The sequence below is a fragment of the Marmota marmota genome, unplaced genomic scaffold (assembly GCF_001458135.2).
Source record: "Marmota marmota marmota unplaced genomic scaffold, marMar, whole genome shotgun sequence".
NCBI classification, from domain to species: Eukaryota; Metazoa; Chordata; class Mammalia; order Rodentia; family Sciuridae; genus Marmota; species Marmota marmota.
This window is the reverse complement of record NW_026000075.1, coordinates 20,193,674-20,337,852: the sequence shown is the minus strand read 5'-3', so window position 1 is coordinate 20,337,852 and position 144,179 is coordinate 20,193,674. Positions and strand designations below refer to the sequence as shown.

Genomic DNA, 144,179 nt, shown 5'->3' with positions numbered 1-144,179 from the left:
AATGAAAATTCCTCACTGAAGAGATGATGATGGTTTATGTAAGTGGCTAAGAATCACATGCCACAACCAGAATAAAAACATTTCAAATTTTCTGCTGTAAATTAATCACAAGAACAAATCTAATTTTTAGTATAAGTAATATTGACTATGTGCTTTGTCTTCCTAAAGTTAATTATAAGTCATACTACAAAAAGGACGCCTAATGGACAGACACAAGGAGCCACAGGATGGGCTACTACAATATGGGCGATGATAGTGACAAAAAACTGGGTCATAAAACATAAAACCATCTTGAAAGAATATCTGTCACATGGGAGTGATCCTCACTATTCTTAATAATGCTGTTTAATTCTAGGAGCAGATTTCTGCTAAAAAGCAATTTAATTTTTTTGATACCCCCAGTTCATGTCCAATAAATATCATCCATAGGTATTTTTAGATATAATCTGATTCAGTAAAGTGATAATAAATCTTGAATTTTAATTTTGACCTGAGCTAGGTCAAATTTTCTCAACAGAAGATGCTGGGAAAAATTTAATGAATAAAAGGCAGTAAATAAAAATATCACATAGGTGAATTGCACCTGGAGAAGCAGGTAGAAATATATAAAATGGTTGTAGCCCATAGATAGCCAGAAAGGGGAAATAAATGTAGAAACTTTGCAATCTCATCTGTTTTAATTTATAATGAAAAAAAAAAAACACTGTATATATTTTGGCAGGTATATTTTATGTCAGTAAAACATTAGGATAAAAACATTTTTGAGGCTTGGAGATATGTAAAAGATAGTTATAAGTCAATGTGAAGAAAAAAATGAAAATATAAAGTATAAATACTATTTTTCCCTGCACAATTGGAGTATCTTTCCCTAGGCCTATTTACAGGAGATGCTCTAAAATTCCATATCTATAAGCATGTAAAGTTTTAACATACTATATTCCTGCTTAGATTCATTTAAAAAGGCTGATTGACTCATAGGACTTGTAAAGAAGTAGTAAGTTTGTCTTGGATGTCAGGTTTCATTTCTTATAAATCCTGTGTATCTCATTAGGGTTACCTGAGACTAAACTTGATGAAATATATGTGATGTATATACAGCTTCAACAATGAAAAATATTTGTGGGCTTCTTTTAAATTAAGTGAAGTAATACAAACCATGAATGGGATGTTAATGAGGTTATTAAATTTGGGGAGTAATGCATTATCAGTTGATACAGAGATAGGGTATAGCTGGATTTATCCATGGGGTAAAAGAAGCCATGGTAATTATTTCTATAGAGGTTATACAGATAGTCTTAATTAAAAAGTTTAAAGGAAAAGAAATTATTTAAATGATCTATATTAAAAGTAAATGTATAGTAGAAATGAAATTATCTGAAGTAATGCCATGGTTTGTAGGGGTATATTTTAGCCTTTACTTTCCTATTTTTCTCTCGTGTTAATTAGGTATGAAAAGGCAGAGTGCTAGTACTTGTATTTTAGACATTAAATGATATATTGGACTTAAAAATAGACTGTTTTTTTAGTATTTATTTCTTCTGTGGCAAAATCAAATTCTAAAGTAATAGTGTAAGAGCTTATAAGCTCCTTTTAACTCTTTGTTTTAGAGTTCAACTTCTAGAGTTTTAGAATTATAACCTTGATCTAAGAAGCTATTGAATTTAACAAATTTATGGTAAAACTTATAAAGCAAATGAAATCTATGAACACATAACATGTATCATGTCTCAATTTATAGTTAATTCTGTAAACAATATTGGTTTCTTTTTCTTAAAAGAAGAATATAAAAATTTACCTAAGATTTTTGATAAATTTCAGTCTCCTATAGATGAGGAGAGAAAGAGATAATTCCAATTACCTAAAGGATACCTGAATAAGCTTCATAGAAGTAATTTGAACAGGATTAGCCATGGCTGATGAAGTTGGTGTCTAGCCACCCCACAAAAAAGTCTGCTTGAATTACAAACATTCTTTATTTTATTGTGTCCAGAAGATACCATAAGAAGGAGTAAGAAATTAAGTCTTGAAGTATGCAGTAGGGGAAGATAAGAAAGGAAAGTTGGGGCAAACAGACAGTTGGGCCCAAAGGAAATGGACACTGTGATTTATCATATATCAGCCAATGATCATCTAATTTCACTTTTGCATACAAGAAGCCCAGGATTATAAAATTTCTGGTAAAAAGAGAGAAGTAAAAAAGTATAGTATTTTCCCCTTATCTGCAGGGAACATGTTCCAAGACATTTTGGAAATGTCTTGGAAACTGTGGCTAAGACTGAACCCTACATATATATGTATATATAAGAAAAAACATAGTATATGATTAATGTTAGCTTACAAATTAGACATAGTAAAAGATTAACAACAATGAATAATAATAAAGGAGAACTATTATAGAAATAAACTATAATGAAAGTTATTTGAAACTTTTAAATTATTTCTGGAATTTTCCATTTAATACTTTGGATTGAGGTTGATCCAGAATAACTAAAGTTATAGAAAGAAAAATCATAGATAGAGACCACGGTAGTTAGCAGCTGTCTGTGGACTTGATTAGATGGGGGACTTATTGGGGACAGTGATTGTGCTCTTTACCACTATATCCCAGGAGAGTCTGGTTTAGAGCTGTGTTTAGTAAACTATAGAAGGAAGGGATTACTATATAAATGAAGCACCAAGCACATTTAGAAAATGTATAATCAAGGAAAAAAAATAGAACTAAAGTTAGTGATTTGAGATTTGTATCCTATCATTAGTGAAATAAAATATTTAAGAAAAATAGAGAGACTCTCCCCCAAATAACCCCCACAAAACCCCACAAAAATACACCCTACTACAGTTATTCAGGACCAGAGACAATTAAATTCTTTAGAGTTGCCCTCCTCAAATTGTGAGCTGCAGATCAGCACTAGCCTGCAATGAGACTAAGTGCTTAGAAACATTTATAGCAGACTGTCTCTTGAATCTAATAATGAAAAAAAATTGGGGCTTGCATTTATATGCCTCTATTTTAAATTAGTTTTTCAGTAATTAATTTTTAATGACATTTAAAATGATACCAATCTGTGATGGGTTGGAAAAATAACAACAAAACTGTTCCTTCATCATTAATCATATGAGAAACACAGCTATAGAGAACTTAGACTCTGAAAATACCGTGCAATTCCCCAAACTACTCACAATTGACAATAAAATCCCTAAATTTTAAAATGCATTTATAAAAAGTGACACAGAGATTCTTCTTAGATGTTTTGCTCTCTGTCTCTCTGGACCTCAAGTACTCATTCCATCTACCTCTTGGCTAATTTAACCTGGTGATGTGATTCCCAAATAAGATGAGAAGGGTAAGCTGCTTGCGTGGTTCTGATTGACTGTGTTATTTGGATTAACCACTAGGCCAGTGGGAAGAAATCTAATCCACATGTATCTGTGTAAACTAGATGAGGTTTCTTCTTTGGTAGGGGCCCATATATCCAGGGCACGTTGGTGTTATTCTTGGTAATGAATTCCTGTTCCTAACATGGTTAAAACCAGTGACTCTCACATAGGAGGGAGTAGACAAATTCAGGAAAATATAATTTAACATGCAGTTATCTGCTTTTTGTAATTTTCAGTTCAGGAATGAATAGTCTGTACTGGAGATATTCTTTGGATTGCTCTGTCAAATGGGATAAATCATTTTGCCTGCAAAATGAACAGTGGGCTTAAATGAACATCAGCAGTTTCAGAGCTGGTGCACCCAATTCCACACTTCTGACTCTTTTAGAGCTCCCATTGATTTTAATGATGATGTTCAAAGATTTAGTCTGTCACACCTAGATGAGAACTGGCCTCATAAAATGTGCCTGAAGCTGGTAGATTTTATCAGTAGGTAGGGCAACACTGATCACCTTGGGGAAAATACTTGTAATTGGCTTAACTCTTGCTGTTTGTGATTAATCATCTATTCTGAAATAATATGATTCGGCATTGTCTGCCCAGTAATTTTATAGTCACATGGAGCACTAGCTGGCTAGACAGCAAAAGTAAGTTTGAGTTCTTTATTTTAGCATTCCTTCCAAAATATAGTTAACTATGCTATCATATGTAGGCGTCCAAGGATGTCTAATAAACACAGCATTTTAATTACCCATTAAATAATAATGTACTAGATGCTATGGAGAGGACACAGGAGGGGAGCACAATATTTTAATGAATACATTTGTATGTGATTTGAACTACATTTAGTTTTCTCAAGATACGAATGCAGTATTCTATGCTTTTATTTTAGAGTTAAGTCATAGATGCCTCAGAGATTCCTGATACTTTATCATTTCTCAAGTGTCACAGAATTCCTGAGGGTCTGTGATAAAGTGAGGGATGGGTTAATAAAGAGTTGGTAAAAGTTAATGGTTAAAAATCAAATGCTTTCCTAGAAACACAGAAAAGCAGTCCCCCTCCCATTTAAAATCATATATAAGGATGTGTAACAGTATTTGTAACTAAAGCAATCAGACAGGAAGATTTCTTCACCTTCTAGATAATCCTATCAATTAGGGCAGGTTAGAGTATGCTGAGACAAGAAACAACATCTGAAATTTAGAGGTTTAGAGCTATAGAATTGTTTTCTTAGTCTGTAGTCCTCCTCTTCAAGAGTCTGAAGGACTCTTCAGATCAGTGGTTCTCTAACATGCAAAACAGTAAATCTATCATTTTGTAGAAGCATCATCTGGGAGATTCTACTTCCTTAGGCAGTGTGGTGGGGGAGGACCAAGTTGTGACCAGCTCTTAACTTTTCCTATCTAGAATGACATATGTCAGTTTCTTTCTCTCTCCCTTCACTCCCCCCACCCCTTTTTTTTTTGTTGTTGTTGTTGTTTTTGTTGGTGCTGGGAATGGAACCTAAGGCCTCATGCATGCTAAGTCTATGCTCTACCACTGAGCCACATCTGCAGCTGGACAGAGGTCATTTCTACTTACTGGCCAAAGCCAGTCATTAGGTTAGACTTAACTTCAAGAGAGTGGAAAAGTATAATCCTCTTTATACATGAAAGAAGAGAAGAATTGGAGATATTGGTGAGCAATGGTTACATTTACCACAATTATCAAGTATTAAAAAATTAGGCAGAGTCATGAGAAAATAGAATTTTATACACTGAGAGTGTGTATGAATTGATTCAATTTTATAAATGTCCAGTGAAAATCATTAACAAAATATACAATTTATTTTCTCTAGCAATCTCAGCTATGACTCTGATTAACTTTACTGAGCTCTTGCTATATACCAAGTTCTATAATGAGATATTTACATACTTTATTATATTTAGTGCTTACTTTGGGAGTTTATTCTAAGAAAATAAATGGACATATCTGTAAAAATCCCACAATAACTTATTTAAAAAAGGGAAATAACCTATTTATCTACCAAAAAAGGGACTAATTAAATAATATATCTACACAATGGAACACAATACTGTGGATCTGTGCTCTTGACCATTATCTATAATTTAGTGGAAAAAAGGGGAACAAGTATCATATTGTCCCATTTAAATGTATACAGAAAAAAGTTTGAAAAGATAATTACTTACTTTTTAAAAATTTAGTTTACTTGGTGTGATAAGATTAGAAAATATTTTCTTCCTTTACACTTTAAAAACTTCCTGAGTTGCTTACAATATAGTGTACATTTCCTTTAAAATAAAAAAATTAAATCCTTTCCAGAATAAATTATAATCATTTACTTTTATTGCTTCAATTTGTAAAAAACATTGCTGAAACATGCACTTATAAAAGGTATATAAAGGGGTGGGGTTGTGGCTCAGTGGTAGAGCACTTGCCTGGCATATGTGAGGCACTGGGTTCAGTACTCAGCACCACATAAAGATAAATAAATAAAATGTATTGTGTCCCTCTACAAATAAAAAACTTTAAAAAAGGTATATAGATATAGATAGAATTGAATTAAAACATTTCCTTCTTGATGTCAGGATTTTGCGGGGAGAATCTAGCTTAGACATTCTTCTAAAAAATTGGTTGACTACAATACTAAGCTTCTATATAGTAAGAAAAAAATTATTGGGTTTTTCATTTATTTAAACTAGCTTTTTATTCTCTCCCCTTCCCAATACATCTTATTAATAATAAAATCTAAAATTGTTTTCTATGTTGGGAATTTAGTACATTATTTCTTGGAGAATATAAGTCAGTATAATTATTAAGATGTAAATTTTTTTCAGTTCTTGGATGTAGGCAAAGTTCTAGCATTCATGTGGAAAGGATTTATATTTCTTATCGATTGCTTAGACAAACCATGTTTTGTATTAAGGGTACTGGATTCTGAACCAGATTTTATTATTCATTTCATTATAAGCCTTCCGACTGTGAGTTGAAATTCTGTCCAGGTCCCAAGAACATGATTTTCTTGTGTTTTTAAATATCAATTTGAAGAAGCTCAGAGAAGGCTCCACCATGGAATTGAAATTTCTAATAAATGTGTACTGCAACATTTATTAAAATGCATAACATCAGGGCATTCTTTGTGGAGGATTTCTTTAAATAGTCAGATAAATTTAAGAAGTATTCTGGTTGTAAACAAATATTCTCTAGACTTGTTTTAAACCAAATATATTCTAAATAATTCAGTTTCAACCACAGTTGTTCTCTATCTCTAGCAGTCATACAGTAAATATATGTATAGTTCTTCAGTATTTTTCCCACTTAGGGCAGACTACATGGTTGAGTTGATTAGAAAAGTATATGCAAGTCCAGTACTTAATAGAAAAAAGCATGTCCCTATCGATCAAGAAAGCTGCACAGACTTAAAACACTGAATGGAACAATAAACAGCTTTGTTTTGGTGATTTCACTTTTAAAGATATTGTTGCAATTATTGAAATATATAACTTTACTTATTTTCCTTTCCTAAAGAAGAAATGAAAATGGTCCAAGCAAATAGTGAAATATTAAGTAGAATGTGAGTTTTGTATTCCAATTTTAAATGTGCTCAAGGAAAATTAAATGATGATGATTGTAGCTCCAAGTTTCTATTGTACTGCAGTGCTAAATAATAAAAAATGAAATACATTTTTATAACCCAGTAGTGCAATGGAGCTGCAGTTGGCTCAACCACATATAAGAAGCCTTGTTTTGGCTGCATTTTGCTGGAGATGCTTTGTCTATTTATAAGCTCAACAGTGAAGGCTACCAGGGGAATGACCACTTGGTGTGGCCGTGTTTCTGTCAAAGAATTTATAAAAGAGGGCGGGGAGAAGGGAGAGGGAAAGGGAGAGAGAAACAGAAACCTCTGGCATAGAACATGCTGATCAATATGTAATGATATGGCTAGATCAATGACTCCTAATTTTCTTGGTTTGAAAAATGTCAACTGCACGAACATATTGGCAGATTTCAAAAAGTTTCTAAGTAGAACAAATGCCAAACTCCAGATAATTTTTATTATTTCTTTTATTCATGAACATCGCATTTTATTTCAGATAAAGTTCATAGTCAATAGTGTCTTCAGTCTGCAAATGTTACACTGTCCAAAATTTTCTTTTTTTAAACAATAGAAGTTCTGTCTGTTCTTTCCCACAGTGAGGTGTTTACATTCACACTGTTTAATAGCACCCCAAATGAAAAGCACACATATCTGAGGTGGTAAATATCCTAACTTGTGAGGAGGCAGCAGTTTTCTTTTAGACATTATATTTTCATATTTTATTTTTATGTTTTTAGAGCTCCATTATAAATAAAGTTTTTTATATGTAAAATAGTATCAAACATATTACCTGCACAGCGCTACAACTGTATCTTGGCCTGTGCCAGGTTCTCTGTGCTGAGGGGGTTTGATTTGATTCCATGTTTCAGTGTATGTATATGAAGTTTCCCTTCCTCCCTCCTTCTTTTTTCTTTTTCTTCCTGTCTTTTTTTTCACAATTTTTCTTTTTCTTTTCAGCTTTGTTCTTTTTAAAAACTTTAAAAAGTTATTATAAAATCAATTCATGCTTATTCTGGAAAATTTGATCAAAACTGAAAAATGTAACATAAAAATTGACTTCTTCAAAATCACCCATCGTTAATCTTTCCCTATAATTCCCTTCAAATTTTTCTTTAGTAAATAGTTTTGTTTTATAAAATTGACATGAGGATATATAAGCAATTTTATATATTTTGCTTTTCATTTAGCTCACGTCAAGTGTGATGTCAAGTCTGGTAGGTGATACCTTGACCAGCTGAATGCAGACGATGAGTCAAAAGCAGAGTATGCAATGTGATCATACAATTCAGTATCCAAGCAGGTCACTTTTGAAAGTGGAAGGATGCTGTTAATTACTTGAGAATGAGAGGCATAAAATGAGACATGCTGGGTACCGTGGTACACATCTATAATCCCAGCTACTTGGGAGACTGAGGCAGGAGACCTCTGGAGGCCTGGAGTTTGAGACCAACTTAGGTAACATGGCACCTGCCCCCCAACCTGTCACCCAAAAAATATACCTATGGCCACTTTAATGCCAAGGGAGAGTGGGAAACTACATTTCCCAGTGTGCACTGCTTCCTGAAAGTTAAAAAGCTTGACTGACACAAAACACCTGGGACTGTGATTAGTACTATTTAGAGGTTTACAGTCTAGGGCTGGTTTTGGATATGACGACTTCTTTCTGTGAGACACTTAACCAGACACCAGCTGGGGTGAAATTTCAATGGAGAATAAATCTTGCTGGAACCTCTCTCTCCCCCACAAGTCATGCTAGCACAGGTATGAAGCTGGTGTGTGCTAGTCCACTGTTCTCCTGGGTGCTGACTCCTTCCCACAACTTCTAGTCTTTGGTGGGGGGGTTTGTTCCCACTACACTTCAAGTGAACTGTTGGCCTGGGCATCTTCCACAGAGGAATGTCTGCCAAAATCAACCTGGATATCCCTGTCCAGCTCTTTCATGTTGGGTTCCTTCAGAGACAGTGCATTCTCCAGGCCTTCTGGTTGAGGGAGGTGAGATTTGGGAAGTGCCTTGCTTGAGGTACTTTGGGTGAATCTGGCTCCCAGAAATCCTGAAGAGTGTAGCATTTACCATATGCCTTTTGCAGATAGCGCTCCATTTGGTCCCGTACATCACAATGCAGCAGAGGTGAAGGATGCACATCTTCTCTCTGGTTGACTGCTACATTGAGCCAAGGAACTAACATGGCCTTTTGGGTCCTGTGCTGTCTCACAGTTATATCTACCATCTTTCCTGGCAACTTTTTGCTGTTCTGGAGAACTTATTCTCTGAGAGCTTGGGTGGGATTCTGTGTTTGTTGCATTTTTTACAGAATGATTCTTAATGAGGGGGCTTTTCAGAGGGCCAAGACACTGCAGCTTTCGTGTCCAGGGACTGCTCTTACCCACTCCTGGAGAAAGCTGTCTTTATTTTATTTTATTTTTTTTTGAGATTGGAGGGACCATCCAAGTGCCCCTTCTTTGGAGGTTCTTAGTGCAACTTTGGTACTTTGCTAGGGGGATGGTTCTTTCTTTTCAGAAAGACTCTTTACCAAGAACTGCTGCTCCTTGACAGATGTGAATACTTGACATTTCCTTCTAATGCTCTTTTGGAAGTAGAGTTTTCCAGCTTATGAATAAGGCAGACTTGACGGTATGCGGCAGGAGAGCAATTGGGAAGAGCAGTTCTCAGATGGAAGGCAGGTGAGGGACTCATCCTCTAATGAATCCCATTTTCCAACATGTGGAGCTCTGAAGCAAACCTAAGATTTGCCACACCAAGAACCTTAAACCGTTTCTTTCAAAGTATAACATGAATTTTTGGTCCCCACAAAAGCATGTCATTTGTTAAAAGCTTAGAAAAGCCTGCATCATTTCAGCATCTTTCCATTTTCTCTTTTATAATTGTAATTTTCTCTCAATCACTTCAATCTCTGTTCTCTGAAAGTATGCACTAGTCTGTCTCATCTTAAACACAGTTTCTAATCCTATGCCCTTCTCCAAATACTGACTTTTTTCCTTCTCTATGGAGTTAATCTGTCCTCATTTTAGAAACAATTCTATTTAGACTTCTGTCTATTTAACTGCTCTGAAAAATGGCAGCACTGACAGGGTGGTTCAATCCACTGGTTTCTTACCATGACATCTCTGTCTCTCTCTCTTTTTAATGGCTACTCTTCCTCTGCTTGTGTTAGTGTGCTTGTGTCTTCCAGGGCTCAGTCCTTATGTCTGTTCTCAAATTTCACACTCCAGTGATGGCTGCCACAACCTGTGTGTCCACAAACTTCAGACTCAACTTTCCATTAGCTTCAAGATTCCTTCGTTGCTCTTCAGGTAATTTCAACTCTTTGTGTTTAAATGCCACTATTCTCTCATTTTTCTACTTTTTCTTGGATTCTCTTGTTCACTATCCTTGTTCCAAAATCAGAATTTTGGGAATGCTTTTTGCTCCTTTATTTCACCCACTGCATCCCCTTCATTCAGCAAGTCCAAGTGCTGTGAGAACCTCCTTTATCCTTTTCTCCTTTCGAAAGCCTTGACTGAGTCTTATGATGTTAGCCTGAGTACATCTGGCTCCCACTACTCTGACTTTCCTTTTCATTAGTGTTAGTGGACTTCAATCTATTTGCCAACTACTACTCAAATTTTAAGACTGCAGTTAAAAGTCAACCTTATGGAAACTTTTCTGATGTTCAATTTTCCTACTGTAAATTTGAATGCTTTTTTCCTTTGTGACTCTCCATGTTACCATGCATGCCCTATCCCCTTCTATAGGTATTTAAAATTTTGTGCATATTCATGTCTTTCTCCCCACAGTTGGCTATGAAGCCCTCTATGGCAGGAATAACATTTGCAAGGGTGTGTCCTGTTTTCATATTTATTGTGCCTGGAACATAGGAGATGTACAGTAAATGGTAAATGAAAGCTTACTGCTTTTATAATATTTAATATTTTTGTTTAGTCTTAAAAATATTTCCAGTTTTCTGCCTATAGCTAATGCTGTAAAATATATCATAAATCTCATTTGAATTTTTCATTCTTTCCTAGCGATAGAAATAATCCCCAGAAGTGGAATTACTGAGAAAAAGAGAATGAATATTTTAATGAGTCCTAACATATATTGCCTAACTATGTATCAGAATGTTTAACATTTTTATAATTTGACCCAAATTTTAATAAAAAAGTTTTTAAAATAATAGCATAGTACAACCATAAATTCTTTTGAGTTTTCCAACTTGGAAGTCATTTTTGGATTGAGAAATATTCAGCTTCTATTTGCAAACTGACATAGCAATATGCTGAAGTTAGTAATATTAATTTAGGCTCTACCTCCCAATGCTATTGAAAATATGGAAGGTAGCATTCAGTATAAGCCACATAGGCAATGTACAAAAGCTTATTTTTTTCCTTTCTTTTCCTTTTGTCACAGCCTAATAAATTCCTAGCGGACTTTGATTATTAAGACACAGTGCAAGGCCTACCTTTTTAACCTTCCTTTCTGAATAGACTATTGATTCAACTTAAACTGCTTTTTAAAAATTCAATATGCGCATCTGGGGAGTTTGCTACCCCTGTGCTTTACAGGAAGGTTGTGAAGATTAATATGTTTATAGAGCATTATGTGCTTCTTTGGATGAAAGGTTCGGTATAAAATACAACTCTAGTATTGTTATTTAAAAGCAAACTTTCTTTGGGGAAAGAAAAAAGGCTTCCACAGTAACTTTTGATTAAAAGTTATGTACTCCAGTACTTTTTTCCAAAGGCTATCTCCAAGGAAGTCTTGAAAATTGTACGCCTTGCCATCTGCTGACATGATGCGGCATAAAGGAGATGCTCTCATTTCTGTCCATCTATTTCAAGCCAGTGTGGGTTTGATTTGGTCTCAGCTTATCTTGGTGGCTCTGAGTTTATTGTTGTGCTTTATTTACATTTTAAACTATTCCTTGCCTGATTTTAATTGTTTAATTGGACCTAAATTCACGTGAATAATTCCTGGCAGAACTCCCCTCCCTCTCTTTCTCTCTCACAAAGAGATCCCATGTGATCAGGAATGCATGGGGTTTTGGTAGCTATGGTAACCGCATCATAAACCTTGATGGATGGCAGGTGCTTTAAGCACTTCAACTATTAGAACCTTATGGGCACTGGATGTGTTCAGCCAAGAATGACATTTGCCCACAGGGATCATAAAACAAAAAGAACCTTTACTCTTGATTTGGCAGCAAGGAGATAACAGACACGTACTAACGAGGATGTAATGAAACCAGATGAGGATTACTCTGATAAATACTGCTAAAAGGGAGAAAAAGGGTTATAGCAGAGGGTATAGTTTAAATGGGGAAGCAGTGTAATCATTCTCTACACTGTAAGTGCATCTGTGAGTTCTGGTTTCTTGAGTTGTGTGTGGGTCACGAGTAAAAATTTTAGGAAGCAATTCTAAGTCCAAAACTTTTAAAAATTATGTTTGTCTGAAAGAAGGAAAAGAAAACATATTTGTTATGTTTTTAAATGACTCAGGAGTGTGAATGAGGAGATGGTAGGCGGCCTGTTAGATGACAGAAGTGGGATTCAGAATCACTCAGATAGTCTAAAGTGGGTATAACCCATTTAGTTATAATAGGAAAAATGGTTTGAAAGAGATGAACTAGTGGTCATGTTCAAGAAGAGGCATTTTAGAAATATATTGAATATGCCCCTAACAGAAGAATTATATTTAGGAGAATAAATTATTTAATAAATCAAAAATCCCCAAACTGGTAGATTTGGACTGAACAAACACAATACACACGGTAGTTTCAGAAGACTTCAAGATTGAAGGATCAAATATGAAAAAAAAAAAAACAAATTAACAATGCCTTTCAAGAGCATGTTTTTTTGCCACTCAGAGCTCCTGATCCTAGGTTAAAGGAAACAAACTAAAACGGACAATAAAGATTTAGAAAAGTGATGAAGGCATTTCCAGAAGGTTAATTCTGTGAACTGTTAGAACAGCTTTAGTGGGGCAGATTTTCAAATTGTCTTCCTTAAGAGTCTTTAAAAACAGAATGGTAATTTTGTTGTTACTAGAGACAAGTGGAGTAATGACCCAGGCTGTGCACTGCTGTCCCACAGTTCTCTCCAATAGACTTTAAACACGTTTCTGGGGCTGGGTGTAGGCCAAAGCAAGAGAACATGCCTAGCATGCCTGAGGCTCAGGGTTTAATTCCCAGCTTTGCAAAAATAAATAAGTTAGTAAAAAGATAAAGCCCGTATAATTTCTGATCAATAAAACATAACATTCTGATGTGCTAATGCACAATAGGGTGACTATAGATGACTATATATCTCAAAAAGCTTTTAGAAAGGATTTTGAGTTTTTACCATAAAGAAATGATTACTGTTTGAGGAGATAAATAAGTTTTCTCTGATTTAAGCATTACCTGATGTATATATATGTATTAAAACATTATATGGTACCCTATTAATATGTGTTAAATTCTGTTTTTATATATCATTTAAGAATACATTTAATTAATAATCACTTCAAACCTCAGAACATTTTAATTTTCTCTGTGGGATTTGCTGACAAAATTCCATGGAATGAAAACTCACTTAGTCTAATCTATCATTTGCTTAAAAATTTTAAGTCTCATGAGATCCCAGTGGACCCAGCCATTGTGATAAATTGTCTTCTTTGGACATCCTTAACTAACCTGAATTGGCAATTTTTCCTGTTCTCTTTTTTCTTACACACTTTTTCTTTAGTTGAAGCATTAATATATGAAATGTATCAATTTTTCAAGCTCTTTCATGATATGAATGATAAGAATTTCTGTGACAGTTTAAAATTTTGTAAAAGTAACACTATTTTATTGAACTTAGATTGTTTTCTCAGTGTGTTGTGTGTCATTAATTAGAGGATTTTAACCTTAATTAAGGATCTGTTGGCTCATATAATATAAGCCACTTAAAGTATCTGAAGTTGAAACAGTAATTCATCAGAAGACAATGAAAGATCTTATGGAACTAGAAGTACAGTTATTTCACTGAAGGATGGAAAGTAGAAACCGGAACCATGACAATTCATTTCTCTATGCATCTCATCTCAAAAATGTAGACACCTTTAATGACCAAGGTAATTGATATAATAACTTGAGCCCCAGTGTCAAATTCTCTTGAGAGACATTCTAAGGTCAGTTTGGCTCAACTGTGCATCCTTGAGCTGATCAGTTTATGGCCTGGAGAGTGCTGAATGTCAGGTGCTTCTCCAAAGAGTAGCTTTTGGAAAAGCAGTATTAATATCATCTGTGAATTTGTAAGAAATGCAAATTCTTGTGCTTACCCAAGATCTTCTGAATAAGACCTCTGGAGCTGGGGTTCATAAATTTGAGTTTTAACATCCCTTCATGTAATTCCAAGAGGCTCACTAAAGTTGGGAAATCTCTGTAGGCTAACCAGCTTCTTTGTTTTTTCCTCTTGGTCTTGACCCTGAAAATCTGGCACCCCAGGAGCCACTCAATCTAGGACAAACCTGCATGGCTGGCCACTCTAGTCCAGATCTACTTACTTCCTTAAAAAGAACGTTGGGGCCTGGGGTTGTGGTTCAGTGGTAGAACATTTGCCTAGAATATGTGGGGTACTGGGTTCAATCCCTAGTACCACATTTTTTTTTAAAGGGCCTTGGGAATAGGTGGTAAGGCAAGGGGGCCTAGAAGACTGTATTAAAAGAAGAGGATGTTAGGGTGATAGAAAAATCATTATAAACTGATATTTTTAATTTGTGTAAGACCTCAATTTAACTAGAAAAAATCAAATTACTTATTAAAAGACCTGTATCTAAGATATCCTGTCATACTTAGCATACACTTTTCACTTAGCACTTCATGTTCTTGAAACATGACCAGAACTTCAAGGTTAGTTTATCAAAGTATCTTACAGAATGTTAAGTTTCCAGGGTGGCTTTGTGTTGGCTCATTCCAAGAATTAAAGAGAAAACTGCTCAAATTAACCTCAACAACAGGATGAATAAAGCTGATACATGGCTTCTGTTGTTTTTGAAAACCCAAGGTCAAAGCAATGTGTTTATAAATAAATTTTAATTTATGAGAATCAGAATTTCACATTGCCGAACTGCAGCAAGTCAGAACAGTACTTTGTTGCCATGGATAGCCAAACATATTCCATTATAGAGCTCACTCCGGGGACGGGTGCGTTTCATTGTTTGTTCTTTCCAGAAGTCTGGGACTCAAGGGAGTTATCATTCTACATTAAATCAAAAACCTCTAAACACCTTCATCGTAATGAAAAAATCTTTCACAATGGACAGTTTGAAAGATGTAAAAGTTATTCTCTGTCACTGAGATTTTATGGGAAAAGCTGGTTCTAAGCACTACCTTTCTAAGCTTTCCAATAAATCAACACTATTGAAAACATTTAAAAGTGTCAGTGTGGCATAGAAATTATCCCCATAGAAAATTATGACTTTTTTTTCTCTTTTCTATTGCTTCAAGAACACTTTACAATATTGCCAATGCCTGCCACTTCTCGGAACCCTATAGTGGATGTGAACAGAATCATATATTGGAAAACATGATAGCTGAGCATTCATAAAAACTTCTTATCAAACAAAATGCATTAACACTTCCTAGCTGCATTGGGATTTATAGTAAATCATCAGGAATCACATTCTGTGAGATTTAAAAGAGACTTAGAATTTCCTGATTTTAAAGACTTAAAAGGGAGCTGCTCTGAGGATTTATACAGTTTTCAAATTTGCTAATACTGGAAATGCTATTAATTCTAGGAAATCTTTATTAACCAAAGTAAATAATACCATGTATCTTTCCAGAGGGAAATTTAAAACTTATAGGAAGAAAATCCTATGTAAGGAATAAAACTTGCTTTAACAAACATTCCATTCCATCGAGAGAGCTGGTTAATGACTTTCTGTAGTTTAGTTCTTTTATTTAAGAGGCTCATTGGTGAAGGCTCATTCATCTTTTCTGATTTATGAATATTAATCCTGGATAAAAAAAAGATGGATAGGAACATCTAGATCAATTTATGGAATAGTTGCTTCACAAACACCTTGAAGAGAAATAGCAAATGTTTGGACATTTCTAAATTTTGGAATAATCTTCTTTCCCATATTTCTTAGGTGCTTTAATTATACATCTGAGTCTAAGCAAAGACCTGAGAGGAACTCTCTACCTTGTCATTAAATTATTGAGTTGGAAGAGAATGAAGCCATTAGCCAACTTCCTAATTTTACACATGAGAAAACTGGAACCATGAGTTGACCAGGGTTATTAGGTGGAAGGTACTTATTTCATGGGAAAACACTGGTGATCAAATTTGACACAGCTGAAAATGAGTTGTACAGCTTCCCCAAATTGTGTCCTAGAGTTTTGAAAATGAAAGTTCGGTTTTGGGAAAAGAGACTTTAAATGTAATGGTGCAATATAGATACATAAGTATACAATTATATATGTATGTGTGTATAATTATATAGATATAAATTCGATAGTTTTGTATCAGATATATGCAAAATAGAACCCTTTTAAAATAACTTATTTCCTTCCTTCCTTGAGTCATCATTACTGCTCATCTGATTATTTAAAACTCTTCCCTATGTATTCCAATCACTTCCTGTTTGAAACTTAGTTGTCCCGAGGTCCATCAGACTCAAGCATGTTTCTCAGTCACTGTTTGTACCCAACACTGTTCAGATAGATGAAAGTCTCTCTCTCAGACATTTTCTTCCCCTTTTCCTCATTATCCCACATCCCTGGTGGTGTCTACAGTAAGGAACCTGCTGTGAAAGATTGAGCTGTATGTTCTTGTACAAATCCTGGCTTAGTTTTGGGACAGATTGTATCTCATCATTAGTATATCAGAAATTGACTCTTTTGGTTACCCTATTTATTAGGTACTTTAGTTAATTGTGGGACCACTCTCTTGTTCCTTAAGCTTCTAGAACAAAATCCATACAACAACCAATGCTTATGATTCCTTTGCCTTCTATGGTTGCCTACCTCCATTATTTATGCTCCCATTTATGTTTCCAAGAGGATGCTTTGGTTACACACAAATTACACATATTTACACCCCACAAAAATGAAAATTTCTGGATAATGGTCACTCTTGGAATGAAAAGAAAAACCAAACCCAGATAGTGCAAAAGCACATTCTTCCCTAATCTTTTTCTGTTCATTGTGCTACACTGCCATTTCTCTATAGTTTTCTTTTCTTAGTGCCCAGTACCAAGGGGAATATCTGTGTGTTCTTTCCCTTAGTAAATTTAAACTGGGAACAAGGAGGTAACTGGAATTTACAAGCTCTTGGTCTTCAAGTTTCTCCAATTTCATAACCAAAAGAGTTGAATGGCACCCTCAAACTTTCGAGGTGGCACAATGAGGTGTTTTTCCAAGGAACACCTTCTTTCTCCAATCCCCAGGCCCAAACATCCATTTATTTCAAATTCTTGAAGACTGACAAATGCCAAAATATTCCTACTGACTCATTTACCTCATTCACATTTTTACTGGACTTAGGGTCTAATGTCAATTGGTAAAATCTCATTTTAATTCAGATTATTTCAGAATAAGCATTTTTTTTCACTTTGTACAGTGATCTATGCCCTCTTAGATTAACCATTAAAGAGGAGGAGATTTCAGGAAGCTTAAAAGAATAAATAAAGAAGGTTTTTAATGATATTTTAGATTCCATTTTTTCTATGGTTTTGGATAATTCAGTATACATCAAGAAAGAAACATTAACTATATTAAACAATTATAATGATTTTATAGTCTGCATGTTTAATACTAGTCATTGATCAAGCAATTTAGAAACCAATGGGGAAAACAAAGAAATTTTCATTATATTTCATAGAATAGCTTCAAAAGATGAAAATAGATACATTTAGATATGTAGGGGAACATTTTCCAAACTTTAGCAAAAACTGAATTAAAAACAGATCCTGCCCCAATGAAAGGTTGACTGACCACAATGAGTCCTCTAACAAATCATGACCACCATTTAGTTAGCACTTATTATTGCCCAAGTACAGCTCTTAGTATTTTATGTGTATTAAGTAAGTCCTCACAACACTATGCAGTAACTTGGCCATTCTCTCCTGAGAATTTACTGAGATAATAATATGACTTGCCCACCTGGAACATCTAGTTAATGGCTGAATTGGGATTAGGAAACTGGGTATCTAGTTTCTGACTCTGGGATACTAACCATTATATACCAGATGGTTTCTCAAAGATATCATTAAATCTGTTGACGTAACTTATACTACCATTGAGGGTATGGCATAAAGAAAGGTATCACATCCTCCTGCAGTGAGTTGTCTTTGCTGGGCCTGATGGAATGTGCCCCACATTGCTCTTGTCTCAGAAAGGTAATGATACTACTCATTCTCTCCTTCCCTGGCATATTTATTCTAGGTATTATACAGAGTTAATTCAGAAGGTTGGGTTGGCATTTCTGAGATCTGCAAACTTTAGATGGTGTCTAAATGGTTCTGGTGAGATTGCAGGCTTCTTTCTGAAGCTTTGTGTTTACTGATGCCCTTGTTTCTCTGGGTGCTGTGTCTGTTGTTCTGACCTCCATGCAATGCTTTCCTACATATATTACAGGCAGAGAAACTAAGCACAAAGTCCTTAGAGTGGGGCTGAAACAAGAGTTGCATAATGAGAAGTGGGGAAGGAAAAGAAACTGTGTTTCTGAGTGTTGGATGCTGTAGGACCTGATGGGCTATGGTATGGCAATGTTTGCATTGAATTCTACATAAAAGGGAACAACATGGCAGATTTTTGTAGGTGTACATACCACCAAATTTAATATCTAGCTATCAAATAAAATTTGAAGCAGAATTTTCATGGCAAAACATTTTTGTTAGACTCTCCATCTAGCAAGAGATAGGTAGCTGGGCTAGTTTTCTGAAGATGTTTAAGTTTCCTTAAACATTTCCAACAGCTTATTTTTTATATTTATTTTTAATTTTTATTACTTATTCTTTTTAGATATACATGACAGAACAGTGTATTTTGACATATTATACATACGTGGTGTAATGGTTAATTTGAATTGTCAATTTGATTGGATTAAGAGATGCCAAGGATTAAGAGGTTTATGGGGGTGTCAATGAGGGTGTGTCTATAAATGATTGGCAACTGAAATGGAGACCCTCTGTAAGCTTGGGCACCACCATACAATAGGATGAAGGTTTGGATGGAATAAAAGTTGGAAGAATAAGGAAGCAGCAGCTGATGCAAGCTCAGTTCTTCTTGAACGGGTTCTTGATTGCTGCAGTGATCATGTGAGGATATGGGCCTCTTGCTTCTTCATTCTTCCACAGTGGACTCTGTCAATGATTCTCCACAAGCCTTTGGTCTAGGACTAGTGTAGTGCCTTTCATCCCTCTTGTTCTGGGGCTTCAGCCTCTTGGATTTTGCAGTTGCTGGTTCTTCCAGCTCTTCAATCTGAAGATGGCCATTGTGGACTACCCAGCTTCTGGTTGTGTAAGTGAACCTAATAAATCCCCTTTTTATAATTATACTTCCTGTTGATTCTGTTCCTCTAGAGAACCCTGACTAACACACATGGAGTACAATCCACTCCAGTTAGGATACCACTCTTGTGGTTGTACATAATATAGAGTTACATTGAGTGTGTATTCATAGACGAGAAAGGAAATTATGTCTGATTCATTCTACTATTTTTCCTTTTTCCCATTCCTCTTTGTCTAATCCAATGAACTTCTATTCTTCCCCTCACTACCTTCCCCTGTTGTGGGTTAGCATTCCAAAAGCTTATTTTTTTAATCTCATATTTTATATGCAATTTCACACACTACTCTATTATGTAATTGAGACAGCTATTAAAATTTTTATGCTTATTTTTAATGCAAAGTTTGAAAATATTACACTTTAAAAATATATGTTCTGGAATTTATTGTGTTAATAGAAAATTAATACACCTAGCAACTTCCAGAACATATAACAAATTAGCACAAAGCATAGTGGCACAAATTTATATGGTTACAGTTCTATAGGTTGAAAGTCATAGGTCTTACTTGGGCTAAGACCAATGTGTTTGCAGGACTGTCTTCCTATCTAGGGCCCAGGGTAGGGGGGAAATAGATTTCCTTGTTTTTTCCAGTCTTTAAAAGTCACCTGAATTCCTTGACTCCCGAGGCCCTTCAAACCTAGCAATACATCTCCTTGGTCATTCTTCCATGGTTACATCTCCCTTGAGCTGGTAAAGGGTCTCTGCTTTTAAAGCCCCATGTGATTAAATTGAGCCCACTCAGATAATCCAGAACATTCACCCCATTGCAAGGTCCTTAATTAAATCACATTGGCAAAATCCCTTTTTTCCACCTAAGGTAACATATCCACTGGTTCTAGAGATTAATATGGACATCTTTCAGAGGAGGGGCATTGTTCTGTCTATCTCACTATAGGTTTAAATTTTATAGAGTTCCATATAACATAAAAGTTTGGAGCTGCTTTGAATTTGGCATTCTGAATGGTGATTTTTCATTGAGGTTTTCTTTTTTTTCTATGAGATCAACAAAATATTTCATCATTTTCTGAAACCTTTACCAGCCCTGTTATGCCTTAAATGTGTACAGAAGCTTCTATATTACACATAAATTGTTTTTCTTTCAATTGTTTCCTCTCCCCAAGTATTCTTTCCTTTTATTTGTGCATTATCTTTATGTCAAAGCATTTCTCAACTTGACATTTTCTTTCCAAGGTTTTAGCCTCCCATTGCACAGGCTCTTTATTGCTTCACAGGAGAAACTCATCACAAAATTGTTTTTATTTGCTACCTGATTATGTTTCTTTTTGACACCAGCATCATTTTAACCTCTAAAAAATATAAATGTTTTGTATTTATTAGAAAGAGATTTTAGAAGGAGACAATTAAAAGTCTATTGGTGTTCTTGGTTAAGTGTGCAATTTAAAATGGATTGATTTATTTTTTATCTGGTTTGAACACATGTCTTGGACTCGCAGTGTAACTTAGTGGTAGAGTGCTTGCCAAGCATGCACAAGACACTGGGTTCAATCTCCAGCACTGCAAAAACAAATGGCAAAACCCCATACACACTGCATACATACCTATATTTATGTCTATATATTTGGGTATAGATGGATGTTTTCTGTGAAATTTCACTTATAATTTCTTCATGTTATCTTATGACTTTGCAGATGACTCCTATGAGGACTGAGAGCCACTCAGAGTTCTACTGAGAGTGTAAACACATATAGAAAGGGTTCGGAATATACAATCATCAGCAGATTATATATGCTACTGCTATCTACTTCCAAAGAATGTACTAGCCTGTTATATCACAGTTGCTATTAACTCCTTCACACAGAGTTCAGATTTAGAGTTAAAGCTCTTTAAGCAAGTCTTTAACTTGAAAAGTACATGACAGCCCATTTTTGTGTCTCTTCCACTTAGTAGAAAGGACCAAAAAACTTCTCACACGTTTTGTCATTTAATTTGCTCTGTCCCCACATTTTTGTAAATGTTATGGCTGTTCTTTGACAAGTCTCTAATTTTTCAAATAGAATGAATGTTCATGGGAGGATTTCAATTTTGAGCACTTGGCTTTTTCTTCTTCTTCTTCTTTTTTTTTCTCCTTAAATATGCAGCTTAAATTGTGAAAATGCCAGTTTGAACTTCAGCTTCGCAAATTCAAATATCAGCTAAAGTCTCCTTAACTCCTGTGATATTTCATTTGTGCTCAAATCCCCACTTTCTTATGGCACCTTCAGGAACTCTGCCTACCTACTCTTTAGCAGGAGGGGAGGAGAGTCTAATGTCTAGAGCATTCTGTAAACTTCATTTTTTTTTCATCTTTTGTTTCCAAAGTTGAGAAATTATAGTTAAGCTTTTTGCAGTTTGGAAATATACTTTGAATTTCCCAAGAGGTGGGGTGGGCAGTTGAAAAATGAACATAAAAATTGACATCACCATTGTGTGGGGCTGCCAGGGAGTCCAGGTTTCAAGAATGGCTTTTAGAAAATCTGTTTTCTTAATCTCTGAATTAAAACATATGAATCTTTGGAAAAGTATATTTCAATATAAGCTAATATAATTTAAGAAAATATTCAGGACTTTAAAATAGTTACTGGGTAAATTTGAAATGATATTACTTCTCAGTTTGGGAAGATATTCAGGTCAACTTACACCAATTTGAAAATATTATATTTGCAGACAAATGGCACAAATATATCATAGGCCTAAAATTGATTTATAAAACAATCTAAACATTACATGCAGAGTCAAGATATTTTAAGGATGTGCTTGAGGGAGTGCAAACCTTCATTTCATGGGAAAATAAAGAACTCAGTGCTAAGAAAATTGATGTTATGCTAGAAAGTTCCCTATCTAAAATATGTATATAAACTGTGAAGGGGAAAAGAAAACCATCTGTCTAACATATGACTTCCAAGCCCTGTATCAAATACAAAAGTCTATACTGCAGTGGGTATAGCTCAATATTTTAATTCTTCCATTAAAAACCTTGTGATAATTAATTCTTAAATATTTTTTGTATTGAGTGGGTGAACGGTTGTGTAGTTTGTTGTGGAGTATTCAAAATCAAATCCAACGTGGCTTGTGCACTCATGGTCATTTAATTGGAGAGAAAAATTATTCGTGAAAATAATTATTGAACTAGTACAGTATTTAGTGCCATAAAAAAGATTAAAACCTTGTGGTGCTTCAGAGGACAAATGGTTGTATCCAGTGGGTTCAGAAAAGGCTTAGTGAATTTGGTATGTGAAATCATCCTTGAAGGTTCCCCTTAAACCTGGGCACTCAGAAGAAACAGTGCAGGGACAGCACAGAGGGAGGACAGCAGAAGTTGTAGCTATAAGTGTGAAAGGACAGAATGCAAGATAGGACACACATCCCAAGCCATGCTCCTTAGGCCATATCTTTTTGGAAGATGTGTTTTCATTGGCTCAAGAAATATCAAGTTTTCTTTCGAATTAGTTTTCCGCATTTACAAACCTAAGGATTTTATATAAAAATACAGACTTCTGGTTTCTCTTGAGATACCAGGCTAACCTTGGTGCATGGCAAAAATCAGTTGGACTTGAGTGGCTACAACTCTTTTGATGGAGCCTCTAGTCTCTACCCCAAGACCACTTCACAGATTTATATATCTGCCTCTCCTTTGTCAGTATTTGAAGTCTCAACCCCTGAGTTAGGGCCAGATCATGAAGGGCTTTGCATGAACAAGCTCATGTACTTCATGTTTAGCTTTTCCTATAAGAAATGGTTTTTGAGGGACAGAGTATCATAACCAAAAAAATGCATCAGAAAGACCTGTGTGGGAGCTCTATTTTAGATGCAAAGCCACAAAATAAACAAGGCAAGAAGCTAGAAAAATGGCCACGTAGAGAAATTGTCAAAGTGGAATTTATCAGTTTTTGTGACTATTCATATGTGAGGTTTAAGAGGAAATAATTAAAGTGTTTTATTTCCCTTCACCATCTTCTCCATGGTGCCCTACCTATTCTTTAATTCATTCTTAAAGGAGATCAAAGGAAATAGCCCTATGAAGTTTTTGTTTTTATTTATTATATGAAGGCTAAGAATATTGTTCATATATTACACAGAATTTCTTTAGGTAATCCATGAAGGAAGTTTCTGTCTGATCTTTGTACTATAAACAGGTATGCTTATATGAAACTGTGGTGTCTATTTTCTTTGTATGGACATTGTGAACAATGTTCCTATTCATATTTATCTCTCTCTCTCTCTCTCTCTCTCTCTTTATCATCTTAACCATTTAAATGTGTACCATTCAGCAATGGTAAGTACATTTATGTTATTGTGTAACCATCTCTATTATCCATCTCCAGAACTATTCATCCTGCAAAACTGAAACTCTAATAATAATTCCCCATTTTCCTCTCCCCCAGCCCATGAAAAATCCCATTTTGTTTATGTTTTTCTAAATATGACTAAAGACCTCATGACTAGAATCACATAGTATTTGTCTCTTTATGACTACGTATTCCACTTAGTATAATGTCCCCATGATCCATCCATATTGAAGCATGTATCAGAATTTCCCTCCTTTTGAAGGCTGAATAATATTCCATTGTATATATACACTACATTTTGCTTATCCATTCATCTGTTGATGGAACTTTTTGCTTCCACATTTTAGCTATTGTGAATAAAGGGGCTATGGACACAGATGTACAACTATCTCTTCTTGATTGGTAATTGAAAAGACCCTGCTTTCAATTCTTCTGAGAATCTTCCCAGAAATAGGATCACTAGATCATAGTTCTATTTTTAATATTTTGAGGAGTAGCTATACTGATTTCTAATTACTTTATAACATTTTACATTCCTACCAATAGTCACACAAAAATTTCAGTTTCCTGATATTCTTGTCAAAAACTTATTTTCTGTTTTTATGACTGTAGCCATCCTAATGGGGATGAGGGAACATCTCATTGTAGTTTTGATTTGCATTTTCCTAATGGTTAATGATATTGGGCATCTTTTCATGTGCTTATTAGCCATTCCTATATCTTCTTTGAGGAAAGTTCTATTCAAATCTTTTGCCCATTTTAATCTTTTTTTTTCTTTTCTTTTAAACTATTGTTGCTACTGAAGTTCTTCCAGGAACAATGCTTAGTACTCTGCAGCTCCAACCATCGTAAGAGCTCTGTCTGGCTCTGATTCTCACTTAAGGCCAGCAGCTGTTCATAGTACCAGAAATTTTGCCATTTTATTACACTTACCTTTATGTCATTCAGTGCTTGGTCACTTAATTTTCACAAATTATTGAAGTCAGGAGTATGAATTATCTTCTGATTTCACCAATATAAGAATGAGGAATTTTAGTTCCTTCTATTTTGTTTTCTATCATTTGTTCCTTCACCAATTGTCTGGATTTTGTTAAATAAAATCGCAGTTTGTGGTTTCTTAACATTTATTATGTATCTTCTCCACCTAAGAAAAATTTAAATTTCATTTATGTTTACTTATTTAGGATGATTATTTTTAACTTTAGCATTATAGTGATTGCTTTTAATGAGCCTAACCAGTTCTTTTATTCACCACTCATTAACACGAGAACTGACATTATAATTTTCTTTGAAGTCTACTTGAGTGCATCTTCAGATAAATTTTTAAGAAGGATACATAGAAGCTACATTTTCTGATCTCTTAAGTTTATAGGAGTTTTTCTAATGCCTTTGGGAAATAATAACCTTAGTGAAAATTGAAATTATTATGTCTTAAGAATATTGTGCCAAGTTTTTATAATTATTGTCTCATTTATTCTGGTATAGAGGATGTTAGAAAAATTTACCAATCAAGGTTTCTAATCGAGTTTGACTTTTGTTCTCTTTTGAGGAACATGTCTCTTATAACTAAATTAGCTTAGAATTATTCATTTGTTGTTCGTTGAATAACTTTTACAAATGTATTTTTAAAAGTTTTATTGATACATTAGAATTATACATAATGGATTCTTTATGCCATATTTGTACTTGCACATAATTTGCTCATTCTCCTTCTCAAGTACCTTCCTGTTTCCCTCTTCTCCTCCCTTTCCATGATCTGCTTATTCTACTTTGATGATCTCCCTCACCACTCTCTCTTTTTTTTGTCTGATAGAGAAATCTCAGAGCTACATATGTGCTTACATTAATTTTGCTACATCTACTTTATTCTTGGCTCCATCTTAAGTATTTTTTTTTGTAAAAAAATCTTTTTTCCTTTTGTCTTGCTTTTTTTTTTTTTTTTTTTTTCCAATGCTGGGGATTGATCCTGGGGTCTTGTGCATGGTAGACAAGCTCTCTACCACTGAACTGCATTCTTAGCTCTATGCTACTTATTTTGAAAGTATTTGTGTAACATATGGCATTTTAAAATTGCTTTATATCCTCTTCAGTATAATCTAGTGTGTAAAGGATATGATAATATTAATTAGTTTCACATTTGAATTAGGCCTGATATTTCTTATTTTATAATTTTATAAATATAAAATAGGAAAATAATTGGATTTGATAAAAAGTAATTAACAGTAATCTTTTATGAAGATTCCTTAGGGTTGGAAATTCAGAAAAAAACTATAGATCCAAAGACATATCAAAAATGGATACTCATAAAAGGGAAACAGTTCATGGCAGGAAGAAGAGATCTTGTTCCACTATAAAAAGACTATTTAAAAAAATGTATTCCAATGTTCTGTAAGATAACATTTATTCTGATTTTCATATAAGTTTAACCTGGAGTTACACCTGAAAAACATCATTCAGGTTTGGGAACAAAAACAAAGCAAAACACATAAACAAAAACAACAACCAAAAACCTGACTCAGTGACTGAAAAATGAATTAAGGAATACAACCCATTGAATTCAAACATTTTGCTAATAAGTAGATAAAAATTTGTTGGTTTCATTTCTTGATTCTTTTTTTGCTTGGATTTTCAAACAATTACATATCTTTTTTTTTTTTTTTTTTTTTTTTTTACAATTACATATCTTTACTCATCATCCCTTTCACTCTTTGGAAATACTGAAATAGGTGTGAGATGTTTCTGCCCTTTGAACAGAAAGAAATTGATCCTAAGACTATGATGAAAATATTCATGGCAAAACATTAAGCAGAAAGAAATAATTCAGCATGCATTTTTTGTTTATATCAGGAAAGTAATGTTATTTGCAAGGTCTGGGAAAATGGTGTATTATTACCTATTTTGTTTGAAGTTAATATTTATGATACGATCCCAGTTTAGAGAAAAAAGCATTAGGCTGAGAGTCAGGCTTATTTTGGATCTGTTACCAATTGGCTCAATGATTATCAGCAAATTGGTTAATTTCTCTGCCGTTCATTTCTTCATTTCTGAAATGGCACAGATGTCTTAGAACAAGACAATCTGCAAACTCCCTTCCAATTGTAACATGGTATGATCGTCATCTCTATTATCCCTACATGGCAATAAAGATTTATGCTGGACAATTTCTGTGTATTCGTGATGAGATCTTCAGTGGTTTAAAAATTTCCTTTTGGTTTGATATTTGTGCTTTTGCTTTGTGCCTCCCTATTTTAAATTTAAAACTATTATTGATAGATTCACAAAATGAATGAAACTAGATCATGCTGAGCAGAAGGAAGACTGAAAAAAAGTGAATAGAGCAGAAAAATAGGAGGAATGTGTAGAAATTGAGAACATAGCTAACCAAGAGAGAAAGAAGAGAACATTGAGAACCATAGGCTCAAATTCTTCTGATGTAAGAGACATTTCTATTTGCTGTGACATTTTATCACTTTATTTGGAATTAAGTATATGGATAATTTTTTCAGACCATTTCTGTGTGTCAAGGTCCATGGGTCAGAGGTATTTGGCTCATCTCTTTCAATATTTATTATTTTGTGCTTCTTATTGATGTCTGATTGTAATTTTTGTGCGCTCAGTTCATCCACCCATTTGTATTTGAATTTATCCTTAGCATATTCTTATAGTCATTCCTTTTAAGAATAATGATGGAAAACTCCTTACCTTCTGGGGCATACTTTCTTGCATCTCCTTCAACCTCCCCAACAAATTCATTTCCAGATCTTTTGCTGGTTTTGCTCGTCTTTGAAATGGACTTCTAAATGCTAGAATGCCGCAGGCCTCATAATGTCTTTTTCTTTATTGATCGTTGGGTGATCTCATCCAGTCTTCTTGTTTTCCATACCATCTTCATATGCTGAAAACTCTCAATTGTCAGAGTACCTCTACAGAGACCACCAAGGAAACTTGCTCATCAAGTGCATTAAGTTTATTGAGCTGGATGACCAAGAGAGCTTCATCTCAACAGAGAGTCAGGAATCTCTAAAAAGGGGGAGGCTTAGGGAGTGGGTACATAGAGCTCTAAGGGCTGGAGTTAGTCCAATAGTAGTTGGACTGACTCACATTGAAGTGAGTAAATGTGTCTGGGCAGGAATTGGTCAGTATTGAGTGAGTTTCTCTTCCAATGCTACTTTGTCGGTGGCACTCTTGATCACCGTACATACAATGGAACAACTTCACCTTAACGTTCTTTCACTGTCACTGCTGGAGGATTCATGACATATTCTCATCACTTGACATGATCTATGTTGACCCATTTTTAACTGTTGCACTCCTTCCCCTGTCATGCAAGTGCTCTCCGAACACTCAGAACAAAGCCTAGTACATTATCAGCAATCCAACATACACTCGTGAAAGAAGTGAGTAAGGGATACTCTTAATTAATGCTAGCTGTAATTACAACTTTAACATTTAAGTCTCCAGTAATTAGCTATTTCAAGGATTGCATGTCAGTTGGTGCCTGCAGAGCTTCATCTGTCTGAGGACCAGTTTTCTTGTGTCCAGATCTCCTCTGTCATGTGATGATAGGTCAAGGGAAGTGTTCTGACACTGTGCTTAGTGGATTTGAGAGACATGACCCATTGTTTTCATTTCACTCTCTTTTTGTTCTGTAAGACTCTATGAAAGGAAGCCAAAAGCATTTGTTTTTTGTTTTTCTAATTTTCCTCCTTTTTCATATCTCACTTGCCTCTTTCTCCCAGCTCATCTCCTTTTTTCCTTTATGAGGGAAATTGTTAGGTTAACATTTACCTTACTCACTGAAAAACAATTTGATCTAACTAATATAGTAGAAGAGAATGAATCATTATTTTTAATTTCTGCCAAAGCTTTCCAGAACTTTCTCAAGGTTGTCTTTCTACTTATATAAACATTCAGCTTTAGTATAGGTAAAAAGTGGAGCATCTACTGGAGTGCCAATTTGTGAATGGGCAGACTATGTGAAGATAGATTTCATTTTATGTGGTATCTTCACTTGTGATTTGTGCTGGATTCTGGCAGAATTTATTATAGATTTGACAACTGACTAGAGCTTAGACTAACCAGGGTTGAAGGGTTGAATTAGGATTTGGGATCTGGATATAAGAAGACAGCCAGAATTGTACCTGAAGCTGTGAAGAAAACTAAGGAAGAAATCTTACTTTCATTTCATTCAGTGAATTTTCTTTTGTTTTTAATTTTTATTGGAAGGCAGCTTTACCATTTTTAACACACTGTAGAGTATCATACAAAGTAAAGCATTTCAGTGTTATGTAAAACCATTACCCTTGATCCAAATATTTTTGCACATGAATAAAAAGGTGTCTAAGAACTTAGGAATAACATTCTTTTCACAACTCTATAAAAATAATCATGACGGATAAGTATTGCCTAATATTTACTCCATTGCCTCTTTTTGTGACCCAGCTGTAAGGGTATTTCAATGTTGGTAAGGATATCTTGATTGCTGGTGGTGGTATTAACAGTTTCTATCTCCAAAACAGAACCTTGTTGAATGTTTGCAAGGTTAAGTGTTGTTACTTCTGCAGTAATCCAAACATTGTTCAGCTTCCACAGATGCTAACACTGTACTGCTGGAATAAATAACATTTTTATTTTGATGTACTTTAATATACTTGGCAAGTGGTCACTTCTCATAAGGCATTTGAAACAGGCTGGACGAACAAAATTCTTCTCATGTGTTCTCTGTGCCTTTGTAATTCATCACTTTGAGTAAATCTTTGACCATGGAACATTTAGTTACACATAAAAGGTCACTCTCCAGAATGCCAATGCACATGTGCCTTCAGATGTGAGGTCTTCCTGTAGACTTTGCCATATCTTGGTGTATGACAGATGTGTTTCTTCTTTTTCCCAGCATTGTTCCCTCTCCTATCACCTTCTTTACAGTTGGGATAAGTGCAAGCTACCCTCAGAAATATTTTTCCTTCTTGATGTTGTTGGTCCCTTCTTTACCTGCTCTCTTAAGTGTATTAGGTTATTGGTGTTCAATGAGGTGTCACTCTTCAGGATTAGGTTCTTCCTTGAGCCTACTATTGCAGGAATGTCAGCTCTCTGGATGTAGCTGGATTCTGGTGGAATCTATGGTTTATTATGACTGTGTATTTGGCAACTGAGTAGTGCTTAGACTAACCAGGATTGAAGTCAAAGCTCCACCTGCTGTGACTCGACCTAGCCCAAGTGTTTGAACAGGCATCGACATTATTATTTTTGGCAGTAATATTCTGTATTTGCAAATTCTGCAAGTTCTGGACCCTTTGTACTTAACATGTTTGCCAAATTATCTGTCCAGGAATCACTATCTGTGCCTGTATTAAAAAGGCTTCAGGATTCAGTCTCAGGTAAAAATTTTGCAAAGCCTGTTATATTTTGACCACTAGCTTGCACACCATGGCTTGTCTGTGGTATAAATCCTTGTATAATTTGAGCATGATTGGTTGGCTGCTGAGACTCGAAGCTGTAGATGGTATACAATAGGCTGTGCTGCAGAAACCTGCATATTTTGTCTATGTTTCTTCAGAAACAGATAACTGGATAAAATTTCCCTAAAGATCTGAAGAATGGACTTTTCCACTAGAAGTAGTGAAGCTATTTGTGTCTTGTTGAAATGTACCTATACTATTTATTGTAATAGGCAACTGTGATGAGGAATATATTGGCACAAATAAATCTCTATCAGTCTTCGTTTCATTAATATCAGGAGAAACCAGCATTAATCTTTTCTGAATGTGTGAAGTATCCATAGCTTCTCCTGTGTTTATCAAGTGTCCATTAGCAATTAATCACTACAGTCACTAAGAATTGACCAGTAGTCCCCAAGAGTTTAGATCAACCCTATTGATGAGTACAAAGGTAATGGTTCCTGCAGACCAAGAGATACATTAGCAAGTACTTGAGTTTGATCACAAAAAGATGAACCAGCAGTTGCAACTCCTCAAACCTGAACTTGTCTATTCCACCATGAGATTCTGGATATTAACAGGAGGTATTCCCAGGGCAAGTAAGTTTTGATTAGAGCCACGAATGATCTGAATTTGACTGCTTTCTTGATTTATACTCCGTTATCTGAAGAGCCTGTAAAATTATTCTGAAATTTCTGTCTGTTGACTGAATCTGTTGTGTTAGTTCATATTGAACCCTGGACACTGTGCCTTTTGATAAATCTGATCCTGGTGCAACTGAAAATGTTTGTTGTTTTGGCAAAGTCTGAAGGGGAAGGACATAATATTCACTGTAAGTATCAGCGCTTGGAATCTATACTAGATTTATAACTTCATCTTTTAATTATAGAGTGTCGGATAAAACCTTCCATCTGTTTGGTGTTCCTCCCAATTTTACAGAAGCCAAGTCACCTGTCACTCTAAGGGCTGTGGCAGGGGCCTGGGCTACACTAGCAGGTTCTTTGTTCACATCTGCCAGTGAACTATCCTCCTATACTCCCGTCTTGTTTTATTTTGCAATACTGGTTATTCTACCATTGAGACACAGACTCAATCCTTAATTTTTTGAAATTGTTCAGATGACCTCATACCTGAATCCTCCTACTTCAGTTTCCCAAGTAGCTAGGATTATAGCCGAGTGTCACTAGGCCCTACTGGCAGCACCACTGCAGGTAGTGGCCAGTAGAGCTAGCAGTGATGGCTGAGTGTCCTACATGTGATCAGCCAATACATTGTATTTTTTTAGTCAGATAGACCTGTATTTGAGTGGTTATGACATTCATTGTCTGGATAACTTGGAAAAGTTTATAAACTCTCTAATCCTCTATAAAATGCACCTACATTTTTTAGTACTATTATGGGTATGTAATAAGAATTTGGTTAATATTACAAATATTAAATATACTTAGATGACCCATTATTCCCTGATGTAAGAGTAAGCCTGCTATATAATGAACACTTTTGAATAATCACTCACTTTTTTTTTTTTTTAGTATATACTTTTCTTTCTTATACATTCCATGGTATGGTATAGCCTTTTAAAATTTTGATACTGTTGATAGATTTTTAAATAGGAGGTTAATATCATTTTACATCACAATAAAGAATATATATTTCATTACCCTGGAGCCAGCATTGGACACTTTTCCGATGTCTTTAATCTTTGACAATCAGATAGTTGGAAAATAACATCTCATTATTTTAATTTGCATTCTAAAATGTTTATATTTCTTTTTTTAATAGTCTTTAAATAGTCTTAATATATTTGATAATATTTTATTAGTATGAGAGCTGTTAAAATGTATCATTTTAGAAAAAATATATTTATTAAATATAATATATGCATAAATATATACAACATATATGTTTTAAGTGTTTTCTGTAAGATTGTTGGTCTGTTTTCTGCACTCCTTTTTTTTTCTATAGAAGATGCATTACTAAATATATGCTGATATTTTGATGCAGTTTTCTACCTTTTGGAAGAATTAAACTTTTTGGAATTTTAAGCTCAGCCTGAGGAGAAGACTTGGTTTTCATCCCTTTATTACCGAAAGGATATATAGATCAATACAGCTGATATGTTTTGAAATTATAGATATGAGGTCCTTGAAGTCCTGCTGGGGCTCTGAGGTAGGTTACTTGACAGACATAACTTGGCAAATCTCACAGAAGCTTATGAGTGTGTTTTTCAGAACTTAAGATATGTCATTTTCTGATTCCATGCACATTCAGTCCAAAAGTATTTAGAAAACTCTTGACTGTAAGGAAACACAAATTTGTACACATTGTTGATGATCTTGCTGCTTCCTCGTGAAACACTGTGGTTACATTAAATGAGATTCAAATGATGAAATGGTGTAGTCAAAGAAAGGATCATGATCCTCACCACCAATTTCAGAAACAGAGATAAAAACTGAAATATGCTGCCTAAAGTCTGATTCAAGTGAAATGGCATCTGTCTCTGCCGTAGCTTTTACCTGTCATCTTTCATTGGCCAAGTGAAGATGCTGCAAATGAAAGTATTTGGGGCAACTGCAATGATAGAGAATTTTTTAGAAACCATTTTTTTTAATAGTCTGGTTGAACTTGCTTTAACCTGTCTGGTTTCTTGCTATCACTTTGTCCATCAAGGTATTTGACAAGATGGTGCATTAGTTATTTAAAGTCACCTGACATTGCCTTGTTAAACTTTTCTCATCACTGCTGTTCAAACTGTCTATTTCAAGTATGTCTATTGATATAAAATTCTGGAAGGCAACCTTATCTGCTTATTAAATTGGTCCCTAAAAACAATGTATATTTCCCCAAATTTCTATTAATATTTGAATACATTCTGCTTTCCATCTGACATTTTTCTCCAACATGAGAATTACTAAGCTTAAGTTAAGTCTTAAGTGTTTTCATGTGGCCCACAGATAGCCTTGAATTCTGATAACCTGCTTCAATGCACACTGCAAACTTGCAAAGAAAGCAAATCAAAGTAAACAATATTTCTCTTGTCAATTGAGATGCATAGAAAACCTTGACAATGGTTTCAGTGTACAAGCAAATAAAAATCACTGATATCATGACTAAGCAAAACCTACTAATAAGCAAGAACACTGAGTTTAATGCTAATAAAAATTTCTCACTTGAAGTAGTTGTAGTTTACAATTTATTAAAGATAAACCATTGCCTTTTATTATCTACTCAAAATTTTATTATCTGTTCAATATACTGCATTAAGGTTTGTGGTAAGAGTGGATATATTTTATTGTTTCATAAATTCTTCTGGTTTTATTTGTCAATATTTACTATTTTGAGATGTAATATTTTTATTAGCCTAGTGCAATTAGCTTTCAACAAAGTTCTTAAATTATAATCTGTGCTGCAATAAAAAAACTAAGATTTTATTGTTGCTTTCTACTCTACTAAGTTTACTCAACATTTAAATACATGACATCTACGAATTCTTTGAAGAAAATTATGTGATTCAGAACAATTTTTTGTGTTTGATGTGTAATTTGCACCTGAGGGTTGTTTATATTTTTGAAATTTGAACAACTGTCTCTCATACTTCACTAACTAGTTGTTATAGACTTGTATAGGAGGAAAAAAAATCATCTATGAAAATAACAGTGACATCAGGGGTCAGCCAACTATGGCCTCTGGGTTAAATGCAGCCCAGTGCCTATTGTAAAGTTGTATGGGCACACAGTCAAACTCATTAGCTTTTGCATTTTCTTATGGCTGCTTTATGCTACTTTGGAAGAGTTAAGTAGTTATGACAGACATCTATTGCCCACAAAATTAAATTCTATCCTATTTGGACCTGGAGAAAAAGTTTGCTAGTCTCTGAGCTTGATTATTTTTTGAAGGCTGACTCACATGACCATCAAATATTTTATTTTTGATATACTGTCTTCTGTTTATTCATAAACACACTCTATTTTTAAAATACACTATACTCACATGATATAAAATTCAATAGAGAGTACAGTGAAAATTAAGCCTTTCTTCCATCTACTTGTCTTTGAGTTCTCCCACTGAAAGGCCATCATTTCATTTTAGAAATATTCTATATCAATTTTATATAATATAATTATAATTCACATTTTTTACACTGATTAAACATTCTTTTCAGAATTTCACTATTTTTAAAAACTATGTATTTTGCAGATTCACAATTGTACATGTAGAGGGGCATTTTATTTTTAGTTACTAATATTATTTCATTTCAAAAATTATAATTTAGGTAGCACCTTATTAATGAACTTTATAACCAGTTTTGCTATTATAACATTTTTGGATAGGCTAGTATATGTTTCTGTGAACATGTGCAAATATATCTGTATAATAATTTCCTGATACTGATTTCTACACTTGAAGGATGTATATGCTTTAAATGATTTTGGTTGTTGTTGCCAAACTCTCCTACACAGAGGGAGCACTAATTTACATCCCTAATTAGAAAGATGTAAGAATGCCTATTAACACATACATATACTAACATAGTGTTTTATTTGTTCTCAACCTTTGGCTATTGAGAAAAAAAAATGTATCTCATTTTTCAGTCTGCTTTTCTGTCACTGTGACCAAGATGCTTGACAAGAACAACTTGGAGGAGGAAAGGTTTATTTAGGGTTTACTGTTTTGGAGGTCTCAGTTCTTAGACTGCAGACTCTATTGCTCTGGGCCCAAGGTGAGGAGCACATAATTTAGGGAAGGGCCCAGAGGAGAAAAGCTATTCAGCTGATGATTGGGTCTGGAATGAAGAAGGGGCAAGAAGGAGAGTGAGAGCACCTGGGAGAAGGAATTTCAAGGCAGATATACACTTGCAGGACATGTTCCCCAGTGACCCACCTCCCAGTGGATGTTTGAAACCACAGATAGTATTGAAACTATGTATGCTGTGCTTTTTTTTTTTTCTCCAACCATGCCTTCTCACCTGTCTATAGTTACAACCTAGCCATTCAAACTAGGATGGACAGATTAGATTCTACCTCTAATAATCTAATTATCTCAACTCTGAATATTCCTGCATTAAAATGAGCTTTTGGAGAACACCTCATATGCAAACTACAACATTATTTTGGTTTTAATGTATGCATATCTTGTTATGAATGAGATTTAGCATATTTTATTTATTTACTTATTGTCGTGCTGTGGATTGAACCCAGAACCTTGTGCATGACCCCAAACCACTAGCATTAATTAATATATTATAAGACATATATATATATAGTAGTCACCTTTATCTGCAGGAAACATGTTCCAGGACTCCTAGTGGATGTTTGAAACCACAGATAGTACTGAAATTACGTATGCTATGCTGTTTACTAAGCATACAGCCTATAATTAAGTTTAATTTATAAACTAGTCACAGTGAAAGATAAACAATAATGAATAACATTAAAATAGAGCGACTACAACAATATACCATGAAAAATCTTATTTAAAACTTAAAAATTGGGCTGGGATTGTGGCTCAGTGGCAGAGTGCCTGCCTTGCATATTTGGGGCACTGGGTTTGATTCTCAGCACGACATAAAAATGAGTAAACAAAATAATGATATTGTGTTCATGTATAACTAAAAAAAACAAAACAAAACAAAACAACAACAAAAAAAAACCCTTAAGAATTGTTTGTTTCTAGAACTGTTCATTTAGCATTTTCTGACCATGGTTGCCTGCGGGTCAGTCAAACTGAAAAGTGAAATCAAGGATTGGGCGGTGGGGGGAGAAACATTGTGTTACCTTTCTTGTGAATCGTTAGTTTATGCTGTCGCATGTATTAGAATTAAGGAGATATATGTCCTGTTACCAGCCCCTTTCTCTTCCTCAGCTTTAACAAACAAATGCATGCTTGCTCTTAGAAGTAGGTGGGTTAGCTATTTTCATCTCTATCACTTTAAGTGGACTGTTTTTGAGCTTCAGAACTGGGGGAGTGTTATGTTTAATTTCCTGTCATAATTTTGTTCTTGTATAAAATACATAACCTTTCTTTTGGGGACATGCAATTTAATGTATTCCTATCCACAATTATTAGAAAAGAGAGGATAGCTTTCAATAAATGACAGCAAATTTAAACATTTTTATCATAGAACTATTTCTTTGGACAAATATCTTATGCACATATCTAAATATATGAAACAAATTTGTTTTTAAAATGGATTTTAGAAGAAACTACTTAAGATCTTGTCAAGTTGAATACCATAAACTCCTTATCACCTCTAAAAAGCTCAAATAAATCCTTAGAGGAGGATTAGGGCTCCACTGTAAGCCATGAGGAGATTTTCACCATAACTAGCCATGGTAAGACTTTGGTGAGTGACTCTATTAACTCCAGATTGAGTTTGACATCTAGGAAGACCATGTATCTTACCCTAATTACTAGGAAAACTACTCAAGCTTTTTAGACCTGAGATAACTTACTGATTATAAGCAGGTTATGCTGACTAATCTGGTCAGAAATACTGTGCTCAACATATCAATGTAAAACTAAACATTTGTGGCAGTATCTGTACATTAGTTTTAGTCATTCAATTATACAGACGTACAATTTGCATCCCATTTATGCTGAAGGATTCATCATGGACACTGCTTAAAATTGGACTATGTAGAGTTGGGTCTAATGGAACAAGGGTGGGTCTTTAACTTTGGAAGGTTTTCTGCAGGCTCAGAAGCTTTAAGGTGAATGTGATACTTCTTTTCAGAGTCTCAATTTTTCTTGGAAAAAAATGTTAAATGTATTATAAAGGTATATATTTAAATGTATTATAAAGGTATATATGTTAAATGTATTATAAAGGTAAATTTAATTAATGTAAAATTGCATATTGCATGTGTATATATATGTGTCTACACATGACCTACTTATGCCACTTAACATTTTTCCATACATACATATATATGTATATAGATGTACATGTATATACACATATATGTATACATATGTACTATATGTGTATATATATGAGAAAATACTGGAATTCTTCCATATATATATATATATATATATATATATATATATATGTTATTTTCCTATGAAAATAACTGAAAAAATGTTAACTGGTGTATCTAGGTCATGGATTCTCATCTGGGCCAGTGTTTCCTCTAAGAGAAGTGGATAATCATTCTTGAGAGACATATAAAATATAGGTATGCATAGAGTACACAAGCAGATATACAGTATATCTACAGTCATAAAATTTCACTGGATGGGGATTGGCAATTAAGAGATAGTTATGCTAAAATTCTTCTTAGGAGGGCAGTATTAAAAATGTTTGAAAACAAATAGTGAAGGGCATATTCATGATTATTGTACTATTCTGTTAACTTTTCTGAAGGTTTGAAATGTTAGGCCCTGGTCCTAATAAAAAATTATTTCCACTTGTTTCTTCCTTGGATAGTACTAGATAGTATCAAATAATCTAGGTGTAATTTACATATGTGTAAACATTTTAAAACTGGCTTTATTGTAAGCCAAACAGCAAACTCCTTTTGGACCAATCTGGTTGCTGGTTGCTTTGATGGCCTAGAGAGACAAATAAGGACAGAGGAGCAAAAGTGAGAAATTACAAGATGGGTGCCATGACAGGCAAACTAGTACATACCCTGCAGTGGAGCCCAGACAACCTGAGCCATGCATTCTGGCTGATGGAGTAAAGGAATGAAAAGACATGAGCACCACCATTTTTTTTTTCTGAAATCAGCTTTTCTTCTCTTAAGCCATGTGTTTTAATCTTTTGATTTTACACTGAAAAAATTATTTTCTACAGATTAGTTCAACTTCTTGCTGCAATGGCACCCAAATATGTATGTTATGTTAAATATGTATGATTATGCCAAAGGTCCTCTTCATCCTATGATGTTTTTTTTTTTGTGTGTTTGATATAGTTGTAGCCTAAATTCTTTATTTGTGAGCTTGTGTGTGTGTGTGTACGTGTGTGTGTGTGTGTACGTGTGTGTTGTGGTTTTTACAGCAACCTTTGTTCACTTCCTTAAAGTATAATTTAAAAAAAAATTTCAGTTGGTAGTAACATTTGGGGATGAAAAGGAAACACTTCAGAGTATACTTGAAAAGTTATTAAAAATAAAACAGATAATGAGAGTAAATTCATTGCAACAGGAGATCAGCAAGGGTGAAACAGACCTGGCATCATTCCTCAAAGTCCTCAGAATCAGCTCTAAAGTGGTAAGTGTATTAGCAACCAGCTACCCATAACTGCAGAATAAAAATTTCAGATAAAGAGGAGTATATTTTAAAATTCAAGTATGAAATTATCATCACAGAAACACAAATGAGCCCAATCTATGTATCTACATTACATTTGTAAAAATGTATCAAATATATGGGTCTATTAAATTTTCAGTGACATTTGCAAATCACAAAAATTTGGAAGGAAAATCTTAGAAAAAGAAGGATATCTTGGCCAGAAAAAATATCAAAGAAAGTCCAAATAGTGGAATAAAGGTATTTTTAAAATCCTATAGTCAGTTTTAGTATCACCTTAAAAGGTATCTCTCCTGTGATAGGAATCACTGTGTGATAGAAATGGCTGAATCTATTTTGGATCAAAACCGCAGCCAAACTAAAAAAATGTTCCCTTACAAAGTACCACCTATTCTAGTGTGTTGAAAAGGCATGCTTTCAACACTGATTGAGAGACTCAGGCTCAGTTGGTTGGATAAAAGCAAGGGTAATAATAGTTTGGCTTATTTTTAAAATTTGGCTGTGTTTGCTATATTTATCATGAAACTTCTGAAGAAAGGTTATTTTGTAAAGTGCTTTGTAGATAATAAATTTTCAGTAAGGGGATTTTAATAAAACTGTCCAGGCATGTGCACAGATGGGTGAAATTTATTAAGGAAAAAAATGCATCAGGAACTCTGAATACACTGATAGCAGCCTCAGTCTGCCTTCTGTACTTTTCACTAGGAATTAAATTGATGGGTGGATGAGAGGATGAAAATTACATTTTGGGAAAAAAGTTATTTGATTGCTGAACTTTTGGGCAACTTTATAAATTTAAGACTACCCTCCCCCCCACCCAGTGGAAAAGAAAAGGTAAGCCAAAGTCTGAAGAAAAGATGACTAAAATGAATGAATCTACTATTTAATTTAATGTGGCTGAAAATACTCAACAGCAACTGTTAAAAAAGTTTTTCTGCAAGAATAAAAGTAGTTTAAGAGTTAGACGCAGACAGTTAATTATGGGAACTATGAGTTATTTGAGATCCCAGAGTTGCAGTGAAAATGAATGGAGTTAATGAATACAAAATTAGATGCCCAACACAAAGCAGGCATTCAAAAAAGATAGGTTGTTCCTCTTATACATGTTGAAAAATAAAGCATTAGTGAAATAAGAAACATAATTATTCACCTTCAGTGAAAATATCATAGCATGAGTACTATTTTGCCCCCCCCCCCCCCTTTCAGGTAAAAGAACATCCAGTAGATCTGAGTGACCTGGCTCCTTGGTAGCTAAAAAGATAAAAATTTCCATTACTAGTAGCTAAAAAGTTGTATGCTGTATAGATAGTGGCATGCTAGAACCATCTTTTCTTGACTTGCAAGAATCAATTGTAAAGTTTTCAGAAATTTTTGTAAGCTGGTTGGTATCACATTGGCAGACTGAAATATGTCATGATGGGAATCTTTATACCATGGAAATGAGTAAACTGTATAACTCAGGGTTTTTTTTTTTGTTGTATAGAACTGGTTGCTAAAATTTGCTAGTTTACTACATACATACAGCCTCTTGGGCAAATTCTAGACTTCTCAGACTTAGCATCTAGCAGTTATAAAGCAGGTTATTACTTTTATTCTTATATTTATAAATAAGAGTTTTAAAAAATATAATATCAAGTAGGAGAAAATAAATCAGATACTAAATCTGACATATGGTGCCTCTTTCAACAATTTAGCCCATTTAAAATGACTTCATAAATGTAATATTATTTTTCCTGCTAACAAATTATTTAAAATGTTGAAGTTTTTAATTCAAAGAAGTGTGTATTAATTACAGTGTGAGAGCTAAATATTCATATAAATACCTAAGCTAAAATGAAGTATTTCAAAAAATGTTTTGAATTATGAGTGGATCGATAGTAGTTTTACCTTTTCAACTGTTGAAAAGGCATGCTTATTCTGTTTGGTCACTAAATATTTTTTCAACTAAATCTTTAAGAAGAGTAGATGTGCACTGAATAAACACACCATCTAAAATTCAACTTTGTAAGAATGTGGCATGAAGGAAACTTTTGTTTTAATGCATACCCTGCCTCACCTCAAATAGCCTTCTTTGTGAGGTTTCTTATTAGTTTCCTATTGCTGCTATAACAAATTGTCATAAAAATCAGTGGTTTTTCTTTTAGTATAAAGTTCTAAAGTTCAAAACCAGCTTTACTGGACTAAACTCAAGGTGTTGCCAGGTCTCCACTCCTTCTGAAAACTCCAGGGGACAATCAATTGTCTTGCTAATTATAGATGTCAACTGCATTCTTAGACTCTTACTCCATGTTAAAACCAGCAAGTGTAGCTCTGACATAAACACAATTAGAATTTGGTGAGTAACTCTAGTGTCACAGCATTAGCACAAGAATCGCACTCCTCATCAAACTTTGCACGCTCATACCCTCACATAACATGTATAAATGTTATGCTCGAATTCGGGACCCCAAAAAGACCACCAGAGACCAAGATCCATGTAAGCAGCAAAGAGGTGTTTATTTCGAGCTAGCTTGGTCCTCCGTGCGCACACAGCAACTGGTGACACTGAGAGGGTTTGCAGCAGTTTTATACACTCTTTGGGGAAGGCTGGGACTTCACATACATCATAGCCTCTCTTAGCAAATCATCACACATCATGGGAAAATCATAAAACAACTCTAAAACATGATTAGCACATTCACTGGCAGGAACAAGTTGGGTAAGGGTGATTGGCTGGTACAAGAGGGGGATGGCTTAAACCATGAGGGGAGTACATGCTGAACTACATGGTTTTCTAACATGTTATCAACCACCATAAACTACTGGGAGGGTCATCTGGCATCCCAGGTATTTCCCTGTCTCATGCTGATTGGTGGCTGCTAGGAGGTTGCTATGGATCCCCACCTAGCCTGACTGATCAGGGACACCTAGTGCAGCAGATCTCTCCTGTTATTTGTAGATAAACAACTCAGCAGGGTGGGTATGTGCCTAGGAGTGCTCTGTGGGTCTTTCCAAGGACAAAGGTCAGGCCCCCTTCCTTGGACAAGCTTTGCTCTGAGGTAGAGGCTGGCTTTTCATAAATTGTCGGGTTTCTTCAGAGAAATAGAACAAATAACACACATATACACACACAAGCATATATAACACACACAACAAAATATATTTATTATAGAAGTTGATTCATATAATTAAAGGTAATAGGGTAAGTCCTGCATCAAGTTCAAAGGCCTGAAAGCTAGAGACACCCAAAGAAAGGATTAAACAGAGAAGGTCAAACAGAGAAGGTCAATTCTGTCCTTCCTCAGCTTTTTTGTTCTACTCAGGCCCTCAATGGATTGGATGTCCACCCACATTGGTGAGGACAATGTTCTTTACTCACATAACCTATTCAAATATCTTCCAGAAGTGATAATGTTTATATTTATGCTAGTGAAGTGAAACACCATGACAGAATGATGTGTCACTGAGGAAGATTGGAAGAACAATTCACACACAGTAGGTAGGGAAGAACACAATGAGGATGTGACATTCACACCAAGTTATGGATGATAGGAAGGAACTAGTCTTTTTTAAATCGTGGGGCAGAGAATTGCAGGCAGTGTAACTGTGAAAAGTCCTAGGCAGGAATGAAATAGATGTCATTAAAGACGACCAGTGTGGCTAAAGACAGAGAAGATCAGATTGCTGGATCACAGGCGTTGGTAGGCTCCTTGTACGTAAAGGACTGTTTTTATCAGGGAGGTGTAAGTGACTGGAGGATATTAAGTGGAGGATGATGTGACTGTATTTGCATTTTGGAAAGATGTCTTTAGTTGATATACAGAGAATTAACTCCGTGTGTGTGTGTGTGTGTGTGTGTGTGCGTGTACACGTGCATGAATGTGTAGGGGTGCTCAAAAATGGAAGCTGTAAAGTTAGCAAGGAGGCTATTGTAGGAATCCTAGGAAAAATGAAAAGTGGGTTGGACCAGGGTGGCATCAATGGGGAGGGAAAGAAATAGATCTGGTTATTATTCGGAGCCAAAATTGCAAGAACTTAGGGTGTATATGTGTGTGTGTGTGTGTGTGTGTGTGCGTGTGTGTGTGTGTCCACGTGTGGGCATGGGAGGGTAGGGACACAACTCTAGGAGGGGTGAGACTGAAATTACAGAATCTTACTAGGTTTTTGGTGTCATGAATTGGGTGAACTATGTGAAATGAAAATGACTAGAGAAAGACTGGATGTGGTGTGTGTGAGAATGTGTGTCTGTATGGAGATGTATGTCAATATTTTTCACTTGAGTATGTTACATTTGAGGAATGTATTAAACATTCAGAAGGAAATGTAATCAGTTGTATACATAAATTTTTGGAGCTTGGTGGTAAGGCCAGGCATAGAGATGTATATGTAGGAATATTTGACATAGAGCAGGTATACAAAGTCATGGCACTGGGTAGGATAATTTCTGGAGAAACCATGCATAGAGCATGCTCAGGTGTTATGATCATTTTCTAACCAGAGAGAAACAGGATTGGGCTTAGGGTTTAGGCTGAGACAGTGAAAAGAATTCCCTAAGGTGCTAAAAGGAAGTTCCTTAAATTACTCAATCTAACCAAGTTTACAAAAGTTTTAATGACAAAATTATATTTTGTTTTCAATTGGGCACTTCTCCTGTATCTTTGAGAGTATAGAATTCATGGTGAACTGTATTGGAAAGCTGGGATTATCAAATTTTCAAAACCGTGGCCACATGGGAGTTTCAAAAGATCCTTAGTGTCCTTAGCTTATAAACTATTACTTTCTAGTGGATTCTATCTTTGTAAAAAAAAAATCACTGGAGAGAAAGAAAATCAATTGTAGTAAATATGTTGCTAGCAACATATATGAAGCATTTCTTTACTTTAATACTATTTTATTTTACAGAAAAATTCTCTGTATACTTGAATACAATCTGTAATCTTGATATAAGTCAGTAAGTTGAAAATTAAAAGTCCTCTAGGAAACAAATTGCTTTTATAAAATTCTAGCTTTTTACTAGTAAGTGGTACAAATAGTTTTTATTTAAAGTTATGAAAGTGACTGTCACTCATGTGTTAAGCACCTAAAATGGGATTTAAGATTTTCACTAAGGAAATCTCTCATCTAGGGAAGGGCATTGGACTTCCTAGCCTGCATTAGGTTGTGGTGCAGAACCACGTTCCTTCCTTATATTGTAGGGTTCATAGGAAAACTTTCTTTTGTAATGCTTGCCCTCTGTACAAATGTTAACTTGTAATGAGAATGTCTTCTTTTGGCTTCATAATCATTTGTAAGATATTTGAAGTTGTCCATTCTATATTATAAGCATGAAGATGCAAATTTGTTTTAATGCTGTGCATAAATGATAAGGCTTTGGTTGGTTTTTGTGGAGTGCTTTGAGTTTTATAGTTTACGTGGACATAGACCTTGACTCCCTGGTCTCCTAAAACTTGTTTTTCTGGGTATCCCAGTTGTCAAAACTCTTATTTCCTCTGTTGATGTAGGACTCATAGAAGGGTTTCCTGTTCTCTGATGCTACCAGGATGATGTCCACCCCTTACCCATGTGCCATCCATGTGTACTATGCTCTGCCCAGGACACTCTGGGATTTGGAATTTCTTTTCTCTTTCCCTGTGAAAAAGGTTGAAGGGATAAAGTGCTTAAATGTTTAAGGTAACTGGCATTGAAATTTTCTTTTTACCAAAATGTCTGATAAATATGTATTTTTATACAGTTTCTGCTTTATGAAAAAAAATAGTTCTTAGTTTCAACTTTGTAACATAGAAAATTTGGCTTCAAATAGGTTAAGTCCAAACGGGGGTTGAACTTTCTAAACAAAACCCTATACAGAAAATTAAAGATTGAGTAATTTACATTCCAAAGGGGGGAGAGAGAACACAGAGACCAAAGTTATAAATGAACAAATAAAACTTTTAATGTTTTCAGTATTCATTAAAATTAACGTGGATGAAATAAGTGAAACAAGTAATGAGGCAATGAAGTAATTTTAACACAGTAAGTGAGTAAGAACTAAAACTGACACATTTTCAGTACCTTATTTTGGTTCCTAGAAATTTATAGGGTTTCCTTTATGCTTGAGTTTTTATTTTTCATGATACTGGGAACAAAAACCAGGAGCACTTTGCCACTGAGCTACATCCACAGCCCTTTTAATTTTATTTTGAGACAAAATCTTACTAAGTTGACCAGTTAACCTTGAACTTGGAATCCTCTTTCCTTAGTCGCCTGAGTCACTGGGATTATAGGCATGTGCTACTGTACCCAGCTTCTATGTGATTTTACTATGATCCTTATTGGTGAATTCTCATATATTGTAGAAAATATGTATATTTAGAGACATGTATATGTGTGTGTGTGTGTGTGTGTGTGTGTGTGTGTCTTGCTCTATTAATTCTTCTCATTATAGATTTTTGATTCAATTTTTAATTTCAGTATCTTGGGCTCTTTAATGATTTCAGATATCAATTAAAAATTGATGTTGAAGATGGGAAAAAACTTAGAGATTTTAATTTGTTTGACATTGTTGGGACATTCAAAACCCTCTAGTGAAAACATAGTGTTAATTCTGTTCATGGTCATTTCAAGCTAACCTATAAAACTTTTCATTTCTTTTTCTTTAACAGGGATCAGCTCATTCATTCCAGGGTGGGTGTTTCAGAGCTTTGCAGGCCTTCACAGAAAAATCCCTTTAGCTTATTCTTTCTCTCTATCTTTTCCCTTCTAGCCCCTCATTCCTGAATGTCTTCAATTATCTCCAAAAGAAGAATGAAATTTTGGGTCCTGGAATAAAAGTCTACAAGCTTAAGAAAAATTTATACACAGAAATAATCCTATTTATATAACATTTTGTAGTTGAAGAGAGATATAAAGGGCTTTGGAGTTCAAAAGACTTAGATTGGAGGAATGACTGTGTCCTTGGGAAATTGATTTCTCAGTCCTCCAGTTTCTTTGAACAGTAGTACATTTACACACAAGAAGTACCTAATGAGTTAATACATAAAGAATGCTGAACACACTGCCTGACATATTATGTTTAATAAGCTACTACTATTTATTACTATAAATATTATTACAGGTATTTGAGAATTTAAGTGATGTTTGGTTTGGGTATGAGGTGTACTCCAAGAGCTCCTATTAATGCAGGAATATTTGAGGTGAAATAATTACATTATGGGAGTTGTAACCTAACTGGTCCATCCTAGTTTGAATGGATGAACTGGGCTTAACTGTAGGCCAGTGGAACATAGTTGGAGGAGGTAGTCCAATGGGAGTGTGCCCTGGAAGGGTTCATCTTCCTTGTGGCCCCTTCTGCTCTTTGCTTCTTAGCTTCCATGAGCGGAACAGTTTCCCTCTGCCACGTACTTCCACCATGATGAATAACCTCACCGTGGGCCCAGAGCCTTGGAGTTGGTATACATGGACTGAATCTCTAAAACTGTAAACCAAAATAAACATTTCCTCCTCTAAGTTGTTCTTGTTGGGTATTTTGGCCACGGTGAGGAAAAGTGGACTAACACAGTGAACATTTAGAAAGATACACTTTCTTTTGCAATGAGTCATTTTTGTATCATGAAATTTCTATTAATGAAATTCTCAGCACTATCACCTTATGTCAGACCAGTTATCAAGACATTAGTATAAAGTGGTCATTGTGGTAAGTGACTGGTCACTATGGTCACTTACAATATGAGTATTCAGTTGAAGAATTTTAAATGATAAATGTGTGGTGGGGACAAGAGGCAATTCAAGGGAACAACATTACTGAAATGGCAAAAAAAAGTGGGAAAAGAGCATTTCTTCTAAGTTGTGATTGCTAAGTTTTGCAGGATTCTAACAGGTAGTTGTTTAAAACCAAATGTAAGACTGGAGAAAAAAATAGGTTTAGTAGTCATAAATGCTGTGGTTTAAGGATGTGAAATAATCACACTGGTAGAAGAGGATCAATACTACTGGTACAGATGAATTATAGAACTTTCCATGAACCCAAAGCTAGATTGGGCTTTCCATTTTAACCCCGTGACTGAATATTTCATCTAGTCCCACACCTGGTTGCAGACTACTTGTAGGTCTTTCTTGACAGTGGCAATATTCTACCACTTTGCTTACCATTGGATCAGAATCAAGAGGAGAACAAATACTTCTCATACATAGGCTTGCAGAAAGATTGGAAAGGGAGAGAGAGAGAGAGAGAGAGAGAGAGAGAGAGAGAGAATTCCAGAAGACACCACCTTTTATCAATAGCAACCAGAAAGCATCTCTTTTTATGGACAGAGGGATCTTTAAGGGAAGAGAGGCCGGGGTGGGGTGGGGGGGAGATAGAGAGAGAGAGAGATCCCTAATGACAATGCTACTTGGTAAGAACTGTTTGCAGTTGCTGTGTCTCATTTTATGGATGCTTCCAATGTTATCTTTGAACAATTCTTGACAGAATTAATTCATGAGAATGATTTTTAGCTAATAGCTTCCTAAGTTCTGGGGATGAAGAGAACATGGCTTGGTACATTTTGGGGTGAAGTTTAAGATGGTCAGAGTATGGGAAGTGCAGTTTAAGTTAATTGAGGAGTGTCCAAGAGATAGAGAAGAGTGGCATACCTATGTCTAGGAGAGTAGAATGGCTTCTCTGACAACCTTTTTGTTTTATTGACCAATGGTACGTATATGTTTTATATAACTTTTCTTTCTGGGATTATTGCATTGCAACTGGATGAATGAAATCTTCCTATTCTCCCCAACACAAGGTAGGGTAGAGAGTGCCATGTTGTATAAGTTTATTGAGTACTTGGTAATTTGGGAGCTGTATCCAAATCTTTACTCAGCAAGAAGAAGGCCCAGAGCTGAGTTGGCTGTTTGGATTAAAACAAAACAAAACAAAACAAAACAAAACAAAAAACAAAAAACTGAGTTGAATTTCTCTGCATAAGAGAGTGGCAAATTATTTTTTCTCTTGAAGGGAAGTTGGCAGAAAATGGAATGGAGTCAAGTGGAGCCAAGAGATAGATCAGTGGCTGAGCAGCAAGGCAGAATGATCAAAGGATTTAAGAGCAGGTATGTTTGTTTTCATTGGGAAGGCAACAGAGATGATTAGAACTTGCTGTACTCTAAGGGAAATGCAACTGACTAAGAGCACCTTACCCACTGTGAAAGACTCCTGTCTCCCTAAGCTTTCATAAAAACCAGAAAAATCACAGCTTTGCTTTCTGCCTGAGTCCTGTGCTCTTGGAAAGTAGCAGTTGTTAAAAAATACCCCCAACATTTTTTTTTGTTCTCTGGGAAATAGCCACAAAAGAAAATCTTTGTTTTGCACATTTTGAGATAAACCTCTCTGACATCCCCACTTTGGGTTCCATAAGACAGAATAATTTCTTGCTTACTTGATTTTATCAAACCTCAGACCTGGGCTGGGGTTGTGGCTCAGTGGTAGAGAGCTTGCCTAGCATGTGTGAGGCTCTGGGTTCAATTCTCAGTACCACATAAAAATGAATAAGTAAAATAATGGTATTGAGTCCATCAACAACTAAATAAACAAACAAACAAACAAACAAATAAATAGATACTAGGCCCGGCTGGGTGTGGTGGTGCCTGCCTGTAATCCCAGTGGCTCCTGAGGCAGAGGCAGGAGGATCCTGAGTTCAAAGTCAGCCTGAGCAAAAGTGAGGTAAGCAACTCAGTGTGACCCTGTCTCTAAATAAAATACAAAATAGGGCTGGGGATGTGGTTAGTGAGTGCCCCACGTTCAATCCCTGGTACCAAAAAAGAAAAAAAACAAAACAAAACAAAACAAAAAAAAACCCCAAATCCAGGCCCTCTTCTTTAAGATCTTTTCATTAATGATTGTTATCTCTATAGCAATAGCTGGAATAAAATCATATCCTTAATTGTCCTGGGCATTTTTGTCTTTCACAGTTTTGGTGCTGTGAATTGCATTGAATTGGTCCTCTGAGTGAATCTCATTTATTACATTTGGGAAACACGTCTTCTCTGAGTCCTTTGTGCTTTGTTCTGATGGGCTTTCCAGGGACCCTGGGGTGAGTCCAGCTCCTGGTACTGTGCTCTGGACCTGGGTACACTGTTAGGACAATCAGCATTTGATGTTGACTCTGGTTTTGCTTCCTTTCTGATGTCAGCTTGGTTTGGTCTGATAGTCTAAACATTTGTAGGTCTCTGTCAATGGACAAATGGCTTATGATATCTTACCTCTGTTAGGTAGAAGACAAGAGAAAATCTGGTTGGTTAGTCTCTTTTATTTTTATGGATATCTTTTTTTTTTTTTTAAAGAGAGAGGGAGAGAGAGGGGGAGAGAGAGAGATAATTTTAATATTTTATTTTTTAGTTTTTGGCAGACACAACATCTTTGTTTGTATGTGGTACTGAGGATCGAACCCGGGCCGCACGCATGCCAGGCGAGCGCGCTACCGCTTGAGCCACATCCCCAGCCCTGGATATCTTTTTTGAGGTCAAATAAATTAAGAATCTTTATTGACTGGGAAAAGAGCAGCTTTTCTGTATTATGGACTTTGTGCTTCGATTTATGCTTGATCCCATGGCTTAAATTTTAAAATTGAAGTGTTTTAAGCTTTTTCTCTCTCACGTTTCTTTCTTTATATGTCTGAGATTTGGGAAGGCCTTTAACCTTTCATTCTGCTAGTATGTAATATTTTTCTATTTGTGGGTGGTATTAGCAAATTGGATTATAAAGTTTCTTGGAGGAATTTATTTTCATTGGCTTAGTATACTTACATAAATTAAATGTGCATAAGATTTCCAGAAATTAGAGAAAATGAAATAAATATTTTCAAGGTAAAAAAGAAATTAAAAAAAAAAAAGAATCTAACTCAGTAATGTTTTTAGTATATTAAGTTCAGTTATGTCAACATAGTGTTTTGTTGTTTAATTATAGGACAATAATAAAATGGAGTTTGTATTTGTTATTTCTAGTTTGTAATATTTAACACTAAGGTTAGGTTGAAATGAAATAAAATATAGAAAAAATTTTGCAAAAAAATTTGTGTTCAGATAATTTTGATAAACTTTTGGCAAACAAGACTTACAGAAACTCCTTACTTGATATAGCTTAACTCTGTGCTTGGTATTTTTATAGTAAATGATGTCTCAGAATTAATATACATTATATCAGATTTTTTCTTTTCTTTTGGAAAGAGATTGTGCCCTTTTATTTTTATACATTAGTTTTGTAGGCCATAAAAACAAATTTCCTTGTCAATTACATTATTTTGATAATTAATTCTCACCGGATCATTCTTTTTTATTTTTATTTTTAAATTTTAATTTGTTATATATGACAACAGAATGCATTACAATCAATATTACACATATAGAGCACAATTTTTTATATCTCTGGTTGTACACAAAGTAGAGTCACATGTACTTAGGGTAATGATGACCATAGCATTCCACTGTCTTTCCTACCCCTATGCCCCCTTCCTTCTACTCCCTCCCCTTTTCCCCTTTGCCCTATCTAGAGTTCATTTAATCTTCTCATCTTCCCCTGCATACCCCCCTCCCCCCAGCATACTATGGATCAGCATCCTTAAATCAGAGAAATCATTCGGCATTTGTTTTTTTGGGATTGGCTAATTTCACTTAGCATTATATTCTCCAGCTCTATCCATTTACCTGCAAATGCCACAGATCATTCTCTTTTGACAATTATTAGTAATACATTAGCCACAGCTATTTTATCTTTTGTCATTTATAATTTTTTTGTTTTACTTCAATATTTCTCCCAGAGCACTTGCAATCATCTACAAGACAGAGTATTTTGTTTTCAACAAAGAAGGACTGTTTGAGAAGACCATGGACCACATACTTTTGGCATAGATTTCTGATGACATTGTTTAAACAACTTTGAGATCATATCACTAGGCAAAGTCAGGACTTCTAGAATTATAACTGAGAAATCTATGTGTTTATGAGGCTGTGAGCCCAAGATGAATAAAATAAAAATTAACTGTTTGGAGCATTATTGATGTTTTAGTGTCCATTTTCTGGATATATTAAAAAGCCTTTGTCTTTCAATTTGTCTATAACTCCTGACTAGTAAACTATGCTTTTGTAAACTAAAACAAAACATCTGTATATGATATCTTTTTCTCCCTGCCTGACGAATATTTCTGTTTTCAGGATAACATAATTATTTGCATAGGCTCCATGAGAATTTGTATGAAAAATATATTTGAAATCTTTGGTTATGCAGGGCCACTCCTAGAATGTCATATTTGACAATAAATGATATGACCAAACACTTTTAAAGGACGCAGCAAATTTTTACAAAGCCCTCTGGGGAAAACCCATGTGGTACCTGCAGATAAGTTCCCTGTTGTACATGTGAGTAAGGAAGTCACTCTGTGGTTGGTCCAGTGAGTAGTAAATGGTAAATTCAACAAGTCTGTGTTGTCTATTACCTGGATATCCTAAAGAAAGTTGTGGTACTTTCTCTGGCTCCTGAGAGGTAATATTTAAATCTTGTGCTATGAACTGAATGTTTGTGTCTTCCTCATCCTGCAAAATTCATATGTTGAAACTCTTAAGTCTCAACGTGAAGGTATTTGGGGGACCTAAAGGAAAATTATTTGGGGGATCCTTTGGGTCATGAAGGTTGGGCAGTTATAGTGGGATTAGTGACCTCCCAAGAAGAGACAGGAGAGTTTGCTTTGCTCTCTACTATAATAGCACACAAGAGGGTGTGCCTTCAAGAGACAGAGTGGATCTGACAGCTTTTTGATCTTGGACTTCCCAGCTGATACTGTAAGAAATAAATATTGGTTGTTTATACTTGGGGGTTTTGGGCCACACCAGATAGGTTATACTAACTGTAACTTATGGTGGTATTAGCTTGGCCTCCAGAGGGACTGGGGCTAAATTATGAGTAAATTACATGTAAATTATGGATATGTAAACTTCGTCTTTTCTAGTAGAACTTTAACTGACTGCTTACTTTAACAAAACCCAGGTTTTGTACCTACCTATGAATTGGACTGTGTGTTAAGTTTTTGTTGCTATGGTCCAAAAAAACCTGACAAGAGAACCTTAGAGGAGGGATAGTTTGGCTCACAGTTCTAGAGGTCCAATCCATTGCTCTGGGCCCAAGATGAGTCAGACTATCATGGAAGAAAGGCATGGTGGAGGAAAGCTGCTTCCTTCCTGGCAGCCAGGAAGCACAGATAAAGAGAAGTGGGAAGGGGTCCATAGGGAAGGTGCACCCTTCCAGGGCATGCCCTCATTAATCTACCTCCTCCAGCCACACCCCACCTGCCTACAGTTGCTACCTAGTCTATTCAAACTAGGAGGAACTGATTAAGTTACATTTCTTATAACCCCAGTCATTTCACCTCTGAACATTTCTGCATTAATACAGGAGCCTTGGAGGGACACCTCATATCCAAACCATAACAGACTGAAAACTGTTACTTTGCTCAAATTGTCAATAATTTCCAAAGTTTCAGTTTTTCTAGTTTCTTTCAAATATGGTTACAATTCATCAGAGTTTCAAAATAATTTCTCCCTCACTCCTGGCTTAGTATCACTGAAACTAAAATATATATTCCCAGATCCCTACTGGGACTAGGTTGCCTGGCAATTGGACCTATTCCCCAAGATCTGAAGAAGTTCCCTGAACTGACATTTTGATAAACACCCAAATCCCCGACCATGTATGGGACAAGTCATTGTTGTGACTACTTTGGAAGTGTGGTTAAACACTCTGGTCAGGCGAGCCCTTATATGAGAGGTAACCAAGACTTTAATAATACCAATAGCATCATCGTTCTGGCTTGAGAGCTTTGTGACACTCTCATTTTTTAGGCATCCCTCTATTAAGATGCCCAGTCCTTAGGATATCAAACAAGGAACCTTTACCATCAACTCTCAACAAATGGTTCAACCAAATTTGTAGGAGAAATGTCAACAAGTATCCTCTAGAAACTGTTTCTTAGACCTGTTCTGTCCCACTTAGGAGGTTTATGTTTACTTTTAGATTGTTCGGCAACAAATGGCATTTGTCCTGACAAAAAGGGAGGATGAACAATGTTGAACTTTACCAGAGTCTTGTTCTCCTGAGAAGCAGTGATGATTAGGAAGTTCTCCACACTTTGTGTCCCTGAAATGTCTAACCACAAGGGCTATCTTGTTGTTTCCTATTCCAAGACAAGATCCATGTCTATTTTTCCTCCTGACTTCCATAAGATTTGCAGATGACAAAGTCTTGCTTACCAACCTCTAAAAAAAACCCTCAATTTTCTCCATTTTCTTTACAATGTTCCTCTTGAATAAATGTCGTTCATATTGCACTAGTCTGAATAAATAAAATAATCTCCTTAATTATTTAATTTCCCAGTGTGTTTTGTTTTTCACATCAATTGTAGACCTTATAAGTAGCCTGTGTGTTGTATGTGTGGGGGTTGTGTGTGTGTGTGTGTGTGTGTGTGTATTGGGTAAATCAAGGACAGAAGTTGTTTTCTACTTTTTAAAGAAAATTAAAAAGAGATAAGAGAACAGTAGCAACATGCAGAGAGAATATTATCAATGCAAAAAAGTCAAGTGAAGTGACCATAAGCAGTAGGCCCCCTGGGATTTCAATTCTCTTGAAATCTTAGGGGCAACTTCACAATAGTGCTTCTCAGACTTTAATACAAGGACAAATCTTTTCAGGAGTTTGTTAAAATGCAGATTTTGATTCAATAGAGCTGATATGGGGTCCAAGTTTCTTCTTTTTTCCCCAGGTAATGTTGATGCTGCTGTCCAGGCTATGCACTTCCAGTAGCAAAACTCAGCAGGACTTGGAATGAGAGTTTGAGCTAATCTTTTCTAGAGTTCAAGGATGACCCCAGCTGACATTGGGTTATACAACCTATGCAATGATGCCAGTTTATGTTTGATCACTTTGTACTTTTTCAGAAATACTTGGATCTATAGTATATAGACCACTCTCATGACAGTGTTGGGAAGAAGAATAGCTGACTTGCAGCTTTGTTCCCAGGAGGCAAAATTAATAACCACAACAAAAGGTGGTGACTCTTTTCAAGGCTATCTCATAATAGGTAAAATCAGTCAATAAGAGAACTGAGATTCCAAGCAATAAGCTTGATGCAATATATCACACAAATTTATATCTCATAAATCATAATAAATTTTGAATGTAGCAGTTTTAATAGCTACAGGCTTTACAGAGATTTTTTTAAGCAAGGTAATTAACATTGTAATTTTTGAATTAAAGGAAGTATTTATTTCAGTTTTCCTATTGCCTTAAAAACAGGTATGAGAAATTTGTCATTGTAGCATGATACTAAAAGCAGTATTAATATTTAAACTATTCTCCACCCATGCAAAATTATATTATCTTTTAAAAATACAATTTCATCTTGGCTTCTTATATATGCGTGACTATCTAAATGCAGATTTTTTTTTTCCAGTTAGATCTTGCCTTACTCAGTTATCCAGCCAGATATCAGATACTGTACTCATCTCCAGGATAAATTCCCATTAGAGAGCATGAGATTGAATTTACAGTACAGTATGAGCCCTTCCTAGCACAGATTATACTTTTGAATTTACAACATGCTGTTTCACAGGAGATGACTGAATTATAGATACATTGAAATGAGACTGTCTCCTCTATTGTCCCCACTGTTTGTAAACCTGGGAAATTGACACCTACCTGTGTGGTGGTATTAACCTTGATGCAAAACACAGTTCCTGGTGTCTGGATTCCAAGGAGTTATATGCACAAATCCAGTTAACAGAAATAAGAGTTTTGGGCAGATAAATCCTCCACCATAATTTTGAAATTATTGCTCCAGTGAATTCACCCACATGCCCAGCACTTTCAAAAGGAATAGAAAGGGATGACTACTACTGTCACACTTTTCACCAAAAGGGAATTGAATTGCAATGTGCTGCAAAGAAAGACAAATAGACCAGACATGCTTAAATAATTTTAGGGGCCTAATGAGATGAAGAGAGTGCATTTAATTGTATAGTGAGCAGCAGCATCATTACCTTTTATATGTAGAGATGAGAGGGTGTGTGTGTGTGCAGGCGTACTCATAGGGGTGTATAGATCATTCAGACTTGTATCTGAAATAATAGGTGATAATTTTTAAAAACCTAATTATGACCTTAACAAGATAGTGTCAGAAAAACTAAGCATTTAATTTACACATTTCTATTTACATATTTAAAACAATGTTTTACTTGATTTTTTAAAATCCTCGTTTACTTAGAGTCACAAGTATGGAATTCAAAGAATGCAAATTTACCCATTTTGTCCTCAGTGTAAGAGTCACATTGTACAAACTCAGCAGTTACACAATACTATTATTCTAAGTAAATTTTCAATATCTCATCTATACTGCAAATTAGGCAAAAATAAAAGAACAAAGGAACAAGATAACTGTAGGACGTTTTGCTTTCTTGTGAAAATTTGACAAAGTTAAGCAGATTGACAATGACAAAGCAAATCAATGATCATAGCACTTGTTTTAATTCTCTATCAATTTCACTCTCTTTTCATCTCTTATTTAAAAATTTCCTTTGTCTTAAAACAAATTGTTATACTCCATTCCACTAGGCCCAGCATAAAAGTTTTAGAAATGAAAACAATCAAACAGAATTTGAGACCTCTGTCATTGCATATAAATTCATCTTGACTTCTAATATTTGGTCAGCAAGTATTGCGTTCAACAGAGGTATTCTAGATTTTCACACAAACTCTCAAGTACTTTGCTCAACTCCCAGTAGATACTGATCTTGAGAAACTGATGTGACTCCTTTTTTGAGAAACCAGCCTCTACCTCAGAGCAAAGCCTGTCCAAGGAAGGGGGCATGACCTTTGTCATTGGAAAAACCCACAGAGCACTTCTAGGCAGATAACCATCCTGCTGAGTTGTTTGTCTGTAAATAACAGGAGAGATCCATGGAGCCAGGTGTCCCTGACTCAGTTAGGCTAGGTGAGGACCCATAGCAATTCCCTAGCAACCACCAATCAGCATGAGACAGGGAAAATACCTGGGATGCCAGATGACCCCCCAGTAGTTTATGGTGGTTGATAAGATGTTGGGAAACCATGTAGTTTAGCACATACACCCCTCATGGCCTAAACCAATCAGTTCAAAGGAATCCCCTTCTTTTACTAACCAATCACCCCTACCCTACTTGTTCCAGCCAGTGAATGTGCTAATCAATGTTAAGAGTTATTGTTTGATTTTCCTTCGGTGTGCAATGAATTGCTAAGAGATGCTATGATGTATGTAAAGTCCTTGCCTTCCCCAAAGAGTGTATAAAACTGCTGCAGACCCTGGGCTTGGGGCCTCTCAGCATCACTAGTTGCTGTGTGCACAGAGGACCAAGCTAGCTCACAATAAATGCCTCTTTGCTGCTTACATCTATCTTGGTCTCTGGTGGTCTTTTGGGGTCCCGAACTTGAGCTTATCAATCTAATCACAGAGGAAACGACATCAATTGTGCTTATTCCCTGGACCTTACTAAGGCAACATTCCTACATCCTTCTCACAGTGTGAGCTAAAGACATGGCTCCCTACTCAAAGCTTATGGATAATCTCTCTCTCTCTCTCTCTCTCTCTCTCTCTCTCTCTCTCTCCTTTTGTACTTATATTAAATCAACCTTACAACCCTCCAATATAATTATTTATCTCCTTTTCAATGTGTATATTTCATGCTTTTCCTATAGTATTTTGCAATGACTATAATCTCCAGGATAATGTTAAATAATGTTGTTTTTTTTTTAATTTAATGCAACTTCCTTTAATATTTTACCATTAAATATTAAATAATGATGTTTTCTCTAAACCAATTTTCTTCTACTTTATTTATGCTTATTTGATTTTTCTTTTATCTGGCTTCTCTAATTGAATTCTGCTTAGTGCATTAATTTTTTTTTATTCCTGGGTTTCTGTTAAATACATTGTAGTCTGCTTATTTTTCTCTAGGTATTATTTGAGATATATCCAGTAGGTTTTGATATGAAGTACTTTCATGTCATTAATTTTTGGAAGTTGAGAATTTAATTTAGAATGAAATTTTATAATTTCCTAGTGAATAGATTTGTTTTTCAGAAGTCTTACATTTCAGTCAGAAAATATGGCCTTAATCATTATCATATATTTTGTAGACTAAATTTTTGTTTGTGCATATACACATAACCATATTTTTATGTTACATGGATGTTTAAAAAAACCCTTTATAGTTTAATATTTCTTTCATTGTCACAATTATGTATAAGGGAGAGAAAAAATTCCCTTTTACCCTTCCAAGTTTTTGGTTGGTAACACCTGTACCAAAAACCAAACAAACAGCAACAAAAATAAACCCAAACAAAATATCACAGAAAAACAAACAGAAATATATCAATAGGTACACCTCATATATACATGGAAATGGGAAAAAATAAGTAACTCTCAAAGAGGTGGCTTGGAATTCAGCCTTATGTGGCATTTTTAGCTAAAAGCAAAGAACGTAGGGTACAGGGAAGCCCAATCACAGCGAGGTGACCAGGAAAGACTTGGCAAAGGAGAATAAGGTTTGTTATGGAGATTTAAGCCAGTGCCTTCTCCAGTAATAAGAGTTCTCTTGTGGTTTAGTCATCCTTCTCTTTTTGGTACAGAGAAGGAGGCACTCTTACAATAGGAAATTTCATTTATAGATATAAATTTCTATTAAAAAAATGTAACTTCTACCGTGCTTTCAGTCTTCTTTTGTGCTTGCCGTTTCTCAAAATAAATCGGCCTGAAATAATCCTTATGCTAAAGAGGCATATTTTAGCATATTCTGGTCTCTTACATTTATATTTTGGGGTAGCATATTCTGGTCTTTTACAGTGATATTTTGGGGTAGCATATACTAGTTTTGTACAAATGTTGATCTCTATGTTCTTAAAGCTCTCTCAGGACTTTGGGATCCTCTTCTAGTTTGAGTCCTTTATTTATTTATTTTTCCTTTTTTTGTTCCCCTTGTAAATCTTCTTGAAAGAGTGAACACTTACTTGCTAGATCTCCTTTTATACTTGCCATTGGATTCAATATGTTTCAGTCTGCCTTTCATTTCCAAAAGGCATTCTCAGTTACCAATAATTTCCTAAGTGCTATCTGCAATGGAATTTTCTCAGCCTTTGTCTCCTCACTTGGTCTCAATTTGCAGTCACATTTTGAAGAGTGAATATTTACAATCCATTGTCTACTCTAAGAATATATGCAATGTGTGAGAAATCTCAGTTTAGAGAAATTATTTAATTTATGGTAATTTTAAAAAGTGGTGTAACCAGAGTCTAGGCCAGAGACCTAACTCTGAGCATCTCAATGAATCAAGTTTAGTCACTCACCCTGGAAACCAAATGGAAAAAGTAATGGTGAAGGAAAAGAAAGGAATGTATTCAATAAAAGTATATCAGGAAGATAAGGAGATCAAGCATCCTCAGCTCTTTCCTTTGGGGATATTGATCAGTTCCAGGTTTAAATAGGAAATGAACAAAAATAGGGGTGGGAAATGAGGAGCACTTGACTGGCCTGGTTGATCATTATCTCAGGATTGGTCAGGCAGAGGTTTGTCTGAGATAAAAGCTGCCATTCCCTGGCGAGGGCAGTTTTGACTTTCCTCACAAGATGTTTTTTCATCAGATCCATTGCTCCTGGAATCCAAGGTAACTGCAGGAGAGAATGACTCAGAGCAAAGGAGACATGTGCAAAATAGATGTAGAGATGCCAAGCTTTTATTGTGCTTTTAGTTACCCATTAGGCATGTGCAGGCATCTACAGGCCCAAGAGTCAGGACTTTTACCAAAAGCAGCCTCTACGTCCTCATGACAATAGTTGATGTGCTTCGTTTGGAGAATAGAGTGGAATTTTAAAACTTATCTACAGTCCGGATTTAACCTAAGTCAGTGTAAAAATCCCTGCTGCATGGTATTGGATCTTCTAGCATTCTGGTTATCCCCTTGCCACATGTCATGCTTTGCATATCTCTAGAGGTCACATTGGGAGCAGTGATGAACCCAGCCTAATTCTGTCTTAAGATTGGGAGCTATCTTATCACAAAGTCATGAAAAGTTTATTTCTGTTTTACTGTAAAATACTAAGATTTCTATTTGGTCTCATCATAATTTGATGTTTTAAAAACTTGCTTGGGATTCTTGCCCATGCTTTAAACTTACCCATGCCTGGCTGTCCTTGACCAGATAATAACCCTCCCTGAAATCCCAGCTGCTCCTCATTAACTTTGATGTTGAAATCTGAGTTAGCTCTCTACCTTAATATTTTAAACAATATAGATCAAAAACCTGCTATCTGCCCTTGTATTACACTTGCCTGAACTCTGTCAGCTGTGAGTTCCCAAGAAACCCCCCTTTTTGTAACTTTTGTGTTATAAAAACTTCCATGTAATCAGACCAGTTGCTGTCCTCTGGCCCTGTTTTTCTGGGTGAGGCAGCTGCTGGCCAGCTCTCTTGTGTACACAACATAAGCTTGCTTTAATTTGGTTTAAATTGGAGTCGACAGTCTTTTCTTTGTGTTGTGTTTCAACAGCGGGAGGAAGAGGCAAGGATGGAATTTGACATCAGTCTGGCAGACCCTCCACCATGCTTTTTTTTTTTTTTTCCTGTTTTTAAGCTCAGGAGTTTTCAAAGTGCCTTCATTTCTTCAGATTCCACAATGGTTTCATTTGCAGGGTCACTGGAACTCTAGCTCTGCAAACTATACCTTGTGTTGATCTCCTGAAGTCAGATTTCTCAGTGCCAGGAGAATGAGGTAGATGCAGACCTATGAGACACAACAGGGTCCACCCTTCAGGTCTAATTGGTAAACTGAACTAGCAGAAGAGAACCAGGAGAACAAAAAGGGGGTACAGAAGTCTAGGCACAAATTCAGGTAACAGAATCCTATAGCTAAAATTGTTAGAAGAGCTGGCAGAAGAATAGGTAACAGTAATGAGGAAATCCTTGATTCCTCAGCAAATTTTTGATCTAGCCAGGAGCTCTTTATGTGCTGCCCACTTAGTAGAAAGATGTTTAGAAAATATACAGGATGTGGAAGGAAGGAATAAAGGGTAGCAACCAAAGTTTATCTGGAATTTCACATAGTGTTTCTGAGTTTGCTTTGAGAGAAGCATTTCTCCATTCTTTCTATTCTTTCATGATCTTTGAAGCAAAAAAGGTCATTTTTACATAAATACCTCTCCCTTGAATATAGAAATGTTGATGGAACTTTTGAAGATGTTAATTTCAAGTGTTTAATATCCCCCAATAGCATAAACAACACATGAATTGGATTACCATATGGAAAATGACAAAATTTTCCTCCTTTTTATTTTGAAGTCAACAGGATGCAGAAAATCTATTGTTACTTGTTACTGCTGTTTTGCACATTAAAAATAATAGAGATAAGTGAAGCTGAGGTCAATCTGGGCTTCTATTCTGCAGTTCTTCTATTTTTCAAGGTTACTGTGTTACTCTTTCAGGGTAGACTTGAAAAGTATCTGCTGACATTTAGAAAAAATGAGATTCTTTGTTATAAATCATATAAGCATGATGCTTCTTTTTCTTTTCTCCCAGAAAGTGAGAAAACAAAAAATTTCCAGGTTACAATGAAATTTAACAGACTCTGATAATTAACAGCTCAGTGTTTAGATCAAAATTTCTCACTTCTTTTCTTTCTGAGGAAATAATTATCAACCTTGAAGCTGGAACAGGTTACAAAAGGTGAGACTGAATTCGTGGGCTGGGGGTTGTAGGTCACAGAGAGGGATGCTGCTGAAATATATGCTTGGAAGTGTCTATCTTCATTGTAGCCTTTATTTTCATTGTAACCTTTCATTGCAACCTATATAATTGTAGGTGCCTCCTGTCTTTTTTCCATTTTCTTATCCCAACTTCTCTCAGCTCAAGATGTTTTCAAGTGGCCCTTATCCTTGAGCTCAGAGTAATTATAATAGGGCAATGTGGCAGCCAGAGTGGAAATGGTTAGGGAAATAGACAGATTTGTATTGTAACTTATCATATTACAGGTTCAAAACCATCCTCTGGAAGACTGATTCTTGTTCTGATTTATTTTCAGAACCATTTTATGTTCTGTTTTACCAACAACAACAAAAAAAGAGTAATATTTAATAGATATTAGAAAACCAAGAATTTATTATATGTGCTTGGCATATATTAAATAATATAAGAGAGATAATAGTTAAGGTCTCTTTTTACCAGAGTTTAGATGGTAAAAAGAGACCTTAACTATTACTCTAAAAAAAAGTAATATTTGTTACTCTAAAAAAAGAGTTCTCCTGTCATAGGGGGAGCCACTTGCTATTTGTGAGTAAAAAGCACTTCAATGTAGGTAATCAGAAGTGAGATGAATGTTAAGTGTAAATTATACACTGAATTTTGAAGGATTAGTATGGGAACATATCAAATACCTACTAATAGTTTTATACTGACAACCATTAGAAGAAATATTTTGATTAAATATAATAGTAAAGTTGATTTCACTTGTTTCTTTTCATATTGTTAATATGGCTATTAGAAAACCTAAGATTATATAAGATGTTTGTATATTTTGGCTCACATTATATTTCAATTGGATAGTACTGTTTCCAGGGTGTTGGTTAAAATAATATATTCTAAGCCTAGGGATGTATGTAGTTGAGTGGTAGAATGCTTGTCTAACATGTGAGAGACTCTGGGTTTGATCTCAGCACTAAAAACCAACCAACCAACCAATAACAACAAAAACAAAAACAAAAACAAAAACAAAACTAAATTAAAATAATAACAACAACAAACATGTTCTCTCATTTCATTCTCAGAGAGTCTGATTCAGGCTTCTGGTATTTAACTGTGACTCGGCATTTTCTAACAAACATCTCAGATATGATCTAAGGACCACATTTTGAAAAATTAAAAGTGGAGTACAGGGCAGCTGTAGAGACCACTGAACAATAAACAAAATGATTAAAGAATGATAAAAACTACAGTGGGAAAAACTCCAGTGTTGTTCAGTGCTATGTTGAGACATGTAACTGAGGGGTTGTAAGCCCAAGTAGTTTTTCCAGAGAAATAAATTGAGTTAGAATGCTGAGTAAAAGTTAGATGAAGGTGAAGTCTCTATTCCAATAAATGGATGAGTGCAAAGATCAGAGCTTTGAGCATGACAGATTGGTGTATTGCAGGACCCAAAAGTAATAGCATGGTGGGAAAGTGAATAGAAGTTGGGAGAAATAATAGATAATTTTAGAAAAATAGGTGGGAACCAGTCCAGGAAATACTTATAAACTTAGTTAAGGGATCAGATTTTTATTTTAAGATAATGAAACATCATTGAAGGTATTTTAAGGATGAATATTTTGTGGATGAATATTTTGTAGTCACAGACATACCACGATATGCCAAGATACACATATATACATAGATATACCAAGATTGCCCATGGAACCAAGGAATCAGAATATTTGCTTGAAGTTCATTTTTAATCGTATTATAAATCTTATGATTTTATCTCCTCTTTGCAGTGCTTACTTGGAAATGTAAACCCAATTTGTGACCCTATTTAGGCCTATATGTGATTGAATGGTTAAAATTTCTGTGCTGCAGTTTTACTAGTAGAATTACAATTTTTCTATCCTTAAATTTCTTTGACTCCTATCCTCTCAATTATTTTATTCATTTGTTTTCTATGAGATTTTAAACAACCTCATTTTGTTTGTGTAGTGACTTAACAAAGATATAAATAAATATGCAATAATGTGACTTTGGAAAAATAATGCTGAATAAAGATGTGACTATGAACAGTGTTTTTTGTTTAATTGTGAAAATTAAGAATAATGATATAATTCTTTGAAAAATATAGATATTGTTTTGCTTAACCTATCATATTTATTGCTAATACAATAAGAATTATTGTTCCTGTTGCATGTACAATGTTCTGCTAGGCTAAAAGTAAAGCTATTGTTCATGCTTTCAAATATATTTCTTATCTGTTTTATCTTGCATGTTACCTTTCAGTTTTAAACTCATGATGTGAATTTATTTATATTTCTATAAAATAAATCCCCCAAACATGCTCTCCATTTCCTAACACTCAGGCGGAAAGGAACTGTCAATAAAAATTCTATCAATCTCTGGTATTGATCTTTCCAAACTAGGTGATAAAATTATGCATTATTTTTTATATTATTGTTGTCATATGGGGGATTTATTTCATATACAGTAATAGAACTTGACATTGATGTTGATATGATAATTTCCATTTATCTCATCTTTTTTATTCTACTGCATTGAATTACAGAGTTCTGGGGAAATTGTTCTGAGAATTTCTTTCTAAGCTAGGAAAGAGTATATATCCCAGACCAAATTACAAAATGTTTTCTCAACTTTTTCATTGCAAGGTTCTAAAATTGGTGTGGAGCATTGTTACAGAGAAGTTGAAATTGTTTCTGTGCTTTTAACTTTTATTTTATTAGAAAAATATAACTGTTCATTATAAAATAATAAGTGTGAGTTAAAACTTTAGGATCCTTCCCTGGTTTCCAGGACACCACACACTTCTTGTTCACTAGTTTTTCTGCTAACTCCCTTTTCCTTCCTTAGTTGAAAATTTTACATTGTAAAGGGTTTAGCCTTTGACTTTTGACCTATCTTTCTTTCTGTCTACACTATCTCCTCAGGTGATATGTTCCAGTTCCAGATCTCTGCATTTAAATATAACTTTATGCTGATGATTCTCTATTATGGTTTAGATGTGAGATGTCCTCAAAAACTCCTGTGAAAGACAATGCAATAAAGTTTAAAGGTGAAATGATCAGAATTATTAGAGCCCTTACCTAATCAATACATTAGTTCATTTGAATGGATTAACTAAGTGGTAACTGTAGGCAGGTAGGATGTGGCTGGAGGAGGCTGGACAGTGAGGGTATGCCTTTGGGATATACATTTTGTCCTGGGTGAATAGCACTCTCTCTGCTTTCTGATTGCATTGTCCTGAGCTGCATTCCTTCACCACATCCTTCCACCATGATGTTCTGCCTTACCTTGGGCCCAGAGTAGTGAAGTTAGCCATTTATGGATTGAGATCTCTGAAACTGTGAGCCTGAAAAAAACTTTTCTTCTTCTTCATTGTTCTTGTCAGGATTTTTGGTCACAACAATCAAAAAGCTGACTAAAACACTCTCAAAGGCCTATCTCCACCACTAACTCTTAAGTTCCAAAATTGTAAATCCATTTAGATTTTTCACAGATATCCCAAATTAACAAATCCAAAAGACAACTCTGGATTTCCTCTTCTTGAAATTCACATCTTCCCAGTTATTTTCTACTCCAAAACAACCTTGCCTTTTATTTCTTTGATATTTGACAGGATAACATTCTGCATTGTTATCAACTGAAGGGCAAATTATTACTAACAAGTTTGTCTGCTGAGATTCTCTTGTTATCTCCTTCAGAGAGAGAGAGAGAGAAGATGAAATAAATATTATCATATTTAATATAAGTAGTTGAGTTAGAAATCTACTGGGTTGATAGTAAGATGAGGAAAATATACTGCCCTGGGGAATGTAAATTGACACAATGCTTTTCAGAAAATTTTGCAATATATACATTTATATATAGTTTTAAAGCAGTATAAATCGATTCTGTAATTCTGCTTTTGAGATTATAATCTATGAAAAACTAAAATGAGGAATAGATATATTCAGAAAGATAATTGCTACTGCATTATCCAAAATGGAGCAACCTAGATGCTCTCTTGCCCGTGTTCAGTGCAGGTGATGGAATTTGGGGTTCCTCTGCAGGAAGAGAGCTGGCTGCGAAACAAAGCTAAGAAAAGAAGGCGGGGGAAGAAACCACAGGACATGGAAAGTAATTTTAGAAAGCAAGGGGGGAAGACTCTTTGACCTTTGAGGTCCAGCTTCCACACTGGAAAAAGAGAGCTAGAGCATGTTTGCTTTATTATGTGGGGGAAACTTCAAAGGTTTTCCATAGAATGTTCTTTGTCAAATAAGGTAGGAGGTGGGCTGTCGGGTTTCCAATGGGGGACGCCCAAATCCAGAGCTACTAGATGGGTTTCCCTAGTCCAAGGAAGGCAGAGGTCAGTGCCTTGTGCAATCCATAGAGTGGGAGGAGCCACAAAACAGATTGCAATGACAAATCTAAATCTCCTTGTCTCCTGGCTGAGTGAAGATGCTCAAATAGCTCACGGGTGGCTTTCCATAATGCCCCACATGAAATAAATGTTAAGATTAAATAATAGTAAAACCTGGTGACTGATTATTTGACACATTTTTGTTACTATAATCAAACACCAGAGGCAAGATAACTTGCTAAAGAAAAGGGTTTTGTTTCCTCACCATACTGGAGGTTCAAGGGTATGGTGTCAGCATTGGCGTGGTTCTGTATAAGACCTCATGGTGAACTGCAGATGTGAAGGAAGAGATGATATCATCTCAAAACAGGAAGTCAGGGGTGATTCTGGAGTTGGGCTTAGTCTTATAACAACTCACTCTTGTGAGAGCTCAGGGGTCATGAGAGCTATCTTAAAACGTTCTGAGGGCATCTCCCCAAAGGACTTAAGGAACTCTCAGGGGCCCCTCTTAGAGGTCCTACCATCTCTTAATGCCACACACTAGGGACCGGGCTTCCAACACCTGAACCCTTGGGAGACACACAATCTTTATCCAAGCATAGCAGGTACACATCAGAGTAATATTTTAAAGATTTTCTTTTTTAGCTACAATGGAAAAATATTCTATGAAAGATCCAGGGTATAAAATTGTATATAAAGCTAGATCTTTAAGTAAAAAAAGAAAACAAACCAGCAAACAAAAGAATTGCATAGACAAATCTCTCTAAAGTGAAATCTACTGATCTACTGCACATATAGTAGGCTTTTAGATGACGAATTCATAAGTAATTTTTAATTTTATTTATTGTTTATAAAAAATGATCTTTAGAGGAAATATAGGTCACTTTAATAATTGGGAGAAGCAAACTGTTTTTTTTTTTGTTTTTTTTTTTTAAGTGCAGTAGCTCCTCCTTTGATTCAGGATTATTCCCTGGAGTTGTGCTCCAGTTGTGACTGCATCCAGAACCTTAAGATTCCTCAGCTGCCTAATAAACCAGAGAACTGAGTGATCTGGATGATTCATCCAGGATTTGGCTTGAGCTGCTGTATTCATCACAGGGTCCTCCTGTTCCTGAGCAATGATTGTGGGGTTTATGAGCCCTGGAAGGGATAGCAAGTTAGAGCTGGAATTAGCTGCATTCTGATCTCAGTTACACAGATGCGGCTTTCATTGATTTTTATGGGAGATTTGTGCACATAATGGGGAGAAAAATGTCACTGATTTGTTTTAATTTAGCTTGAGCAGTAACCCTTTACTAATGGGACTCCTTCTATACGAGGCAAATCTGCTCTCATTTTTGTTTCTTCAGCCACAAAAAGCACTGGTTTAGATTTCTGTGATGAAGGAAGTCTCAGGGATTTCAGATTAACCTAGGCACTTGCAGATGAGTCATGCTATTTAATTTCCATTGGCTCAAACATGTAAAGATCTCAGTTATAAGTTAATGAAACCAAGATATAAATAGTGTTGCTTCCTTCCTCCAGTTCAGATTGGACATTAAAAAAGGGTTTCTCAACCTTGCCACAACTGACATTTTGGGAGGGATTTTTTTTTTGGTGGGGGGGGGTGGGTGGTTACTGGGAATTGAACCAGAGCCTTGTGCATCTGTGGATGCTGGGAAATTGTTTTGCCTCTGAGATACATATGCAGCCTTTTTGTTTTTGTTCCTTGTTTCCCTAAGTTACCTAGGCTGCCCTTGAACTTTCTATCATCTTGCCTCAACCTTCCAATTAGCTGGAGTTAAAGGCATGGGCACTGTACTTGACTGGAGGGGCAATTGTTTGTTGTAGGAGATTGCCTGTGTGAATGTTTAGCAAAGTCCCTAGCCTCTACTACTTCATGCTAACAGCACTCTTTCCTCCAGTTATGACAAACAAAAATGTCTCCAGATATTATGAAATATCCTCTAGAGTCTCCAGGCAAGAAATATTGGATTGGAAAAGAATAAAGAAAAGGTGAAATGGAATGTAATAATTTCAAATTGCAAACATGTTATTAAAATCATTTATATTCTTATTAATTTAGGAACTAATTTAAGATGTCTAGGAAAAACATATATGCTTCTCATAAAAGTTTATAAAAAACAAATGAAGTAATCAGCATAAAGAAAAGTGGATAAATTGGACTTTAGCAAAATTAAAAACTTTTTATAAAGTGATTGGTAATAAGATGAATAGAAAAATCATAGATTTGGAGAAATTATTTGTAAACCATGTATGTGATGAAGAATTTTTATCCAGAAGATATGAAGATTTCCCACAATTCAATAACAAAAATGCAATGAAAAAGTGAGAAAATGACTTGAATTGATAGCTTACAAAGGAAGATACACAAATAGCCAATAAGCACATGAAAAAAGTGCTCAACATCACCAGGTGTAGGGCTCACAATTTAAAATGAAAGTAAAGTCATTTCCCTATGTACATGTATGATTGCACCAATGGTGTGACCCTACTTTGTGTACAACCAGAGAAGTGAAAAATTGTGCTTCATTTGTGTACAATGAATTGAAGGGCATTCTGCTATATAACTTATTAGAATGAATTTTAAAAATGAAAGTAAAGTGACACTACCAACCTACCAAAATGGTTAATGTTAAAAATACAACAAAGACCTTAGGGTATAGATGAGTAGAGGGATAGCTGGGTCAAATGGTGGTTCCATTCCCAATTTTCCAAGGAATCTCCATACTGCTTTCCATATTGGCTGCACCAATTTGCAGTCCCACCAGCAATGTATGAGTGTATATTTTCCCCCACATTCTCACCAACACTTATTGTTGTTTGTCTTCATAATAGCTGTCATTCTGACTGGAGTGAGATGAAATCTTAGCGCAGTTTTGATTTGCATTTCTCTAATTGCTAGTGATGAAGAACATTTTTTCATATATTTGTTGACTGATTGTATATCATCTTCTGAGAAATATCTGTTCAGGTCCTTGGTCCATTTATTGATTGGGTTATTATTATTATTTTTTTTGGTGCTTAGCTTTTTGAATTCTTTATATACCCTAGTGACTAGTGCTCTATCTGATGTGTGAGGGGTAAGGATTTGCTCCCAAGATGTAGGCTCTCTGTTCACCTCATTGATTGTTTCTTTTGCTGAGAAGAAACTTTTTAGTTTGAGTCCATCCCATTTTTTATTTTAATTGTTGCACTATAGGAATCTTATTAAGGGCCTAATCCCGCATGATGGAGATTAGGGCCTATTTTTTCTTCTATTATACACAGGATCTCTGGTTTTATTCCTAAGTCCTTGATCCATTTTGAGTTGAATTTTGTGCATGTTGAGAGATAGGGGTTTAATTTCATTTTGTTGCATATGGATTTCCAGCTTTCCTAGCACCATTTGTTGAAGAGGCTATCTTTTCTCCAATGCATGTTCTTGGCACCTTTGTCTAATATAAGATAACTGTAGTTTTGTGGGTTAGTCTCTGTGTCATCTATTCTGTAGGAACACAGCCACATCAATGTTTATAGAAGCACAATTCACAATAGCTAAACTGTGGAACCAATCTAGATGTCCTTCAGTAGATGAATGAATAAAAAAATGTGGCATATATACACAATGGAATATTACTCAGCAATAAAAGAGAATAAAATCATTTGCAGGTAAATGGATGGAGTTAAAGAAGATAATGCTAAGTGAAGTTAGCCAATCCCAAAAAACCAAATGCCAAATGTTTTCTCTGATATAAGGAGGCTGATTCATAGTGGGGTAGAGAGGGGGAGCATGGGAGGAATAGACAAACTCCAGATAGGGCAGAGGGGTTGGAGAGAAAGGGAGGAGCATAGGGTTATTAATGATGGTGGAATGTGATGATCATTATTATCCAAAATACAGGTATGAAGACACAAATTGGTGTGAATATACTTTGTACACAACCAGAGATATGAAAAATTGTGCTTTATATGTGAAATAAGAATTGTAATGCATTCTGCCGTCATATATAAATTTTAAAAAATTTTTAAAAAGACAACGAAGACAGTTGAACAGTACATGGACAGATGAAACTAATAGAAGGTGAGGAAGTGAATTGTATACAATAGAAGGAACCTTTAAAAAAGGTTTTCAGGGGTTTTGTCTGGTTAAAGATATGTATATATATCTCCTATGACCAAAAGCAATAAGCCTAGGTAGTTACATAAGAGAAATACAACAGTGACAAAAAGACTTGTGTAAGTATGCTCATAACATTATGGTTCACTGAACTCCAATGCCAGAAACACCCCCAGTGCAGACTTCATCTGCTTCCTGAATAGTGCCACCGGAAAGACACAGCATCATCTCTGTGGTGTCCCTGCCCATCATGAATATGTTGAATCCAGTCATGAAGAAACTCAAATAAACCCTGATTGTATGCTTAGGAATGTCAGGTCAAGAATGACAGAGACAGTCTAAGAAACAATTCTGGAATAAAGGAAACAAAATTGAAATGACATGAGTATAATCTGAATCCTAGAACAAAGAAATTAGCTTCAAAGGACTTCCTATAGTTTGAATGTGAGGTGACCCCCCAAAACTTCCATAAATGCAGGAATATGCGTAGTGAAGTGATTAGATTATGAGAGCTGTAACCTAATCAGTCCATCCTAGTTTGAATGACTGGGTGGTAACTGTAGGCAGGTGGGGTAGTGCCCTGGAAGGATGCATCTTTTCTGCGGGAGGGTGGAGTGAGGGACTCCCACCTTCACCCTCTCTGCTCCCCTGTTGCCATAAGGGGAGCCACTTTCCTTATCCCATGATGTGCTGCCTCACTTGGGCCCAGAGCAATGGAGTCATTGTCTGTGGTCTGAGACCTCTGAAACTGGGAGCCCCTAGTAAACTTTCCCTTCTCTAAGTTGTTGTGGTTAAGTGTTTTGGTCACAGCTATGGAAAAGCTGACTAAAACAGCACTTTATTGGTACAATTATATTTCACTATGAACTATAGATTAGGAAACTAAACATAAATCACCTTTTTTAAATAATTGAACTAGAAGGCAACAAAGTGCCATTTCTTGAGAGGGAGAAATACACACTGAAGTATTTAGTAAGGATAAACAAACATTTTTCAATTTATTCTCAAACACTCAGAAGAAAACTCATACACACATAGGTAAGAAAATAAACAATATAGCAAATGGGCAAGATATGAACAATTGACGAATGTGAATAAAAGGTATATTAGATTTTCTTGTGATTTTTCTGTGTGTTTAAAATTACCAAAACAAAAAGTTTCAAATAAAAAAGTGATAAAAGTATGCAAAAAATAAATAAGGGTCATAAAATTGAATTGTATTAAGAAGATGGATTAGTGTTTATTATTGTGTACTCAGTTGTCACAAATTTAGAGCTTAAAATAACACATTTATTATTTCAGAGCTTTCATGGGGTAAGATGTTAGGGACAGTTCAGTTCACTGTTTTACAAGGTTTCAATCAAGGTATCAATGGGGTTCCTTTTTATTTGGAAGCATGAATGGGGAATAATCTTCTTCCAATAGCATTAAGGTTATCAGTGGTTTATTTCTTTGTGATTGTATGATGGAGGGTCTCAGTTTTTAACCAGTTGTCAACTGAAGGCTGGTCTCAGATTCCAGAGAGCACCAGCAATTCCCTGTCATGTGACCCTCTCTATAGATTGTTCACACATGTCTGTTTCCTTCCTCAAGGTAAGCAGAAGGGTGTCTCTAGTTTGCTTAGATTTTACATTTTACTATATAATGTAACAAAATCAAGAGAGAGACACTCCATCCCCTTTGACACTTTCTATTTGTTAAGGAACATTACAGGTCTCTCCATGCTCCAGCAAAGGGAATTTTACATGGATGTGGTCACTAGGAAATGAGAACCTTGCATTTCACTACTATACAGGAATTTATGACTAAAATTGGAGTGCTAATGTAATAAAAACCTAAATTTATGTATCAGTTTAATAGTTGATCAATTGCTGGTGAGAAAGTAGAAGTTGGAAGAACAGAAACATGTCATCTTCAGGAAGGAATTGTTTGATAAAACCTCTCCTACGAAGCAAATGATGTGCTTAAAGATTATGCAAGGGGAAGAAGTTAGAAAGTAGAATGTGAGCGCCACATATTGACTTCATTGGCAAAGAATAGCAAGAAAGATTTAAGGTACAAGTTCAGGGACCAGTGCAATGCAGTGTCAGCAGGGCAAGCCACAGTGTCTGTGCTCAGTGGCAGTGGCAAAGGACTGTCCTAGAATAGTCCCGCTCTGTTTTGAAAATTATTTCTGGCTACAGAACTGTGGCACTTGGGTTCTCATGGGAACTCTGGGGTTATCTGATGTCATCTAATAAATCTAATTTCTGCTTAAACTGGCCTCAATATATTTGCTGTTTTAATGAGGATTCTGATGATACAGAAAGTATTCATACTTTCACACACATTGAGGCATTTTTATCAAGCAATCTCTGTGTACTAAATTCTGGTACTAAATTCTAAAACTAATAATAAATATGATAGGCATAGATTTTTATTTCAAGAGGCTTAAATTTTTTAAATGTTCAGATTTGTTTTTGTAGAGATTTATGAACTTAAATTTAACATACGCAAATAATCTATGATATCAAAGCTAATTAATCTTATAATTCCAGTTGAAATGCCATTTTCATAAATAAATACATCTGTTATTATATAACATTTAATAATGGGATTATTTTTCCATTGACTCAAAAACTAATCAGAAACAATAGTAAGGAAGGAAACATTTCTATCACTTATAGCAACTTTTTCTAGTTTTTAACATTCACTCTAATTTACTTTTGTTATACTTTTTAGTTTATTTCTTTCTGGAGCATTATTTCACCACTCAACATTGAAACAATGTTTTTAAATGTTAGTGCTTATTTTTAAATTTGACACAAGATGTTTTATTTTGAGAAAAAATATTGTAAGAACAGAATACAACCGCATCTTTTAAAAAGATCTCCTTTTTACTGTTTTCTCCATATATGATGAATTTCGATTAAGGAAATCAGAAATCTAGACTTTCTGTTGCAATTGGAAAATTCATTTATGCAGAGCTGCAAATTATATTTGACAAAATAGAAAATTAACATTCCTTCTGAAGCTATGTTTTGCAAACAGCAATACTTCCCTGGAGTTTTAGCTGAAATTTTATTTATTTATGTATTTTTATAAACACTCAGATGTATTTAAGGTATAATTAGTAGGAAGTCATTTACCTAAGTTAAATTTCTTGGACAAGTGTGTTTTAAAATTCTTGGGAGTTGAATTTTGATCATTGGAATTAATTAATTTTTAATAAGAAACGTTTTTACGTAAGAAACACTTTTGAATATAAAGTGTGGACTTCAGAGGTAAACTTTCGAAGTCAAGATCTATTAGCACATTTCAAATGGTTCAGACATGATTTATATGAGGTTTCTTGTCAGAGTAGTCTTTGGAAGGTGCATTCTTAATGGCAGTTGAGAACAAGGTGAAGTTTCCCCTCAGGAACGCTTTGTGGTAGGGAGGAGATGGAACAAAGGGGCAATAATGTCAGGTTTAGGATCATGGGACTTGCCCTGTTATTAAATGTCTTTATTTATTTATTTTTACTGAACTGTAAAATTAGTGAATTGGATTATATGATCATGAAATTTCCCTTGGGCTCTACTTTCTATTACTATGCAACAAATAGGGTAGAAATAATAAAAATAATCGATACTTCTTTAAGCTGTTAAGTTAAAAAAGAGACTGAAAAAAGAACTCTATATTCAAAAACATGATTTTACCATGGATACTTATTAGAATTATTTGATGTTTAAACCTATGGGGTTGATTACATGAAAACAATTATTCTGTGTTTAATTTAACTAATTCTATAGCAAGGGAAAATAAAAACTATCCCACTAAGATAAATGGAAAGAGATAAGAAGAATAGGGCCAAAGATAAAAATCCACTCTCATTTATTTTCTTTTTTTGATGAATTCATTTTGTAAATATAGTTACTTACTACTCTTTGACTTGTTTGAACATAAGGAAGCTAAGGGTAAAAAGAATCTGCCTCATTGTCTGGAGTGAGAAATTAGGATTTGTTTTTAAATATGCCTGCTTGGAAGTCTGGTCATGATTCGTTTTAGGTGGAATTTTGTGACTCAAATAAAGAGTTGATGGTTATGGTACTTGGTGTATAAAATAAACATTTCCTTCTTATAGGGAAAACAGGAAGTGTTCAGAGTGTTTGTCTTGATGTAGGCAACTTCTTCATATCTCTACAAAAAAGAAAGCTTATTCTTCCTGCAAAACTTTTTAATACTCTGAATTAATCATTAATCTTGCCTTTCTTTTTCTTATTGGACTGATCCAGCTGTGGAGCCTCTAATCCTGATACTTTTTCTGTCACCAAGATACAATCTCTCTTAGAATCATTTGCTGGCCTTCTTACAAATTGTGCATCTGAGCTGATATAAAATTGGTACCTCTTAATATGTAAAGCACTGGAAATGGAGTGACCCTGGGTGAGAGTTCCTACCATGTCCCCTTATTGCAACTGGATGCCTTATTTTTAAGCTCTTTGAATTCAGTCTCTTTTATTAGGTTCCCAGGGAATAGTGGATGCTTAATAAATAATGATGAAAGTTTTAAAAATCTCATTTTACAAATGAGAAGTCAGAAGTGTTTTGACCGATGAGGATTAACGAGTCATCCAGTGAGGCAACCTTTATCCTCAGGATTCCCACTGAGTGTATCCAGTTCAACCTGATGTACAACATCAGGTGAAATTATAAAATGAGCATATCTACCCAGCTCAGGATGGGAGAAGTAGGTCTTTCTAAAAACAATAAAATGTTCATAAATGAAGATATTTCAGTTGCTAGTGGCAAGGAATAGAAATATGTACAGTATTAGGGTACCACTATGCAATTATGCCTAATAAATATGGCAATAACGATTTGTTTCACACAAGAAAATGGGGGATGAATATTGTGATATTATTTAAAGATAATTATGGCATATGAGAGGTATACACAGGAGAAAATAACCTGCAGACCATTTTATATGAGTATAAAATCAAATTAAAATAATCTGAACTCCTGATTACTAAGATACTATGCCTTATACCAGAACAAACAAAGGGCCATAAAGATGTATATGACCTTCAAGGACTTTATAGTACATGGGGTTCAGGGATGGTGTGGGATGGGGAAAAAGAAAAGAATAAAATAAAATAACAGATGTCTTTATTTCACACTTATATAGATAATCACTACCAAGATAATGGAACACAATGAGTATTCTTAGGAGGCAGAGAATTGATGTAGACAGAGGAATTAAGAAAAACTTTGTCAAGGATTCACAACATGTATACAGTTCTTTTTTGTTTGTTTGTTTTGGTCCCAGGGTTGCGTATGCACTGAGCCACATTCTCAGCCCTTTTTATTATTTTTCTTATTTTTGAAACAGGGTCTTGTTAAATTGCTGAGGCTGGCTTTGAACTTGCAATCCTGTCTCTTCAGCATCCCAAGCAGTTAGGATTGCAGGCATGCGTCACCACACCCAGCTACAAGTATACATTTTTAACAGGCTCAAATAGAGGTAGATATGGCAGCATTTTAGATAAAGATATCAACTCTGTTTCATTCATTCAGAAATACATTGTTAAGCTGATACCTTCCTGGGGTAAAAAATGGCACATTAAAGAAGAAAAATATGCTCTTTGACTTCTAGAAACTTCCAGTCTGGGCAGACTTATCTAATTGTTTTTCATGTTGCAGGCGGGGTCCTGGTTGCCATAGGAGATTTATGCTATTATGATGCCACTTACGAACCTCAGTAAAAAAGACTTCCCCTCCTCACCTACAGTTTTTCCCAAGGTGATTGGGAAGTACTTAGCCTTTCTTTGGAACACACTTCCTGACCCACCACATGGCGCTGGAGACTTGTGATGGGAAGGAGGCACTTTAAACATTTCCCTTTAACAAAAACATGAGCCTATGATGTCCTGTGTGTTTCGACCTCCAGATCTCCATCTCTTCTCTGTGCTCCCTCCTTTCCCTAGAAGTACTGTTGTCAGATGCATGGCATTGGGTGCCTTGCCATCTTTCAGGAAGTTTCAGTTCTCTGAAGGAGAAGGTTACATATTTTTCTGAATATTTTAGTGGTTTGTAAATATAGGACTTCGATTCTCCTTTTTCCATCAGAATTTAATGACTCCAAAGGTGGAGTGGAGAAGTTGCATAAGCAACCCTGGGACCAAAACAAGCTCCCATGGTGCAGGCAATGATGCAATCTTCAATCACCATCACTTTTTCCCATCTACCTAAGGACACAGCATACTTTTTCAACCTGGGCAACCATTTTATTTTCCCCAAAGAAAAATTAGTACTCTACTATATGGAAATATATTTCCCCTGTTGAGTTTAACCGTGCCTTATAAATATAGTGATGGGAGCACAACAGACACTAGTATGGCAATATGTAAATCAATGGATGTGTAACTGATGTGATTCTGCAATCTGTGTATGGGGTGAAGGTGGGAGTTCATAACCCACTTGAATCAAAGTGTGGAATATGATATGTCAAGAAATTTGTAATGTTTTGAACAACCAACAATAAAAAATTTAAAAAAATAAATAAATATAGTGATGGGAGCATTGGGCTACCAGGTTTTTTACATAAGAATCACCATTTCCACTCTAATTGGATGTTTCTTGGCCACTTGAGAAAGGGGTGCCAATTCTAGTTAAGTGATTTTTGGTTCCAAATCTCCTCTAATATGTGTCTTATGTGTATGCACATATGTGTATATGAGTCTGAGTCTTCTCTGTGTGTGAGAACATCAGTTTTTTTTTTCTGAAAAACTTGATATGGGGCTAGTGTTAAAAGAAAGCTGACATGCTGTGGACGAAAGAGTTTACCACGAAGTAGACATCTATTAAGAGATTTTGCAACAAACTGTATAGTGTTTGTATAGGTTGCACGATTCATTCATAGATTATACAACATGGGATCACAACAAGGCCCAAGGGATTAGTGAGCCATCTCTTTTGAAATGAGGTTCAGCTGCTACCCAGGATACAAATACAGCTAATGCAAAGGAGTGTGGAGAGGAATTTTCCTGAAAAAGGAATTTTAAATGGTGTACCCTATATATAGTTCCACACCATTTTACTCCCACGGAGAAGATGGCATTTGTTTTAGGGAGGTAGATTTGAATAAATTTGCCTCTTTGGGCTGCTAATCAGTATGCAGAGTTGTGTCCAAGAAAAGCCAAATTCTCTACTATAATTTTAACTCACTTGGAAAATTTGGGGGTTTATACTTCAATTGCTCAGGTAGCCTCTCTCCTTTTTTTTTTTTTGCCTGATCGTGAATTAACTGTTGACAATTATTAGAGGCACAACCCTACTATTAATATCAGTGACTTCTATACCAGAGGTGCTATCTTCCAACTTTGGGTGTGAATTATCAGATCAGATGTAAACCCAGTGAATTTCTTGGCTCCTGAGTATCTACAGAGGTGCCTTCACTCTGCTGTCAATGGTTCCTCTCATTTTAATGTCTCAAGGACTCCAAAGGCCACCTGCATATTGTGAGTTGCTAGAGGGATTCACAGATTTCAGTAGAACACACACAGTCAAGATTTATTACAGAAGCACAGTAAGGATACACTGCCAGATCAGTAAGGGAAAAAAGTACATTTCTCAGGCAGAATCTGGAGAGTCCATGCGTAGGTTTCCTATGCCCTGTCCTTCCTGTGAGATCGGTGCGTACAACACTTTTGCAGTAATAGTTAAAATGAATTCACATGTGTGCAATGAATCTGCTTAGGTAAGACTGTGACTCAAGGTCGAAGTTTTCACCTGGGGTTGATCACAAAGGCACCTGTACCCATCAAAATTCTAAGTTCTCAGACTGCCGCAGTCTGGCTGGGCACAATCAGGAGCCACTTGTAAAAAGAAACTAACTTTATTTTTAGAACCACACACGCCAAACAAAACAGCCTCTCAGGAAAAACCCTCAGAGCCTCAACTGCCACCACCGGCTTTCCACAAGCCTCTCTCTCCCACACAAGCTTCTCTCCACCTCCCACAATCCTCCTGCTCTTGAGGCTGATTGGCTGGGTCATGTGGGCGGAGCCAAAAAAGTCCCCCAATGAGCAGCTCCGTGGTCTGAAAGGGCAGGGAAACAGCCCAATGAGCATCAGGCAGAGGAGCTAATCAGCTAGATGTTGCTGGGGCCACTGTGAGCCAATCATCAGCCGCAGCTGGAAGTTTGCTGGCAGCTGGAAGTTTGCTGGGGCCCCTTCGGCTGTGGCTCTCAACATCAGACAGAAAGTGGATGTTCACCATAAAAAAAGATTCATATATTTTCAACAGTCAGATTTTACCACTTAACCTATGTTCTAAAAACCAAGTTCCCAGATGCTAGGCAAGGGTGAATCTTGAAGGCAGGAGCCTAAAGATAGTAGCCTCAGGCCAATGTATTGACTCTGTGGAAAACTTCCCCCTTCATTTCTGTTTGGTTTTGAACAAATGATATAGGTTTGAGTCTTCCTAGATCTAGGTTTCCTCATCTTGAAAGTAGGTATGAAAACCAGCTACCAGTGGTTATCATAAAATAATTTGGTTCAAAATAATTTGTTATAAAATAGTTTGGTTGGCATGACTTTATATAAAATAAATTCCTTTGTTAAAATTAGTTGGGGATATTTCTATCAAAATGCTATGTAAATTATAGATTGAAATGCTTTACAAAATACTGCCTATTATTCCTAACTTTTTGGTCACCAGCATGATAGCCTGCAGCCTCCTCTGGGTGGTTCCCAGGTCTTCTTTGTATTCTGGGTTCTGAGACACCTTAGGAGACAGCAGTGGTGGTGGTGGTGGCGGGGAGGACAATGATGCTTCTGCAGGAATGTTGCAGTGTGATTTTTCTGGGGGGTATTGACATCATTTGTATTTTACCTATCTCACTTTAAAAATAAAGGACTCATCTGATCTTACTTGTAATCCATAGGATTTAGAAACACAGATTCTAAATCCAGATGGCCTGGTCTTGAATCTCACATTTTCTACATACTGGCTTGGTTACCTGGATAAGTTACTTACCCTCTCTGAGCCTTAGCTTTCTTATGTACAAGATGAGATTAAGCACCAGTATTGGTGGTTGTCATAAAAATTAATTGATCTAATACATAGTACTTTATAAAAGTTTCTAGTACTTGAGAAATATTATTTTCAACTATTATTTTTAACATTTTTTTTTTGTACTAGGGATTTAACTCAGGGCCACTTAACCACTGAGCCACACCCACAACCCTATTATGTATGTTATTTTGAAGCAGGGTCTCACTGAATTGCTTACTGCCTCGTGATTGCTGAGGCTGGTTTTGAATTCCTGATCCTCCTGCCTCAGCCCACCAAGCCACTGGGATTATAGGTGTGTGCCACCATACCTGGTTTTAACTTTAATATATTTAAACATTGTGTTTTACAATAAAAAGAAAATAGAGCCTTAAGTTCTTTGGATTTCAATATTGGCTCAGTCACTTATTTTCTATACTACTTTGGGGAAATTTACTCAACCTCTATGAACACTTTTCTTCTTATATAAGAAAATGAGAATGTTTATCTGATGGGATTTATGCATTTTTGTGTATGTGTGTGCTTAGTATTAAAAATACTATAAATCAGGGCTGGGGTTGTGGCTCAGAGGTAGAGCACTCACCTAGCATGCATGAGGCACTGCATGTGATCCTCAGCACCGCATAAAAATAAAATAAAGATATTGTGTCCACCTATAACTAAAAAGTAAATATTTAAAGAAACACTATAAATTAGCCAGTGCATGGTAGATACTAAATTACTATTCCTACTCATTCTGTAACTATTTACAGACTGTCAATTATGTGCCAGACATTATTCTAGACTTTGGAGAGATAGTGTTAGGTAAATAAGATGAGTCCCTGCTGCTTGGTGCTTACATTAAAGTGAGGGAAGACAGGTGATAAACAAAGGAACCAGAGCATACATAAAACAATGTCGGATGGTGATGAGTGCAATGGGGAGGTAACAGGTAGGAAGGTGAAGCCAGGGTGAGGTTGGGAAGATAGGGAGGCTGAGATGGAAGATTGGGTGCAGGGGAAAGGTCATAGAAGGGAATAAGGAGGATTAGAGAAACATGCAAAGACCTGGGAGAAGGTCTAGGCAGATGCAGTGGGAAGGGCAAAGGCTCTGAAATGTGAAGGAGCTCTGTATATTAAAGATTAGTGACAATCCAAGTGTCAGGAGAAAAGTGAGCAAGGGGAGAAGGGTGGGCATGACAGGGACAGGCAGGGACAAGTCAGGGCCTTATGGCTCAGGGTAGAAATGTTAACTTTTCTTCCAAGAGGAAGGAGGAGCCATTGCAAAGAAAGCAGGAAAGAATCTCATTTACACTTCAGAACTCAATCCAGCAGCGGGGAAAGTTTGGAACCTGGGAGAGCAGGTAGGAATCATTTTTAGAATACGAGGTAAATAAAGATGGTGGCCAGGACTGGGTGGTGGCAGTGTGGATGCTGAGACGATGTGATTACCAATATTATTATGACCAGTATTACTGTTTTAGCTTATAATTTTTCTTAATATTGTTAGCATAAAATAACCGTCATTTTACTTGGAGCAACGATAATGCAAATTAACCTTTGCCAAACTAATATTTTTGAAGAGGTTTTTTTTTTTTTTTGTATTTCAGAAAAGGAAATATCATAAAGGAGGAATTTTATGAAGTGGCCTTATTTTATTCTCCTTACAGCTATATGCGAGTGAGACTTATGACTTTTGTGATTTCTCATATTTCCTCATTATAAAACTCCCAAACAACTTAGAAGAGGAAGGAGTATAAATGTCTCGGGTGTCATGTGTGCAGTGATGATTCTGAAAATGTCGCATCAATTTGTCTTGGCTGGTTAGAGTTTTCCTTCAGGATGTCTGCTTCCTGCCCCTCTAATGGGGTGTTGAATTTCCCCAGAGTAGGTGTGAGAGCTCTGTTGTCAGGGTGGTTATGGTGTTTTATGCAGGTTGTTGCTTACCCTTCTGTTAGGACGTTTTTCTTTTGTTAGCATTTGATTGGATTCTTTCATCTGTGATTCAGTGTCCACATTGAACTCCATTTGAGTCCCTGCTCCTCTTTAAGACTCTATTATGTGGGGAAAAAAGCCGACACACTTTAGTGCTGATTTTTTGGTCTTTTGGGAGGCAGTCACTAGTAATGCTACACAATAAAGAATATTTAAGGTTGATTAACCTGTAATGGGTTATTACAGAGAGGGTTCATCAGGATGATGGTTGTCAGGTTTGCCATGTAGGAGTGAAGTTCAAGGAAACCTTTAAACACCCAAACAGGTCACTTGGGTAAGAAACATAAAACCATTCCTTAATGTCACATATTTACCCGGAGGCAGAAAACTATGGAAGCACGCATGTGTGTACTTCAGAAAAGTCTTACAGCATGGTGGACTGAAATCATCTTCCTTTGTGAGGCAATAGATCCCTTTCTAGTCAGAAGGCAGAGAAAGCACAGTATTTTCCCTCTTCTTTGAAGGGATCTGCTGGAAGTCGTAGCTTGGTGCTTGCTCTGCCAGCTCTTTGTGATATATTTGGCACATCATTCCTCCTCTGTGGGTCTAATTTGTAAAATAAAAGGCTGGACTAAAAGATTTTAAAGATTTTTTTTTAAGTTCCCTTTATCACAACCCCTGGGATGCACCTGATGATTTTTCTATTACTATTTATGTGAATATCTCTAGCTACTTCTGAACTTGGTTATTATTTTTTAAATTGCTCATCCAAAAAGTAATTTTTTGATCTTTTGTTGTCTTAAAATCTATTAGACAAGCTTAAGTATTTTCTGAGTAAAACCTGCTCTTAATGAATAAAAATGTCTGGTTTGGTGTAACAAGACCATTTACATATCTCTACAGGTGGCCCAGAGTAACAATATTTTACTGAATTCTATTAAACTTTTTAAAAATAGTCTTTAAAATGAAAGTTTTCACAAGGTTATGTTTCATAAGAGAGTCAATTAATGCAAGACTTATGAAAACATTTCTTAAAAACAACAATAATGGCATTAGATAGAGCCTGTTTGTTGTCTCCTACTTGGTAGTATTTTATATAAATATCATTTTATTTACTGAATAACAAGAAAGTAAATACTGGTAATGTCCCTTTCAGAGGAGGCAACTAGGACAAAATTTGAAGGATTTTGCTTACCATGTTGTTTTCACTAATGAAGTCAAGTTCAACCAAATTCAAATTCATAGTTCACAATGCCAAATACAGAATTAAGTGATAAGGAGTAGAGAAGGAGAAAGAGATGGTCTCAGGACACAAGACACTTCCAATGTGGAAGAGGAGATTGAGAACTTAGAACAGGTCCTCCTGCCTCTGCCCTGGACTTTTTATAACACCTGAGGTACTATGTATTATTATTATTATTATCCATCTCTTCCAATTAGAATGCAAGTTGGATGAAAGCAGAGAATATACTTTTTGTCATTTAATCATTTGTGTCAAAACTTGACAATGTTGGCCATACAGTAGGCATTCTAAATCTATTCATTAAATGAAAAAAATGAACTGTCTATAGTCTGGGGCACAGTGAAAAGTGATACACAGATTTTTAAGGGAGATTCTGTGGGATACAGTGCTGGGGGGCGTTGATTTTGACACATCTTGAGTAAGATTTCACAAAGGAAGAGGCATTTGGATTGGATCTAAGAGACGACTTGGGTTTGATTTGGTAGAAATTCTGTGAAAAGTGTTTCTCCAGGAACAGCCAATGCAAGGAAAGCAGAGGGCATACTGAGAGTAAATTTAACAACCAGGAACACTAATTAACTCTTTCTGCATTAAGTGTTTCTCTAAGCTGCTGTTGCATACATTGTCTTATTTGAGCCTCACAGTTACATGGAGAGGTTGGTAATACATCATCTCACTGCTTTGGGAATGGTAAGGCTGTATGGGATGGAGAGTAGGCAGAAATAAAGATACCAGCTTAGGTTTATATTTTTGAACACCTTTCATGCCAGGGTAAGGAATATGAACTTCTTTCTGAAGGACACAAAGAGACATTTGTAATCAAAATGGTTTCATCAAACCCATGTCAGGAAGGTGACATTGATTTTGGGGATGACAGCTTGGAGGTTAAAGAAAGTGCTAGCAGGCAGGTCAGAGAGGAGACTATTTCACCAGTTCAGAAAAGATAATGAAGGTTCAACTTCTCTAAAGAATATGGGAAAGAGAGAAGTGGTATTTGAGTGGCATTGTGGCCTTAGAATTAATCAGATAAGAAACCAACTATGACTCTGAGGTTTTAACACTGAGTGATCCATGAATGATAATCAAAATTGGAATACTTGAGAATAACCAGATTCTTTGTTTAACAAGTTTAAATTTATTTTTGACTGTTTTGGATATGATATGCTATTAGCTATCTATCATTGTGGGAGGTAATCAACCTAATGAAAGAAAAGTTTTATCTTGGCTCATAGCTTCTGCTTGTGGTTACTTGGTCTTGTTGCTTTGGGAAGCACAATATATCATGGTGGGTTGGGAGGTTTGTGGTGGAGGCAGCCTATTCACCTCATGGTGGCTGGAAAGCAGAGAATGGGAGAGAGAGGGAGGGAAGGAGGGAGATAGAGAGATAGAGAGAGAGAGAGAGAGAGAGAGAGAGAGAGAGAGAGAGAGAGAGGAGATGGGGCCAGGATTTTTACATCTCCTTCAATAGGGCCATAGGCTGGGGACCAAGCTTTCAATACGTGGGCCTTGGGGGGACATTTCAGATCCAAACTATTAGTATATGCCTTTTGTATCCTTAATGTGGTACTAGAATCACAAGCTACTTAAGTTGTACAGTATCATAAAGGTTATTTCATAATATAATACCTTCTTTTCTATATGAGGAAACTGAAGCCCAGAGAGATGAGTATCTTGGTCTACAATGAAATATTTTAGTCATTGGTGGAGGAATTTAAGAAAAGACCCAGGAGGGCTGGGATTGTGGCTCAGTGGTAGAGCGCTCACCTACCATGCATGAGGCACTGGGTTCGATCCTCAGCACCACATGTATGCAATATAAAGATATTGTGTCCACCTAAAACTAAAAAAATAAATATTAAAAAAGAAAAAAACTCAGGAATATGGATTTAGGTAAGCAATGTGATTGAGTCTTGAACCCTGAAAAGTTTACAGAGACTGAACATTGTGATTTCTTATTACTAGTCCCATAAAAGTATTGAATTCAAAAGAATTTCTGAATTGCATATAGTGGCAGGGAGAAAAGATGGGACTGGGGAAGTTTGTCTCATATATTTTAACACAAACAAAACAGAGAAACTAACAATCCAAACTCCAGAACCGCATCCCTTTCTGCATAGTAGATGTTGTATTTCTCTGCTTTAGTGAAACTCTAATGTGATGAAGCAATTTTGTTGTTCTGTATGGTTCACTAAAGCATAATTCTACTACTTTTATGAATTCTTGTACTGTTGCCTAAAGCAAGTTAAATATTTTTGTGGAAACACTATCCTCACCGGTATATCTTAGAACTACTCTGTTTTACATAAGGAAAGGCATTCTACAAGTTGAGTAAGATCTTAAATACAATACAATTCCAGTTCAACACAGTTGTTTCACAATGCTTATGTTAGTTTCTCTCTAATCCTGTAATTTACATTGAAAACAGAGATATTCTCTCTCCCATTACCTTTTTTAAGGAGAGTCTCTTAATAAAAGTATTGGATCATCTAGAAAAATGGTTCTTGGGCTGATAACAATCAACCAACAGTACTGAAAACATATGAATACTATTTGTCAGAGTAGGGGGAGAGGGCACTGTACTCCTGGGTTCTTCAACATAGATGGTAGACCCAAAAGTCATGACTGTGGGAGGTGGCTTGATTTTGCTGTTCAGCCATCAGTACTGCTCCTAAATTTCTAACAATTTCCTTATGAGCATATCTATGTATGAATATATATTTATCTATATATAAAAATTTATATGTAATATAAATATAATAAGTAATAATATATGTAATATAAATTTATATGTAATATATAATATATCCATATATATGTATGTATCTTTTTTTTTGCTGTTAGATGAGGTTTAAAAGGGTCCAAAACTTTAAAATTCTACTTCAAAATATTTTCCTTTACTCCCAGTTATACTTCCAAGAATTCAGGCATCCAGTGGACAAATCTGCCTGGTGTTTGTTTTACATAATGAGGCAAGAAGATAGATCTCCCATAGGTAGCCAGGATAAGGGCCTTGGAGAAGGACAGGAGGGGAGGACATCATGCCAACCTGAAAGGAGACATCAGGTCTGAAAAACATGCTGCAATTTGCTACTTCCTGACAGCTTCACCACAGTGACTCCATCTTATAATACCATTTCTGTTCCTCACAGCTTTAACTACCGTAGCCCTTCTTTAGTTACCCTTTCCATTACCCTTAGCAATGGCTGACCAGAAGCAGACCCCTACTGGAAATGTTTCTTCTCCCCCACAGACATGTCAAACAACAAGGTTGAACCTGTTCTCTTAATGATGTAAATAAGGGATTGAAATTATGCACTTCTGATTGGCTTAGCAACCTTGGAGCTTGAAGAGCTTGATTGGTTCATGCTGGCATCCCTTACCCTACCAATCATCTGTGCTGAGCCATCAGATACGCCTTTTAAAACCATAGACAACAGACACCAATTGACATCCCTCTTCTGAGACCCTTCCCTTCTGGAGGTCTGCTTTCTTTCTTTCTCTTACTCAAAGAAATCCTATTACTTTGGTTTCACCCTTGTGTTTGTGAGTTTAATTCCTTAAATCCATGACACAAAGAATCTGCCTAGATCCATGTTACAATAACAAATATTGATTCAGTAATTTTTGCAAAAGTACCTTTCTACGCACTAAAATCACTTAAGGTTAAGGTCATCCTTGGACCCCTCTTAGCAGGTATTATCATTGATATTATTTCATAAATGAGGCAAACAAAGATGATATATGATGTGGGAGAATTCTTGTCAATTTTTCATGACTTCCTTTTGCAAAAATGAAATGAGTGCAATTTTTCTTTTGTAAAGGGCTAGAGAATGAGTGAAGATATGTGGAGTAATTTTAGCAATTTGGCCTTGATCAACCTAGAAGACATGCAGTGTTGAACTGATAATAACTTCTATTGCAATGTTTTGATTAGGTTTTGAGTTCAATCCACTCTTTTTTTCTGACTATTTGAAATGAATTCTAAGATACTTTTTTATTCCCTGAGTTGCATTTATTTGTTATTTTTTTTTCTTTTTGATGGTCCCTAATGTACCCTTTTCTTCAGAGTAAAGATTCTCTTCTGGTGATCAAATGCTTGCTTATCCAGACTGAGATGATATGAGGCTGCATATGCAATGAGATGAAATCCATTGCCAAACCGAGATTAGAGAAAAGAAAATATTGACATGTAGGAAGTCCTGGTATTGGTAAGGGCCATATTTACTTGAATGGAGGTTTTTTTTCTTAATCTCCTCTTACGTTATTTGAAACACATATTTCTAGCACTACTATGGGTATGACAGTTAAGTGGAATAAGACAAAAATCTAATGGAGTGATTATTTTTGTCTCCCTGGTCTTAAGTTTGTGCATAAACTATATATGAATTCCAATGACTGGTATCAAATAGTTAATGAGGTCATTTCCATAATTATTCATCTTCCTAAAGTGGAGAGAAGCAGGAAGCCACTTCAGCTGTCAAAATTAACTGGGGCATCAATCAAAAGCCCATAGATTTTGAGATAATTCTGTATTTAAACTCAATTTACTTTTCACAGGGGGACTCTAACCTGCCTAGGAGGCTTAATTAGGCTAACTGCCTGAAAAACAGCATAAAACATATGGGTGGGTTCCCATTCAAAACTGGGTTTATGAGCATTCTCAAAGCTCTCACAGAAAATGAATGAACTTGCAGAGATCTTCGACTAAACCTTCTGTTTAGTAATTCCATAAGGGGACTGGCAGCAGCTTGGAAGGAATTGATTTTTTAAGAGTCATCTTTATATTTTGCTTTACTGTTTGTATAACATGATTTGAGCTCTGAGAACCCAGGAGAGACAGAGTACATTCAGGGTGGCTATTTTTTTTAAAGCTTCCAATGAAAACTGAAACTTTAAATATCCCAAGGGAATGCCACTTTGTTCTTGTACCTTCTGAAAAATTCAATAAATCAAATATGTATTAAGCATTTCTTATGTAAATTTCCAAGGAACACAGAGATAAATAAGATAAAATTTTTGTCCTCAAGAATCTTAATGATAGTGATAGATACATATACAGTCAATTAAAATAAATATTAGACTGTGGTGAGCACTAGAGATATAAATAAACATAAATGAGAGCATAAGGTAAGGAGTGACTAATTCTGCATGCTGAGATCAGAGAGGGCTTTGTTGAAGTCCTTTGTAGCTGGGTTTTGTAGACATACTGCAGAAACAGGATGGATCCCACTCAAAATGTGGACCAAATGTGGAGACTGATCATGCCACACAGGGTATAAAATGGTTTATTACTTACATAATGAGGTTTTTTTGGAGAACAGGGCAGGCTTCTCAAACTGGTCAGCAAATAGCTTTTGAGAACTAGAAAATGAGAATAACTTGGGGCTTTACTGTGGTTAGAGGGTGAGGCAAGACTTAGTGTATCTAAGCATGGGTGAGTGCTTGCTTGATTTGACTCTCCTGTCAGTATCAAAGGAAGGAACATTGAGGCTTACTTAGCAGCTTGCTCAGATGAAAGTCAAAAGAGGGAAAAGGGAAGAGGTGGACTTAAATGCTGTCAGCAGTCAAGCCTCACAAAGTGTAATCAGACTCTTCATTACATCCAGATTCCTCTAGACTCCATTTTATAAGGGCATCAAAACATTGCCTCATTATTTTTATTTGAAACAGTAAAGGTTTTAGGTAGCTCATAGTGGTCAAAAACTGTGAACCTCATCAGTTCTCTGGTTGGTATCACCAAAGCTCTTTTTCTGGAGAATCCAAGCCAAACAAACTCACCTTGCTTTAAATTTGTCCCATATGACTGGTGTCACCTCCCGTCTCTGCCTTATTCTCTACCTCACCTCTTACCAGCACCACTTATTGCCTACAGACACCTAGTCTGCTAAAGAATGGTAGGCATTCACTATTTGCTTTTACACAGTGTTTCTTGTCATTACCCCAGGAATATTCCACTTTTGTTGAGGGAGATAAAGAAGGGCTTAGGCAGCCAAGGCAAGAAGGTGAGTAAGGAGGTGGAAGGAAGGACCACAACAAAGGAACATGGAGAGGGCCTTCTAATGAGATCAATTTCCTGGTTGACAAAAATGCTCTTGGATCCAATCAGACAGACACGTCCATACTTGTGTCCCTAAGTGGGTGACTCCAATAGAAAAACTAAAATAGACACATGGACACAGGGGACACTGATCAATAATAGTGAGGAGAGCAAGGAGAGGGGAGGAGATAAGGAACACAGGAAATGCCAGAGACATAAAAAGAACAAGCCAAACTTTCCCCACCAGACTCCAGGCTCTGTGGCCCTTCTCTTCAGATACCTGCTGCTTGCTTGCTACCTCTGTATCCTGTTGTTCAATTATTTGCTGAATGAAGACAACAAACCCAGCACCTCTAGATAGTAGCACTATGAGCACAACCCATCTGTTATGATTTAGACGTGGTGTTCCCCAAAACCTCACGTGTGAGCCAATGCAAGAAGATTTGGGGAGAAATGATTGGGCTCTATCTTTAATCTAATCAGTGAATTAATTCCTAAGGGGATTAAATGAGTGGTAACTGGAGGCAGGTGGGGTGTGGCTAGAGGAAGTGGTTCACTGGGGGCAGGGCTCTGGGGTATATATTTTGTAACTGGAGAGTGGCGTCTCTGCTTCCTGATCACCATGTGAGCAGCTTCCCTCTGCCACACTCTTCTCCATGTTGTTCCTGCCTCACCTTGAGCTCTGAGGAATGGGGCTAGCTGTCAATGGATTTGAGACCTCTGAAACCATGAGCCCTTAAATAAACTTTTTCTCCTAAACTTGTTTGGATCAGATCTTTTAGTCACAGCAGTGAAAAAGCTGACCAAAACACCATCCCACATCTAAGTGTAAGAACTTTCTGGTTCTCTAAACTCCTCTGCTTCACCATGGTTCAGGTATCCACTCCCCAGGTCGCTTCCTGGATTGTGGCATACATTCTGAGATCTTAAACCTGAGTTCTTTATTCTAACCATAACCCTCATCTCGACGTTGCTTTGAATCTCTTACTGTTGGCAGTCTGCTCTTGGGTCTCTGTTTTCTTTCTGTCTGACATTCTGTAACTTCACTAACTTATAATCTCTTGTATACTGATACATTTTTTTTTCCTTATTTCATTCATTCACTTAACCAACATTTAACTGATTACCTACTGAATGCCAGTCACTTTTTTAGAAACTTGGGAATACGGTGTCAGAAATAAATAAATATAACTTTTATTTTGGAGTGTATATTTGAGAAGAGGAAGGCAGACAATAAGAAAATAAACAAACATATAGATGTATATGCATCAGAATATGATAAGAGCTATGGAAAAATATAAAGCACGTTAAAAAGGGGTAGAGTGGGCTAGGAATGAGGGAGTTATTGTTACTTTATATGCTAGAATGGTCACAGAAGTCCATACTGAGGTGACATTTGGACAAAGACTTGAAGGAACTCAGGGAATAAGCAAGGCAGATCTTATGAGAAATGCTTTATAGGAAGAGGAAGGAGGTTGTACATGATCTCAGATTGAGAGTGAATTTGGCATGTTTGTGGACAGCAAAGGAGCACTGTGTTTGAAGCAGAGTGAATGGCAGAGGGCACAAGGAGAGGCACCATGAAGGAGGTGGTTGGGGACCAGGCTGCATCCAGTTCAATCTGATTCCTGATAGGATTTTATTTATTCTTTTTTTTTCTTTTGCTTATTTTTATACTCTTTAATGGATCTTCCTCTAAACATATAAGCGTGCTCTAGTACTTCTCCTGGACTAAACGAATAAACCACAGATACACAATTTTAACTACCACCTGATCTTTTTCCTTCTCTTGCTAATTAAGCCTCTCAAAAAAGTAACATTAATTTATAGTCCCATCCACACATGCACATCTCTTATTCCTTCTTTAATCCACATAATCATATGCTACATACTGAACCTGCTGTTGTCAAGGTTGTTGCTAAAATCAAAGGACATATTTTAGTACTGCTTTTACTTTATACTCTCTCTCTCTCTCTCTGAATTATTGACCATTCTTTTCTTGAAATTTCCTCTATTGGTTTTCAGGGCATGATATGTTCCCCAGGGTTCCATTTTTGGACCTCTTCTGTCCTCCACATCCTCTTCTCACAATGCCATTCACTTTCATGGCTCCAGTTGTCATCTATATGCTGATAAGTCTTTAATATATAATTCTAGGCCAAGCTGCTTTTATAAAATTTAGTTCCAGGCCATATATCAAAGTTCCTACTACCTCCCTTGAATGTCTCAAAGGTACTTGAAACTCACTGTGCCCATAATTTATCTTCTTTTCTTCTACAAGCTACTTCTCTCCTCTTTCCCCATTTCCCAAGTTAATGATGAAATCAAGAGTCAACCTAAGTTTTCAAATGAAACTTTGTTTCAGTCCCTTGCCCAAATGGTCACTAAATCCTGTGATTCTACATACAGCTAATACAGTCACATCCTTGATGAAAACCTCTGTAGCTAAATTCTATTTGTCTTTTCAGAGTCCTCTCAGTTGTCTTTCCATCTTAAGTTATTTCTTAGATTCCAGGTCCCTGCCCTTGGCTAGAGTAAATAGCCTTCTTACCTGCTTCAAGTGCTTAATATACTCTTTGGCAATCATTTTGAAGTGTCTTTGAAGAGTGTAAGCAACTTGAGGGTTGCTTATGTGTCTGTAGTGTTTATCATAGTGCCTGAAATATTGGAGATGCTGAACAGATATGTGTTGAAAGAATACAACTGACAGCCGACACTTGATAAAAGGTAAGTGAGACTTTATAAGGTGGAGAACAATTTGTTCATCAGAATTCTTATGATAGCAAGTGGCAGGAACTCACTAACAGTTAAGAAGATACTTGGGTAGTTCCTAGAATGAGGGCTCTATATTTACACTCCAGCAAGGCAATAACTAGAGCAGGTATGGGACCTGGAGAATGAACTAGGGATTTGAAGGTAATCAGGCTCTTTTAATTTTCTACTGTTTTCCTTTTTTGTGTTGGCTTTATCTTCTTAGGAAGGCTTTCCTCATGAGCCTAAAATCATGCATGCCTGGAGTTTCTGGAGGCAGACCATATATATGTCAATTACTGGACTAACAAATATAACCAGTGTGATGGAGTATATCAGATAGATGCTCATTTCCACTCGTGGATAAGGAGTGTGACCCCAGAATTTGACTAGTTAGAAGTGCAATTCTCAATCAGACTATGTGATCAGAGTGGAGATTGACAGTACTAAAAGAAGGGAAGATTTCTGGACAGACATTAAAGTATCTACTTACTAAAACTAGCAATATTAGCTAACTTTCTAGTATCCATTTTGTAATAGGCACTCTTTTAAGCACTTCATGTGAATTTTCTCATTGAATTCTTATAATTACTCTATTGGATGAATAGTTAAATTATTTTATCTGTAATAATACACTGCTCAACAAAGAGTGGCTTATTTGAAGGTTTTATTTTGTCCACATAACTACCAGTACAGAATAAGACATGTGATTCCAGTATTGTGTTCAGCTGCTCAAAGACATCAAGACTTTTGGTTGGCTTTTCTCCAGTTCCATTAGGTTTCCATTCATGATCACAAAATGGCTGCCATAGCTCCAAGTTCATATCTTCATGCACCCTATTAAAATATAAGAAGTCAGTGGAGGCTTCTCCTTGTGCTTCTTTTTTAGGAAGAAGAAACATAACAGGAAAAATTCCCATCAACTTTCCTTGAGAAATAACAGACCAGAATGACATTTGATACTCATTGATCAAGTAAAGAAGGGAAAACAAGTCTCTTGACATTTTTAGCCTCATAGTGGAACTATATATTTTCTGGCAAAGAAGACAATAGGAGAAAGGCTGTTGGCAGTCTCCACAAGTTTTTAATTCAGAGTGTAATATTTTATTAGAATGTTTTGGTAAAAGAAATAGGAAAAGTTGATTTTTTTTCTCTCCTGACATTTAAGATTTTATCTTTGTTCTCTGTGTTAGTCATTCTTGTTATAATGTATGCCTTGGTGTGGTTCTTTTGTAACTTTGTACATTTGGGGTCCTGTAAAACCTCTTTTATTTTGATTCTCCTTTCCATTCTATTCTTTAAGTTTGGAAAATTTTCTGATATCATTGAAAAGATTGTGCATTCCTTTGGATTGTATCTCTGATCCTTCATCTATTCTGATAACTCTTAAATTTGGTCTTTTCATGTTATCTCATAATTCTTGGATGTCCTGTTCATGGCTTCTTACCATCTTCTCTATTTTAAAGATTTTATATTTTGTCTTTGTTGCCTGAAGTTCTGTCTTAAGTGATCTAGTCTGTTGGTGATGCTTTATATTGGATTTATAGTTTGGTTTATTGATTCCTTCATTTCAAGGATTTCTGCTTGTTTTTCCCCCCATAGTCTATAACTCTTTATTGAGGTGATCTTTCACTTCCTGTATTTTTTCTTTGATTTCACTCCTTATACTATCCTTTATTCCACAAATACATTTAACTATGTACATTCTGAACTCCTTCTTGGACATTTCTTCTACTGTGTTATCATCAGTGAATTCTGTCATTGGAACATTTTGGTTTGTTTGGGGCACTTTATTCTCTTGTTTTTTCATGTTGTTTGTGTTTTCCCATCTAGCAGTGTGGATCTAAGGCAGAACAAATTTTATCCTACATACCTATAGTGTCCCTGAAGGTTTCCAGTGCCTCACTTTTAATGGTGAGACCAATATCAACAGTGCCCAGTGTAAACAATATATAGCCTTAAACTTAATAGCTCCCACTAAGTCATCTACTGCTTTCTTGCATAAAATCAAAATGATAAGTTCAATAACTATCCATAGTATAAACAGAAAAATTGTTAAAACAGTTTATAATTTCAAATGATGGAAAGCATTCCCTCTAAAAACTGGAACAAGACAAGGATGTCCTCTTTCACCACTTCTATTCAACATCATCCTTGAAACTCTAGCCAGAGCAATTAGACAGATGAAATAAATTAAAGGTATACAAATAAGTAAAGAAGAACTCAAAACTATCACTATTTGCTGATGACATTATCTTTATCTATAAGATCAAAAAAAAATCCCACTAAAAATCTTCTAGAACTAATAAATAAGTTCAGCAAAGTAGCAGGATATAAAATCAACACCCATAAATCAAATGCATTCCTGTGTATCAGCGATGAATCCAGTGAAAGAGAAATTAGGAATAGCCTCAACAGATAACTAAAAAAAGAAATTGAAGAAAACCTCAGAAGATGGAAAGATCTTCCATGCTCCTGGATAAGCAGAATTAATATTGTCAAATGTCCATACTACCAAAAGCATTATACAGATTTAATGCAGTTTCTATTAAAATGACATTCTTCATAGAAATAGAAAAAGCAATCATGAAATTTATTTGGAAAAATAAGAGACCCAGAATAGCCAAAGCAATCCTTAGCAAGAAAAGTGAGCAGGAAGCATCACATTACCATATCTTAAACTATACTACAGATCCATAGTAACAAAAACAGCATGGTATCGTCACCACAATAGACATGCAGACAAATGGCACATAATAGAAGACACAGAGACAAACCCACACATACACAGTTATCTCATACTAGACAAAGGTGCCAAAAACAATCACTGGAGAAGAGTTATCCTATTCAACAAGTAGTGCTAGCAAAACTGGAAATTTATATGTAGTAAAATGAAATTAAACCTCTATCTCTCACCTGCACAAAAATCAACTCAAAGTGGGTCAAAGACTTAGGCACTAGAACAAAGACCCTGCACCTAATAGAAGAAAAAACAGGCCTAGATTTTCACCATGTCGGCCTAGGATCTGATTTCCTTAACAAGACCCCTAAAGCACAAGAAGCAAAATCAAGAATCAATAAATGGGATGGATTCAAATTAAAAAACTTCTTCTCAGCAAAGGAAACAATCAATGATGTGAGAAGACAGCCTACAGATTGGGAGAAAATCTTTACCACTTGCACCTCCAATAAAGCATTAATCTCTAGTATATTTAAAGAACTCAAAAAACTTAACACCAAAAAATCAAATAACCCAATCAACAAATGGCTAAAAAACTAAACAGACACTTCACAGAAGAAGAAATATAATCAATCAACAAATACATGAAAAAGCGTTCAACATTTCTAGAAATTAAAGAAATGCAAATCAAAACTACACTAAGATTTCATCTCACTCTCGTCAGAATGGCAATCAATACAGGCAATAATAAATGTTGGTGAGGATGTGGGGGAAAAGGTACACTCATACATTGCTGGTGGGACTGCAAATTGGTACAACCACTATGGAAAGCAGTATAAAACTTCCTCAGAAAACTTGGAATGAAATCACCATTAGGCCCTGCTATCCACACCTTAGTTTATATCCAAAAGATTTAAAAGCAGCATACTACAATGATACAGCCACGTCAATGTTTATAGCAGCTCCATTCACAATAGCTAAACTATGGAACCAACTTAGGTGTCCTTCAATAGACAAATGGATAAAGAAAATGTGGTATATATATTCAATGGAATATTATTCAGTTTTAAAGAAGAATGAAATTATGGCATTTGCAGGTAAATGGATGAAGTTGGAGAATATCATGCTAAGTGAAATAAGCCAATCCCCCAAAACCAAAGGCCAAATGTTTTCTCTAATATGCAAATGCTAACTCACAATAAGTAGGGATGGGGGGGACTAGAGAAGAATAGAGTTACATTAGATTAGGTAGCAGGAAGTGAAGGGGGTAGGGAATGTGGGGATAAGAAGGATAGTAGAATGAAACATACATTATTACTTTATGTATATCTATGACTGCATCACCAATGTGATTCTACAACATGTACACTCCGAAAAATGAGAAATTATATGCCATCTATGTATGATATATCAAAGTGCAAAAATGTATTCTACTGTCATGTGTAACTAATTAAAACAAATAAAAATTATTAATAAAAAGAAACAGGAAAATTGACTAGCAATGACTTCAACCACAAGGACACTTCTTGTTAGTCTAATAATGAGTCTGGGATTAGGCTCAGCATTGTTACCAAGGACTTGCATTCTCTCTACCTTGTCATTCTCAGTGTTGATGATATGGTTCCTCCTGGTTACACGTTGTGGATAATTCAAATGTCATATTTGCATTTAACATCTTCACATTCAGTATAGAAGGAATAGATGAAAGACATTGTTCTTCAGTCTTTCTCTTATAAAGAAGGAAAACATTTCTTAAAATTCCCAACATTTCTCCTTTTTTTTTTTTTTTTTGGCCAGACTATCATTCCAAATTATATGTCTTGCCTTAGATCTATTCCTGGCAAGTGAAAATTGTTTGATGTGGCTGGGCATGTTGGCACATGACTGTAATCTTAGGAACTGGAAGTCTGAGGCAGGAGGATTGTGAGTTCAAAGCCAGCCTCAGTGACTTATCAAGGCCCTAAGCAACTTAGTGAGACCCTGTCTTTAAATTTAAAAAAAAACATAAAAAGGGCTTGGGATGTAGCTCAATGGTAGAATGACTCTGGATTCAAAATTGCTTGATATGATTGGTATGGATTAAACGTGTACAAGCAAAGTAGACAAGGGTAAGATTATATTCAAACAGTGCCCCGCAAGTGCATGTGGTTGAAACCTAGAGTGGAATGAGGGATACTGAATATTTGTCTCCTCAACAGAATCTTTTTTTATATAAGTCACTGAATATTTAGACCCATTCTTAATGTTGGATATTTTTAGCCAACATTCAGTCAGGTTAGTACCATGAATACGTTTAGTTATGTATTAGGGAGTATGCTAGCAATATAGATACAAAGATGAATCAAACAAGTCCTTGAACCTCAAGGAGCCAACACTAAGGCATTAAAGAGAATCTCTATATTTGATGTGCTATGTATTTGAGTTCATGTTTTTCTTGTGGCTTGTATTTTCTCCCTAGAATTATTGTATGAAGATGTTTAAGTGTATGAAGATGTGTGATTATTTTTCTTAATTATTATAAACTGAAAAAAGAGTTTGATCAAACAAGAATGGCATTACAGAATTAATTTCTTTTTCTTGCTGTCTAAAACTGTGTGAAAATTTATTAGCTGGTTGGTGGCACTAATTGGCACTCTCTTCAACAATCTCTAAGCAAGTAAGTATTAATTAGACATGGAAAAAAAGAGTGTTCTCTTATCATGTAAACCAGCAGGTGGTTGCTACAGTTGAGGGCAGAGATGGAGTTGGTGATACTAGTTGCATCTTGCTAAATCACTTTATTTTAGTGTAGAAACTGGTACATCTTATTTGTTAGATGCAACGCATTTAGTTCAAGACTCCCCATGAACTCAATCTATGGCTTTGCAGATTTTTTTTTCTATTCTTCTTGTGTAGGACAGAAATATGTACAATATATTATTAGCAAATCTATCCCTTCCAGCTCTTCCAATCAGTGTGGCAATGAGGTTCATTAAATAATGACTAATTTAAGTCTCTAGTCATACGTTTGGGCATCAATCCCTATTAATTTTATATGCTGAAGTGACAGTCCTTTTCTGTCAATTCTATTATCTCTCCTACCTTTCCTTTTGATTTTCTTTCCCTGGGGTTCTCTTCTCCTGCTGCTTCGTTTAAAGTACTTTCAGGACTCACTGAACCTCTCCCTTTTCTCTGGTAATCTGACCCATTGTCATGATTTTAACTTCCCTTTATAGCAGAGGAGCAGGCAGGTAATTAGATATGTGAATTGGATCAGTACAAGTAATAGGAAATGATGGAGCCTATGGCAAACTGGAAAAAACTAAAGACATTTAATGTTATCCTTAGAAAAAAATAAACCAAAAAAAACTCCACAGTGCTGGGCCAAATAAAATGTTCTGTCAGATGAATTCAGCACTTATTATCTGACTTCCTATGCCTAACTCTCAAATCTGTGATCTGTAATTGGCCTGTCCCCAAAGGTTCAACCCACATAGCAAATTGCCTGCTGGCCATTGAATGGGCTCACGCTTCTAAAACCCACTGAATTTTACAATAATATGGAAAAGGTTTTAAAGATTTTTGCTGCTTAGGGGCTTGGACCTATTATTTTTATTATTTTTTAACTTCCTCAGGTATTGAGAATCACCGCCAAAACATGTTTGTATTTTTTTCAAGCCAAAGGATTTCTTATAATTTAAAAATGCAAATGGAAGATGATTGAAAACCAGAAGAGTGCTTTTAAATTTCAAATTTACAAATGTATAAATGTTTTGGTTTATTCTTTCTTGTATAGTGTCTATTTCTATTGCATTATGGAATGTTATAGTTTTCTGTGATTTGTACTTTAAAAGATTTTAGATGTTTTGTGGATAATATTTGAAAGCTTCATTTAAAAAAATGTGCATTCTCTCTTTGATAGGTAAAATATTCTTTCTTTTATCTGATATCATGCTTCTATGTTTCCTTATTTGAGCACTAACAATTTTTGAGATATGCATGCTAAGTCTACATGAATATGTATGATTTGTAAATTTTTCCTTATAGTTTAGAATTTTATGTTTTAATGTTAAAGGTTCTTGAGGGGACATAAATTTATGTAATTAGTTGCATACAACTTTTTTGTGAATTGTTACTCCTATCATTAATGATTTCTAGACACTGTAGTAAACAGCTACTTTTTTGGAAGGAAGGGTAGATGTTCGAAGATCTATCATGTATTAGTCTACAGGCATAAATGTGTGTGTGTGTGTGTGTGTGGTTTTTATATTTCTCTATTTTCAACTATCATCTTGTTAGGATGCTATACCTGTTGTATTTTATGGTAGAATATGATCTATTTATATTTTTTTTGTGTTTATCAATAATTCTGAACTTATTCTTTTTGTTATTTATTATACTTACTTTTTTTATTCCTTTTCTTCTTTCTGTCATTTTTGTCTTTCCAGAACTTTAACTTTCAGGAATTGATTTGAAATTTTTTACTCCATATCTTTGGATCTTATGTTATTAATATTTTTGTATGTTGGGTGTCTGTATTCTTGAATCATATCCTAGTTTTTTTGTAGTTAGCTTTCATTCTGGTAAAACACAATAGTAAATAGTTTCTCAAGAAATTATTTCAGAAGAATTTATGTATGATAGAATTTCTAAAAATGTCTACATTTTCCTTGTACTTGAGTTTTGATGATATAGTTTTTTAGCATCCTTATCTTATATATATATATATATATATATATATATATATNNTTTTTTTTTTTTTTTTTGGTCAGGGAAATTTCCTTTCCTTTTTAAGATTGCTCAATTTCTTCTTTCTTCATTGTCCTCTTTAATTTGGAACCCCTGTTAGTTTTATTGCAGAATTTTCAGGCATAATTTGGTATCTTAATATTTTTCATAATTTTTTCAACTTTTTTCTCTTTACATTATTTGATTATTATCCCTGTGCTTGATTTTTCATCTGAAATAATTTATCTTCAGCTTGAACTTCTCAACCATTTAGTCTGTTTCTCTCAAGACTAAAAGTAAATAATGTAATTTCCAAGAATTATCACTTTCTCTTCCTTCTTCTTTGTTTCTTTGAGTCTTTTTTTCTTCCTTAATCCATTCTTCCCTTTTCTTTGTTATAATCCCACATCTAAATTCATTTATATTAATTACATGTAAATATACCTAAATAATAATATTTATCAGAAGTGTTCTTTTTCTGAAGTAATAAAACTCCCTCAGAAGTTACCGTTTCTGTTTGTAGGGTTTGGTACCATCCGTTGTCTTTCCTCAAAGTTTTGGTGATTTTTTTTGTTGTTTGTTTATGTAAATGAGGATTCTGCCTAGTACTAGTAGCTAGTGTGTATTCTTGGGTGAGAATCCTATTCTTCTGGGAGTGAAAACAAATTTGGATGGGTGTAAGGGATGGGGAAAGTTTTGCAGCATAGTCCAATTTCCTTGAAAGCAGATGTCCTAAACCACCCACTGATGTAAAAATTGGAAAACTTCTTATGAAATCAGAAATTTCATTTTTTTAAATATGAAGATCTAGTAAATCTGGGCCCATGTCCATATATAGAAATAACAAATTAGAACTAAGTTGAGCCTTCTAGACTAAAAGCTCTGGAAGTTTTGGAGAGAAGATATTAGAAGGTCACTGAAAGGTTACTATTAAGTGGATGGATCTTGAAGGACAGTGCTATCGTTTGAATCTTAAACATCCCCCCAAATCTCATGTGTTGAAGACTTTGTCCTTATGTTAACAGGGTTCAGAGTTGGGCCTGGGGAAGTGATTTGATCTTGAGGAAGCTGACTTCATGAATGCATCAGTCTATTTATGGATTCATAATTTAATGGGCTATTGGAAAGTGGTGGAAACTTTAGGAGATAAAGTCTAGTTGGAGGAAGCAGGTCACAGGGCATATTTTGTCACTAGCCCCTTCCTTTTTGTCTTTTTCTTCTGGCTACCATGAGGTGAGTAGCTTTGTTCCACCATGTGCTTCTTGTTATGATATCCTGCCTCACCACAGGCCTCAAAACAATAAAGACAAATACTATGAAACCCAAAACTAACCTTTTTTCATTTTGGTTGATTTTCTTAGATATTTTGTCACAGCAACAGATAGCTGAGTAACACAGATGGGAAGAATCTGACCAAGGGGTGACAACAATTTCATTGATTTCTTGTAGAGTAATGTAATTTAAGCTGTACATGTGTGTGTTTATGTTTGTGTGTGTGTGTGTGTGTGTGTGTATTGTTTTAAATTGAGTTACTTGAAAGGATATATACCCCCGGGTAATATATAAATATATGTATGAATCTTCTCCCTTCGTAACATTGATCATCTACTCAAGGATATATGTTTGAGATGTATGCAATCTGAATTAACTCAACTTTCTAAAAGAACTCATGGAGATTTTATGGTTTAGATATGAAGGGTCCTCCAAAAGCTCCTGTGTGCGACAATGCAAGAAAGTTTAGAGGTGAAATAATTGGGTTGTGAGAGTCAACCTAATCAGTGCATTAATTCCCTGATAGGGAATAACTGGATGGTAACTGTAGGCAGATAGAGTGTGACTGGATGTGTCTTGGGGTTACATTTTGTACTTGTTGAGCAGAGCACTCCCTCTGCTTCCTGATGCAATGTCTTGACCTTCTTTCTTCCACCACACTCTTCTGCCATGATGTTCTGCCTCACTATAGACCCTGAGGAATAGAGTCAGCCATCTATGGACTAAGATCTCTAAAACTCTGAGCTCCCAAATAAACTTTTCTTCCTCTAATTAGTCTTGTCAGGTCTTTTGGTCACAGAAGTGAACAAAACTTACTAAAACAAAGATATTAGGTTTTATTTTTATTTTTTATTTTTTTAGACAATAGAAGGGAACTCCTTCCCAGTATGATAGTTTGGCATTTTGATAGAGAATGTGGTCAGCTTGTACTTACATATATTAGAGTGCTTTAAAAATCAAAATCTTTCTTAATTTTTGGAACTTTTCAGAATTCTCTTCAGCCATTTTTGGTAAAAATATAAAAATGTAATTGAAAATATCGTAGGCACAATTGGAAACCTAGCTTCAGTAATGAAATTCCTAAATTTTTCAACTGTCATAGCTAAAACACTTAATTTAAAAAGAATCACTCTCTAAAAGGGATTCAATACAATTTATCTTGGACTTTCAGTAAGATGCTGTGGTTCATCTCTTCAGAGAACTGTTTGTAGTGTGAGACTGAAATAGGGGTTTGATTCTTTGAAAGAACTATCTATAATGACAAAATCCTTGAATGTCACCTTCTCTACAGTTAACCTTGGGATACAGGCCCACTTAATATTAACCATGAATGAACTTTCTGCCAGGGCAAAGCTATCATATGACTTTGGTGTGGCAACTTGTTTCTCCCATTTGTTTTGTGCAGATAATACTGATGTGGGTGTAGGTTGAGTGGCTAAAGAACTAGTAGGGAAATCAGAATTAGTGCTAGATAGTACTCTTGGTTCAACTGGTGCTTAATTTTTTGTCTTGGAAATTTTAGTCAATTTTAAACAGCAAATGGTGGGATTATGAAGATTGCCTTTAGAAATACAAAATGCTATGTGTATCCTTGAAAAGACAGCTGAATGACTCTTCTCCCCAGTCATTGACTAATTTACTACTGCAATGTTTTTTTCAATTTAATGCAGTTAATACCTCAGTATATTTCCTAAACACCAAATTTATTGCTTTTCCCTGCAGCAAAATAGTGATGCTGCTTTATTAATATGAGTCTAAAATTGTTGCTTTCATCATACTGTTTAATCAAACTTTTCTTTGACATTTTTTTTTTCATTTCGCTTCCAATATTGGCTATGGTATTTAGTAAAAGAATTTTTATGAACTATGGCTTTACATCACTTCTGAAATGTACAATTAAAAGCACTGTTAATATAATGAAGATGAATTTTTTTCCCTGTTGACATCAGTTCAGCTGGTTTTCAAATACATTTATTCAAAACAGACATTCAGCATGATTGTAGTTTCATCCTTCTTTTTATAGCAAGCCCTGTGGCTGCATCATCCCCGTGGTCCATTAATCTCTTACTGCATTACCCTGAAATTGTGTTGGTTATAAGTAATCATAAACTGTCAGCTTTGAAAAGCTAACATTTGTTAACTTCATAGGCATGAAAAAACTATTGATAAGTGAGGTTGTTAAAAAGTCAAATTAAATGTTAATTGATGCAAGGGCACAAAGCAGTAAGGCACTTAAGAGTTTAGATGCAGGCACTACATTTATCAGACTTGACAAATTATTCTGAAGAGTTTCCATAGATATCTGCTTTTATAGTTTTCTTCATCACCATTCTCTATGTAGGCATGTCACAATTAAAAAAATAGTTAAAATACCACTCTTACTAAGTATTTACATAGTCTCATGTGAAGCCATAGGCAAGATTCCGATTCTATTGTGTATATTTACAATGTTTTATTTTTAAGCAGTGTGGTGATCTAAGAAAAGAATCAAAGAACAGACTATCCTAGAGATTTGCATAAGGAGAAAAGAACATGCAAGCTCTTGGGGAATTAAAGAGAAGATTCTTTCTTAATCATCTCATACATTTAAATTACCCAAATTTGCATAAATGCTGAAGTGTGAATTGTTGCCTTTAAAAAAAAATCCAATTCCTTTCAGACCATTGCTAATTATTCTTGGCTAATGTGGTAAAGTTAAAGGCACAGAAAGTCACTGATACTCCTCCGCTGCCTTACCCAGAATGCTGACACCAGCCATGGTCAGCTTATATTTTGTAGTTAGTGGACAAGGCAGAAGTAGACTGAAATGCTGTGACTAAAATTGTTTTGTTTTCTTGGATGTTTGACTGCTTATATACTATAAAAATATAGGAAAGTATTTTGTCTGACTCTAGAGGCATCACACTTTTATAGAAATGGCTAGCTAATCATAGATCTATTTTTGCTGGATTTTCTTATCATTAGAACTAGTCCAGAGCCAGTTATCTTGTATAAATTTTGGATTCTACTTAGTAATGTGCCAATTTTTGGCAAAATCTCTACTTAGGAAGCAATGGCAAATATATTAAAAACAAAGGTCCTAGGCTTTTTGAAATACATTTGTGACTCTATTGATTTTTGACTCATTTTGTAAGTAAAATTTCTGGGGCCATAAACATAGAAATTCCCTTTCACATTCATGTTCATGGCAAGATGAACATAGTGCTCTGGCCTGAAACTGAAATGTATTTACAGAACTTATAAGACTTAAGGGTTTTTCTTAACTGTTTGGAGAATTTTGACAGCTTAGTAACCGACCTGTCATTTGAACAGTCTTATTTCTCGATTAGAAATTTCTTTGAATTCACGTTTTCCCCTGAAGTTGGATTTTGGTGAAGCATAATCTTGGCTAGAAAGATGTTTGAGAGGCACCAGACTACTAGGGACAAACACTTTGTGTTTGAATGTAAGCAATGAGAAATTGAACTGAATTCAATGGATGTTATTGACTGGCCACATTGTGCTTTCCTGGGCAGACTACAAAAAGAAATCTGCAATTCTTCTCCTTTAAGATCAAATGGTGTTTTTAAAGAAGGTTGGCAAAATGAAGCAATAATAGCCACTCTGTCTAGTTGTTCAGAGTACCCAGCACAGGGGCATGGCTGAGGGGAGCTTTGGAAAAAGACCCTTCTTTTGTTCTGCTTACCAAGCCAGGTGTTTGTGAGCCTGAATCTGCCCTGGTTTTTTTTTTTTTTAACTTGGATAATAGAAGCTATTGTAACAAACATTTTCCATATTTCAAAGTGGCTTAAGAGGAGAAATGTTATCTGTAGTCTATAAAAGCATTCAGTTTATATTTCTCATCAAGAAGTGGCTTTTCTCTATGTAATGATTCTCATTAGGAATCATTCTGTGATTTTTGACAGTGTCACCAAATGATTTCCAATATTACTGTGATTGTCTGCCTCCAAACAGAATGGAAAAGAGTATGGAGGATCCTATGTAGGAAGTACCCAATGGCCCAGTCACACATCACTTTTGCTTACTTTCCATTGGCTAGATCTCAAGTCATATGGCCACACCTTACCTCAGGTGAGATTGGGAAAAGTAGTCAAGGTATAATACCAGGAAGAAGAGGAAAAGAGTCTGGTACACAGCTAGTGGTTAGTCTCAGCCATACTTTGCTATTTTGGTTATATATTAGGTATGTGTCTAGGTCTATATGTATACAATCTATTGATGGATAGTTGCTTTACTATCTTATCATTCAGTACAAAATATATTCTAGAGCAAGTGCCTAATTTTAATCAATTAATTTGCTTTTATGTTATATTGCCTAACATACAGATAATAAAGTGTGATATAATAAGACATGTTTGTTCAATTTATGCAACATTTCCTGAGTGAGAGCTCTTTACAACATTGCAGTTGAGTGCTGGGAGAATATTTTATTTGAATATTTGGTCTTTGACTCTGATTCCTGGCACAAAGCTCATAAAAATTTTATAATCTTTTGAGTGCTAGGAGCATCTGATAGAGTTTTCAAATCTCTCAGAATTTCCTGGATAGTAGAAAAATATTTTGTTCAAAGGCGGTGACTCTTGGTGGGTTCCTGGATAGTCTCAGGATGGGTGCTGGTTGCTAGGAGAACCAATCATGTGATAGAGGCACGAAATTTTCAATTCTACCCCCTGATTTTTTGGGAGGGACAGAGGCTGAAAGTTAAGCTCATCACCAGTGGCCAATGATGTAATCAATTATACCTATATATAATGAGACCTCCATAAAAACTTAACAGGGTTCAGACAGCTTCCATATTTTTAATCACACTAAGGTGCTTGGAGGGTGATGTGTCCAAAACGGACATGGAAACTCTACATCATTTTCCCATAGACTTTGCCCTATGAGTCTCTTCATTTGACTCTTCATAGATGTTCTTTGAAATATCTTTATAATACATAAGTAAAGTGTCCCTGAGTTCTGTGAGCCCCTCTAGCCAATTAATTAAACTCAAGAAGAGGGTCATGGTAACCTAGCCAGTCAGTCAGAAGTAGAGGTCAAACCTGAGGCTTGTGACTGACATCTGAAGCAGCAGTCTTGTTAGACTGAGCCTTCAATCTTTGAATCAATGTTATCTCCAGTACATAGTATTAAATTGAATTGTAAACAGTATACTCAACTGATTTTTACCTGTAAATTGTTTGGTTGATATTAGGGTGGGGAAATCCACACACATTTTGATGAGTAGAGGTGAAGTTCTCTGAATTAAGCATTTCATTGATTGCGAAACTAGAAGGAACATTATATATATATATATATATATATATATATATATGCAGTAAATTGTGCCTGTACATCTCCCAAAAATGACACCCTAAAGTAGCATCTAGCTCCAAGTCCCTGATCTCATTGTTATGCAGCACTCTCTTTTTCAAATCTGGTTATGGCTCCATGTTGTCTGGTGGTCCATGAAGTTAAACATCAAAACAAACCTAAGACAAACTATTCTCTATCCCTTACACCTTTAGGCTTCCACACATGTTCCACATGCCAAGGTAAAGCAGATAAGATAACTGCCCTAAAATCATCTCCTATGTTCAAAATGAGATATTGGGATAGTTGTCTCTAGTTTGTAACATTAATTATTTCTAGCTGAAAGCAAGTGAAAAATCTATCTTGCCTGAAGAGGAAGTTTACCTATTAGATTGTAATTCTGGTCTCTGGAAACATTTTCTTGTCCAATATTCTCCATAGTTGTTTCTTCCATCAGATGAGAAATTCCTCCTTATCTATCATCTTCCATGGCCACAATGGAAGTAGGAATAGGAGAGTATGTTCTCCCTGGGAGCTGCACAGATCTCACAGTTACCAGGTACTGGTGCAGTTTTACCGCATGCAAGGAGTTTTTTAAGATCTGAAGAAATCAAAGGATTTTTAAACCCCAGCTCACAGCTTCATTGGCAATCCATTTGACTGAGAAACTTAGTAGGCTTCTGATCTGTTTCTTGCACACTCTAATACCAAGAACTGATTCCAATTTTTTTTCCTAAACATTGTTTTAAAATGATTATCTCTTTTTTCTTGAAAAATGGAAACCGATAATAACATCATGTCCCTGTACTACTAAAACCAAACTTATGTTCCTGTTTTTTGTTTTTTTGGTAGTGGGGATTGAACCCATGGGTGCTTAGCCATCATATCCCATCTCCAGCCCTTTTAAAATATTTTATTTAGAGACAGGGTCTCACTGAGTTGCTTAGTGCCTCACTTATTTCTGAGGCTGGCTTTGAACTTGTGATCCTCCTGTCTCAGCTTCCCGAGCGGCTGGGATTATAGGTGTGTGCCCGTCAGTGTTTCTGTTTCTATGTTAAATAATATTGAGATCAAGCAAAATTTATTTAGCTACATTCCCCAGGACATTCTTGTTCTTCAGAAATAATATTGTGGAATAATTCATACTGTCACTTTTCACAGCTTCTCATTAAGGCCTTACTTCACTGTGTTCAGCTATCAAAAGTTTTAAAAATCCCATTTTACTTAGCTAATAATAATAATGAGATTTAAATATATCTTGGTCATTGTTTGTGTATTCCCAATACTAACCAGACAATTTTTTCAGCCAGCAACTAAAGTGTGATGGTTCTGAAAAAATTGCTCGGTTCTTGTTTGCGATCTTTCCAGTGATGAGGCACCCATTTTCCTGAGACTTTCATTTAAGAGATTTTCAAGGTCTCAATGTTCATTGAGAAACTTCATAATCACTACCTCCCTCAATCTTTGAGAGGGGGAAGGAACAAAAAGGATCCTAAAATGAAAAATGTTAAAGATCTCAGTGTCCTTTGAAGTCTATGGTCTAAGACATTTTTGTTGGGCTTAATTATAATGAGATTGATTCCTTTTCACTTTCCTCTATGTTTTTTTAATAGGTTAGAAACAGGCTGATTCATGAATTGAGGAATTTCACCTTTTGTACAGTTCAGTTGAAAGCAGACATTGTCAAATATTGCAAGGGACTTCTGTAGTGCATTTAGTCTTATCACCACCAATTTTTTCCTAAAAAAAAAACAAAACTTTGTATAAACTGAGATGTGGTTTTGTTTCTAGAAGAGATGTTAAAAATTGAAAAACCTTAATTTTTTCTTTCAATTAAAAAAAAAGGAAAACCTGCCACAGTCTGGCTGGGCACAAATCACGAGCCACTGAAACAGGAACAAACTTTATTTTTGAACTCCACCAGCAACTCCTCCCAAACGCCACGCGGCTCGTCCAGGAAACAACCACCGGAAATATCTCCTCCGGAAATCCCTCCTCCTGCACTTCTCCAACCAATGGGAACTCTTGGGGAATCCCTGGGAATCCCCACGAGGACTCCAAAGTAGCAAGAACTCAAAAGTAGCAGCCGAGGCGGATAGTAATACCTCGCCTGTCAATCAATACTGTTGGCAAAATGCCAGGGGCCATACAGACTCTGCCATGGCTTTCAGCATCTCCCCCCTTCTGTTTAATTAAACAACAAGCAATGTGGCTTAGGGACCGTGCCTGTTAGGTTGTCCAATACAACATATGGTCCTTACCCGTCATCAGATGAGCTGACCTCTAGGAGTCAGCCTCCTGTCTTAGGTTGGTACCAGTGCAATTGGATCATACCTGTCACTGACTACCGGTCCAGCATACAGCCATTCTTTTGGATAGGCCTTTGCACCAGTGGTGGGGGGGTGAGGTTCTTTGCCTCACCTCTGTTGGCCCCCAAATTTGGCCTTGGTGCCAGTGGGGGGTGAGGTTCTTTGCTTCACCTCTGTTGGCCCCCAAATTTTAGACCATCACTAATAGAAGAGAGGAGGATGCAAAATGCCATGACACTAAGCCAATTGAGGGCTCCTTTGAAAAATTGTACCACTGGTGACACCATCAGCAAAGATACTCTAGCACTACCACAATTCATTGCACCAACAGATAGTTCACAATGCATACAAGTGATACATAGTCCAGGCAAGTTCAGCAAGCAGTTCAAAGCAGAGGAATCCATCAATATGTCCATTTCCTCCCATAGTAAATCGACTTCTTGATTGAGCATCACTTGTTGAGTTATTATTCATTGATGCATCAGTTTATACAGTTTGTTGTGATAACTATTAAAGAAGCTATAGTTTNACTGGTGATTTTTACCTATCTTCCAGAATCAGTTAATGAATTGAGAATAGACAGCTTTAAGGTATTTGAATCAAGTTGAAAACTACATGAAATAGCTTCTGTAGTGCATTTAGTTTTATCACCACCTGCAGAACAAGATCTAGTTGACCAGAGTCAAAGATTACCATGCTTTAATTTGAAGCTCTCATTTATTTTTTCTAAATGTTTAATATATTCTTTATTGCTCTAAGTTTCTAGATTTGATAATATACACTTGATATCCATGATATTAATCTCCTATCCTTAATACTGGTGTCTTCATCACTAACTACTCCTTGGGATGCATCTAGTATCTGGCTTTAATTTTCTTATGATTTAGCTAAAAGATAAGTAAAAAATCCTCAGTTCTGTTAGAACCAGTTCTTCTAATGAATTATTCAGTATCTTGGCTGATTAGATTCAACTACCAAGAAACTTAGATTGAAAATATTACAATAGAACAGACAGACAAACATGTCATTTACAAACAACATCTAGGATGGGAGATTCTGGTGTTTGCAAAAACCAAAAAACAAAACTAATGAATAATGATAACATTTAAGGACTTTTTTCAATAGTAGTTAGCTTTTATGACAGAACTTTTACCAAAATAGAGCTTGAATATGATTTAAAAATATGCTATACAAGGGGGCAGTTTCAAGATGGAGGAATAAAGGAGGTTGCTTTCTTGGCTGCTCAGTGGTGTGAAGCCATTAAAGCAGACAGGCAGCTTCGCAACAAGGTAGGTGAATGAAAACAAAGGATGGGGGTGAGGAAAACTTACTGGAATTTCATATTGGACATTCAAAGCAGATTGGGGACTCAGGGTGTTGAATACAATAACATAAAGAAAAAATCTCCAGTGCTACACCTGCTTCCATGGCCAGAGGCACCAGCCAGAGCAGTCACTCTGTGAGCACAGTGGAGAGAGAGGAATTTAAAAAGAAATCCACATTTTTAGGACGACTGAGGCATGTTTGTGTACAGAGAATTTAGAGATCATAGACATTGTCCAATTAAACTGAAAAGTGCTGTGCAGTAGCCTTGTATGGGAAAGAAACTGCATCTCTCCTAGCAGTATGTGGAGGACAGAAGAAGGAGATGTTTTGCAAGTGAAGCTTAGTGACTCGTAGCTGAGGGAGCTGAGTCCTGGAAATACAGGACTAGCAAACCCATGCCACAAAACATAGAATGTGCCTAAGTGACCAGGAGAAAATCAAATGTGAAAAGAGGTTATAGGGAACAAATGGTCACAGAAAACCACATGGCTCTTCCCTTCCCCCTCTCATCTGGCTGCTTGTTGAACTAGCTGGGAGAGACAAGCCTGGCAGAGAATTCAAAAGGGCCAGGGCAGGAGAGACTGAGTTTGGAGACTGAACCCAAGACCAGGAAACTTGGGGTGTGCAGGTGACATAATGAACTAAGAATTGGCTCCTCCACCACATGAGTGGAATCCAGGGGAGATCCTGGAGTACAGTTTTTCAGTGTGGACCAGCAATTCCTGGACCCTGCAGTGTGCTGATTTAAAATCTCCAGACCAATTGGCATCCAGAGAAGAGCCTGGAGCTTAACACACCCCTCCAGGAGTTCTGCCTAATGGATTACCTCTCTCACCCTAAAAATACCATGTGGAGGGTGGAGCAAGCATCATGCTCTAGACATCCCCATGTAACTGCTGAGAAGGGAAGCTGAGAATCTTTTGAACTCCAATGGAATCAATTCTTTAACTTTTGATTGACATCTTTTTATTTTGTTTTGTTTATCATTTTTTTCTCTGCTTAATTATGACATTGATGGTTCATGTACATTAAAACATATTCAATTTCCCCCCTCATTTCTAGCATTTTTGAAATCATTTATTTTTCATGGATCAATTGTTTTCAGAACTAGGATGATTGATTAAAATAGTTCAGGTTTTTTGTATCTTTTAATTTTTTTAAATTTTTACTTTATATATATTTTTTCTCTCACTTCTCTGTTTTCCTTGAATCTCTTTCTCTTTTTTTCTACTAATAGCCAATCTCTATTCTTTCACTCTTCCTTAAATTTTAAAATTGTATCCATCACATCTTACATCACTTCTGTTCTCTCCTTATCCACCATTTAAAATTGTAAACTATTTTCAAACTTACTGTTTTTATTGTAGGCAACAATTGATAATATAATTTCTGTTTATTGTGCCAATATTGTAGAGGTCATAGCAGAAAACATTTGGTTTAATGCTGTATATTGTTTGCATTGGTTGTTGTTATCATTTGTCTCCCTCTAAATGGTGAGGTACTGGAAACCTTCAAGGACATGATAAGTCTATAGGGCAGAAACTCTACTGCCTCATATACCTACTATTTCATAGGTATACATACAAAAAACAAAAACAACAACAACAAGGAAACAGATTACTCCAAACAAACAAGTATACCTCAATAATAAAATCCATTGCCACCACATTAGAAGAAAGGTCAGAGAAAGAGTTTAGAATGTACATAATTAAACTAATCTATAAGGTAAAGGACAACGTAGGGTTTGATATCAGAGAGAATAAAAAAGAAAATCAGATACAGGAGGCTTACAGGAACCAAAATATACAAAATTACAATAGCCCCATGCCAAGAAACATGTTATGAAAATTCCTAACATACAAAATTAGGATAGTATTTTAAAGGCTGCCAGAGAAAAATTCCAAGTCATGTTTGGAGGGAAACCAATCCAGACTTCAGCTCATTTCTCAACCCAGACCCTCAAAGCTAGGAGGTCTTGGAATAATATATGTCAAGCTCTGAGAAAAAAAAAAGGAAGCCAGCTAAGAATACTATATCTATCAAAATTAAACTTCAGAATTAATGATAAAATAAAAACCTTCCATGATAAACAAAATTGGAAAGAATTCACAACTAGAAAGCATGCTCTACAAAACATACTCAATAAAATATTACATGAAGAAGTGAAAAATAAAAGTGAAAACCAACAAAGAGAGGCACTATACTAGAAGAATAGTTGATCAAAGGAGAAACTAATTCAAATTAAAAAACAGAAATAAATCAAAGTGACAGGAAATAAATATCATATCTCAATAATAACAATATTGAATCTAAATGGGCTAAACTCTTCAGTCAAAAGACATAGACTGGCAGATTGGATTAAAAAATAAAACTCAACAATATGCTATCTCCAAGAGACCTAATAGGCAAAGACATCCACGGACTGAAGGCAAAAAGATGTGAAAAAAACATATCATTCATATTGATCTTGTAAACAAGCAGAAGTTTCTATCTTCATATCAGACAAAGTGGACTTCAAGCCAAAGTTAATCAGAAGGGACAAAGAAGGACACAGCAGTACATGGATCCTTCTCTAAAACAGACCATATCTTAAGCCACTAAGAAACTTTTATCAGCGAAGGACCAGCCCACAGCCGGGTGCTGCAGGCTGATGGCAAGGCGGATGGGGTGGCAGCGAGCAAGCGAGGCCCGGAGTCCCGCTAGCACCCCTTGCTAGGTCCAAGAGCAGGTTCTGTTTCAGCACAGAGACCCAGGGTCCGGCTTTTCCTCAAAAGCCGCCGCCCTGCCCTTGACTTCCAAGGACAAAGAGCAGCGAGGACCGGGCATGCTGGGGGCGCTGGGGCTGGTCATGGTCATGGTGTTGGGCACACTGGACGCTGCAGGCCTGCGGGCGCTGCTGCGGGAGCGCGGGGCGCAGTGCCTGCTGCTGGAATGCACCTTCTTCGCCATCAACGCCGGCCACATCACGGGCTCCATCAACGTGCACTTTAGCACCATCCTGAGGCGTGCCTGGAGCACATCGAGCCCAACACCAAGCTTCGCGGCCGCCTGCTGGCAGGTGCCCAGCACGCCGTGGTTCTGCTGGACGAACGCAGCGTCGCCCTGGAAGGTGCCAAGCGCGACAGCACCTTGGCCCTGGCCGCTGGAGCGCTGTGTGGCGAGGCACGGGCCGCGCAAGTCTTCTTCCTCAAAGGAGGGTATGAAGCTTTTTCAGCTTCCTGCCCGGAGCTCTGTAGCAAACAGTCGACCCCCATGGGGCTCAGCCTTCCCCTGAGTACTAGTGTCCCTGACAGCACAGAATCTGGATGCAGTTCCTGCAGCACCCCACTTTATGACCAGGGTGGCCCAGTGGAGATCCTGCCCTTCTTGTACCTGGGCAGTGCCTACCATGCTTCCCGCAAGGACATGCTGGATCCTTGGGCATCACTGCCCTGATCAATGTTTCGGCCAATTGCCCCATTCACTTTGAGGGCCACTACCAGTACAAGAGCATTCCCGTGGAGGACAACCACAAGGCGGACATCAGCTCCTGGTTCAACGAGGCCATTGACTTCGTAGATTCCATCAAGAATGCTGGGGGAAGGGTGTTCGTCCACTGCCAGGCGGGCATTTCCTGGTCAGCCACCATCTGCCTCACTTACCTCATGAGGACTAACCGGGTGAAGCTGGACGAGGACTTTGAGTTCGTGAAGCAGAGGCAAAACATCATCTCCCATTTCAGCTTCATGGGCCAGCTGCTGCAGTGCGAGTCCCAGGTGCTGGCCCCGCACTGCTCGGCCGAGGCCGGAGCCCTGCCATGGCTGTGCTGGACCAAGGCACCTCTACCACCACCATCTTCAACTTCCCTCTCTCCATCCTGTCCACTCCATGAACAGTGCCCTCAGCTACCTTCAGAGCCCCATCACCACCTCCCCCAGCTGCTGAAAGGCCCTGGAGGCAAGGAGCTTCCCTCCCACTAGGACCACAGGCTCTTCCTCCAGAAGAGAGGCAGTAACTCCAAGATGGGCTTGAGAGTGCTGGTCCTTATTTATTTAATTTCACCCAAGTTCCCTGGGTTTTCTTTCTCTTATCTCTTCATTAGCTTGGCTAAGAGTTTAGCTGATATGCAGATGATGACTCACAATAGGTGGTGGGTGAGGGAGAGAGAAGGGGAGGTTCACTGGATTGGACAGGGCAGAGTGGGGGGTAAGGAAGGAGACTGGAAATGGAAAGACAGAATGAATCAGACATAACTTCCTATATTCATATATGAATACATGACCAGTGTAATTTCACATCATGAACAACCACAAAATGGGAAGTTATACTCTGTGAATATATGATATATCAAAATATGTCCTATTGTCATGTGTAACTAAACATCAAAATTAAAAATAAAATTAAAAAATATGCTATACAAGTTTAAACCACTTGCTACAGACTGATTTTTTTTTCTGTCAAAATTCATATGTTGAATCCCTAATTCCTAATATAATGGCATTTGGGAATGAGACCCTTTAGAAGACAAATAATTTAGATGAGATCTGAGGGTGGGACCATCAGGATGGGATTAATGCTCTTATAAGAAGAGATATAATAATGTTCCCTCACTCTGTGTCTGTGTCTGTTTGTCTCCCTTCTTGTGAGGACATAGGAAGAAGAGACAATTTGCAAGAAAGGAAGAGTTCTCACTAGACTCCAATCATACTGACACCTTGATCTTGGATTTATTGCTTCTAAAGCTGTGATAAAATAAATGCCTATTGTTGAGGGCAACCAGGAAATAGTATTTTGTGATGACAGCCCAAACTGACTAAGACACCATCTCATTTTAACAGACTTGCAGGAAGGTTTATTAAGCTTAACCTTATGCTTTTTGGCTATACATCCATCTGCTGATTTTCCTAACTTAAACCTCACCATCTGACTCTAATCTACACTTACTGAGCACTATAATTAATGTGCAAAATAATTAAATAATCCCATGGATATTTTTGTTTAAAAAGAAAACATTAGGTGATTGATGACAAATGTATTGGATTTGTGTATGTAAAATTTTCCATCTACTACCTGTAAACTGGACAGGGTTTTATTATCTCAGTCACCAATGCTTATATTCAGGATGGTGCCTAAGTCACTGGGATCCATTTTGATGCATTTTTCCTTTTTTCAAAAACAAAGTAAAATTTAAAAAATAATAAAAGAAATTTTTAGGAAAGTTGGCTCAAAAAGAAGAAAGAACATGTCTCAATTTGAGAACCTCCACCCCCAACTTAACTACTAAGAGGGGATTTGAAGCTTATTTCATCTGCCCCAAGTCTTCCCATTTCTTACTTTCCAATATTCCTTCAAAGTAGGAACATGTCTACATGTTATAGCTCATATATTGACAGGAGAACTTGACAATGCATCTAAGACCAAAAGTTCTGTGCCTGAGAAAGTCATGACACCAATTGATGGTGATTCAAGGCAGAGCAGCCCTAGATGTAATACTGCTCTCTTCAATTCCATAGACTTTCCTGGAGTCCTTATTATTTCTAAAACACCTAGAAAGCCAAAAAGTAAATTATGTACTACAGGTTCTTCACACTGGGAATTAAATATGTTCAGTTTTTTTTTTTTAACATTTGGGCACTTTTTACTCTTGTTTTAGAAGTAAATTACCAACTATGATCATGGTTTATAGTATGATCATATTTACCCAGGTTCCAAAGATCACATATTTTACCATTAGTCTCTTAAATTCTGTCATGAAACCACTTTTCTATCAAACGGGTGTAGAAAGGCTTGTTTTTCCTGGCAGTGAGATAAAAAGGTGACAAATGGGACACTCAGGTGTGGGATCAGTCAGGGAATCCACTAGCTACAGTGAATCAGAAGTTGAGGTAGAGGGTTAAACTGCTAGAGAAGCTAAAGGTGTAATGGTCCAAAAGTTAAAGACCCAGTAGGAGTGGTTGAGGAGGCTGATCCAAATCTGCTCCCCACTCCAAAGAGAAATTTACATACCACCCTGATACCGTATGTTTGAGTAGAGCTAGTGGAGCTGGGGTCCAAGTTCAGGCAGAAAATGACAGAAAGAATAATAGGATGGCTTCTCTGATTGTGCCACACCAGAACAAAAGGGACAATGTCAAACGGTATAGAATTTTCTAAAATGGCTTCAGTAACAGCCCACTCTGTTTTACATCAATGTCTTTATTCTAATGCAGCTGGTAAAAGTGTGGTGTCATTATTGTTTGGCTGCTTCTCACCACTTGCAATATGTGGCCAAATTCAGGAGATATTCCTATGCTCAGGGTACCTGGGCCTCTATGAAAGAACCATAGGCTTATTTCCAAGAACTGGGAATGGAATATGCTATTTATATGTAGCCTTTTCCAGAACCAGACAGTATGACTTTCACTGCCAGAGGAGGGACATAATGTTTCATGTGGCACCTCCACCCATTTAGGGTGCTCTGGTATGAGTATTTCCTCCATTAGTAGGGTATTTCATTCAGCAAGCAGCACAGCTGATAGATCTAGGGAAGATGGGAAGACTCTGGCAGCACACTGGAGTCCATAAAGCCCAGCCAAAATTAGAAAGGTCTCTTTGAGTCCTTCATAAAAGATGGGGGTGTACTTAATAGCTGCAGGAGTGGACAAAAGGAAAATAACAAAATCCACTCTGGTACAATTATGGAAATAACTGCCAATGATAAGAGATTTCAGGGACTGGGGTTGTGGCTCAGTGGTAAAGTGCTTGCCTAGCATGTGTGGGGCAGTGGGTTCGACCCTTAGCACCACATAAAAATAAGTAAATAAAATAAAGGTACTGTGTTCATCTACAACAACAAAAAATATATTTTTAAAAAAGAAATATTTCAGCCCTCACCTCCAAAAAAGAAAAAAATGGGGGTAACAGAGGCAGCATTGATTCCTACTCCAAAAGGAGGCAAAAACAAACATCTGCTATTAGGAAATGTAATGAAAGCAGAGTCCATGGCTCCCCCTGAGGAGACTTTGGGTCCTTGGTTGTGGGACAACTAGTGGGGAGGTCAAGGCTCAGGGGTCTGAGGCATGTCTCAACAAGAGAATATATAGAGAGAATTGGCAGTGCATTGCCAGTTCTTTTTTTTTTCCCCTGGTACTGGAGATTGAACTCTGGGGCACTCAACTATTGAACCACATCCCCAGCCCTATTTTGTAATTTTTTTAGAAACAGGATCTCACTGAGTTGCTTAGTGCCTCTCCATTGCTGAGGCTGGTTTTGAACTCGAAATCCTCCTGTCTCAGCCTCCCGAGATGCTGGGATTACAGGCGTGAGCCACCATGCCCAACCACGCATTGCCAGTTCTTTAAAACTATTCAGTGAGCAACAGCATCCGTGGGCACAGGAGCCCACCGATATTTACCCTGATAAATTCTTAGGTGGGTTAACAGCCATTGATGGATATGGGGGAAAAACAGTGAGAATTCTAGCTGTAATGCTTGGACACCTGCTGCCCACCTCTTTCCCAGTATTCATATTTTCCATTTTGCATGCATCAAACTACATAGGGGAATTCCACTTACATTGCTGGGAGACTAAGCACATGTCATTTGTAAAGCCAACATCAAGGGGGCTTTCTACCTGCTCCCATTGTTTTGCCTAAACCTGTACAGATAATTACCACCAAATAATTCAGGATCCCAGTAATCACCAGGAGCTAATAAAGACCATACATGAATTAGCTAAAGTAAACCTAATTCTCTCAATTTATAATACTTTTAATTCCTCTGTGTGGCTGATAAGAAAGCTGAAGGAACTTGACACATGACAGTCGGTTGTATATAATGCATCCACTTTATGCATCCATTCTCAACATAGTCATCACTCTGGAGGAGCTTAGCACTCAGCTGGGAACATATCATTATGTATGAGACTTTAATAATGCCTTCTTTAGTACAGATGTAACTCCTGAGAGTCAAGATCCATTTTCTTTCAGATGGAAAGGTAGACAATGGACTTTTACTATGTTACCTCAAGGATCTCCAAAGACCCACTGTATGTTATGTAAGGTAGCATAAGATTTGGAAACCTGGTTCTGACTTGTACTGGTAAAAAAAACATTTCATTATATTTATGCTTCTGACTCTCAGTGCTCACTGAGGCAACTACTGGGCTTTTGACTCATTAGCAAGGGAGAGTATGAGCCAAGAACCCCAACAAAGAGCCAGGTCCTGGCTTATTGATTAAATTCTTGGGTATTGTCTAGTTGGGTAAGACAAAGATTATACCTCAGACTGTAGTAGATAAAGTTCAGTCAATTCTACTTCTTGAATTACAAGAATTTTGAATTTTGAGGCTTCTGAGCTTTTGTCCTTCATCTGTCTTAATTGTTATGGACCCTATATAATTTGTGTAGGAGGGGTACAGGATGGGATGGAACTTACCAATATACTGAAGCACTTAATCAGGCCCCTCAAAAATTAAAAAAAAAAAAAAAACCAGTTAGGCCCACGTTCCTGGGACATCATCAAACTCACTGGAACCTGTTGAGCCTACTGTCCATGCCACTCCAGATAGGGTTTATGGGAGGATAATGGGAGATAAGGCCCCAGTTGGAATTTGGTCACAGTTATAGAAGGGGGTAGAGGAACATTAAAACCTGTTAGAAAACCAACTCTACTTATACTGTCATCCTCACCATGGAGCCTATCACCAGGAAGCAGTAATAGAGGTCATACAATTGGTGAAAATAATGTGGATACAGGAAGCCCCAGCAGAGGACACTGCCACTTGGTTTCACCATAGATCAAAGCATACCATACTTTGAAAGACCATGTGGCAGTTGTGACATGCTGGGGACTTCCCCTAAAGATGTGTGTTGTTGTTAAATGCCAAAACTATCTTGCCTGTTCTCAGTATTACTTGAAACGACTGGATGACACTGTGGGTTATATCAAGTGAGGTGATATCTCTCTTCAGTGAGAGCAAATAGACCACACTGGCCTTCTCCCATTCTAAGAGGAGACCAAATATGCATTGACTTGTGTGGACACAGTAACAGACTTGATGCAAACTTTCCCCAGTAAAAGAGTCAATCAGAAGGCACTATTAAGGGGTTGATCCAAATGAGTGCCAGGTCTGACATACCACATGTATAATTTTTATTATTTTTTTTCTTTTTAGATATACATGACAGTAGAGTATATTTTGACATACTATACATATATGGAGTATAACTTATTCTGAATAGGATCCCATTCTTGTGGTTGTACTTGATGTGGAGTTACATTGGCCATGTATTCATATATGAACATAGAAAAGTTATGTTTGATTCATTCTACTGTCTTTACTACATGTAGCTGAATGATCAAGGAATCCATTTCACATGCTACAACATGCAATAGTGGGCTCAAGAACAGGACATGTTATGGATTTTCCACTTGCTGTACAATCCAACAGGAGCTAGATGAACTAACTGAAAGAATAAATGACCTGATGAAAAATAATGATTCTATGCTGGGGTGGCCTGCTCATTTACCTGAGGCACTGAGAACATTAAATGTAAAACCCAGACATCAGTAGCCTGCAGGTATTTCAGGGTTAGCATGCCCATGGTCACCAGCATTATGATTACACATCTACTGAATATTTTCTTAAACCAGGCTGGGGCACAAATAACAACTTATTGTTGCTATCCCCTTAAGATATCACATCAAAGACAATAAGCATTGGTTGGTCATAGACTTTATAAGTAAGACCCCAGTGGTTAACTTAACTGATCCCTTAAGGGAAGGGAGAACATCTAAATTTACAAGTGAAGTCTACTGTGTTGGAGCCTTACCCTCACAAATACAGATGGTTTTACCCTCAGGTGTACCCCAATGAATGCTTTATTTCAGTTTATGGCAGTTATATATTCCATATATATTCTTTCTAGTCCCTCAACATTCAAATAGATAGATTGGTCTGGTACACTTTCCCAGGAAAGTTATATAATTAACTTAGGTGCCTCATCAAGCTGACTTGCCATTTTTGGTAACTATTAAACACGTCATATTTTCCATTAGATTAGTAACAAGTAATCTATTTCTGGGCTGGGCAATGGTAGTTGCATATCAGACTAAAAAGATTGACTGTTGAGTCTGCTCAGAACTCCCTGCAACTGCACCAAAAGGATTTCCCTGGGTAGTCCAACCTGCAAATGATATGGAATGGGCTTTGCTGACACAGAACTAGTCTAAAAACACAATATTATTCATACTTTAACTCAAGTATCTAAACAAAAATTCTATTTTAATTAGCTTAGCATGCCTGATGAGAGACTCTTTTCCTTTGTACTGCTATTATGAGATATGGCTGCAGTATACCTCTAAGATGGATTTGGGGCAGTACAGGATTGCGAGGGACATTAAAGTATTTTGGAGGCACTTAAAGGGTGGAGCATTGGGGTAAACACAATTCAGTACCTAGGAACGCTTATTGTTCTTGGTAGTGAGATAAGGACTACAAAGAATGTGTTGAGAAAGAAAACTGAGAAGGGAAACTGGCCACTTCTCTTAGCTCCAGTCTTTAGGTAGGCATCAAAGCAGAATGACCTTGATTGCCAAATAAAAGAGTGTACTCATAAAACATCTGAAGGAATCCCCTGTGCACTGGGCATGCAACCTATCCTATACATTCCTCCTGCTTGTAGATATGGTAAAGTCCTCCATTTTGTCTTGGCTTGCCATCACCAAGGAGCTTGTGAGTAATAAAATGTTAAAGCCTCTCTGGGAAGTCCTCTAAGTTCTCTCTTTGTGATCTGTAAATAGTATGTTGGGGCTTCTGCAGCTCTGGGGTTGAAAAAATGGTCCTATAAATTATCATCTAATAAATTTAGTACAGAACCATGATGCATTAAACAGCAATGGACATTTGGATTGATCATGACCCTGGATGATAAATGATCTGTCCTCTAGAATAGGCTGAAGAATGAGTGGAAGTCAGAATTAATAACTAAAGCCAAGATAATTTCTTGTATCCATGTTGACCATTACTTGGATATACTTTCCTGTGCCTGTGGACATAGCTTATTTTCTCTGAGTTAAGCAACAATGAATCTGGGCATATATCTCATTCCCATTTAAATAGTTCTGAGATCAAACATAAGTTAGTTGTTTGTTCCATAAAATACTTTTTTTTTCCCACCTGGAATATAAGGCTTTGCAACAATTAACTTACTCATTAAGAGCAGCAGCTTGCTGCTGCTTTAAGCCATGATCTCTGTGTCCACACATCCAAAACTAGTAAGTTGGAATTTGCTCATTCTAAACCAAATCCTCCCTTTGCAATATCTGTCCTAAAATCACTCAATCCAGGCCCTAAAACCTTCTTAAATTCCCTCAATTTTCAGCTTTTGAAATACTGAAAGCTTAATAAACACATTTTCTTGATCAATATGCCTTCCTGGTGTTGTTTGTGAAAGGACTTCCATTCATCTTGCCCCTATTTCTCAGTCTGATGGAGCACAGACAGGCTTTCATGGGGAGGAAATGCTCTCAATCTGATTTGCCAGAGTTAAGACACTTTGCTTAACTGAGCAATCATAACGAGCTATTGTCCTTTGAAATCATTTTCAGCCTTTTATTCTTTTATTTGAAGTCTAAAAGCAGTTGCATCTTTCTCATTTTCTAATCTTCAAGGCCTTATGTTGCTGGGTTATCTATATTCCCCTCTGTTTTCCTTCTAATTGCCTAATTATTTTGTCAGCACATTTCTTTTATTGATATACTTTTGTAAAAAGCAGAATGAAAAAGTAATCCACACTCCCTTTTTGCAACCATTTTCCAGGCTCAGTAGGCACGTTATTTGCACCCCAGATTATCTCAGGTAAGAGTTCTGCTCATGTTTGCTATTGTGTAACATTGGTATCTATATTTTCAGCATTCAGTGTCAATTCCTTTGCTGTCTACTGCCTAACCACTAGCTAACACTATTTCTGATACCAATGTCTGTATTAGTTTCAGTAACACCACCAGGTAAAACAAGAATTACACAATACCAATGAATAAACACAACACATTTATAGAACACTCATGTAACAGTCCAAACAAGTATTACTGGGGAGGAAGCATTTTTCTCCATAGAGAGAATAAATCTTGTGGCTGTACCATCTTCAAATTCCTATCCTCCAAAACTGACGTTATTGTCTGACTCAAATTGAGAGATATGGAAAGGGAGCATAGAGAATTGCATGAAGGAGGTTTGTAATGAGGTAGGGCCAAGTGCCACACATATTTTTCATACACGTTTGACTGACTGCAAGGAAACTTGGAAAATGTACTGCATCTATAAGCGTAGGGTGAAAAGAAAATGAGTTTGATGAAAAGATAATCGGTGCCTGCTATAATTGTATCTTTCTGAGCACACAGATTGCCACATAGGTAAACTGAATACTAGGCATTCAGCAATTGTCTCAGAGACCGATATGAAAGATATCAGTCTGTGATGTAGCTGGGAAACTGGTTGGTGAAAGACATCATTAATGAAACGGATCAGGAAAAACATCAAATGTGAAATATGTGAGTGGAATATACAGAGTGGGTATCCAGAAATTGTGGGTAAATATATTCTTTTTGGAGAGAACTTAAGAAGCAAGTGTTTAGGGTAAAAAATAACTATGATCTGTTTGAGGGAGAATTAAAGGATTTGTTGGCTATGGCAGAGTTCCTTTAGAGATTAAGAAAACTTAAAAATTGACTAGGGAGGTCAAAATGGAATAAGGACCCTTTATACAACTCACACTAAAAACCTCTTATTCAGTACTATGATATTGATCATTTAAGTTATTGTTTACTTATAACATTATACTCTTTAGCTCTGCTGCCTGTATTTCAGCATTTGATGTTTTTTATTTAGGTGGAAAAGAGTTCTGTGTAAAGACGAGATACACAGACTGAAAAGGAGATATGTTGGGAGTGGGCTATTTATTATGCATTCGTTATATTACTCTAATGTCAGCAGGAGTTTTCTGGGTCACTGGTAGCTGTGTGCATAATGGCTAGAAGATTGAGTACTAATTACTAAGATCAGCACTGCAGAGGCACTGCCAAAGTACAACTTGGTTAGAACATAATATCTTTGTCTGAGGTGATTAGACATTACAGATAGGGCTTTTAAAAGTGCACAGGTAAAATTCTAATTGTTTCTGTTCAACCAACACAATTCTAATAGTAGATAATATTCCTCCTTTTTAAAAATGAAAACTTTACAGTAAAATCTTTCAAAAGATAAAGCCTATTTTAAATGAGAAGAGAGCCAATTCATACTAATTCAGTGTTCATATAGGACTTTGTTATAATGAAAAGGCTAATTTTATGTTTTTGTATGTGAGCAATCTGAAATATGCTTCAAAGAAGCAAAGTAAGCTGCATAGGCAGGAAAAGGACAAAAATACCTGCATTCAATTCTGTCTCCCTAGGGAACATTTTTTCTCTACATGGAGTGACCTAGGATGTTCTCTGATGGGGGAAAAATACCAAACGTAACTACTCAATTTAACCTTTCCCAAAGTTGTTGACAGCAAATCCAAATTCAAAATAATTTATTTGTGTTGTTGTAAAACTTATAGCTTAATAATGGTAGTCTCCACTTTGGTTGCTTAAAGATGCTATTGAGTTGCATCTTTCAATAATTATATGATATATATGAAATGTATACTCTCTGTGATTGACAGTCTTCATTCATCAGATTGTATATAGGTAGCATGCTGAGACAAGTAACTTAGGAACTTGAAAAGAATATCTGATTTCCTTCTCTTTCTAATATTTGTGTTATTATTAGTAAGTGGGATGACCATATAAATTTATCAACCAGATTGGCATACTTTTGAGAGTGACAGTGGTACAATTAATGATTACTCTGAAGCCAGATGTGGTAGCTCACACCTGTAATCTGAGTGGCTCAGGAGGCTGAAGCAGGAGGATCACAAGTTTAAAGCCAGTTCAGCAATTTCACGAGGCCCTAAATAACTTAGCAAGACCATGTCTGGTAGGGATGTGGCTCAGTGTTTAAGTACCTCTGGGTTCAATCACCAGTGGAAAAAAAATTAGTCTGGGATGTAGATGTTAACTAGGATATATGTCTATCTATTGTAAGTCTACATGGTTAACTGAGATTGGTAAGAAAGGTAAAAAAACAGCCCTTGTTTAAGGTACTTATCACTTTCATGTGACAGGGTCTCTACTAAGTACTATATATGTATTATCTCATTGAATTCACTCACCCATACAAGGTAATTGTTATGATAGCCTTTTTTAGATGCAGAAAATATGGCTTACAGAAATTAAGTAAATTCTTCAAGGTTCCTTATCACGTATGTGCCAAAGGCAGACTTAAAGTTCTGTTTGTTTGTTTTTTTTAAAAACATTTACCTCTGGCCTATTTAAACATTTGCTATTTTGTTCCAAAAAAAGAAGTAATTATTACTATAGCAATAACACATATGATAAAAGAAGAATTTAAACAGTACAGAGAAGCATAAAATGAAAATCAAAGGTTATAATTTCCCACTCACTTCATACCTCAATCTTCATATCCCAGAAGTAATATTTTAATAATTTTTGTTTTTACTTATTTGACAGGTTAACTTGAAAGCTCAAATGATGTACTCATTTTTCATGTGTGATTATTTTTATATGAGAGAATAACTATCAAATATATTGCTTATTTCATTTTATATCTTTGAATTAAATTTCTAGATTTCCTTAAAATTATTTTTTAATCATTAAACATGTTTCTAGATATTTTATTATTTCGACTATGTAAAGAATAAAACGTTTTTCCTATTTCTACATCCAGATATTAATGTAGTGAAAGAAGAAAGTTAAGCATTTATATACTTTTAAATTGAAAAAGGCATCTTACCAATTCCCTTATTAATTTTGGTAAGGTTTTTTACTTAGTATAATTTTTGGGATTTTTCTAGATACACAGTTATCCTCAAACATTCTATTTTCCCCTAATATTGACACTGACTGTTTAATTTTTTTTCTTTTTTTTTTTGTATTTACTAGAACTTCAAAAGCAATGCCGAATAATGATGAGGATGTAGGTCATTCCTCCTTGGGACATGCATAATGAAGTTTGCTGTTGTATTTTGGTAAAGCCCCTCTAAGTAATTTCTTTTTGTTACTATTTGACTTCCATTTAATTAGCTGATTAGTTTTAAAAATTCCATGTTACCAACTGGAAATAAAATAATTTGATTGTTTTTATATTTTAATTTACAAGGTGATAAATTATATTGATAGATCTTCTCATTTTGAACCACCTTATTAGTTTCTGGAGAAAATTATAATTTGATTCTGAGCTTGAAGTTCTGTGGGGTTCTTTGGTGGATACCATTCCTATTTGTTCTGCTCTGTCTCCAAATGGACCTCTCTGCTTTCTCTTTTTCAACAACCAGAACTCTCTTACCTTATTCTTTATGTAGATTACTTACAAGGATTGCTTCTGGATTCTTATTTTCTAACACTATGCTTAATTCATCTTTTTCTACTTTTTTTTAAAATCAGTCTTATTAGGGATATAATTCTTAGTAGGCTTAGGGGCTTACAAGAGGTAACTTAGGGATGTAAGGGAAATAGTCATGTGTGCTCTTTGTGCCTTCAGAAATTGGAATTGTGAAACTATATTAGACTCGAGGTCCTTTTTTTTTTTTTTTTTGAAAAGCACCTAAGTCTGTACAGTATATTGCCTTTTTATTCTATTAACAATAGAGGTCTTACATTGGTAATGACATATATATGGGAATAAATTTGAAAACTGAAATATGATTGCTATAGAAAATCAGAAGAGTAGGAATATAATTAAGAAAAACAATAAAAGAAGCAGCAGAAAAGACCTGGAAATAACCATCATCGTTGTAGCAATGACTGGTGTTGAGAGCAGACCAGGAAATAGAGACTTAGTATTACCTAAACCTTCCGAGACATAGGTCATTTGTACATCTCCTATGTATTTTTTTAGGCTAAGAATCATTGGTGTACCCCTGTTGAAAAGACCACATAATTTATGTAAGAATATAATAGATGTGCTTAATACCAACATTTTTTTTATATTAGTTGTTCAAAACATTACATAGCTCTTGACATATCATATTTCATACATTTGATTCAAGACATTTTGCTTATGTATCTCTCTCTGTGTGTGTGTATGTGTGTGTGTAATTTCATCCTGTGAAATTACCCAGTATTGGTGAATTAGAAAAGTTCAAAAGATATTTTCCCACAAATATTGTATATAAGAGTGAAATTAATATTTTCAGATTATAATTTTTTTCATTGAGTTTTTGCACATCTATAAAGAGCAGAGTTGAGAACCATCATCATGGAACATGATGATAAATTCTGATGAGATTCTTGGAATGTCATTGGTTAATATAGACTTTATCATACATGTTTCATTAATTGTGGTGTCTGTTAGAAATGATGGAGAAAAATTAATTAGTAAAATTTAATCAAATAAAAGTGGATAAATTTTGAATGTGAGCATTGTAGTTCAGGCAAATCCTTGAGGTTCAAATTAATGCACTCTTTAGAATATATATAATTACATACTTATTAGGATGAATGATTTTATCCTGTGTCCAGAGGCAATTTTTATATGCAGTTAATTTTGGTTAACACTTTTTTAAAACTGTGTTAACACTCAAAACATTCTTTACTTTTTACATGAGACTTTTAAAAACTACGAATCACTGCTCTCTAGAAATACACATATACACACACAGTTGTTGTTATGGGATAGTATCTCATAAAGACCTTGATCACACTAGTTTTTAACTTTAATAGTTTGCCTTTATTTGACCTCCTCCACATGGGTTGATCATGTAAATCTTTTCATTTCACACATGCCTGGAGTTAGCTGGATGCCATAAAGTGGTAAGTCCTATTTTTTTGTTATGTGTACCTTGACCTTTGATAAAAAAGTAGTATTCATAAAAGTCCACAGGTTTAATTTAATTTTATTTATGAGTGTTGTTGTGTTGTATCTTATGGGTTTACCAGGGTTGCCATAACAAAGTATCATGAACTAGATGGCTTAAACATCATTAAAATTTTATTGTCTCACAAGAATTCTGAGGTTGAGATGTCAGCAGGGTATAGGGACATAGCTCAATGGTAAAGAACTTGTCTAGCATATGTGAGGCTCTGTGTGTGTATTTGTGTGTGTAATTTCATCTTGTGAAATTATGCAGTATTGGTGAATTGGAAAAGTTTAAAAGATATTTTCCTTGAGGTTCAAAGTAATTCTATCACTAATACCATAAAAAAAAGTCACTTGGGTTGATTTCTTCTAAGCTTGTAAATGACCACCTTCTTCCTATGTCTTCACATAGTCTTCCTCTGTGGGTGTCTATGTCCTAATATCCTTTTCCTAAAGAGCCCTAGTCATAATTGATTAGGACTTATCATAATGATCTCAGTTTAATTACCTACTTAGAGGTTCTTTCTCCAAATGCAGCCATGTTCTGAGGTACTACAGTTAGGACTTCAATATGTGAATTTTGGGGGTCACAAGTTAGCCCATAGAATGTTACTGGTATCTAATAACAAATTGTTAATTACATCAGATTAAAAAATCCCCTGGTTTTTGTCTTTTTTTTAGTAAATAATTAATAAAAATTTTCTCTTGTTAGTTACAAGCATAAACTATGTTCATTTTAGGGAAATAGAATCTTTCTGGTTCCTTTCAGTCCTAAAATTCTATTATTTCATATCTCTGTGCAATTCTTTCTACCTTCATCTCCCTCCTATAACTTGGCAAGACTGTTTCTCTCTTGTTAATATCTGAAAATGTAATTCTGAAAAATTACATTTGAAAATGAAGATTAGAACAATTGAAATTTTGTGATTTTTAAATAAAGTATAATAATTATTCATTAATGACCAGAGGCAGATATTTAACAACCTATTTGCTTGTGTGATTGAATAAACACTTATTTGCATCAATTTGTCATATATTTTCACTTGCTAAAAGTTACCTAACATGGAATGCTAAAAGAAAAAAAGAATAAGGTAGTATTTAAATTACATTGAAGTCTAATTTGAGAGTAATTTTACTGTTCTTTAGGCGTTTCAGGATCTTTGCCTCAATGGGAAAATGATGAATATTAGTTATTTTTCGATTGTTTTAATAAGGGGAACAATGGCAGCTACTATTTATTCCATTTCTCTGTAATATGTTGCATATGTTTATATAATTTAAATATTTAAAAGAAACACAAATTGGGAATTATTTCTCCATTTTACACCTGAGAAAACTGTGGCACATTTAAAATTTTAAGAAGAAAAGGTAGGTGAATTATGAAGGTAAGAAGTGACAATCCTGGGATTCCACGTAAGGTCCATTTGTCTTTAACTATTATTCTGGTAACAAGCCCTTGCCAGGTATTGAAAGAGAAGTTCCAAGGACATTCAGGTCAGATGTGGGATAATTCCAATGCCTATTACGGCAGTATGATGTGAAAGGTCCTAGGAAATAGCATTATTACCAATTGTAATTAAATGAGGCAGGACCAATGAGAAATCCAGGTACAGATTAAATATTTGCTTTGGATATTTGAGAGCATAAGACCAAGAGAAGTCACAGTTCTGATCCTGAGAGATATTCTGTTGTGCCAAAAAATTGAGAAACTAAGTATAATAATGCATTCAAATTATTGAGAAAGATATTTCCAACTTATAGCTACTGTAAGCAAATTATTCAATTATCATAATTTTCTATCATGGACACTGGAAATGAAAATATCATGAGAAAATGATACTTAAAGTCATACAATCACAGTTACCTTCTAGCAGTTGAGAAATGCTAATTGTACCCAATCAGAATGTTCTGACTGTGATGGGTATTATTTGTAGCTTGTATGGGAAGAATTTTTCATTTTTATGTATTCTGCAAGATCACTAAGATGCTTCAAATAAAAATTGATATCAAGGAACAAAATAGCAGCAGCATCTATAACTAAACTGCATATCCGGGGAACCCAATGGCAAGAATGTGTGAAATCTAGCCTGGAAGATATAATATCAGGAATCAGCATGATCACTGACTGAAGGGAACTTCAGATGGGCATATTTCATGGATTTGCCATTGGGTATGAGGAAGAAAGGGTGGGAATTAGCAATTAATTCACCCTTGAGAACAGCATTATTTACTCAACCTCAGAGATGTCTGTGCTGGATATGCCTATCTTCACACATCCTCTAACATCTTTTGTTTTATATAGGATTGATTTATTTATAATGAAAAATGATGTTTAGGTGGAGTAAGCATTATTGTTATTTTGTAATTGAAAGGATTTGGCTGCATCTTTTTGAACTCTTCTTCCTTGTAACTTCCTATTCTTGTATTTGTTGAATTTAGAACATTGCAAAATATAGTAGATTTCCTTTTCTTTGTCCTTGATCATTCCTATTATTTCCTAATAATTTTTAAAAACTTAAAATTTATTTTTCTTTTTTTATGTAACACATTTTCTTGTGTACTGATGGACATCTAGGCTCATTCCCTAACTTGGCTATTGTGAATTGTGCTGCTATAAACATTGGTATCCATGTATCACTACAGTATTCTGATTTTATTTCTTTTGGAAAAATGCCAAGGAGTAGAATAGGTGAGTTATATGATGGTTCTATTCCCAGTCTTTAGAGGAATCTTTATACTGATTTTTATAGCGCTTGTATTAATTTTCAGTCCTATCAACAAACTATAAGTGTACCCCTCCATCCTCTCTAGTATTTAATATTTGTATTTTCCATGATTGCCATTTTCACCAGATTGAGTTAAAATCTTGGTGCATTTGCTATCTTATTGCATTTTATATCATCTGTAAATTATTTTTAACAATATTTTATTTAAAAAAAATAAACTTCAGTGTTCTGTCTCACAAGAAAGGAAAAACTTTTTCTCCATTTAGTTTGTCCCTTCAGAATATGTTACAGTTCTCATTTTCCATGAATAATCTACAGTTAAGATTGATATGGTAATATTCAAATTTTGGATCCTTAGTGCATTAGGGTAATCCTTTCCTTGCCAATGTTTTATTTATTAAACAATGCAGTAAGCAATAAAGGGAGCAAAGAAACATCACAAAGTAATTAAAATTTGTTTCCTGACATGTTTATTTATTATATATTTAAAATATAACAAATAGCAATAAATTGTTGTTTTATATATCTATTGTATAGATACATATAAACATAGATATATAAATTAAACAACTACCAAGAAATTGCACAATATTTAATTAAAGGATTATCTAAACTAAAGTTTTGTAACCTGCTATAAATGATACTTTGGTTCATAATCAAATAATTAAAATTGTATATAAAAATCACATGACTACTATCTTTAATTCTGCTGTTAATATCTGGTTCTATTCTTGTAAAACCTAGAGCATTGACTATTAAAATAATTGTTTTATCATTTGTCATCCAAATAATTCTGACTTCCCCTCTATAGCTTCTATTTACTTCACATCAAGCTTATTAGTTTCTTTGGGTAATTAAAAAATGGTATCTATTGTCTATTTTCAGATTGCTATTGTGAGTTTAGAAAATTCATACAAGCTAATGTTTACAGTTCAAATAGCAATGTGCATCAAACACTGAAGTGTTATAATAGATCCTATTTATACTCTTAAAATGTAGTGGTAAAAACACATGACATAAATTTATCACCTATCTTAGTTTAGGTGACTGTAACAAAAACCAGAGACTGGGTGGCTTATAAACAACAGAGTTTTTTTCTTGCAGTTCTGATCAGGATGTCAGCATGGTCAAGTGCCGGTGAGGACCCTTTTCTGATTTTCAGAGTATTTATTTCTCTCAATGCTGGAGAGCAGGGAGATGAAGTTGTAAGGGCACCAATCTCATCCATGAGGGCTCCAACCTTATGAACTAAATGACCTATCCCTAAATGACCTTCTAAAGGCCTGTCTTCCAATACCATAACATGTGGGGGTGTTAACATGTTCTTGGAAGGCACAAACATCTATTCCATAATACCATCTTAATCCTTTTTAAGTGCATAATATGGTAGTGTTCACTATATTCATTGCTGTATAGCAGATCTCCAGAACATTTTTACATTGCAAACATGGAATTCTATACCCATTGAACAATTCTCCATTCCCCCTCACCCAACTTAGCCCTTGATAACCATCATTCTACTTTTTCTATGAGTTTGACTACTTAAGATACCTCATATAAGTGAAATCATACAACATTTGACTTCTATGACTGATTATTGCCCTTAGCATAATGTACTCAAGTTCCATCCATCTTGTAGCATGTGAACAGATTTTTCTTACCTTTTTTTTAGGTTGAATTATTTTCCATTGCATGCATATACTGCATTTTTTTTGGTCTATTTTTCCATCTATGAACACTTGGGTTGCTTTCATTTCTTGGTTATTGTGACTAATGTGACCATGAACATGAGAATGCAAATATCTTTTTGAGACACTTTTTTCAATTCTTTTGGATATATATCCAGAAGTTGGATTACTGGTTTGTATTGTAGTTCTCTTTTGCATCTTTTGAGAAAACACTATAATGTTTTCTTTATTGGTTGCACCATCTAGTATTTCTACCAATAATGCATAAGGGTTGTAATTTCTCCACATCCTAGCCAACATTTGTTATATTCTGCCACATGTTTTCTTAAATGAGGATTTATAACATGTAACCCCTCCTCCAGGGGTTATCAAAAAGGTATGTGTTTGAAACATGAAAAGTGATATATTTAAAACACTCTTGAGTATTAGAAAATTAATCCATCAGTGAAAAGACAGTGATGTTTTCTGTATAAGTCAGATTCAAAGGATATGTTCTTATTTTAGAGAACTGGATGTTCTTAGATATTTAATTAAGAATCTAGTCCATGGGAAATTAACATTGCATAAATGTTATTTTCATGTGAATTTCAATTATCTACATCCCAAAAACTTCATGAGAGCAGAGGCATGAATGGAAATTTATTTTAAAAATTTTTTAAAAAATATTTTAGGTTGAATACATAAAATTGTTATATAAATAACAATTTTTTTAAACCAAATGTTTTATAAAACTCTTGCCCAAACTTAGGACAGTTAGTGATGATGAGAATGATAAATTTGACACATTTTTTTTTTCCTCTTCTGAGGCTACTCTTTAAAGTGAAATAAATAGTCATGGCAGCTTATTCTGACCTGTTTCCTTTATGTTTCCAAGACTTCTTTGTTCAATGCCAAAAGAAAGGAATAGAAAACTTTTTTAACATTTGTGATTAATGACTATGCCGAATGAAGTTACACAGCATAATTTATAGGGTACCATATCATACAAGTCCCTCGAGGCTTTTTATAATAAAATAAAAAACTATATAAACACAGAACTTATCTGTAAATTAAAATGTAATATTTAGTTTTGTATCAGTTGAAGCAATAATACAATTTTTTTCTTCATTATAACCAAAAATTCTCATCCCAAGTATATGTCTTGTGTATTACCTTAAATTTTTATTTTTGTCTTGAGTTATTCTGAATTTTCCTTGTTTTTACAGTATTAAACTCATATGCTCTTACCATTCAAAGCTTGTCAAAAACTTATAATAGAACAAACTTAACCCATAGGCATACAAATTTGATGTTAGAGAATTTTCTTCATTTTGCATTGCTGTTATTTGAAAGATTTGTAGGTAGGCAGGGAGGAAATTATAGACTAATACTTTTATATTATTTTACATCTAGATTTAATGTCTTCAAATCTAATCATGTTGTTATTATGACATTTTGGATTTGTACATACTTTTACAAAATCTTTCACATTAATTTTTTTCTTAGCATTCTCACAAATATTCTATGAAAAAGGAAGGACAAGTATTTTTACAGATCCTTTTATAGATAAGAAGATGAAGTCAGAGGACATTTCAGTGACCTACCCAAAGTCACTCAATAATTAAGTGGTAAAGGCAAAGCTCTAGTTTTTTGATCCTGATTCTCACAGGTCTGTGTCATATTGTACAATGTGGGTTTAGAGCACTCAGAAAATGTGATGGATTCAGAGGGATCATTTCTAATTTCTAACCATATTGATATAGAAGTATTGTAACTTTATGTACATATTCTAGAATATCTTTGTTTTGTGACCCCAGCTATAAGTCTCAGAAAAGTTTTTTGACTGAAGGGAATACTATGTTCCCCTATAGCACGAATCTGAACCTCAGTGACTGATGTTTATCAAAAAAAAAGGTAATGGAATGAAAATGATTAAACAACTCCAAGTAAGAGCCTCAGTACCAAGCAAATAGTTACAAAAATTATGAGGATTAACAAGACATGGAGGCAACTAAATTTTGTTGAGAATATTGAATGAAAGCAGATGTACTCAAAGAAACACCAAAGACTCAATTGTCAAAGATGACACCTTGATCAGGTGTATAAAAAAAGACTGAGAATTTTTTTTCACAGGTGATAATTAATTCTCTGAAACAAGAATGTGGTAAATATGAATAAATTAGCATAAAACAAGGTGACATGGGGCCCACTGAATGGTGCTCATAAGGTCCCCTGAGTCATGGCAGGACAAAAACTGAGATGTCTCAAGGTTTCCTGCAGGCTCTGAAGTGAGGAAGCCCTAACAAACTGGTTTCAGCTGCTTATCTTTATCAAGTTCTATAAAAGATTATGTCTAGTGGAGCATGTATATTTCTGATTACAGAGTATGGGTTCAATCAATCTCAACAAAATCTTAATTTGTCTGCATAAAGTTAAAAAATTCCTCCAAGAGTTGTTTTTAAAGATAAATGGACAGGATGGGGGGCAATCTATATAAACAGAAGAATTTATGAAGAATTTCTGCCTTAAGATTTTACAGGCATTTCTGATGTCCTGCCTGTGAGAAGGAACAGGAAGAAGCTGTTGTATTAGAAACTGTTTAGGGCCCTTACACTCCCCACATTTCCTAGCTTTTCATTTAATGTTGCCACCATAAAATGCCTTGTTTCAATCTCAGTAGCTATGAATACTTTTCAGTGAAATACCTTGAGGACTTTTGTGTTTAGCCTGTTTAAATTTATTAATTTCTTACATTTTTTTTCTTCATAGGTTCTCAGCTTCCAGCTCATTAATCATGCTGATAATTCTCTAGAATTTTTCCATACACAGTTATGTAGCTTAAAATTAGACACAGTGAGTGCTTGGCCAATGTTAAGTCTAATAAGATGACATTCTCATGAAATTTGCACATGAGACAATGATTAATAAAAAAAAGCAGACATGAAAAAAAAGTTACATGGTATCCAGATCTCAGAGAAGACCTAATGTGCTATATTACATCTGGCTGAAAGTAAACAAGGAAACTGAATCTGTTGTGCTGTTACCATTTGCAAATAACCTAAGCTCAAAATTTTATGCCTAAGATTCCAAATGACACCGATTATCACATTTTTTTCTGCCCACAATACACAACCACCACGACCATCACTGCCCCAACTTCTTTTGTTCTTCAATTTATATAAGTATCAGAATCTTGGTGGGATATAGGAAAGCAGAGTGATAATACCAGAAATGATTAGGAACTGGAATATAACATGCAGAGGTGAAGGCAGGATCTATACAATGTAACTTGAGAGAGAATTTGCCCACAAAGAGAGAAGTACCTCACTTAGTAAGAGGCATGACTCCAGAACCAAACTTCTAGGTCTGAATTCTGACCCTTAGCAGTTGTTTGACACTTAGCAAGTCACTCAACCTTCTAGCCTTAGAATCCTTATCTGTAAAATGAGGCTAGTAATTATACATACACTATAGAGTTTTACAAAATTAAATAAGTGAAACCTTTGTAATTGTTTATGGGATCTGAAACAGTCATATAATTACTTATTCCTGTATATTTTAAAAATAATTTTAAGGGCTGGGGTTGTGACTCAGTGGTAGAGCACTTGCTTAGTATGTGTGAGGCCCTGGGTTCGATTCCCGGAACCACATAAAAATAAACAAATAAAATAAATAAAGGTATTTTGTCCATCTACAACTAAAAAAAATTTAAAAACATAATAATTTTAAGAAAAGTCCTTGATACTTTGATGAAAATAAGCATGTACAAAGGATAACTGAGATCATCTTTGCCCTTGAGCAATGAGGAGCAATCCAGATGATTGTAAGTTCTTCAAAAAGTGTGCAGATTGTTGGCCAGTATCACAGTCAGATCATTTGCATCAGGCTTGCAGTTAATGTGAACCAATTCAATATCCAAGTTCAGTAGCTGGGGAAAATAACAAATGCATATGATAGAACAAATGACGAATACATAGGCCCAAGGTCCCATGAGTTGACATTTCTCTCAGCAAGCAACACATCAGCAACTATATATTTATCCATGTCATTTAATTTCTCCTAGAAACTAAAGACAAAGTTGAATATCTGTAAGTATTTGAATTTCAGGCTTTTCATAGAATATTATTAAATATACAAAGAACATAGGCTCATTCAATATTTTTACACATGACTATTTGACACAGGACCTTTATCCCTTAAGCTATTTCATGATTATCATTTAAATTAGTAGCATACACTAGAGCTGATATTCATAAATTTGTCTTTGGTGCCCTACCCTTATGTTGTCAATGTTTATTTATAGGCCTTAACATTTAAGAACACATTTTTTTAGTTTCTGTTGCATTTAAAAGTCATAGGAACAGTAAAAGTGGCCAGACATAAATGGGTATATACTGTATGATTCCATGCATATAAAATTCTAGAGAGGGGAAAGTATAATGATAAAAAGCTAATCAGTGTTTACCTAGGGCTAGAGACAAAGGGAGGAAGGACTGCAAAGGGCCCCAGGAAATCTTTGGAGGTGATGAAAGTGATCTGCATTTCTGTTGTGATGAAGGCTTTTTAGTACATGAGCATCAAGAAAGACTGACCAATTTGTATATTTAAAGGGAATCAGATTACTACATACAACTTACACCTACCTCAATAAGGTGACTTAATAAATAAAATTCATAGGAAAATGTTTAGGGTCCCACACAAATATAATTGGGACTGCTCAAGAGCTAGAAGAAAGGTTTCTAGCTAAAGATCAAGTGCAGTTCTACTCAACTACCTAAAATACAGAAATACAATTTTTACTGGAACAAATTAAACTAAAACTAGCATCTTAAAAAAGGTCATAGAACTAGGATGTCATCTAAGACAAAACTGAAAATCTGTGTTGTTATAAACTTGACGCCTAGAGAAATAAAACAAGAAGATGCGGACAGGTTTGAGGTGCCTGTCTCTTTACAGAAAATGAAATGGGCTATTGCATGCAGAGTTGTCAGGAATATTATAGTGACTGATGGTTCAACCTGAAAATTTTATGGAATCAGATGTTAAAGCTCTTCTCAAAACTCCTAATGGAGCTAGCATAAAGGATACTTGCTCAGTATTTTCCTTGTACTTCATAAAAATCTTCCATCCCACATCAGAATTTTAGAGTTCACATTATAATTAATTATGCCTATAGAGTGTTGGCACATGCAAACGGGTCATAGAGAAGGCTTTATGTCTCATATAAAACACCATCATAGGGTTACAACATACTATTGCGCTCATTACAATTTACCACAAGCCTGACAAAATAATCAAATTCACTGGATTAAAACTGAATTAGTCTCCTCATTTAACTGGTACAGCCTGCTTCACACATTCAAAGTTCAATTATAGCTATATATATATTTTTACCATTCTCCAATCCATTACCAAATCACTCATATATCAAATAGCTTTAAGTCTAGTCTATTTTACTTGAAGTTTCTCCCTCCACCTAAACTATTAAAACAAAACAGGCTACAGCAATCTAGAGGCAGGGTAGGTATTATCGTGTCCAGGAGAGCACAGGGTGCCCACAGGTCTATGGCTGCCATTGCTTTTTTGCTGGACTCAGTGTTACAACACTGTCCAACTTAAAACTCTGTTTCCCCAGTCCAGCTCGTGATATAAAAGCTTGGTTTGAAGAGGTGGTCAACACCTCCCAGGGTGGTGTATTTTTGGAGTTGACACTGTGATGCACGAGCATTGCTCTGAAAAGCTCAAGCCTGCACCACAGTGAAAAGTCTGAGGTGGACTTTCAGCATTAGTCATGTTTCCTACCAAAAGTCATTACTTTAATTTCCTGCAAAATTTTGTTTGGAGCCCAGACGCATAAGCCTAGCATCTGTCTAAAGCTAATTTTACTTAAGACAATTTTATGTCAGAAGACTCACTGCCCTTCTTTGCATCTGAGAACTAACTGTTCAGGGTAAATCTAGTTCAGCCTTAACAGGTCATTTTAGCTTCCTAGGGGAAATGGAGGTACTTCAGAGATCCCGAAGAATAGTCCCAAAGGTGACCTTGAGATCATCAGAGTTGCCACACAAAGTGCCAAGACTGGATGGTTTAAGCAATAGTACTTTATTTCTCACAGTTCTGGAGGTTAGGAGTCTGATATCAAGGTGCCTACAGATTTAGATCTGGCCAGGGCTGTCTTCTGGTTTTCAAGAGCTGTGCTTTTTCAGATGGTGGAAAGAGAGTTCTAGTGTTTCTTCCTTTTCTAAAAAAGACAGCCATCCCATCATGAGAACCACAACCAAGACCTTATCTAAATCTAATTACCTAAGTCCCCGTCTTTAAATACCACCATATTAGAGGTTAGTACTTCAATATATGATTTGAAAGGGGGAACTGAACACACTTCAGTCCCTAATACCATCTTCTATCCAAGGTCTTTCCATAAGCAGAAATCTCAGGGTAATGACATCTATGACAAAGAAAAAAATGTATTTTGCTAACCTTTAGTCGTAAGAAAATGTTTATCTATTATAACAAATGCAGTTGGCACCTTATTCACACCCTCTTGTTAGTTATCATTTCTGGATACATCTGCTTTCCTCCCAACTTCATATACTTTGCCTGAGGGATTTTTCTGGACCCTAGTGTACACTCTGTCCATAAACTGGATAGGCCAGAAGTGCTGGGGAGCTACCATGCTCAACAAGTACCAGTTGTGAATTGTTGGTCACATAACACAGCTCCTTTGTTGAGAAGTTGAAGGAATGCTCTGTGTTATTTCCACGTGTTCTCCAAAGGATTGGGCTCCACTTACCCACATTGATAATTTTCTTGATGATTCACTTTTACTGACTTCCATCTCTTACTCCTACATGTCCCTGTCAGTGTTTCCTGAGATAATCTCCAAGTAAACCACTTGCACTCAAATATTTCTGTTAGGGTCTATTTCTGGGACAATGAAAACTAAGACACACACTAGTTCAGTATAACCAAGAAGGCCAAAGCTGGAGAGAAATGCCAGAGACAACATTCCAGAATATGCAGGTCACTTGGGAGAAATAACAGCACAAAACCAAAGCAGGAAATTTTTAGGAAGGAAAACCAGACAGGTGGCCAATAAGGTCTGGTCATAATTGGAGGAGTTAAGAGAATGGCAAAGCACAGAGGAGGAAAGAATTCTTATATAAATGACATGGGCTGTTAGCGCTATCCCCTGCTACCAGGCAAAAGGAAGCCCTAGGGAAGAGTGCACAGGTTTCTTAATCCTGAATTTGTGCTCTTCAGAATGCCAGTAATGAGACACCTTCACAGCAGGAGGAACTGCTGTGGCCAGGTATGTCTGAATTGCTTCTGTATATTACTGAAGTTTATTCTCTCATGCTATCCCAAGAGACCTTTGGAAATAAATCTTGTCTTTCCAGTAAGATTATACACTTAAACACATTCTTTATACTAAGTGTAGTTCAGGGTATTCAATGAAATTAAACCAGACATATATAAGGCATGCATGTTTATGTGGGTACCTGTGTATATAAATCAACAAACAAATCTCTAATAGGAATTGTATTGCTTTATCATTTACAAATGATTACATGGGTTATTTAAGCCACATAGCCATTTTACAAGGTAGAAAGATAAGTATCTTTTCCACTTTGGGTATTGTATATATATATATATAGTATCTGTGGGTTGGTGTGTAGGTGGGTTGAGTTACTATGTGCATATTGGGTTACTCAGAATCACTAGAATCATGGTTGAAGACTCAAAGTGAATTCCAACCTAGATTATAAATGCTAATGTTCCTTCAATTGATTTGACTGTCAGCAACCTCAGCTTCTGGATTCTAATATATACCTCCAGCCAAGAATAAAGATAACTATATTTTTAGATTTAAAAATAAAGTGAGCTTTTAACCTGTTTTATCCCTGTTGTTTTTTCTCCTGGAACTAGAGCTTACTTTTTGTCAGACAAATAAACATAAATTATTCTTCAAAAATATTATTATTATTTAGAGTTTATTTTTTTATTACAGGACATTTCAACCACTAAGTGTGTTTGGTATGAATTTGTCATTTGCAAACTGATAATGTCTGGATCAGCTACTTAAATGATATTTAATTAATTGCTTTCTCTCCTCCTAATAAGTAATTTATCTCCTAATAGGTAACAGGAAGCAACAATTATGAATTTTCATCACTACCCTCAGTTTCTGAGACTGATTCTAGTCATTTCCACTTCAATATTTGTTGATAGCTCACTATAGAAAAAATACTGAGATGTTACTTTGGGGAAAGAGAGTTTGAATAATGAATATACATGATATCTGGCTTAGAGGAGCAATTTGGAACCAGGCAGAATTTGAGTAATTTGGTCAAGTTACTTAACCTTTCTGTGATGCAGTTATCTAAATAAAGTTAAGGTACTAATATCTAACAATACTTGAAGGATTTTAGTTAGAATTAAAGATAATAATTCTTAAACATTTAGTAGTGGGCCTGACACAGTGTTTATTACCATATCAATAAGGGTAGTTTTTAATATAAAATGTTATTAATATACATAAAAATATCATAAAGTTGAACAAGTGGAATTTCATAAAATTCAATAAAAGCAATTTTATAGTTTTCCTCCATTGTATCTTTAAATTCAGTATTTGGACTTACATTTTCTTGTCTTCAAAGATCCTAGTCATGCCCCCAAATTATTCAATCTTTGATACTTTTAAAACTCTTTTGTCATATTTAGTCACAAAATAATCTCATATTAGCACTAAGCATGTGGTAAATCCTGTGGTTACAGCCTCCCAGTCCTGCAGTTTGAATCAGCTCCAGCTGGAAGTATATTGGAGCAAATTTCTCTACCTTGAGATTTTCCTCCATTTTCTCCATGATCTTTAACCATGGTTTCTGAGCCTGTCTGTTATGTAGACAGGGTCTTTTTAGAGTTAGTAAAGTTGAAGTGAATCATTAGAGTGGCCCAATTTAATCAGATTGGTGTACTTTTATACAGGGAAATTTGGACCTAAAAATATATGTGCCCATAGGGAGAATGCCCATATGAAGACAAAAGTAGAGATGCAGGTTGCTGCTACAAGCCAAGGAAGGCCAGATGTTATATCCAACCACCAAGAAGTGGGAGGCAAGCCTGAAACAAATTCTTCCTCATATCCTTAGAAGGAATCAACCTTGCTGACCTTTGAACTTGAACATTTAGCCTCAAAAACTCTGAGACAAAACATTTCTATTAAGTTTTATATATATGTACACACACACACACACACACACACATAACTATGGAGCTTATTTTTCCATTCCAGGACATAAGATAGACGTATGCTATGTGATATATGATAAGATATAAATATGTCTGTGCATATATGTATTATACATATATATTCTGTTTATGAAATAAAATAGAAACTATTTTCAATCCTTTTTAAAAATAACCTAGTAAGGTTTTTTTTAAAAAAAATTAATTTTCACTCATTTAATATTTTTGAATTAGTAATGTCCCATTCAATAATTTAAATCATTGTCAAGGAAAAATATCTAAAATTATGGAATAAATTTGCCTTTTCCTCTCTTATGTATCATTTTTTTGGTGTTATATTAGCACTAAATGTGGTAAATCCCATGGTTACAGCCTTCCAGTCCTGCAGTTTGAGTCAGCTCCAGCTGGAAGTGTATTGGGGCACATTTTTCTACCTTGAGATTTTCCTCATATTATGCAGACAGGATCTTTACAGAGTTAATCAAGTTAAAGTGAATCATTGGAGTGGCCCTTTTCCTCAAATTCATTTTTGAGATAACTTATAATTTAAAAACAATTGCAATAAATATTAAATTTGATGACATACAAGATTCTTTTCTATCTTGACAATTCAATAACTAATACTTACAAGCTGATGTTTCATAAGCAAGTCTTAAAATTCTTGGGTTAGAAAATAAATAAAATTTACTATGATTAGGCAGAGTTACCTGATCTAAATTAAAAGAATAGAATTGATGTTTCAAGATATAAAATAATGGAATTACTAATTTCAAAGAGCTCCTCAGTGGAAGTAAATTCTTGCACTTTGATTCAAGCATTTCCTGCTAATGCAGAAACATCCTCTAAATACAAGTGTGGAAAAGAGCCAAATGAGGTATGATTAGGTTCTGTATAGTCCAGATGTGTGTCTCTTCTTACCCTGAATTCAGATTAGGCATTCTAGAGGAATTCTTAGAAGCATTTGTACCTATATTCTCTGAAATAACACCAGCCATCTATTTCTCTTAATTCAGCACATTATTTTCCCAAGAAAGACAAAGAATTAACTTCTTATTCATTTAGACATTCACTCTAATTGTTTTGAACTTCCTTGGCCAAATGGAGGGATCATTTTTCTAGTCTTAAAATAAAACAGTAGCACAGCTTTTTTTTTTTTCTCCCAAGAGAAAATTAATTCAGACCACAAAAGGGTTGCACTTCAGTTCAAGGGACTGTGTGAATTAATTAGTGTTAGAAGAAAAATCTTTTTTTTTTTATTCACATACCTTTTGTCTTGGTTCCTCCAAATAATGACTGCTTTTGTTCAGTGCTTAAAAGGAATGGGATATATTTTTCAGGCGCATTTGGCACAGAGAGGGTTGCATTATATCTCAGTGGAATTACTGTATGTTTGACTTAATAACTTTCTCAAGACATCAATTGTAATTTGAATTCTCATCCAATCAAAACTTAACTTACAATTAAAAACCTTTCCCAATAAATCAATAGTGAAACTTAACAGAAGTCCTTCATGCTCTTCTGACAAGTTAAGCCCAGCCTCATTAAAATAATCAGTTCTAGAGAGTTTTTTTTCCTTATTTTTATTTATAGTCTCCCCAGAAACAAATTAAGATTGGAGGGTAGACATAAAAATGCTAACAAACTCAAGCAAGAAGTTTTGGAGGAACATTATTTGAAGGGCTTCAATACATCTCAATACAACTCCTACTTTCCAAATTATGTCTCAAAGACTTAGGACTCTTAAGAGGCTTAATTCTTCAGAAAGCTGTTGACAATGTTTAAATGTTATAAGCTAGGTCATTTTCATGCTAGAAGAGTACTTGAAAAACCCACCTTTTAGTTATGGTACATAAATGAGGACTCATCTTACTTTGAGGAATTCAAGGAAATTCTAAGCCAGAGAGACTCTGGTTCCGTTTTTTATGGAGAACTTGAATGCCCTTGAGAGTACTTCAGTTCTGTAGAGCTAACCACACAATTTACAGTGCTCAATCCAGGATTATACACAAGCCAGTTCCAAAAGAGTGAGTGGATAAAACAATCATTACTTAAATCAACCACACAGATTTCAGCTGCTGCTTCATAGAGCCAAACTATGTGTATAGAAACTAACGTTTCCTTAATTAGGGTTAAGAAAAACCTGACTTTTTATATACAGTTATTCCTAACTGGCCCTTTACAAACAACAGAGAAGGATGGTGGCTCCCAGGATTTTCTGCCTATTAGAATCACTTGGGGAGATTTTCAAGCTCTCAGTGTTTAGCTCTCATCCCGTATCAATTAAATCAGAATGTCTGAGAGTGGAAGCTAGGTGCCAAGAATACTTAAGTATCTCCAGGTTATTCCAATGTAGCCAAGCTTCAGGAACCATTGGAATAGAATTTTAAAGAAAATTAGTGGCGAAAACACAATCAAGGGCTTTGACAAAGAAAAAGCTTTCCTAAGTAGAACCCATCAGCCCAAATATTTGGAAATGTCTTCTTTTAAAATGAAGTGTGAACATGCATTTAAGGAAATGATACATACATCCCCACACCCCAGTGAAAGCTAAGTGCCCATTTATAATTCTATAGGAATTGAACATAAATACACAGTGCTTGGGCATATATTTGATAATGTGTCAAAATGCCTACCAAATACATAAAAAGGATTGATTAGCAAATATTTTTAAAAGTGGCCTTGCACACTTTAAGTACTTAGTTAGAAATAGTAGCATCTATTAAGAATAACTAATATTGTTTGCACCTGCTCTGCTTTCTCCATGAAAAAGACATCTTTTGAAATCTTGGACAAGAGCACAGCTGCATAAGCACTCAATAGATTGATTTCCAAATATAACTAGAGGTGATGCTGATTTTCAGAGACTATTGAGGAGAAAGCAGGAAAGAGGTATTTCACTCTGAAAAATATGCTTGCTTTCCTTAAGAACTATCTTAAGGAAACTATCTTAACAAAAAGCAAGAAGCATTGTGTAAACCAAAACCAAGTAAATCAAGAAAACAAATAGACTAATCCACAATTACATTTGAGGGTGCAGAAGAAAAATTAATTTGACAAATAATAAAGTTAAATACTATAAATTGGTTTATTAAGTCTTCAGAATTGTGATTGACCTACTGAATGCTGGCCTGCACTGAGATGAACAAAATTCGGCTATGCCTCCGCTATTAGTATGCCTTGAAACAAATGCTTTCCCACACAGTCTTCAGTCATACTCATAACAAAGTGTCTTCTGCACCCTCTGTGTCATGTCCTGAAGCCCCTTCACATTGCTTGTTTCGTGGACCACATGACCACAACACCTGTGCACTAAGAAAAAAAAATTTTCGATGCTTCTAGGACCATTTTTTGAGTCTCATATGCCCCATTGTTATGGCTTGCATCTGGAATGTCCACCCCAAAATTCATGTGTTAAACAATGTAGTAATGTCCAGAGTTGAAAAGATTGGATAATGAGAGCTCTGACCTTCTCAGTGGATCAATTCATCTGATGGATTAATAATTCTAGTGAATTTGCTCAGAGGTGGTAAAAATGATAGGGAGGTGGAGGCTGGCTAGAGGAAGTAGGTGACTGGGGTTGTGGCCTGTGGGATGATATCTATCCCTGCCCCCTTCCTGTGTTTCCTCAGCTCTAATGAGCTAATTAACTTTCCTTGGCCATTCTTTTCCACGGTATTTCTGCCATGGAGCTGATTGATCATGGATTGAATTCTCTGAAACCATGAATCAAAATAAATCTTTCCTCCTCTAAATTGTACTTGTCAGGTATTTTGGTCACAGTGATGAAAAGTTAACTAACACACCCAGGAAGTTTCCTGGGCATTATACATCTAACTAGTGATATCCTCTGCGGAGGAGATTTCTATCTCTCAGGGCCCCAGAGAAGAAGGAAGCAGGGAAAGTTTTCTTCTTACTTCACATCTGTTCTTTCATTTTGTCACTCTAGTTTTTATCGACAACTTCCATCTCTATTCGCTATCCAAATGATCTCCCACATTGTAGCTGGCAGCACAGCTAAGGCTCTGTTCCCATAGCTCATCCTTACAGTGATACTGAGGGTTAGGGAAATGGGTAGGTGTAGCACCGGTGACTGGACAGTGAGAGTACTTCCAAATCCTTGAACAATTTGAATTTATATACTTGACACAACTCAAAACCTTCTTCTTGATGCTTTTAAAAAATCTGACCCTGGATTTCCACTCACTAGCTTTCATGGGGTCAGCTGTTCCACCCGCTAGCTCATTCCATAGTGATGTTACTTCGGTACCCAAGTTAGTATGTACATGTAGGTCTTTGTTTTGCCAGTTTTGTATGATGGAGGGTAGGTTCAGTGTCCTAGATAGATAGTGGCTGACTGACTTCTGTGTAGTCCTTTGTTGATGACAGTCATAATGCTAATTTAATTTTTTTTCTGTATTTTGGTTTACAAATGATATTAAGCTTCCATGGACTAAATTTGGCAAAATATTATGTATTTACTTTTTGTTGTATCTTACATTCACCAATTGGTTTTAATTGACCTGATTTTTTAAAAATATCCTTTTAGTTCTTGATCTGTTTTTTCAGGAGAACCTATTATCTTTAAATAGTAAAGTCTACTTTTTTTTAAGATTTGATATGATTTTGACCATACTAAAACTTTTTATAGTAAAATTTATCTTTTATTTTATTTATTTCATACCCATCCAATAAATACAATATTGAGCACTTTATATTTCCCAGAGGAGATATATGTCTAGAGACAAAGTTTTGAAATCTATAAGCACAGCAGGTGATTTTTTTTCGTAATAATCGCAAGGTGATTCTTTCCATGGGACTAGTAGGAATATAGTGTTGAAGAGGAGAATAAAACTTCAAAGTTTGATCCCCAAGACTTTGAAATAATTAAAGATCAGAAAATGAGTAAATTCCACTAAGGGAGATTAAGCTAGAAAGCAAACAAAGAGATAATGATATCTCGAAGGCTAAATGAATTTTCAAGGAGGATGGAGTAATCAACTGTGTAAAATGCTTCTAATAAGTTGAATAAAAGAAGAATTGAGATTTGTCTATTAGATTTGGCAGTAAAATGATTACTAGCAACCTTGTTAAGCACAATTTATCTAAGGAAAGAGGGAATATGATTTTTCTACATTCAGGGCATACAAAAGCGGTGAAATCATCTCTCTCCCATTCTAACTTCTAACTTACAATCTGATTGTGCCTGATTGTGCGAAGAGAGAATGAGGAGACAGAATGCCCAGCTCTAAGAAATACCCTGTGTTATGGCCAAGAATGAGTCACCCTCTCTCTGTTACCACAGGAGATTTATATTAGAAGTTCTTAGCTAGGCGGGATCATCTTCTCCAAATGAGCAAGGAACATGTCTTATGCTTTGCTATCTTCCATTATCAACTCCTGAAAATGTTCTTGACACACGATGTGAAGTCTGTACTTAACTAAGAAGGAAACATGGGTGGCTCTGTGACCTCTAGTCCCTCTGCAATTCAAGAAGCTCTGAAAGCCCAAAGTGCAAAAGCTACAGCACCAAAGAAGGCAGGTGGTCTGCTTTAGTCAATCAAGCCCAGAGAAGTGGATAGGAAAAAAGTAATTAAAATTATCATGGCAAGTCACCTACCCTCAAGGACAGGAGGAAATTTATCTCAATAGGCTTTGTTCAGTGTGAGAAATAACATAACATAACATAAATAACATAACAGTGAATGTGTGTATGTATGAGTGTGTGTCTGTGTGTGTGTCTCTGTGTGTGTGTGTGTGTGTGTGTGTGTGAGGGGTGCATACAGTATGCATAAAAAACATAAAATGTACTTTTAAAAGTTATTCTCCCCCTCCCCCCAAATCCTCTACTGTTTTCCTGGTACCACTCCTCCCTATTTTCCTTTTGGAGCCTACAATGAAGCCGTCCCCTAACTGAACCTTTCCTCTCATTCTCCTCCTGCACTGTGGCTTTGTTGTGGTTATCATCTCAGCAAATGGAACCATCTTCTACTTTGTAATTCTAACTATAAACCAGAGAGGTGTTCTGATGCCTCACTCTCAGACACAATCTACATATAATCTGTCACATGATCTTCTTCTAGGGTAAGTCTCTAAGGTGTCCACTTCTGTCCACATCTCTTATCTAGTTTGGCCATTACCATGCCTCATAAGGCCATGGCAGTTTCCTACTAACTTGCGCATTCGTACACTCTTACCTATGATGCTCTGTATAGAATATTCCCAAGTTATTCCTTCTGAAATGTAAATCAATGATTTCACTCCCCCTGCTTAAAACTACTCAATCTCCGTCTACATCTCTTCCCTCATCTCAGTCAAGCTTCAGTGGCCTTCTGTCAGTTCTTCAGCTATTCCAACTTCTTCTCTTCCACCTCAGGGCCTGGGT

The 144,179-nt window shown here is 35.7% G+C and overlaps 2 pseudogenes; one reads left to right on the top strand and one right to left on the bottom strand.

Annotated features, from left to right (window-relative positions):
• Window positions 1-29,205: 29,205 nt before the first annotated feature.
• On the bottom strand, window positions 29,206-89,488 carry LOC107149538 (annotated as a pseudogene).
• Window positions 89,489-110,047: 20,559 nt separating this feature from the next.
• Window positions 110,048-111,162, top strand: LOC107149579 (annotated as a pseudogene).
• Window positions 111,163-144,179: the final 33,017 nt, after the last annotated feature.